The sequence below is a fragment of the Diuraphis noxia genome, unplaced genomic scaffold (genome assembly GCF_037042655.1).
Source record: "Diuraphis noxia isolate RWA-SAM2 unplaced genomic scaffold, SU_Dnox_SAM2 contig0004, whole genome shotgun sequence".
In the NCBI taxonomy this organism is placed as follows: domain Eukaryota; kingdom Metazoa; phylum Arthropoda; class Insecta; order Hemiptera; family Aphididae; genus Diuraphis; species Diuraphis noxia.
In genome coordinates, this window is record NW_028301714.1 from 55,288,811 (window position 1) to 55,432,989 (window position 144,179).

The 144,179-nt window shown below is 28.6% G+C and overlaps 3 protein-coding genes across 8 annotated transcripts; 1 reads left to right on the top strand and 2 right to left on the bottom strand.

The window, feature by feature from the left end:
- Nucleotides 1–2,375: 2,375 nt before the first annotated feature.
- Nucleotides 2,376–75,098, top strand: LOC107165247 (gamma-aminobutyric acid receptor subunit beta-like). 4 transcript variants are annotated; one of them, XM_089226668.1, is made up of 10 exons: nucleotides 2,379–2,502; nucleotides 2,579–3,009; nucleotides 15,861–15,958; nucleotides 25,786–25,853; nucleotides 58,916–59,142; nucleotides 62,188–62,270; nucleotides 63,967–64,104; nucleotides 65,945–66,229; nucleotides 68,090–68,481; nucleotides 69,509–75,098. In XM_089226668.1, the coding sequence occupies exons 2-10, from the start codon at nucleotides 2,912–2,914 to the stop codon at nucleotides 69,806–69,808; spliced, it is 1,689 nt and encodes a 562-aa protein (XP_089082794.1). In that variant the 5' UTR covers nucleotides 2,379–2,502; nucleotides 2,579–2,911; the 3' UTR covers nucleotides 69,809–75,098. The 4 variants fall into 4 exon arrangements, with proteins under 4 accessions (XP_089082793.1, XP_089082795.1, XP_089082796.1 ...); XM_089226667.1 differs by lacking the exon at nucleotides 25,786–25,853 and adding an exon at nucleotides 47,007–47,074 and having other exon boundaries at nucleotides 2,376–3,009; XM_089226669.1 differs by having other exon boundaries at nucleotides 2,377–3,009; nucleotides 69,512–75,098.
- Nucleotides 75,099–78,414: 3,316 nt separating this feature from the next.
- On the bottom strand, nucleotides 78,415–88,702 carry LOC107165251 (uncharacterized). 3 transcript variants are annotated; one of them, XM_015513405.2, is made up of 6 exons: nucleotides 87,888–88,702; nucleotides 86,044–86,181; nucleotides 83,509–83,584; nucleotides 82,475–82,580; nucleotides 82,215–82,393; nucleotides 78,415–81,926 (listed from the first exon to the last, which is right to left on the bottom strand). In XM_015513405.2, exons 1-6 carry the CDS (start codon nucleotides 88,071–88,073, stop codon nucleotides 80,761–80,763), a joined length of 1,851 nt encoding a protein of 616 aa, XP_015368891.1. In that variant the 5' UTR covers nucleotides 88,074–88,702; the 3' UTR covers nucleotides 78,415–80,760. The 3 variants fall into 3 exon arrangements, with proteins under 3 accessions (XP_015368891.1, XP_089081836.1, XP_089081837.1); XM_089225710.1 differs by lacking the exon at nucleotides 87,888–88,702 and adding an exon at nucleotides 87,659–87,751; XM_089225711.1 differs by lacking the exon at nucleotides 87,888–88,702 and adding an exon at nucleotides 86,279–86,905.
- A 13,340-nt stretch (nucleotides 88,703–102,042) lies between these two features.
- LOC107165246 (uncharacterized) lies at nucleotides 102,043–136,263 on the bottom strand. Its single transcript, XM_089227261.1, has 8 exons — nucleotides 136,058–136,263; nucleotides 121,799–121,874; nucleotides 115,885–116,023; nucleotides 115,621–115,763; nucleotides 114,894–115,014; nucleotides 110,608–110,739; nucleotides 109,540–109,646; nucleotides 102,043–103,490 (listed from the first exon to the last, which is right to left on the bottom strand). Exons 2-8 carry the CDS (start codon nucleotides 121,848–121,850, stop codon nucleotides 103,120–103,122), a joined length of 1,065 nt encoding a protein of 354 aa, XP_089083387.1. The 5' UTR covers nucleotides 121,851–121,874; nucleotides 136,058–136,263; the 3' UTR covers nucleotides 102,043–103,119.
- Nucleotides 136,264–144,179: the final 7,916 nt, after the last annotated feature.

Consider the following 144,179-nt stretch of genomic DNA (forward strand, 5'->3'; position numbering starts at 1 on the left):
TATTCAACTTTTATTTTTAAAATTAATGCCATATAAAAAATAAAAGTATACTGATTATTATTATGTTAAAAAAAAATAAATAAATAAAATGAACGAACCACAAACTCTAGTCATTATAGTAATGTATTTTATAAAACATTATAATATAAAGGCGATATCAAATATGTTTTACTTATTTTAGCTTATTTATAACATTATTATCAGTTATAGTTTACTGTAGACTGAGTGTATTTCCAACAAAAGAATTATTATTGACAATATGTTTTTAAATGGCTTAATATTGGTGATTTAATGATATGATGATTGTACTAATATATTTATATTTTATAATTTGCAAAAACTGTCTGAGTAAATTATTCTAATCGAGATATTGTAATTTTCAATTACCAATATTATAGTTTTAAAATATAAAACAATTGTATATCTTTTTAACGGAATTTTTCTGCGTAACAAGATTTGTATTATAGTCTTCAAAGAACAGTCAATAGTTTGACACTCAACTCTAATATTCACGTAGTCGCCTAATAATGTACAATATTATATCATGATGTTTTCATGATATAAGATTTTACGTTAACATATTAATTATTGTAAGTATCAAATGATGATGTAATTTTCCTATCGTGGTCAAGGTATCTATGAGACGCGTGTAAATTTTACATTTGTTCGGTTTTGTGGATGGTACTTATGTCATATTTTACGTTTAAGGATTTCACTCGATAGACAATAATAATTAACCGTAATTACACATTGTCCGATCATAATAATAACTTACATAGAGTGTAACAGAAATATCAATCGAAAAAAAAATTATGCTAGTTAAACTTTTATGACAAAAATAAAGTTATGGATTATACTTATATGAGAAAATTCAACAAAAAAATAATGGTTTGACAACAATAAATTTTAAAGTTTTAAATTAATTTACACCAACAAAATTCTGAAAAATAAATTACTTATCTTAGATAAATGCTTTTTCCATTACAATTGTTCTTATTATCAAGATGGATAAATTAAATTTTATTTTAAACCAAATCTTTAAATTTTTATTTTCAGTTTCAAAATAAATAAATAAATTATCTAGAAATGCACTGCAATAGATTATTAATTTTATAAAATATATATTTTTTTTTTAAATATCGACTATAACAAAAGTTAGTCATCAGTCCTTTCTATTACATACGTATTATAAAATGTCGACGACAACGAAATATGATTTCTCGGGTCAAAAATACAAACCCATATTCAAAGTTTGATGTTGTATGTATACTACAGACGAATATAAACCACTCAAATTTCAAGGAGAATGAAAATAAATAGGAATTTTGTGTTCCTCGAATCATTTTATAACTAAAATACAACATAATATTGAATTACTTTAAGAGTACGCCACACCCGCATGTGTTGTCTTCGTCTTTCAAGTGCGTAACATGGCAAATTTTATGCTCAGAAGTTCCAATTTAGCTCCGTTAGTTTACAACTTAGAGTAAATTGACCTCTTATAAGAATTAAAGGTAACATTATTATCTAGGTTTTCACAGAGGTTTTTTATTATATTTCAATTTTGAAGCAACTTATGAGTATTTTTAAAACTGTGAATTGCTTGTATATCTTAAAATACTCATAACTCGCTTCAAAACTGAAATATAATAAAAAGCCTCTGTGAAAACCTAGATAATAATGTTAATTCTTATAAGAGGTCAATTTACTCTAAGTTGTAAACTAACGGAGCTAAATTGGAACTTCTGAGCATAAAATTTGCAATGTTACGCACTTGAAAGACGAATACAACACGTCATGCGGGTGTGGTGTCCTCTTAAGGGAAAACTTGAATTATATCAGAACTATTTAGATACCTGTTAATATTGTACAAAAATTTCGATGTCGTTAAACATGATAATTTTAGTATATTCATGTCGTCTGATGATGAGTCTCGCAATCGACTCACCAATCGGAATAAATTGTTTATCGGAGGAAAAATATTAGGGGATGATTTGAACACGTTTGCAGGTGAATCACCCCCATATTATCATGTCGTATTTCTTCGGTTTTGCATCAGGGGTGGGGGTGTGATGGGTACTTGTGTCGTTTACGTTTAGAGATTTTGGTCGACGGAGACGCACCGGAGTGTGTGTGTGTGTGTGTGCACTGTTCGCGGGCCGAGAGAAGTTTAACGACAGCGCGCGGGTGGTGGCGACGGGAGAGGTCGGCCCGTTGAATCAATACGGCGGCGGCGTGCCCGGCGCGCCGAATGGTGGCCGCCGCCGCGCTTGTGCCGTATTCCGCGTATTCCGCGGCGGTGCGCGCCGGGCGGCACCCCTGCGGCGGGGCGGGCGTCGTCGTACGCCGCCGCCAAGCAGCTGCTTGCGGGTAAGCACTGCTCGAATGCCCGGAGATCTCCGGGAACGTTCGCACCGGAGACAACGCACGGCGGACCAAGACGCGCACACGACCACTGTTGTTGCCGTTGTCGTTGCTGCTGTTGTCGTTGTCGCAATTGTTGTAAAAGTCGTTTCCGCTGCCGCCGTTACGTATAATTCACCGAACTCATCGAATTGGTTTTCGTTATTTTTTCTAGAAATCTTTTCCCGTTTAATCTCTGCAGATAACTGACCACGCAATACGGGGGACGCCTTTATTATCATAAGTCCTATTTTTTCGGCCTGGTTTCCTCTTCCCATTTTCCGTTCCGACTATTATGTGAACCATCCACACCGGCAACACTGACGACGACGTACTTCTACGCGTCTTTTTGACGGCTCATCGGCGGGCTGCTGCTGAAGACGAGGACGAAGACGAGGAAGACGAGGACGACGAGGACGGCGCCGAAGACGGTTGCGGTGACGGCGGCGGCGATGGTGACGGCGTGCTGCTGGTGCTACGACGACCACGCCGCCACGCCCGACCCGCGATGACCGGCCGCGCCGCACAAACGGTGACCACGACGGCATGGCTCGTGGCCTGCGTCGCCTTTATGGCACCGATGGCGCCGCCGGACGCTCACGCCGCGTGAGTACACACTTCATGACAATAATATTTTGTTATTGTGTCGTCGCTTGTTCGCTGTACAATGCGGGGAGGGTGGGTTGACAATCTATGGGCGGTGGAGATCCAAAGCTGTGACTTGACAGTGAATTTAGTGTCGTGTGTCTTTTGTTGGATTCTGATTGGCCTCGTTGTAATAGATGCCGGATCTAAGTTTTAAGAAGTCGGGGTGCAACTAATAATATCAGAAGCCTCTAATAAAAATAAAAACACAAAATATTGCAGGTATAATATCGATACAATTTACATAATATTATCATTTATGATGCACTAATGATATTATATTCTTTAGTGTTTGATTATAATGATGATGATATTAAATTAGAGCATTTAAAGTTTGTACTCCAATTAATCGGATCTGAAGTATCGAAGTATATTGATAAAACTGAAATTATAACAGTTTATAATAAACGAGGCTGAGTAATTTTTTCTCCGTCATTGTTCACATTAATATCTAGTTGAAAAATCTATACATCAACTTGTAGCGTCTAAAACAAATTCGAAAATGAGCTACCAGTACATTTAATCCCTTGTACCTCCTCCTTAAATCAGATATTGCAGATTTTAATCACGCTATCATTCATTAACTAAAATTTACCCGGAAATTCGGACGGAGATTAACTTTTTGAAAGTTAATTTACCGTCTTAATAATTCATTATATGGGTACAATGGGTACATACCCATAATAATAAATAACATAATATACCCTGGCCGTGGTATTGGCATTTTTTTGCGCTCTGCCTGAGACAATGTTTGAAATCCATAAAACTACTCTTCCAACCCCACCCAATTTTCAGTTCAGACTGCTATGGACCAGTCAACATCATATAATATTATTGTAATAATGATAACACTTTATTGCACTGTACCTACACTGTTCATCACATTCCATAATAATGGTTTGTAAATTATCTTTTGCGTCCTATATACCCAGCCACCCACCATAAAAATTCGTCAACGTAACAAACGCATGACAAAATTCATCTCATCATCACCTAACCTGTTAAGGTTTTCCATTAGTTGGACGTATATCCACGGATGGAAACCAAATGCACTGATCGCTATATAGAACTATATTGGGCGGACTTAAGCAAACTACCCCTTCCCTCAACGTAAAATCTGAAAAATAATTTCCTCTCAAACGCAAAAAGTGGTCATTGTTCACTTTAAAAATATTATAATATAATATTGTTAAAATGCAAAAAAGTACAATTTAAAAAAAAAAAAAATATATCAGTAATTAATAAAAATATCCATCCACTAAATCTTCTTTTATCCCTTCAAATTAATATTTCACAATCAATGATATGGATTATAAATATTACATTGGTACTCATACATGTAATGATATAGGATTTATCATATATTTCTGAAAGCGCAGGAAACTTTGGCTTTGATATGTTATTAAGTTTTTTTTAAATATCAACATACTCAAAAATTATGATTCATTTCCACCTATGATGGTTGCAGATTAGGTCGAGAATATCTATCTATGCAGACCACCCTATAAAAAGTAACAAGACTGTAACATCAATAATGATTTCAAATTTTTTTTTTTTTTGAAAGAGTAATTTGTGTCTATATAAAGCAAAATTTCGTTCAACAATTTCTCACAATCAATATTTAGGATAGAATAATATTATAGTTATTATTATAATATATATTAATATATTAATGCTGCTTATAAAGGAGTTATGTAAAAGTGAACAAACGCATAAGTAGAATTTATGAATTATATAGACCTTAGAGGAAGGAAAATATCTTCTTAAAATACACACAATTTACGAAAATTAAAAAATTAAAAAATACCGAAAATACCACATATTATATTTTATTTGATCAACATTTTTAGTTAAAACAATTGTTTATTTTCATCATTTAGAATTGTTTAACTGTACAATAGTTTATTTAATTTATTGAATATAAACCCAATACAGCTGCAGAAACAAGCTTTACAATATTTTTGAAATAATAATAATCAATTTATTGCTGTTTACAAAAATCTTCAAGGAAAAAAACGGATGCTTTTTCTGTTAAAATATCTTTATTACCAAAAAAATGATTCCAAATACATAGACAATATTTTATTGAAAATGTATAATACTGACATTATAATATTATTCAAAGGAAAATGATACTACAAGAGAGGCTTGAATGACTTTTGAGGAGGCCAAGCCTCCCCAACCATCCGTGAATGTTTTAATTCATTTAAGTATTTTTAATAATTAATAAGTTATAACACTGCAGAATCGAGTTTTCTTCTTGCCTAAAATATATTACCGTATACCAATTTCGATAAACTTTATGCCGATGAAAACCGACCCAAATCCTAACGGACCAATGAACGTTAATATTATAGTTATATGCCACTGCAGTGTGCGTGTATATTATTATTATTATCATCATCATACAGTGATGCTGCTCGGAAAACCTACGCTTTTATTTAACGCCCGCTGAGAGCAGTTGTAGTAGTTGTACATCGAAGAACAATAAAAACGGCGGAAATATGGGTTTAACCATCCCTGCTCCGACTTTGTGCGTTGGTGTTGCATCATACACACACGCACACACACACATATACATATATAAAACTATTTTTTTTACGTACGCGTTATATACCTACACGTCCTACACAATAATAATATAGTCTATTCAAAGTGTACCTATGTACCCGCGAAAATTACTATTGCGCGTGTAACCAGCGTTGGTTTTTTACCAGTTTTTATATCACCTTTCCGAATCTTCGTGTTTGCACCATGCATACACTACCCTCCAACCAGACGGTGTTAAGAGGTTTTTGAATATTTAAAAACATTTACTCTGTCGTTTTCATTGCAACAATAACATCTCTCACACACACTTGCTTTACTACACGACAATATAAAACACACGTTCGCTTGGTCACTGGTTGCATTCGGCATTTCGTATGATATTTATAATAATATAATTATCATGTTTATACAACACACTGGCAAACACGCCACGTAGATGCGTGCTTAATATTCGGTATGTCAGTCGGAGGTGTATTTGAAAAGGGATTTTTTTTTATCGACAAAATTTCGGGGCGAGTCTGATTAAATAGGTATTATTTAATGGTGTTAATGTTTTATAGGCATTATATTGTCTGCCAAGTGTATTTTAAAATATACAATATTTTGATTTGTTTAATAGAAAATGAATAACATGAATGGCATGTTGGCACAGCATAAGCAAATCCGGCAAAATTTCACCGTGATAAAAAATGTTTATAAAATACATCTGTTTTCGTCTAGAAAATAATGTTTTCTATTACATTTGTCCACACCAAATAAAAAAAAAAACTGAAAACGAAATAATATCATTACATAGTAAATTGTGTTTGCATTTGAAATGAAATGCCTAACACGTTGAATGCCTTACTAAAATATCATTGAGTTGCCATGAATTGTATATACATAAGTATAAACGCACGTTATAAATATAAGTAAATAATATTATTTTCGTATGTGATAATAAAAACCCATGTCTCATAATTGAATAAGTCATTACTCACAATCATTACTGATGTAGGTAAATAATATATACCTATATATATATATTTTTTTTTTTTTTATAAGATAAACGGTTCAACAGCTTGAGATTATTAGCCTACAGTAATAAGAAATGAGAAAAGGATTAAAATATTTACAAATATTTAAGGTTTGTGGTATAAATTAAAGTACCATGGAAAATGTTGTAGATTGCTTCAATTTTATTTTCGTGAGAACAAGACGGAAGGATGATGAGTTTTCGAAAATGTTCAGTGATTTGGTGTATTTTAGGCATTTCGTAACAATATGGTCGATCGACATATTCACGTTGCATGAAGTGTTGCATATTGGAACAGGTTTCTTGCTCTTGTGGGAGGAGGTGTGAGAAGTGTGTGGCCTATTCTGGCTCGGGTTATAATGAGCTCGTCTCTACGTTTTATGCTACGGAGAAAATTCCATTTTTTGGTGAAAAGCTTGATGTTCCTTAGTTTATTTAAGAGGGAAACGTTGATCCAGTTCTGACTTTTTCGTATTTTCTTTAATGCATCGGCAAGGAATGTTTCATAATAATTATAATTTTTGATTCATTATATTATATTTGCAAAACGATTACATATTAAAAGTATTAATTAAATTAACGTCTACATTTCTATATCGTAAATAATCTGGAAATCTTAAAAATGAATTCTTTAAAAGCTCATTATTTAACAAAATAATTCAGTCGAAAATTCTTTTCTCTTTAAATTATTACATGATGAAATTGATAAATATTTTCTATTAAACCTTGTATGCTTTAAAGATTTTTCATACTTTATATTTTAATATTTTATAATTTAAAAACCATAACGTTTGAAAAAACCATATATTTTATATACACAATTTCTCCCAAAATTGTATGATACATATCACCTTAATAATTTAATGTTAGTAACAATCTTGATGCTAATTATCTTATTAAATAAGGCACTTCCCATTAACCAACTGTTCGTAATACTAAAATTTTAAATTTCATTGTATATATTATCATAAATGAATATTTATATTTTTACTGTCAATAGTATTTGTAATTATCAATAATGTCTTAGAAAATTTATATACGTTTAAATAATTTCATAGTCTTCGTTGTACTAACAAAATATTCAATTTCAAATTATGTCTACGCATGGATAATATCGTCTACTTATGTTATAGCCGTTATAGGCATATTTATTTGAATGATATTGGCTAGAACTTTCGTTATTACCTAAATTACATCTATAGAGATGAATCATATTGACAGTAACATTTATTATATATTATCAGGTATATACGTACAGAAGTCACAAATCTAATCTCTCTTCGAGAGGATTTGAGAAAGGGGATTATGCTATAGGTTTCGCCCCCTGCCCATCTCGGGTTCTATTTTTACATCTGTTTTTGAGCGTTTTGGTAACTTAAAAAAATCGTGTGATATACCGCAGTTACTTTTAGTTATTTCCGATCACTACTGTACCAGGTACTAGAAAATAAAGAAGGTGAACAAAGTTATTAATCGATCGAGCGAGATTATAAAATACTTAAAACATTTTATTGTTTGGAATACAGAGTGAAGAGCAAATGATAATTTCAATGTTTTAAAACATTTTGGCTAGGTATTTATTAAAATTTACAAACCGGGTTTATTAGGCAACTTAATTTGTTTGTATAATTAACTATAGGTATTTATAATCGTACACGTTACGACTTACGAATCACGGTTATAACAGTATAATTTCGTACAAGTTATCGGTTTTCTAAAATCGTATCCATCTATTCGGCACCGTCCATCGAAGAACCTCAACTTTACTCTACTGTAGAATAGGCACTGTATTCATTCTTGAATATTCTTTAGTGTAACAATATTGTAATATTATAAAATATAATAACAGTATTAACAAAATAGTATTTTTTTCTCGTCAACGAATAATAAATATAATAAGGTAAAATAAAAATAGCTCCTACATAATACACGACGTTAATATTGTATAGAATTAAGTGGCGTATCGGTAAATACGACGCCCCGCCACCCAATTCACCTTCACCGCGAGAAATTCTCTAACACCCTTCACGTGGCGCCAACGACACGTCTTGCACGTTATTGGATCGTAGTACGCACAACACGCTCAACACTAATCCGCCGCAGTTTTCGATCGCATAAAAGTAGTATTGTTATACTGTTTAAACTGTTATTATTTATATTTTATTACTCATGTACGTCGTGACATTTATCATTAAGACATCATAATATTATGCTTATAGCATTATTAATTTGTAGGTCACGTGTAGGGGGTTCTATGAAGCTATAATATTATATAATAAATAACCACTCCACAGACGGTCTCTTTTTCGTCGTATAAGATATTACGCGATCGTAAAAATGTACATATTATAATAATATATCGTATAGAATCTGATATAATATTATAAACGTATAACATTATATTCATCGTTATTTATATTGTACTTAAACACGAACTTATTCTGAGCAATTGCATATATAAGGTGTAACAGACTGAACTGATTTTTGGAATAACATTTATTCAAATCAATATTTTTTTTTTATTCAATAAGTGATCCTAGTGCTATATGTATGATATTTATTTTTTTCATGTTTATTTTTTAGTAGGTACTGAAAATTAAAAAAAAATTTAAATCTAATAAAAAATTGTTTGGATAAATTCAATATAGTCTATTTGTGAATCTGATTTTTAAGAATAATTTTGATGGTAAAATGATTTATCTAAGTCAAGTAGCTTATTTTTTAAAATTCAATATAATTTCGGTTAAATCAATTTAGAACGTAATAACTTTTTAAAAATATGATTTTTGAGAATTCACTGAAATGAGTATATTTCTTAAATTATTTACTGATCATTTAATATTAATAATTTTTGTCATACGTTTAATTACTATAATTTTTTTTTTTGGATAGGTCTTACTGTTACATTCTGTATAATCAAATACACAGATCATAGGAATTTATATTATACTGTGCAATTATGTAGTCTAATTTACGATGAAGGAATATTTATTATGTTTATATTATTATCTTGCGCCTGGGCTACTACGGCAGGGTGACATTTGGGAACCACCAACGAAACGTCGTGGTATTACGTCACTGCCACCGGTTGCGGCAGTGTGTAATAACTAATAATCATCGCAGGCCGCATGAGAGAGTGAGGGGGCAGAAACGTCGTGTAACAATGTTATTAAAAAAAAACTAAAAATAAATAAACCACCCTGGAAATAAAACACATTTTGTCTCATTAAACGCCCAAGGTCGTTTGCGTGTACATTCGTCCTTGGTCCGTCCCCTACAGCTAAAACGCGACATACTGTGCTAGTATACTTTTCAACTCTCAGTCATATATATATACATATATAATGTTTAGTCATAAGGCGTCCAATTACAGTTTGTTTTATTTATTGTATATATAAATGTATTTTGTTTTATTTCAAATGAATGCCGAGCACGTAAATATATATATAACATTGTAGGTACTGCAAGCCGCTTGGAATCGTTTTCGTGTCGTAAACATTTTTATAGATTCCAACCGAAATAAAGAAAATCTATTAATATATTATATAGTTTAACAACGTTTTCGTTTATATATTTATATATCTTTGGTCTCTATTTTTTTTTTAAATATGAGGAGAAAAATTGAATCACCCTATACGCTATCTCTGTTTTCAGTAAAAAATCGGACATGATTGCAGTGTTTTAAAGACATCGTTTTTCGATTTTCTCACGTTTCTAGGGTATTATGTGTAAGGAAATACGCCCCAGTTATTATTATTACGTCACAAAAGTTTTTTTATCATAAAAAATATAAGTAATTTTTATGGTATAATCAAAAGATACGCCATAGATACTTCCTGCTCTTCCTGATTTGTTTAAAATTTAGATAAAAAGTAGTTATGTGGTTCTATAATGCCATAATGGATACCAATAAACTTTGAATAATTAGAAGTATTGTGTATAGTTTTTTTTTTTAAATTTATTTTATTATTAAAAAATATAACCAACTATTCTTTATATATAGGCATTAAAACTGATATAGTTTTCTTTATTTCAAAACCATGATTCGATCATATTAAATCTAGATCTAGATATAATATCATGGCAGATTGTAAATTCTATCAAGCAAAAAACTATTTCTAATACCTGATAGGTAGATACGTTTCTAATCATTTATTGCCTTTACATATAATTATTAAATAATATATTAATATTTTTACTACCTATAGCTATATAGAGACAAATATAAGCACTACTATAAATTAATATTTATTTATATTCATATAGATTCAACATTCTTACACACTCCCATTTTCGTTTTAGTATATTACATATAAAATTATTTAGATTCTGATTTTTTTTTTTATGCATTTAGACCATATTTTTTATACCATTCAAGGAGTCTTCTGTGGTGATAAAATTTAATTTTTAAATGTGATATGTGCTTTTTATTGCAAATTGGAAATTTTGACAAATTTAAATAAAAATGCAACGAGTTCTTTTTAAGTTACCATCTTTACGTACTCAGGATATTAATCCACAAAAATTGCAGATTTGTAGATTTGAATCTATCTAATTAATATGAATGAATTTAATTTTTTTAATTTGTAAATATTTTTAGTGTTAAAAATATAACATTATGAGTATTAGACAAAGTATTACATATATTTTACATGTTACGTGTTACCTGCAGTATTAAGTAGGTATGTACCTACTATAATCACATCTTTAGTACAGTTATTATAATCCTGAATATTATCAGTTGAATTTTTATTTTAAAAGATGGTTTACATTTGAATAAAATTAAGTTTGTAACACCACATTACTTCTTTGATAATATAAAATCTAAGTATTTGAAAAATATATTATGGCCTTTAAAATTGTTGTATTATTGTGTACCTAATTATTGTTGTATTTGTGTTCAAATTGTAATTTGTATTACTCTTAATATTAATTGAAATGTCAAAAATAAATTATATAATATTATGGATCTTATGAATTATAATCCATTGAAATTTAAATAAATAAATTAACTTTGAAATTCCAAAACATAAAATTGTTTAATTATAAAAAGGGAGTGTATATTCGGTTATTGAATCGAAATGTTTAAATTTATTTTAGCACATATTCCTCAAACACTTATAATAAAAGTGTTGTTAATACTTTAATATAATTTCCCACTGCGTAGTTAATCATAATATTATACAGCAGTGTTTATAAATCCATCAAGTATAGGTATTGTCAGTGATTGACACGTGCGTGATTTCGGTCTTGAATATAAAATGGTGACAGTTTAAAAATGAACAATTCCTTCTTAACAATATAATATCACAATATTAAAACATAATGAAAATTTCTGTAGAAGGTTTCTGTGTATTATATATCAGAGTGATCTATATGACGCGAAACTCTCATCTCATCATTTATTAAAAATAACGTTTTTGGTAATATATTTTATTTTATCTAATCTTAAGTCATTACGATTTTTTGTTTAAATGTATTACTTTTTTGTATTAGAATATACAATTTTAATTTCAATCAATTTCATATTCTGAAGCAAAACAATATTCGGACTTATTTGATCTAAAGAAATACAATTTCAAACTATTAGTTTATTTTTAATAATTATTTAAGCTAATATTGATGAGCGGATTAATGGACTGACATTTTAGGGGATATCCAGTAACTACTAAATAATATTTATAATTCATAAATTATAACTTATGTCTCTCGTAAATTATAACTACTCGTCTAAAATTAAATTTGTATATACACCAAGGTATTACAAAAATATTTTGCATTGGGATAAAGGATTAAAAACGCATATTTTCAATAAAAAAAAATTCCTTGGGAATTTAAATAACAATAAAAATATATTTCCAAAAACGTTAATATTTTTTGAAATAATGAGTGTGTCTTATGTTTAATAATCTACCCGGTGTAATTATATAATGTATAGTATTCTGAGTACATGTGATAAATTATTTTATTTTTTTCTAATGCGCGTTTTACGTAGTTGTTGTTGTTGTTGTTGTTATTATTATTGTTTTTATTCTTTCAATTGTACTTTTTGCGACATCGTCGTTGGCAGCCCTGGTCCGTAAATTAAGTTTTATCAAGAAGTAGAATGAAATAAAGAAAAATTATATATAAAAAAGATAAAGAATAATTTATATCGAGCTGCAGCAGACCGTAATATTATATTATAATATATATGTATATTATATATAAACGTACAGGATTGTGTCGTGGCCTTGTTTATTTTACTGGTGACCTTTTTGTTGAGGGTTTCGGCTGTGTGGAAATTTACAAAATCACACACCGTTCAAAACTGCTAGAAATTATATATGTATATATTTTAGTGTTAGTGTATTCACTGAACGAGCGTCTTTTGCGTAACAATTTTTTTACCACCCCAAAAAGTTTTCGTCTGCAAAGACGCCACTACTACAACGGGGGTGACGTCGCCCGCTCGAACCAAAACGTTATATTATATATTATTTTATTTTATTTTTTATTTTCGTATTCTCTCGTTGTCTGTGCATTGCAAATCGGCATCGAGGTCGTCTTCGTCATATACACATACTATTGTACACGTGTATGTGGTTTTTCTATACTATACACAATGTATACCTACGTATTTCTTTCTGTCGCAGCATTTTCGTTGACGCCATTTTAATGTATAGTATGACGCATTATTTTTATTGCAAAAACAATACAGTTTTTGAAAATATTGTTGTTTTTTCGTAATATGATTAAATTGTACAACACGACGTCGTTTTTGAAAAATAATTAAATTGTTTACTCTTTCGAGGGAATATATACATTTCAATATAAATGTTTATTTTCGTGTTTGATCGGGACTACAGTACTTTTTTAGATACCTAACGTATATAGCAATAATAGAATTTATTTTACAAAAACGTGAAACATTGAAATTTTTTTACACAAATATTCATGATACTTATTTTATCAATTATTAATTATATGATCAATGAATATTAGGTTTAATCATTGATATTAAGTTTAATGCAATGAGTGCCACGGTGTTGACATATATTACTAAATAAAGTTTTTTCCGACTATTTACAGCAACACATGATTTTTTCTCGGGAAATGGCTTATCGTCAAAATAAAACTTCTTTGAAAAAAAAAATATTGAAGTAGGTACTTAAATATTTCACAATTATATATTCCATAAACTGTTCAAATATTAGTTATAATAAAAAAGTTTTTATTGAAAAATGAGCAGAATAATAAACCAACATTTTAACTTTAAATTCACATTTATAACTCATAAACTATACTCGTCCAAAATTTAATTGTGTCATACATGCATCAAATTACTCCATAAAATATTCTGTTTTTGAATAAGGAGTTAAAAATATATTTGGTGATTAAAAAAACTTTTGTTTTCTAGAGACAGTGTTTTTTTTTTAAACTATACTCGTAATGAGTGACTTACGTCAAATAGATCACCTAGTAAAATAATAATAGTATGCAAGGAGATGTTTCACCTGTATTTTTCCTCTTCAGCAACTTTATTTTCTGTTCAATAAATTTGTGAAATGTGATTTGGAAATAATTCATTTCAATAAAATCTTATTCAGAGTTCTGAATATTTACGTACCTAAATATTTTAAAAGTAGATTTTTTTTTATTTCCATTGAATACCTCCATTCAAACATTTTCAAACTTCATATTGTTGATTCAAAAGCGTTATATAGTTTGTTTTGGCCGATTATTATTCTCTCTTTTGTAGATATACCTATACTGCCACACTGGGAACACATATTATACTGCACAATAATGTCCTATACCTTCCCTAAATCGGTGGCCGCGATCGATACAATCCATAGACGTTTTGTGCGTCCATATCTACATATTTTATATTATGCTACAGCGACCTTCAATCTACGTACCTATTAATTACATTGTTAAAAATATGTTACGCTAGAGCTAAAAAACGCATAAAACAGTACATTTATAACATAATTTTGTTTCGTTAGTATTTTTTATACAATAATTCTTGATTAGTAATACAATATGAAGGTGAAAACATTATAATATACAGTGTTATATTACCGGGTTCTTTTATGTATTAAATTAAAAACTAGAATTTTTGAATATTGTAACATTATATTTGCTTAAAATGTGTATACATCAATCTATTCTTACACTATCATACAAACCTATGCAATAATAAGCAGGCACTTTTTTAATAAGCGTTATCATATAAGTACTATATTCTAATTATTGACGACACTAAAATAAGTTCCACTAATCATGTGACTATGAGAAAAAGTTCAGTATCTAATGATAAACAAATATTTTTGTCTTATATCTTTTACTATTATTATATTATATAATATTATTATATTTATTATTATTATATGATTCATAACACTTTCAATATTAATACGCTCCAATAACAACAGTTACAACTTTATTAGTCATGAATAGGACCCGAAGTTAATGTCCTATAAAAACTATCAAAAAAGCTCTAAAAAATAAACAAAAATGTAATAAAAATGAATTTTTAACGCAATAATCCCATTAAAAAATGGCAACAATTTGTTTTATAGGCACACAAATACCATGAGAACGATAGAAACATGGCTGATTAACTTTTAGAACTTTTAACACTTCTTTACACTTAAACTAAGAATAATACAAAAACAAACTACCAATCTTAGGCATGCAAAATAAATAACAGTATACTTATTTGGATTTTGGAAATAAACGTGTTCGCTATGAATCTCCTACAATTAATTAACAACTAATTGTTATTTATTGTTTTGTAAGACTCCACATCCGATTATCACTGAAGATATTTAATGAAATTTTGCAATTCGTATAATAATATAAAACAATTGAAATATTTTAATATAGATGAAAAATACCTAAAAGCTGTTACATTAAAACTATAAAAACAATAACTATTTATATAATAGTTTGAGTATTAATTCCACTTAATCGTGAATAATATCTGCAATTAGTATACTAATAATTAATAAAATTACTTAAAAATACTAAAAAACAAAATTTTTAAGCATAAAAAATTATTAACAATTTACTTACATAGTAAGTAGTTAATAAGTATTATTTACGATAATATTACTCAAACGCGGTTTAAAAGGGAGGAGACGAGGGTCTAATGGTCTAAACGGTGAACGTCTACATTTCGACACGTAATAATTAATTATTCAAGCACCTCACTAAAGGTACCTAAAATAAAATAACTTATACTGATTTATTGTTTTTTCAGGGCTCCGGGCGGCGGCATGTTCGGTGACGTAAACATTTCGGCGATTCTCGATTCGTTCAGTTTGAGCTATGACAAAAGAGTAAGACCAAACTACGGAGGTGAGTGTTACCGGCTTTAAGATAATATTATTATATTATTAGTTATTACACTAACCACATAAATTATATATTGATATAATATAATATCTCATGAACAATATTATATTTGATTGATATTAACAATATTATAATGTTTATAAATATCTAATACCTTATAGTTCGGGTAAAGTCGTCCGAATCGCTTAGGTATTTAAATCATCGTAATGATATTATGTTGTTTATTACCAGCTATATGCAGATGTAATTATTATAGTGTTTAGGGCGTATTTTTCACTCGAATACGATGTGTGAATGTCGGTTTCGTCACGGGAAGCGAAAATCAATATCACGACTTTTGAATCTATAATAACAAAGCTGGCATAGCAGACAGTTCATAACGTCATATTATTATCATATACCTATGTATTTGATTAGTTTATCGGTCAGCCATCGTTTTATGTAAAACGCGATTGCTCAAAATATAGTACCTATGGAATTTTACCACAAAAATAAATTATAATAATATTATATTATACACTCATAATAGTACGTAATAATGTTCTATCGTTTATTAATCATAAATCATAATATTATATTATATTTTGTATTCACCATTATAATAACAAGTCTTTTGAATGCGATCGCTGAAATCCGATGAACTATACCTAGGTAATAGGTACTGCACCGCAAATTAAACTGCAATAATACATATCTTAACTATAATACTAAATATTAAACAGCAACTACAGTGTAGCTCTTGCAGTTAATAATGTTACGTGATTATTGTTTGTCACGAAAATAAGATGCATTGGACGGCCGCCATCGTATTAAATTTGTCAATATCGTCACAAAGATGAGCGATATTTAAAAAAAAAAATGTATTGAAAATAATTAAGTTTATTTTAATGATAAAAAAAATGTTGGGTAAAAAATTAACAGTAAAGAAGGTTAACAAGTTAATTTAATTCATCAAGTTTAAAATTTTCGTGGAAAACAAAATATTTTAACTTAATTCGTTTAAAAAATTATAATAATCTAAGTACTTGGTTAATTAGTACCATCGTAGAATAAAATAAGAGTATTTCGTGCTTATCTATATAATCTTATAATATTATTTTATTAAATTATTTTTTTCTCAAAACTGTGTGCCTACACCGTGTAAGTATAAAACCATTAGAACCAAAAATTAAAAAAATTGTTTTTGATTATCTACTGAAAAATCAAAAAATTTAAGTTATTTCAACAGTCAATTAATGAATAATTAACTATTTAATTTCATAAGTTAATTTATTAGAAAACCAACCAACAATTAATTAAATGGCCACCTTTTTGTATTATAATATTGACGATGCGTTATACAATAAAATATTATAAATGCCATTAAATATCAATACGGCCAAAACTAATCGACCGTATTATTTATAGGGAAGATTAGGTGCACAGAGTCATCGCTATTTATCGAAAACGTTAAAATTATGCAATTTTATATTGTCATAACAATGTTCACCGTGAGATTAGAAAGAAAATCTCAAATAAACTCTCCATGTCAACTCAATCACTCTCGAAAGTAAACGTTGCAATCTCGGAAAACTATCTCGATTGATAGTCGTAATCACCGTAATATTGTTTATAAATAATAAAAAAACATTCCATTAACATTGTTTGTAAATAACCAATGGGTGATTAAACTCGACATAAAATTTTATTGTTGATAGGACCACTGCATAACTCTGTAGATAGGTATTAATATGTAAAAATTATATGATAAAGCTTATTTGTTTCATATTATTTTGAAACTCAGCGATACTCCACACCAAAACAACTCAACTGTTATACGTTCAATTATCAGGAAACCCTTCATATAATATTGATTTAACATTGAGTAACTGTTTCTTATTCTTTTTTTTTCTGTTCTCTGGACAGGAGGTTTGAACCCAGGACTCCCGTGAATAAGCCACTAACTAAAATAACGTTTTGATCTTAGACTACTGATTTGAAATCATTAACCTAAAAATTAATAAGAATATATCTAAATATATTTAAAAGAAAAACGCTGCAAAAAAACAGCTTATATTTTTCAACTAAGAATAATAATTTTCAGGTTTTTTTTTGTGATAACCGTTTGTGTGCATTCTGGATATTTTAATTGCAATTTTATTGACCGTTTCCGCATACATGAAAAAGTCATTTCACGTTGCTGTTTTAATAATTTCAAATGAAAAATGATAAAGTTAGAAGTATAAAGCAACAAACCGAAGGTGCCTTTATCCTTAATATATAAAATTGCTCAAAATAGGTTTTAAATATAAACCATAATAATTTTGAATATTATTCATTATTAGTGATGATAACATCTTATTATTACAATATGAAATATTTTAGTTTCAACCTAAACATAATTTTTTTTTTTCAGTATTTCAATATTATGACGTTATTATGTAAAATGACAAAAAAAAATCCCAATAATCAAATGTATTATGCAGAACTCGAAGATTTGAAAAATTATTTTAATACAATATTAAAAGATAATCTCTCAACATTAAACTCCACAAATTCAACACTTCTTCAAAATCTTCCACTCAATATCAAACTCTTAACCTTTAAACAAATTATCCACCCATCGATGTCTAACAAAATGCAGCTATGGACAAAGACCAAAAAATTCAATATTAAAATATTCCAATAATTCCAATCAATTTTTATTCGTCTGCTCACAAATTCCCTATTTTCTCCTGGTACATAAATAACCTCTACTTATAATTTTGACCATAAAATCTCAATCATTCATCTACTATAATAATAAACTATTTCACAAAAACATCTATAACCATTCTAATACCCTTATTTCAACCCTTCTTTTCTCACACTTCTTGATAACCACTATTCCATCTTTAAAATCAAAATTCGCCCAAGGACCTTCTCAACATTATGTATAAAAAAAAATAATAAAAAACACAAAATAATTTTTTAAATAAACAGCTTTGACTTATTTAGGATCATTGGACCTCTCCCTCTTCGATCATGCTATTCAGTCAAATATCGTGTATATTTTTTTTACAACTTGTATATTATGTTATATTCTAGTTTGTTCAAAAAACATAATATTAGGAGCTCTAAATTCCATAACAGTAACATTATAATTTATATTATTATTAAATCATTAGGTAGCTAATTATTGCTATAGTAATTATTAAATACAAATAATTAGTTTTATGAAAAAGTTTTGTACATTTTAAAATACAGAAACATAAATTTTAAGATGGAAAAAGGGCAACCATTGGGTTGTAATCGCGAAGCAGGAGGTAGAGTCTTATTTAGTAAAATTATAATATGAAATATTATTGTTTCGCATGCACCAACGTGTCATGACCTTTTTCAAAATGTTTGCACAAACCGTGCCAGAAAAATTCTATTGAATATTTACCATCATATAACGTTTTCGAACGACAAATATTCTTATGGTATTGGGTTTGTCGATCCCAAACCGGTTCTCTTCGATTCTGTTTCAGTCCGTAACCTATATAATATTACAATGTAGGTACATTACATAGGTTATTGAGATGGCCATGGTCCATTTTCGCTTTGCACAATAATTATCATAATACTATCGCGGTGAAAAGACTTATAAACAGTTTCTACTGCATTTGTAGTGTAAACAATAATAATGTAGACGTTTTCGAGGTATACAACATGTTATTATTCCATAATATATACACGTGAACCTAACCGCGGAGAGAGTTATGTGTCGTCGGTGGTGGTGGTCGAGTCAAGCGTGCACCCCGCGCGAGGGCGTATTTAACCTCGCGGTGGTCCCACATCATCTTTGTGCCACCGAAATCGATTTGACCTGTAGCGCCCGCCGTCATCCCTTTCGGCAGTTGCCGCCGCCAACACCAACGCCGCCGACGTGAATATATATTATTATGTAAGTGTACAACTTTAGGTTTCAGCCACCCACTATCGTTGGTTTTTTCACTCCTACTTTTTCCGCCCTTTTTACCACTCAGAAAGTGCTACAGCTTAGAAGATCATAATGCGCTCAAATATTGTAAAATATATTTATAAATCTACGAGCGATTTTTTCATCAAACATTACAATGATATAAAGAAACCTATAAAATATATAAATCGATCAAAACGCAGACTTCGCGGCGATAACCCACAAATCATAATAATAATAATAATATTAAATATTATTAATATTATAAGTATAATTAATTATTATAATATTCACATTACCTACATTACAATCCCTGTTGATTGCGTGATTTACAGGTACCTATTGTATAGTATACCGTTGTGATTATGACGTGATTCAACCGAATTTTTGCATATATTATTTTTTTCTTTGAATCTAGTACAAAACAAAGTCAGATATACTAATAAACAGGATGATTGGTAAAGCATGCCAGTCGCTTTTTTCTTTAACAATGCATTTTTTTTGTAAATCTGATTATTGGAATTATTAAATATACTAAGAAAAAAAAACTTGTGATATATTTGAAAATTCATAATACCGTTTAAGAAGCGTAGTGATACAAAAATCTGGTTTTTTTTATCAAAAACCATCCTTTTTAATCAAAACTATTTAGAAGATAATTCTTAACCTTAGATTTAAGAATTTAAATCAAAATTATGGGAACGAGTAGTTCCGATTTATTAAACTTGATGATCTAAGGGTGAATAAATTTAAACTTAATAGTTAATTGTCTAATCGTGATAGTGTTAGGTATGTTATAGTTATCATTCAAATATAATAATTATTGCATATTGTGAAATATCTATGGCAATAGATTAATATAGTTTCTACTTTCCTGTTTTTATCGATTCTTTATTTATCTAATTTCCATCGTAAATATAAACAAATAAATATGACATAATAATAATATATTTTATGTTATTCATACTAACATATTATCTATTATTCTTAGTGCATAAAGTTTAATAAGAAAGTAGGTCATTTGAATTTTGATTTAGATGGATAGGTACATCAACATTTCCAGGAAAAATTATCTTCTGAATAAGTGAAAATCCAATTAAGGGTGGTTCTAATTTGAAAACAGATATTTTTGTCATAAAATCTTACGGAAAATCTCAAATATTTAAAAGTTGAGGTACTTAAGAATATTTAAAAATTCCAAAAAATCATATATTAAATAATTGTATTATTAAAGAAAAAAGGGAATGAGCAGACTTGATCGATCGTCTTGCATAATATTCTAGAACAGCGGTTCTCAACCTTTTTATAGTCACGTACCACCTACACAATTTGAAAATTTTTACGTACCACCTGACAATTTTTTCGCTTATTAATAATGTATACGTTTTTGTTATATGTATAGAATTTTGTTAATAAATTAATTATTTATAAAGGTAGATTTTCTTCACGTACCACCTATGAGCTTTCCGCGTACCACAGGTTGAGAACCGCTGTTCTAGAATATCAAGATATCTTTAGCAACGCGACAACTGCGAACTATTCCAATCATACATCTATTATGCTTCTAACTGTTATGGGTTTCCAGAAATCAAGGAGGCGTGCTATTCGTTTTTTTAACGTTTTAATATCGTATCAGTGTTATCTATCGACTTCTACGTGTTTTGCGGTCCACGAACGATTTTAATCGCTGTAAATTACTCGCTACGCTGCACTGATGATCAAGGGCGTTTCTGGAATGGATATTGGTGAGAGGGGTGATCGAAAAAAAACCGTATAGGTACTATATTATTATCATACAGTTTATTGTCCAGATAAAATTCAATTTAAGATGTATCTATCAATATTGTGAACCAACAATAATGAAAACTTGTTCAATTATTTTCCTTGAGATCGGAAAAACGCAATGTCAATCGGGTGACTCTGCTTCAAAAAATAAATAAGTAATGAACATTGTAATTGTCCAAAACACAACTTTAATTTGGAAAAAAAATATAATCAAAATATAAAAGCCAGAGACTTAAATCGTTTAAAAACACACGAATAAAAAGCATCAAAATCAATCATTTTGGACACGATGAACTCATTAGATGATATACGAAATTATATATTTTTATCAAATTTAAATTCAAGGAAATCAGTTGGTATATAGAATATAGATAAATCGTATAGGTAGATATCTATTGTTTTAAAAATATTTGCGGTAACCAATAGCGATTTTTTAAGAATTTAAAGCAATAATAACTAATTATAGTATACCATATAATTGACATTTTACATACATTATTATAATATTATTATTATGGAGTTGGATTCACGATATTATTATGTTGATTTTTGTTCAATATTATCGGTATCACTTGGTAGATAGCGCCTCCCAGGATTTTGAAATGTTCAATTTTTTCTTTGTGAAACAAAACTTAATGTCATAAGAATTGTATAAATGTTCTTAAGAATTGCTTAGTAATTGCATGATGCATTTTATTCGGTATTATAAAGTGTTTAAATTCGTCAATATGGTTGCTGAGACACTATTGTATGTCTAGCTTTTGATGGATCCTATGTTTGGATAGTAATAAGTATAATAATTAAAAATTATATAGGTACTAATGCAAAGTTAAATTAGGTAGGTATCTGTAATACGCAGAACCATAATAATATTTCTAGAGTGTTTTCATTGTTCATTATTATTATTATTATTATTATTATTATTATTATTAATATTATGCTATGAAAATAATCAAGATTAGTCGTACAATAAAACGTTTTGATATACGCTGCTGCAGTGAGACTTAGTATACCGAATTTCTGTTCACTCTACGCCATAGTATCATATTGTACACAACGACAATATTAAATAAAAACGGACGCATAACACATATTATACCAACTTACTAATATTATAAATATAGTTCGAGCTGCGACGTTTTCGCTTTGTGTGGAGACGGCAAGATATAGCATTTTATCACTATTCATATAGTAATACGACGACGTAGTGCCTATAATATGATATGTCTCAGATGACATTGTGGTTTTAGTATAAAAAATGTTGACATCTTGTGACACATTAAGTGTACAGACTTAGTGCCAAATTTTCTGTAAACCAGAAAACTGTCTGTACGAAGAAAGTGTTTGTATAAAATATTAAAAAAAAAGGATTTTTTTTCATACCCCGTACGTTATACACGTATAACGTCGGTTAAATATTAATCCATATAGAATATCATGTACATGGTTGATTTATTTTTTATAAAATATTCAACTAAGCATAGAGGTATATTATGTTATTATATGTACCTATAGGTATTAAAATATCGTATGTGTGTCTCGTAGATTTCAAATAAGTTAACAGCACTTTTATAAGGAAAAAAATTTCCAAGGAAATAGAGAAAAAAATTTTAATTTCATTCATGAAAATACAGGAAAACTAATATTGGAAAGTACATTGAATTCACAAGTATATAAAAATAGCATATAACTAATATGAATATAATGCAATTTAACTCACTTTAAAGTGAATTTAAAACCTCGAATAGCTTTTAGATTCTGAGCGGAGCGAGGAATGTATTGACTTTATTATGATGTGTGTTGTTTTTTTTTTTTTTTATGCCTGTTATCCCGTTTTGGAGCATTAAGAGTGCTTCGATTTTCAACTTCAGGACCTCATTCAATCAGAAAGTGAATCTAGTTGGTACTTTGAAGGGTCCAAAGAAAAAAATTCAAAAAGTTTTTCTAAATAATCGGGATAAACAAACTAAAAATTAAGGGAAATACAGGAAATTTTAAGATCAATCAGTTTTTGATTTTAGTTTTTGATGTATTTTTAAAAACAAATGACCATAGATACATGAAATTTCCACCGAATATTTATATAAATATATTTTATCCACCATGCAATTTCCAAAAATTTTCGACTTAAGTTGAACTATTCATAGGCATATGCAATTTTCGATCATTATTAGTTTTTTTTAAAATTAATATCGATAAAAATGTATTTGTTGGGTAGAAAAGCTTAAAAATTTAATACAATGCTCTTAACATAGTGTTATAATAGCAGTTTAAAAATAAAAAAAATTCATAGTCACAATTTTTAATAAGAATTCAAAGTTTGGATTTTGACAAAATACGTAAAAATCACTAAAATTCGTAAATTATTTTAAGCTGGAAATTTATAAAAAAATTTTTTTTTTATCTAAGATTTGAAAATTTAATAAAAGATTCCTTACAAGTTTGTCAATCTCTATCACAAAAAAAATGTCCATCAGAAATGCAAATTAAATTTTTATAAGCGTTTGAAATTTAAATCATAACAACATTGGATTTTCACTAGATTTCTCATTTAACGATTTTATTATTTTGGTGTAACTCTAAAACAAATGACCGTAAATACTTGAAATTTTCACTGAATGTTTATATAGGTATTTCCTATATTTGTTAAAATTTTCAAAATATTTTGATTTGTTTTGAGCTGTTGACTGACATTTTAATTTTTAAACTTTTTTAGTTTTTTTTTTTTCTATAAGTATCAATAACAATTTATTTGTTGGGTAGGAAAGCTTGAACATTTAATTCAAGACACCTAACTTGTCGTTACAATAGCAGTTGAAAAATATTAAAAATACATAGGCACGATTTTTTTATAAGCATTTAAAGTTCAAATTCTAAATACGTAAAAATTACGGCAATTATCAAATTATCTTAGATATAAATTCATAAAAGATTTCCTTTTTAAACCGAAATTTTAAAATTCAATACGAGGCTCCTAACATATTTTTACAATAACAGTTGAAAAATAAAAGAAATATATTGTCACAATTTTTTTTTTTAAAGCATTCAAAGTTTGAGTTTTGACAACATACGTAAAAATCACGAAAATTCCCAAATTATTTTAAGATAGAAATTCATAAAAAAAAAATCTTTTTAAATTTAAAACTTGATAATCTTTAAGAAACTATAATATATCTTAGAAGATAAATCGTCTCCGCTCAGAATCGTTTTCGTATACAATAATATAATATCATTGGATTCAAATTGTAATTTAATTCCATCCATTACAGTAACCTATACTGTACAGCAGAACGACATACACGACTTACCCGCTTTTTTTTTTTTAAATCCATTAGGAATTCGAAAAAAATTGTTGGAAATAAGAATAAATTATATTACAGTACAACCTTTAAGTATTATGTGTATTTATTCGAGGCCCCGTACATCGTAAGGCACATTTAAGGTTTGTTTCAACCCCCCAAAAACTTCCTCAGAAATTTATTTTAAATTTAAAGTCAAATTTTTTTTAACATAGATATTATTTTGAAAGAACAATTTTTATTTTCAATACAGATTTCTTATAGTACTTAGGTTTTCTCTAGACGGCGATGCATAATTATTTAATTACGCGCTACCATAGCAAACACAATAATATTTTATAATAAATATTTTCATAACCATTATAGTATAATTAAATTTCGCTAATTCAAATTTTTTTTTTGCAACACGATTATCTCATCTTTATAAATAAAATGTTTTAAAATTGTAATTACGACTTAGAATTATGAATGCTAGAAAGACAAATTATGGCGTAAACTGGAACCCGCAAAAATATAATATCTATTAGTCAATGTTTTTCTATCAGCACAGAAAATATCTTGTATCCTGCTACATTTTGTTTACCAAATATTTATAATCTATACAAAATACACAACGGCCAAATATTATGGTTAATTCCTTAAAATATTAATACACTAAAGTCTCGTTAATCGTCAAATCGTGTTGTCTGATAGGTAATGTTATTGTTGTGAAATTTGGAATTATAATGTATTTATACCTATAACTCTGTTTAAAAAAAAAAATTTAAAATAAACATATCAAAAAATATATCTACATAAACTTGTTTTAATGTACCGAATTTCAGGTACGCCAATTGAAGTCGGTGTCACCATGTACGTGTTGAGCATCAGCTCTTTGTCAGAAGTCAAAATGGTACACACAAAATATTAACACAACACAAAACAATCATGATTTTTTTGTTTATTTTTTTTTTTACATATTTTTTTTTTGTGCCTATATGATAATATAGCGTATTACACCAAACATTTTTTTACGCGTCATTCTGTATCATTGAAAATAAGTAGTGTCTTTACATAATATATTTCTTAAATAAGAGTTGCGTGCTATTTTTTACTATGAATTACTTAACAATATAATAATGATATTATTATACATTATTTTATTTCAAGAAAAAAGTCTTTTTTTTGCGATTGCGATCTTCTATCCGCTTTGTATAACCTACGTATTATTCTCCGCTAGAAAGAACGCTATAGAAGCACGCTGTAGAATCGTCAAGCATTTGATTTAGGCGTATAATATTAAGACGTAAAACAAATTCATACCTATTGATTTAGCAAAACACCGGTTTGAACATGATGTCACACTTCAACACATGTACATAAATTTCAAATAAAATCTATAGATGATCCAAATCGAAGTACATATCATATACGTTACTAGCTAGGTATATAAATTGTAGTATCCATATGATAATTTGCTTTTTTAAATGTATTGTAATCATTATTTTTAACACAACATTAGAACTTATAGATAAGTAACATTTTCTTATAGATTACTCAAGTTGTAAAACATTAGATAACATACTATATATTATAATTCTGACATGTCATGAGGTCATGAATGAGGTATTTTAGCTTTTAAAGGAGTACAATAATTATATGATTGATCGTTTTAAAATAATACAACAGTATAATATCTACATAATATGTCAATACTGGTAATATTAATCGTAGGAAGTGTTGAACATTATTTAGATAAAAATATATAAAAATATTTTTATTTTCATTTTCATCTTATCTAGATAAATTAAAGTATCTTTTATTTATCTTTCTATTAAAATAAAATGATTATCTGAATTAAATTAACTATAAATTTTTTTGTGAAAAAAAAATTCATTTTTATATTTATTGAAGAATTTTTTTTTTTGTGGAGGGTGAAGGAGTTAATGTTCAAAGTTATTGATGATTCACTTATTTTTTATATTCTATTTGTTATTCCTTATTCAATTTTTTTTAGTGTAATCTATCAATTTTAGTCATACCCATATATTTTTAAATGTCCTTAATAAACTGTTTTCCATCCATTTAATTTTCAATTTAAAATTGTTTAATCAATCTTTGTTATTCGGTATCTAATTATATTGATTAATTATTGGTTAAGCGTTTAAATTATCATCTAATCCTATGGAAATATTAATAAAACAATATGTAAAAAATATAACTAAAAACTTTGCCTATTTTTGTACAACTATATAAAGGTATTATATTTTAGATTTTTATGGATGTGATCACAAATGCACACCACATATTAAATTTATAAACTGCATTTTTCTTAGAAAAACTTTCAATACATATTAATTGATAGAACTCGAAATGCTGCTGACATGTCGTTTAAATACAATAAAATTATTATTAATCTACTTTATTGTGTGTCAGTAGGTATATAATATACAATATTACCATACATTTTTTTTTGTACATGTTTGCATATAACCTGTATAACTGACTCTTGGAACATTTTTTTTTTCATTTCACTACTAATTTCAAACATAATATCTCAGCATGATGTAATTATTATTTTTTGTTTTTTAAAGATATAAATAATCATAAAAATATAATTTCCTATATAATACATATAAACACACACGCGTGCACGCATATAATATTACACACACACAGACACATATTATTATTATATCTATCACGAATAAACACATTTAATATGATAAAGAAAAAGAAAAGCTACACGTAAAACGGTGTCACGTGATCGCGTGCAAATAAATTTTCACATTGGGGTAGCCGAGTGGATATTTCAAGCGCACAAATAAAAATGCCAAGGTATTTAATTCTGCCTTCACCCTACATCTATATATATATATATATATTATATACTAGAGTACATAATATACAATATGTATATACCTCCTATATATATATATATACACACTCGTCGGTGTCTGGCACACGCTATGTACCTCAACGCCCCCGAAAACATTACAGGTGTCAGGTCAACGACTATGAACGTGAAAAAACTTTCACAACAATCGCTCCATATTATGTACATGCAATTTGTGCGTTTATCATAAAAGTGATCGCAAACTTAAAATTTTTTTTTACGGTTATTATACTCTTTCCGCATGATATACGGAATTATTATTATCACTTTCGGCAGCGATCATTCAAATTCACTTATTATTATTATTATATGCATTATATACCCACCACTATTATTTGTTATTATGACGTACTATATGTATATAGGCAGTTATATCATGTACCGTAGTATATAATATTATCGTAATAAAAAAAAACATGCACACGCCAAGGCACGATAAAAACTTGATTTTTTTACGCAGTAGGTAATTTACCTTCCGAGAATAATATTTATTGTTATTATTTCCCGTACGTGTGGGTACATATAATACATATTTTATAATAGTGATCGTCTCTATTCGGGGGTCTCCGTTTTCGAATTCGTACGTATTATAGAGGTGTACTTACTGTATAGGGTTAGGGAATCGTTTACACTACCTGTATGATATTGTTTATCATTTTATCATTTTTTTTATCTATTGACATGACATAGAAGTATGCAAAGAGTAAATATATTATAATATGTTATGAAAAATCTAAATCAAACTTATATTTTATAAGTGGTAGATACTTAAATATATTTTTATTATTTTTTTTAATTTGCCTTTTATTAAAAAATAATTATAGCAAGAATAATTAAATATTGTTTTAAATTTATCATTTCATATATATATATATATTTAGAAATTCATATCCAATATAGGAATACTATTTAGTATGAATAGGTATATTATGTTATCATATAATAATTGTTATTAAAGAACATAAAATACATGTAAATTGTTACCAAAAACTTCTCGTAGACCGGGTTGAACTAAAATAAAATAATTTTGTGTGTGTTATTTAATATTATAGTCTGCAATCTGCCGCACCGAAAAATCATCTTTAACTTATCAGTATAGATATATTAATTTTTAATTTTTTAATACTGCAATTGGATTAGATAGCTTTTTGTAATTTAATCATTTCCATTGAAAATTTTAAAAATAAGAAAAGTCAACTATTCCGAAATATTTCCGTGGAATAAATCGAATGGTATAATAATATCCGATAGAATTTTTTTTTTTTAATGACAGTGCCTCACGTGTTAAATTACTTAAATTTTAGTCAGTAATAATATAATTAATACCGTTAAACATTCTGAAATATTTTCATCTACAGTCTAGCAACACACAAATATTCAGTAAAGAAATGTATTATTCAAACGGTAGAAACGCTTTGTTGTAGCGTATAGTAGGGTTGTTGAGCACGCAATATTTTGCATAGTTGTTTCGCGCGTCGTTATTATCATTGTTTTAATTTATTTTTTTATTGTTATTTATCTTTTCACTTGTCCTGTCTAGAACAAAACACGTTAAGTATATGATGATAGCATACGTGCACAATAAATAATTGCAATAGTGAAGGTTGCATCAAATAATAAAACGCATATCATATATATTATAAACATAGGTAATCGTAGTACCTAATAGTTGGCTTTTGTATATTATTATAAATTGTAATAGTACATAGTAAGTTTAGGTATGTACACAATATTATAAAGGGTGATTCACCAAGTATGATTTCCCCTTTTCTTGTTAAATAATGCAGTTGTTCAAAACATGATTTTTTGAAAGTTTTAAATAGACCTAAAGGCCATATTTTCAAACTATTGAGATTTGTTTGTACTTAAATAAGAGACCAGCGGATACAAACTTTTTTTTAGCATAACATATAAGCCCTTTTTTCTACTTCAAATTATTTAGAAGATAAATTATCTGAAAATCAAAATCAGAATTTGAATGAGCCGTTTTTGTGTTATATTTAACTTTGAGTACCTAGGATCTAGATACCAAGGGCAATTATACATTTTTGATAGTGGGTTTGGAAGATACAAGTAGATATATTATGATGATTTCAAAGTGATAGTAATTTATACTAATTAATTAACAATTATTATAATCAGTAAAAATAATCCAAACATAATAAATAATAAATACAACATTATTTCTTTTTTTATTTCTGTAAAACTAATTTTAACTATTAATTGCAACTAGTATCAACTTAGTATAAATATTTTAATAACTAAGAATCTAAAAGTTAACATTTTAAATTAGGCGAGTACATACAAATCTTTAAATAAAAATATCCACAAAATAATTTACAGCATAAAAGTGATGAGGTGTTCTCTCTTTGAAAAACAGAAGTTTGTATCATCGCAGAACACTCTTAAAGCAGTACAAATAATTTTAAGAATTCAAAAATACGGTCTTTAAGTTTAACATTGAAAATGTCCAAAAATCAGAATTTGATTAAATAAATTAGTAAACAAAAAAAATTGATGGTAGAACATGCTTGATTAATTACTCTGCATATTACATAAATGTTATCATGTTATAGACTGAAACGTTTTACGCTTTTGAGAATCAGAATACATTACAGGTCATCTGAATGCCGAGCGTTTGATCATCATTTTAATTTATATTACATAAATACGAGTATATGTAGCCATGTAGATAATATATTTTATAGTAGGTACACATAATAAGTACATAGAGTATTATAGCTGTTTTGGAACTATTCAACTCTAATACATTAGTATTTTCAAAAACAGGTAATCTTCACGCCTTAATAGGATATAATAGTTACCAATGTGACAGAAATCATTATTTGAGTGTATACTTTTTGCAGTTGTTTACGTTGTAATAAACTAAGGCGTACCTCATATGTGCACTCACATGCTGCTCAAAACAAGACTGTCCTGTTTTTTAGCATTAATCTACTTGTAAGTACTGACAAATTTCATACGGGATATATTTGTCAATTTTTAGTGGTTATTTCTGCTATCGCAATCATAATATACATCTTATAGATAGGTATTAAAAGAAAATGCTGTACATTAAAATAAAATAAAATACAAAACAATTAATCATTTTTAATGTTTTATATTGATACATTGAAACCAAAGTTAATATATTTTATAAACAAGAGATTTTGAGTAATAACTAATAAGCTTCGAGTGACGAAGATTAATATTGTCAGTGATAAGTATATTGAAGCTCGTTCTAAAATGTCCTATTGTATACTACTGTATTACACAATGTAAAATTGTATTATTAATATAAACAGAAAACATTATCCTCAAATTATAATTAAAAATAATATAAAATCAATCGAACATTTTTGGAAGGTTTTTTTATAGTTGAGTCAAAATCGTATGTTCCGTTTTTTTGTTTATTATAAAATTATCATACAACGATATCGTACAACTTGCTTTTGCTACATATGCGTACGAGAATTGGAATTTATTAAAATTATCAAACACATTCACGGAAAACCCACTCAACGATTCTTAGAATTTGACATTCACAATATTAAACAACAAAAAAAAGTGAGATCACTGAGTTTCCAGATTCTTAGAATCGCAATAGCCCAGTAGCCCACATAAGTATTCGCTAGCTACGGACCACAATAACAAGTTAAGTAACATAGAAACAATAGGCAATAGTATGTAATAACGATAACTCACCTACTGCAGGTTGGTTTTCTTTGATATCTATCTCCTTAATACTCGTCTATCGTGTACTTCATTAGTCGAGACTTCGTATAAATATGAGTCCCGATACGATATAGAATTAGAATTAGTCAAACATTTCAGCTTACAGGACTTAGATCAGTTGTTGGGCCACGTTCCAATATTCTTGTCATTCAAGTTCATTCTCAGTGGGCACATATTAGGACTTGCATTATATAGGAGGTTAACTGACGCGATAACATCGCTGCTTGTTAAATAAGTGCAGAACTCAAGTTTTAACTTATAGCTAGGTATATATTGTATTTTTGGGCAAATTTAATTCATACTGGCCACAAATGTTCACAAGTTTAAATAAATACATTAGTAATCATATACGAAAACAACACTGTTCTGTGGCTGAAATAGGTACTTAAGGTTATTGGAGGTGTCGCGATGTTTTCAAAAAAATTACAACACTTGGTCATTGAGTTATGGCGATGAGTGACGCAAATAACACGTTGTCGTGTAAAAATATTGATGTAATACTAATAATCATAACATACCTAAGTCTTTAATATTGTACTGCAAGCATAGTACAATCGAAGGCTGTCGACTTGTATGTCGGCTGAATATAGGATTAACAATCAGAATATACATTTTATTGTCAGGAATATAATCTGATTTAAAGATGCAACTGGAACACTGGACATATTATTGTACAAGACCGAGATGAGGCTCAATCGGTGAACGCCCGAACAGTCTCATGACCTATAGAAAAACAAAAAGAATCTTTTGCATAATGTTACGAACGGCGAGTGTTAAAATACACTCAGAATCCGACCCAAAATGTTATTTTCTAAAGGGCGTATTTGACGGATGTGGAGTTCACCCGCATTTTGTCTCTTGGCGACGCAACTCAATAATATACAGATCCGATTTCGATAAAAATTTTTTTTTGCACCCTTCGAGTACCGGCGGAATGGAAGACCGACGTGACCCGTATATATAATAATATATTGGTACAGCGACACGAGCGGTTTTTTTTTATTATTATTATTATTATTATTACATTACTATTTGTCGTGTACACAAATGCGCACAGTGATCCGAAATACGCGTGCGATCGACGACCCTCGTGGGAAACGCGCGAGTGACGTCTACAATACATGACAATGTAATCAATAATAACTACCAACAATTTTTTTTCCACAGACGAGTTGAATAATAGATCACCCAGATATTTTAAGCTATATATATATGCCATGACCTGGGCTAATGAGATGTATTGATTTAAATTTAAATTTGGATTAACGATATAAGTTAATGTGCAAAAGCAAATACAAATAAAAAATTACATTTTATGCTTAAAAATGTATAATAATTCCCAAAATGTGTAAATTTTCTGGCAGAAAAACTTAGTTAAAAACGATAATTCCTGTAGTTAAAACTTAAAAGTAATCGTTTCGAGTATGAACACATAATATAGTTACAGTGCTTACGATTAGGGCTCAATATAATATTTTATGATTATATACCATATTTTCTTCTATAATACTATACAACAGTTTATAGTTGTTATATTTTTCACAGTATCTATTACTACCTACCTATTATCAATATCTAATAACAATTTTGTTGTCATTAAGTGGTTTATAAAAAAGTTTTATGATTAAAGTTATTATTAATATCAATTCGTAAATATATTTTTGATTAGGTATTTATTATTTGGTCACTGTATTGATTACATTTTCGATCACTATTATAAATGTTACTGATGATTCTAAATTTATTTATTTTTTACAATAAGATACCTATTAATGTGCTAGGGTAATTCAACCAGCTAGTGAAAAGCAGCTATTTCTTTATTGTGAAAAAAATGTCCAAAATTAACAATTTTTATGAATTTCAGGCATTATTTCCAATCTGTTTCTGAAAAAAAGTATACTTAAAATATTTAATTCATTTAGAAAAAATGAAAAAAAAACACAAGCTTATTTTCCCAAAAATTTGATTTTCGTAGGTAGTTACTACTTTTACCAAGTTGCAGGGAAGAAACATACATATTACATTTTATGAATTCGTGCGATTTTTATTTTCCCCTTCGGGTTATTATAATATATAGCATCTACCTCTGGCGAACGTGTACTGTACATATATACAACAGTTGTTGGTCCCCAGAGAACATGCCAAACCGACCGTGTCCGGACTCTGCGTGGAATGATAAAAAAAAAACGGCTTTGCGCCTCGACGCATGTTATAATATTGCTATTTAATGAACGACCCTTCTCTCATAGTCTTTGGACTTAATCAATCCTTTTTTTTTATTTAGGTATTTAAATATATCTATTTAAAAAATAATTGCTTATGACAGTAATTAACAATAAATATTTTTTTTGAAAATATAACAATTATGTATATAAATCGATTTATATGTTTTTCACAGATATTGTAACCATCGGCTTTGGCTATTGTTTAAGTTTTTGAATTGGTTAATTGTCAACGATGATAAATAGGACAATCCCGTATTATAGTGAATTAATTTGTTTTGTATGCACCAAGAGTCATGAATTTTAAATACTATTCATGGGATCTTGAAATATTTTATTTTATTCAGGAAACGATAGCCCATATTGGTCATACTTAAATTAGTAGTCTTATTATTGCCATGCATAGATTGGAATAGAGAGCATAATATTATTATTATTTTCGTCTAGAGTAGGGTAATGGTTTATTCGAAGGTATATGATTTTAAAAATTTTAACATTTTAACCAGTAAAGCTTTTGAAAATATTTTTCACTTAATTTTAAGTCGTTCATTATCTAAAAATATATAGACATTTAAGTTTGGATGAATAGTTTATAGGATATAACTTATAATTATTCAAAATTTAGATGAGTGATATGGTACTGAGAAACTCTAGTACATTGCAAAATGATAGTACACTACTCTACTACATCTAAACTTTCAATAATTTTAAATTGTATAACAAATAAATTATTTCTCAAGCAAAATTTGGTTTAGAAATACTCCGTTTAGTTTTCTATTTCGAAACATAAACTTATGTGGAAATTCAAAATATTGGATAACTTAAATAATAATAATGATAAAAATAGAAGAAAAAAAAATGTTGTTTTAGAACGAATAAGTTAGTTTTTTCGATATTATGAATGTCTTATACGTTAAATGAATCACCTTCGTAATAGTTCTTGTTAATATAAATTTTTGGTAATAATATATGATGAAAAGTTATATAACCATTGTTTTTATTTTATTTTTGTTGGGGGGTCTTGCTTACCTCTCCATCCGGTAATGTCCACTAATAATTACCGTCATATTAATCATTACTCCATCCGTCAAAAGTGGAGGTTTTCTATTTCTATTATGTAATATTTATAGATAAGTCGGTCTGTGTGTGTGTTGATAAATCAAACTCCGACTATTAGCGCCTCAGGTAATATAATTTATTATATAATAAGTTGTAGGGGGGAGAGAGATGAAAAACCGCACACGTTGGCGCCTAAACGAAAATTGGGTCACGAAAAAGTGCGCACGCGATTCAACGGTGAATTTGCCTTTGTGCTGGCCGTGATTAAAATATTGTTATGCCTCGCGCTCGGCGCAATAATTAAATTTTTCAATTAAATCACGCACGCACCAAATATAGAATAGTAATAATATAACACATATTATGTTTTTATTAAACCTTCTATACCCAATTCAACGTAATATTATAAACTATACAATATGTATAGTATTTTTATAATAATTGTATCTGAAATTGATCGCCGAAAAGTATAAAAGTAGCACATCATACATTATTATACTTTCTCATCATCATCGTCTATGAAAGTATGAACGATATTATAACATTTTATCTTATAAAATCGGCAGACACGTTGCTATAAGGGTGATGACCTAGGAGAAGCCAAGAAGGGCCCAGCAAGTGACCAGCCCATCCACCTCTTAACCCAATAACATTAACTACGATTTGAAGAAAACATTAACCAACCAATAAAAATGTCTAGTACAATGTATTATTATATTATTTAGATACGATTATTTTGAGCATCAATAAAAATTGCATATGTATCGATTGAGTTTATATGAATACATCAGCACCGTTCCCTAGCATATATATATAGTATTATAACGTAATAAAACACTGTAATAACTACTAACCAATAACCACACATAATAAAACATAATACTTAGTAGTTGGCTGCTTGTAAAACTGCGGTACCCACGCGTTCCATAGGTAATACTGGTGATACTCGGAAAGCCATGAAGTGATAGTATGGCTAATAATGTATACTAATTCTTTCACTAATATTTGTAACGGATCCATAATACATATGAGTGGTATGCAAAACATTCTTAACTTATTATCCTGGATAGACACACAATGCTAAAAACTCAAAATCAACTTTTTCAAAAAAAATCAAAACTTAACAATTTATGGTAAAATTAGGAGTTAATAATGACACTTTTCTATGATTTAAAATTAAAGACGAGGGGTCAAAGAAACGAATGTTACGTGTGAAATCGAAGATAAAAAATCTACATCATATCATCATATCAATATTCACGATGAATTTCCTTTTCGAATTCGTCGAAAAACTTTTCAAAGGCGGCTAGTAAACTTATAGCTGCTTATTCGTTACATTCGCACGTATTCAATTTGATAGGCCTTACTCGTTCACATCGCATAGCTACAAAATCATATCCACTGCGTCATCGGCAATGCACTTTACCGCCAAATCGTATTATCTATTAACCAGTAGAACAGTTCACGCGATCAGCTGCACAAAGGTCAGAATATGAAATAACACAAAAATTATCCGGACGTTTGAAAAAAATCAACGTTTTTCGGTCCAAAAAAATTTAATTTATTTAGGCACGGTTCGTGTAAAAGTTTAACATTTTCAAAACTATACTCATCCGTCAGTGTGGGGACAGGCACACCACGCCGTGGCGAACCTTCTGATTATAATTCCATAATCTATCTCTCGCAGTGCCACCGTCGTTCGTTCTAGAACACGTCAAACACATTATGTTATATTTTCTTTTATCCGGATCGGCCTGTAACCTATAAGGCTGTTTCTAGTTTGTAAGTATAACAAAATAAATCTACAATAACTATCTAATGCACTATAAATTCACCAAATCCTTACAATAACTAACTTTAAAATCGAAAACTGCTCGTTTGAATTTAAATTCAGATAGATGGCAGGCACATCAACATTTTCATAAAAGACGTTATTGTGATTTAGAATTTGCTTGAAAATACAAAAAATGTGGTTGTCAAATATTTAAAACGAAGTTTGTCTCGCCACTAGACACCATACTCGAGTGGCATAAAAAAACACAGTCTTTGGGAAATAACATGGCGCTGAAATATAATCGGGATTATCATTAATCTGAGTTCGAATTAATTCATTATTAGTTATAGGTATATTATTGGATATAATTCAAGGGTGAACGCACTCGACGAACCACACCCCGTACAGTTTACGTAGGTGCACGTGAAAAACGCGTGTAGGTAACCAGGTAGGTTAGTACACTATGTTTTGCAACCAGGTCTAATGTAATACACGATGCACCAGTAAACCTTAATGGCTTTGCATTATTGAATGTGTGTACGCCGTGTTTAGTATTCATGGGGTTTCCGGACTCCGTCATCGGTGTGTGACTGGTGCCTTCCGCGGCCGTCGTAAACGCGCGTGCGAATCCGCGAGCATGCAAAATGTATTAAACCTTACGTTCTTTGAATACGTTATCAAGGGACGTTCATAATTTTAATCCAATTCGTCGGTGGGGAAGAGCTGAACGCATGTATACATCATATCATATAATGTATATTGTATATATACATGTATAATAGTATTATGTAAGATGCCGAGAGATACATAATATAATATGCAGCTATATACCTATGTTTACCTAGATGTGTGTCGGAGGTAGGTCAGCTTGCAGGTTGCATAGGTATACAGGGTATAACAGTACTATTTGACAAATATAGTAATATATGTAATGGAAATTGCAAACCAAGCATGCACACTGCCCGTTTTTCCCCTAACTAATAAATTCATTTGAATTCCAGATTTTATGAAATTTTTAAATATACTTACAGATCAAATTTTTTAAATGAGACCCGCCCTTTTTTTACTGAAAATTTAGATGTGCTTAGTGCTTAATTCAAAATGTAAATAATTAAATCCCAGTTCCTAGCTCTTCTGTTAATAAAACGTTTATTCTAAGGATAATGTCATTGAATTGATTATTTTTAGGAAATATAAAATAGATATAACATTAGATCTCATATTTATGAATTCTGACCATTTTTACAATTTTGTTTTTTTCTTATTGAACTTAAAAATATCATCAGTAAAGGTTATTAGTTTTTTGTTTAATAAATAATGAGTGATTTCTAGAATTAAATTATACAATTAATATGGTGTTAATTTTGTGTAATTTCCACTTACATTAATATTATCGTTATTGTTTGCAGAAGGTTTAAAAATTATTGTATAGGTTGGTTTTTCTTACGAAAGCTAATATATTTGCGATGTTTTTGATAGTCTAGTCTTAATGTTTAATTAACAAATTATAAATGTTGATAATTATTCATTGCTATAAGTTATAATATTTCCAATTCATCATATTATCCCACGTATTTATCTTAGCCTGATATGGATCTAGCTATATTATCTTTAGTACACAAAAATAAATACTCATACACTGCTTGTTTAAATTTTAGATTCTGAAAGAAGATATGAATGTATTGATTTTACAATGATGTGTTTTTTTTTATTTTTTTGTTTTTGTGTCTCTGTACAGCATAACTAGTCGAAATAACGCTTCAATTTCAAACTTTGGGGGTGGTTTCCGATCTAAAAGTGAATATCCTTGGTGCATTATACAGGTTAAAAGTAAACATTTTCCAACAGTTTTCAAAAAAATCGAGAAAAACAAAAAAAAAATTACAGAAAAACGGGAATTTTTACGCAAAACCAGTTTTCGACCAAATCGATTTTTTTACATGGTTGTAATTCAAAAACTAATCACTATAAATACTTGGAATTTTCACCAAATGTTTATGTTAGTATTATCTATATACAGTTTAATTTTCACAAATTTTTTACTTTTTTTAGGTTATTTATAGACCACTAAAATTTTTAAATTTTTTGAGAATTTTTTTTTTGAAGCGCCGGTAAAAAAATGTTGGACTACCAAGAAAACTTGAAAATTTAAATCAAGGTTCCTTATGATTTGTTCTTATTGTAGCTAGAAAAAATTAAAAATCGTAAGTCACAATTTTTTTTTATAAGCTTTTATAGTTCAAATTTTTACGAAATCTGTCGAAACCCCGAAAATTTTCAAATAATTTTGAAGTTGAATAATCATGAAATTGTTTGTGTTTATAACTAAGGATTGAAAATACAACACTAAGTTTTCTATTAGTTTTCCTTCAAGTAGCTATAGAGAAAACCCGAAACATCATTCTAGGAAAAATTTTAAGTGCGTTTGAATTTTAAATTTTTACGAAATAGCGTAACGAAAACGATTTATCCTCAAACGATTTTAAATATTTTTAATTATTCAAAAATTATAAGTCGTAGATACTTGAAAATTTCACAAGTTATTTAGATTGGCATTTTCTTTACATGATTTAATTTTCAAAATATTTTGACTTTTTTGATATATTTATAGACAACTGAAATTTTCAATTTTTCTGAACCCGTGCACTCTTTTCGCCGACTCCGATACTGTAGGTCGTTTTATTTATGTTGTTGTTAGGGCACAAATTTCAATATCCAAAAACCCAAAAATAATTCATTTAAAAAAACGACTTAACACACAATCAACTTTTTAAAATGTTAAGCAAATGCCTTTAAAAATAATTTTTATCATACTAGGTAATGTATATGATTCAAATATTTACGTAAATTAACGTTATAACAATTTATGCAAGCTATTGGATATTAAAACAACCATCTATCACCTAAAATATAATATTATATAGGTACTCGTATAGCAGAATATTACCTATACTATATTATCTAATTGCGATAATTTTCTTTGTAGGCCGTCGTGCAGCCACCACCACTTTTGTCTGTCGCATAGGTAAAAACTTAAGGGTAATTAAAATAGTACAACAAAATAAATAACACTGATTTTATTTATTTTTTACTTGGTGTAGTTCACGATAACTTGTTATCAAATTGCATACGTTCTTATTAAATATACGATAAATATTCCTAAACGAACTTTGTGATTGGAGAAAAGCAATATGTTTTGAGACATTCAGAAATAAAAACATTCGGTTTGTATTTAAATTCACTTCCTTGTTATTATAATGTACGTATTATGACTGGGTTGGAGGGGCATTCAAATAAAATATATAATATTATTATACATCAAGCTCGACACACGGCGTACATAATTTATATTTTAGTTTTAACAACTCAGTTTTCAACGACAGTTATAATTTTATCAATAATATTTTGTCAAACAATAAAAGTAAACAGAATTAAACTCTATGTAATGCACTACATTATACCGTATAAATATTCAACAATAAAAATCCCAGACGATGTGGTTAGGTCCTATATTGTTGTCAAAACGTTCGATAACATTTTCAACAATTCTATTCGTAATAATACGATGTAAGTATTGCAATAATACAAACGTTCATTAAATATGTATAAAATGACCGTCTGTATAACGTGCTCAGGAATTTCGAATGAGTTCATGCAGTGTGCGAAGGGATGCAATTATTACTATATTTGATCGATCTATTATTTCCATCTGACTTTCTCATGCCCTCAATTAATGTTATTCAATTAAAAATTAATAACTCAAATTTAAGTTAGAATTATTTACGGACAAGACCACTATCGAAATAATTCAAAAATATAATCCATCAACTTTGCATCCCACCCCCCCCCCCTCGGTGGTTCTGAAGCCCATTACTTACGCTATACTGTAAATTATTAATTACAAAATAATACATTTAAAATAAAAATACGTACAAATTATTAGCTGTTCGGCCTATAAGTATCAATTTGGACTAAGGAACGCTCAAGAGTCCAACTACCTATACGCGCCGATCAATGCAGTAAAATAATATCTCAAAATCTTAATGATATTGTTACGGTTGTTTGAAATATTTTTCTTTTTCGTTCATGTGATTTCCACAGTAACTTATGTTCACCTACTTTTGTATTAGTATGTGTGTATATCAATAATAAATATTACGACATGACTATATGCTGAAGTATTCCATGCGTGTTACGTACACCGAACGAGACGGTGTACAATGTTCCTATCAATAGTTTTTCGTGCACACGTATAATTACAAAAGATTAATCAATGTTTTCACGAGGGTTTCTTACGAGCCACGACAAATTGGAAGCTGTTAGTTACTGTCAGTACCAAGCACTACTGCTATTATATATGTGAATACTAATTAACATCGCGACATCGATCCAGAATTAGTCAATATATAAAATCGAAATCAGTTTTATCGAGAGCAATGGGTTTGGTCCAAAGTTTAGTGAATTTAAATAATATAGTCCGATAAGCATAATAAACTTTGATATCATAATAAACCTAACTTTCACCACTTGAAATTTATGTTGAAAACTCTATACACAGGTATAGATAGCAACATTAAAGCTTACCAAAATAAAATAAACATTTTATTCACGTTGAAGTTACAAACAGTGGATGGTTTAATCATGATAATAGTAAACCACACCGGATAAACTTGAACAATACGTAATATTTAAAACAATACCTTCAGTCATCATAAGATACCTAGAATTTAAAATGGTATATTTTGGTGGTTAGAAATATTTAGATTTCGTGATAAAATTTTAAAATTTGAAAGTAAAATAAAAATTCAGTTTTTGGACCTAAGACTACTTGTAGACATCTATCGACTCTGCTATGTATTATACTTAATCTGAACATATAAAAAAAAAATAGTTAAATTTTAAATTCTGTAGGTACTATTTTTAGAAAGCATTTTTTCAGGAATTATTATTTTACAACTCGTTTCGCATAAACCAGCACCTTGCTGATAAGTAAACCTACGTGAATATTATATATCTACATTTTGTACCACTATAAAAACCAATTGAACGATTTCTATCACAGGTATAGATATATCATAAATAATATCTATACCTGTGACAAAAATCTTCCAGTGGTGGTACATACAATGTAAATATATAAATATATAATATTCACGTGTGTTTACTTATATAAATGGGGTAAACAAATGGAAGAAGTGAGACACTCATTGTTTCAGAAAACACTTAAATTTTAAAAAGTATTTCTATAAAATATTCTTTAAGTTTTTACAAAACATAAAAAATTAAATTTTAAGCATTTTTTATCGTTTTAATATTTTTTTAATTATTTACTCATTTGAATGCACACTATACATATTTTATATCATATTCCGTAGCAGAATATTGTTCACTGTTTATCATACATTAATATAATTTCGTTCTACAAAAACTTAATTTCAGTAAAGTAATTTATTATTTATAATATTAATTTAAAGTATAATATATGATTGGAGTAGTGAATTAACATTTTTTAGGGTAATTTTTCACTCTACTCCGATCTTCTAAATTACACGTCAAACATCCGATATTTAAACATATTGATACGTGAGTAGGTACTAAACAAATATTCTGCTTTGAAACAGGAATAAAAATGTATGCATATAGATTATAGACGCTAAAAAAATTTAAAAAATATAACGATTGAAAAAATACTGAAAATATAATTGTTTAAAAATAAATAATAAACGATTTAAAATTATGTAAAAAAAAGATGTTTTCAAAAATATTAGTAGTTTTTTGTTGAATAAGTCTTACGTTAAACGGATAACCGTATATATTTTGTTTATATTTATATCAAAATTGTGGCCCAGAAAAACGTCGTAGAATGCGTAATTTATACACCACACACACGATTTACAACACTGCCACATAATATACATGGCACACATTACGATTTGTACATTGAAGCGAACCAGCTAGCTCAGCTCGCTAGGAGTATATATCATATAATATGTACGTATTTTGTACTTGTATGCTATAGTATATCCGTCGCGCGTTCGTGTGTATGAAAGGGCGCCGTCGCGACGGGGCTAGAAAAACATGACCTACATAATATATAATACTCACTATTTATATAAACTCGTATATACAAGCACGGAAACAAGAGTGCAACGCGACTATTTACAACCCTCTGCGAAGAAATTTCCGCCATACTACTCTCCACAGCTAATCCACATTTACTCCACACACAGACACACGCTCGCAAACATAATATACACATCAAAGTATCACATACATGTACGACTATACACCGCTCGAATCGAGTCCGTTTTCGGGGCCGGCAATCAATTATACATTACATAATATATTATATTGTACGCGTTATTTCGACCACACTTTCCGGGACGGAAGACATTTCGCAGAGATCGTTTTATTATTATTATTATATGTGGGAAGTCGTATATAGTATATAGTATATATATATATTTATTATATTGCGCAGAACCAATGACTATCCGTGTGCTGGTGGCTGCAGCTCGGAACGGGATTCTATTAATTGTATGACGTGTATGTATGTATATATATATATATTTATATATAATATATGAAGTGAAGGGTCGTTTAGGAAGAGAAGTGGTGATGGCATGCCAGACAGGCAGGCAGGATATTAATAATATTTAGTCCTTCAACCCACCGCATCGTGTTATTAAAATTCCCTACCGTTCACCATATATTATATGTAGGTGTATATGTAAGAGAGAGAGAGAGAGAGACAGAGTGTGTGTATGTGTGTGTGTACGCGTGGCGGAGACTTCAGCTCGGTCGGGGGACGTGAAGGTAATTCTATCTGCACAACGGTCCCAGCGAACGTGCGTAGTTTATTAATAACACGAATTAATTCATCCATATGCGACCACTATATAGATACAGCCAAATTGCCTATAATACCTATATAACCCGCCGCTACCGTCAGCCATATCGCAGAAATCGATTTAATATTATAATATCCAACAACTTGTATCGTTTTCGTTGATTAAACTCCACGTTATCAATACCTGTATAATTATTATTTTTATTATTATTATACGAGTAATACAATCATATTATTATAGTGTAATGTTTATAAGTCAAAGTTCCAGACTATAATATTAATTGTGTGGCATTAAAAAAATACTAAGAAATTTAGAAATGTAACCAAGTCTTTTTTTTTTTTTTTTTTTATTAGAAATAAGCCTCGGCTGCGGAGGCCATTGGCTAACATAGTTTACATTGTTAATGATAATTGTTGTATACACTATTTACATTATTTACAAAAACATTACACATATTACACATATTACAACATAATAGATTAAAGTTTATTAATTAGGTTGGTCTTGATTAAAAAGGACATCATGCGGCTAATGTTGTCTGGGTGGAGGGCTTCCGATATAATATTTGATACTCCAGCTTCTCGTTTGTCCGATTCGAAGGAACGGCATTCAGATACGATGTGTTTGATAGATAGAAGTGTACCACAACTGGCGCAAATGGGTGGGTCTTCTTTCTTCATCAAGTACTGGTGAGTTAGCTGCGTGTGTCCTATGCGCATTCTATTTATGGATACTTCCATCTTTCTTGAAAAATCAGGTGGGGAATGCCATGTGTGAATGGTGTTTTTGATTTGGTTAAGTTTAGAGGCGCCTTGTTTCCATTCCCGTAGCCATAAATTGTTTGCAATTGTTTTTGATAAGGATCTGGCGTCGTTTAGGGTAAAACAGTTGAGTTTAATAGCGTCAGGGGAGGTTAATGCTTGACGAGCTTTTTCGTCAGCTCTTTCATTACCCGAGATTTGATTGTGGCTAGGAGTAACCAAGTCTTATAATTTATTACTTCCTGTAAAAATATTATAATTAAGTATATATAGTATTATACAGATAATCACAATGTGATTTGTCAAAAATAGGTACATCATATTTTAACAAAATAAATATTGTTAAGCCCCTACACGTCGATGTACCGAAATTGCCTACACATCGCGCCGGCTAATGTTTGTACTGCCGAATCTAAAAAAAAAAAAAAAAAAGACTGTAAAAACAGTTACTACGGATTTTTGACGGGTCACATCTCATCCTGCAAATGAGTCGTTACCGACTGATAATACCGCAGTTACCTATCTATACCTATCGAGGCGACTTGTAGACTCGAAGCAAAGCACGCCGTAGAACAGGAACAAATCGCGTTGTTTCGTATAATACAGGCATTCGCGATTTGCGTGTCGAGAACTATCGAATTCGTTCCGCTCTGCGCGTGTCTCGCAACAACGGTAATAATAACTACCCAACCTCGTAAAATAACACGAAATGCAATAGAACCTAAGGGAAAAGCGGTACCAGCTCGACATGTATTACGCGTATTATTATCGTAGAAGTAGGTATGCAACTGTAATAATAATAAAATAGGCGTGTTCGCGAAATATAATACGCAAAACGGTTCACATAAAAATGATTTATCATCGTCAGACGAATACCAATCGCACGCAAATGGAGCGTGATAGAGGTGTACCGTACTATCGCAACGATTCATACGACAATAATATAAATATTATTGTAAGATACTGTGGACTTTCCCGCCATAGGTACCTGCGCTGGTGGTTTGCAGCATAGTTAATTTCCCGCCGAAAACATTACCAATATATTACACTTAACGTGCGGTATTCTGTGCACATTACTCCCGAGCTATTCTAGTGGTTATAGTATTCGTTATGACGTTCTGTATGGTGAAATAAACATAACATTAAGAACAAAAATGGAATCCACGAGGTCTGATACTATATTATAACGAATGCCGCGATGTTAAACCGTTATAATAGAGCCGGTATGGTTAAACGACAAAGCGAAACAACCAATAATATAGTGATTTATGCATATTATTAACAACACTTTAGGATACAGAGTGATACGCCTAGCATGTTCAGCCTTTCCCGTTTTTTCTTTTAAAAGCAATTTTATTTAAATACCGATTTTTTGCATTTTCAGATATTATATACTTAAAGTCCATATTTTCAAATCTAGAGATCTTTTGTACTACAAAAAGCGTTTCAAACTTTTGTAGTCACTGAATACAAAAATAATCAATTAGTGATCTGCTATACCTAATATTATACTTATTTCACTCATTGCGTTATAATACTATAAACTGAATTATGTATTATCGTTATGGGTGTCTAGGTGTCTAAACCATTGGTATTCACTTAAATATGACATATTTTCAATCCGTTCGACCTTCGACTAAAAACTAATTCTCAAACCTGACCGGTTGCTTAATATTAATAGCGATAATATTATATAAATTCCATACATTTGTTTTTATAAGTAATATTATATATACAACAAATGTTGAATATTCCTCGTGGTAATAACAGGTAGGTACAAAAGGAAATATCGATTACTAATAAATACCGATTTTATAGAAATATATAATATATAATTTTTACTACCGATATCGATAAAAACTGAATGTGTGTGTGTCAAATATTTGGCTAACATTTTGTTTTAAGTCCAAATTTTCAGCGCTGTTAAGTAAATAACCTATAATGAAGCTCACAAGTGATTAGTTTTGCACTGAAAATTATATATTTAGTAATTTGTCATTACTTTCAGGATTCTTTAGTGTCTCGATTTTCAATTTATTCAAAAGCATAAATTAATATTTCTAGAATGATTTATAAGTCATAATTTTCTTCTAACTTTAAAACATCTTATACGTAGGTACTTGTAAATTAAATAATATTGTCTTACCTTAAGAGATATTAAAAATATATTCCAATAGGCATTAAGGTAGAATGCCAATTGCACAGACTTTTGGCGGTCTCCAAGAAATTTCCCTAGTTTTTTTTGTTTTTACTCGTAAATTAATAGATTAACATAGATATATTTTTAAATATTATGATTTCATCGGAATAGAAAGAAAACCACTTATTTTATTTACTTATAATAATTAATCAATGGCGACGATGTGCTTATTAAAAAAAAATATTGTACTATATGTACAGTGTGATGACACCTTGAGAAGATAAAGAAGACAAATGTATTAAATCTAAAGACCCGCATTTTTTTTTTTTTTTTTTTTTGATTTGCAGGACAATCAAAATTCTAATTCTATCCTTGTGTATAGGTATCTTAATACCTATGCATGCTGTCGCGACTGATACTGTATTAAATATTACATATATATATATTTAAATAATACTTAATACTAAATCATGTACAAATTCTATCTGTTTGTCGAAAATCGAAAACGACGATCACATATTATACCTAATTAAATATTATGATATATTGTTTAATAATTTTAAAATACGTGATAATATTATATAATGATTATAATTTAAGGCACTGACGTTTTAACATATCGTTGCAGGGCCCCCAGTAGAGGTCGGAGTCACCATGTATGTTCTCAGTATAAGCTCCGTGTCCGAAGTACTAATGGTACAAACATGAACGATAATAATAATATAATATAATAATGATATATTATACTGTTACTTTTTTTTTAAATGTTTCGTGTTTTTTTTTGATAGTTATTAACAATATGATAATATTGTACGAACGACACAATATTATTATTATTTAATATGCATTATACTATGATGTTTTTGATGAGTGTTTTCTACATATATAATTATTATGCGCATTCATTATAATATTTAATACCTATAATATAATATTAAACTGACGTACTTCGGTTTTTATAATATATTGTCGTAAGTTACTATAATATATTGTATACCGATTTCGTCAGTAATCATACGTACCTATGATATTATAATATTATATCGGTATGACGATATTATATGCCGATGCTTTTTTTTTCGCTTCATCGTTTGAAAATCCTAAACGAAAACGACTTTTTTTCATATACCTACCTATACCTACACACAAGCAACGCGTATACTTTCGTTATTGGTATACTCACTATTGTTTTGATGTTGCGTACTGTTGCTAAGTGTTCGTGTTTTATTATAATACATGTTATTATACATTAAATAAACGATCACACACACACACACACACACAATAATTAATAACAATATAATAATATGATAACAATAAGCGATGCGTTTCAGAATGGGACTAAATGACGTTCCCTGCATGCAAGTCCGTTGCTTTGCCAACCGGGTGCCACTCCCTATTACATAATAATATATAACATGATATTAACGACGTTTGCGTTATGTATCGCTTAAAATTATTATTATTTTACTACTATAAAAATATAATATATTACAGCCGCGTATGACCGGAAGAGCTCGAAAACCGCTGTCCATCGGACACGGTCATGCAGCAGCTAAAATAATATATTATGTTATATTTATACGAGGTTATATCGCGATTTGTAAAGTTCACATAATCACAAAATGTGTAGCATATAGAATACCGTCTGTATAATTCGAGTATAATATGCATATATTTCGTGTTTTGTCTCTGTTTAATACTATAATAACCAGGGGCGGCTCGTCAGGGGAGACTTTGAGACTGTGTCTCCCCTTAAAAATAAACTAGCTACTTATAAATAATATAATTAATTAAAAATAATAATGTATAGAAATATTTTCATTTGTATTTAAAATATAGTTTTCGTTGTTTATTATTATATTAAATTGAAAGTCACAAAATCGAAAACCTATTAATAGCTATCTCGATACTCGATAGAAATACTATTTATTAGTCATTTCTGCTGGTCATTACGGCTCATTACGACGGTCGCCGGTTCAGTGAAACTGAAGCCCGTCAGTTGCAAACGTAACATGTAATGGCATGGCTGGTTGGTCGGAGGGAGCCGGGGAGAATAGGCTGCGTATCATAGACGCTTTTGAACCTATAGTTAATTTTTTCAATAAAAAGGTTTTTCTTATTTGTTATTATATGGAATTTATGTTATATAATTTAAGTCTCCCCAGAATATTAATTACTCACGAGCCGCTACTGATAACCACATAATATTATATTATGATGTTAGTATTATTATGAACACCACGTCGAATATTATGCGTTTTAAGAAATCATATCATATATTTTAAAGGTACTCAACATTTTCCGTGTATGTAGACCGATTGCGAACGTTTTTTTTAGTTATTACTACCCTCATCTTCCTCCAGCTAAACCTCGATGAGTTTTATTTGCATTTATTATTTTTATTATTATTTCTATGTAAGTACCTGAGCTTTACAATATAAAAGGCAAGTAAGTACGACATGGTTTTAGTTACACTTTTGTGTAGGTATTATATTTTTTGGCGTGTTTAGAATTTCAACAATCATCCAAACGGCGCCATTTTTACGAATCTATTCTCTAGAGGCAGTTACCAGTTGGTTTTTTCACTCGTGTTCAATATATTACCTATGGCTATCGTAGTAATTTTTCACCATGAACTTTTTTCCAGGATTTTTTTTTCTCTCCACCTATAAAAATTGATCAAAACATTAGACATTATCGATGTTATTTTATAACATTTCTATATTACGTGTTATACTTCTCATTAGTTATTGTCATCATATCGTTTTCTCTTAGCGGCATTATAAAAGATCAAATGTGTATATTATACAGAATGGTTAACCAACCATGCTCCTCCGTCAATCATTTAATGATGACTTTAAGAAAAAAAAACTATAATATCTCTAAGTCGATATTTGGACGATAGTATTTGAGTTTTTTATTTTTGAGGAGATAAGAATAATAGGTTCATAATGGTGATGATTAGAAAATGTATTTTAGTAATATAGTAATTAATATTTGAATCTATAAAGTATAAACATTTATATCTTATACAAACTGTTCTAGTGTTATGATAAATACTATTTCCAAATGTCCGATATGATATAATAAAATATTTTTAATATTTGTACAACTATTTTAAAGGATTTTTATAATTTATATAGCACAAAAACTTCTAATTCGAATGATTCTGAAATTTTCAAAATTCTTAGTGAATCAAACTGTAGAACATTAGAGTAAACGTCAGAGTTTAATAAATTCAATTATTATCCTGGTAGTTTTCACGATCTGACACAGTCGAAAATCTGTGAGCGTGTGTATAAATCAACAAATCAAGACGACTGGACGTATAATATAGACATGTAGCAAGCGAAAAATCGTTCGCCTTTTCTTTGCTTCCCACCACCTCACCACTTTTATTTTAAAATATCTTTTTATTTGGAAAACGTACCGTAAAACGTTCGCAATCGCGTTTCACCCGTCGGATGCAAGACGCGCGTTCAATGTTTGCGAAACGAGTAAAAAATATTATTATATTATATACTATTGTGTACAGTATTTACAACGACACGCGTGTAATATTCTATACCTACGTCATGTTTCTAGTGGCTTGCTGCAGACAACGCGACATTATATATGTTTACGCATTTATACATGTATATAATATCTATGTATACAGTTACGATTGCACAGGTAGTTATATATAACTTCAATAATATATCATAATACATATATAGAAATATAACATAATCTATGTATTACGCGTAGGTACGATATATTATTGTTATAAAATAAGTGACTATATTCGCTTCCTGAGTTCTGAATTGAATTCGAATAATATTCTCCATTACAACGATATTATAATATGTATATATATATTTGCGTATTATAGTATAGAAAGTGTTTTTTTTAACGGTACCTAGCAATATCTTATCCATATATTATATTATGAGATCCTTTTGCCATACATATAGAGGTACACGTCGTGCATATATAATTGCCAATGCTATACATTGTGTTGCCACGTACGTCAATTGAATATCATATTATGTGATAAAAAGAACCAGAAAACCACATCCTGTATACACGTACTTGATACTATTCTGGGGATGAGTGTATAACATGCGTGTATATGTTAGCGTTCAAGTATGAAACTAAGTAATAACTATACTGTGTTAGTCTGATCAATACCCAATTGGTAATAGCTTAATCCAACACAGAATGTTGGTAAAATAGTATTTGAGGCAACGTCATTATTTTGAGATCTATAGCACTATTTAAATGGTTAGGTAATCATTCTTAAATATAATAATATAGTGGACGTGAATATAACAGGCAACACGTACATACTCTGTTATGCTATAGGTTATACGTGTATCGATACTAAAGTGTTGAAGAATGAACTATCTAGCTGTGTATATCATTGTTGTCATCGTTCATTATTAAAAATATATATATCAAAATTAACCGTCGAATCTATAGTTATTGACAACGTAAACGACTTTAACTAGTTCACATGTCACAGTGCTAATGTAATAATTTTACACTTACTACTTGCAATGTTCACAGAATTTCAGAAAAATCACGATAGATGTTTAAAATGACTAATTTTAAATTGTAATATTATATGGGTTAATGGTCTTTTTATTTGCTTGGATATTTTTTCATCTATTTCATACTTTAACGCTAACACAGTGTCTATAATACACAACTGGGGCGTGGATTTCCCTATTATTATAGGTGCACCTGCCACTTTGTACGATTTAATAAATATTATTATATAAAGTATAGGTAGATACAGATAAACTACGTCAAAGCTGTTGACGATTCGGAGACGGTAGAAAAATATAATATTTTTATATTGAATCGCGAATGATGGCGGTAAACGTATTCTTATGTTTGAATTCAATTCCCAGTAGGTACCTATTCCTCAACAATGTTCGAATACGTCAGTTTAAAAATGTATTACTTTCTGCAGCACTGTTCTTTGGAACTGACATGGCGTTCAACTGCTTCAGATAATGCAAATAACATGTCATACATTTTAAAAACAACTATTATCGGCTTTCGGGATTTTCGGCAAGCCATCTTTTTTCTTTTTTGATTCAAAACAAATTTACATAGACAACTTGAACAGTTTTATTCTCCATAACTAATTCGCATTTTTTTTTTCACGTTAAGTTTTCAAAAATATTTTATACTGTCTGCATTTTTTACATAACAGTTATGCCAGTTTTATCAATATATAAACGTCTTAATGTCTAAAATATTATCCATAAAACCAATAATAAGTATCTACTACAACATCCATTGGTTAAAGTTAGAAAAAATCGTAAGAAGGACTACATATAGTTGCTAAAAGATAATAAGCACCATATTTTTCTTATATTATATCTCATATTTGAGTCATAAATAATATTTTTATTTTTAAATAACTACAGTGCTATTCGTACAAAAATGTATTGTCATTCGTTAAAAAATATAAACATTATAAATACTTGATTTATACAGAGTGGGACAGTGAAATGAACGATTTCAAAATCCGTTTCACTGCTCCGTTTACAACTCACATGATGACGAGCATAGAGAAGATTAACCAATTGGTCATCAAACATAACTATTAAGTTTTATTTTTTCATTAATTCTTTTGAATAATAATAAATAATTAGGTATGTCTTGTATTTAATTAATAATCGAAGAAATAAAATATTAATTGTATTGTTATTAATATATATATTTTCTTTAAATAATACATCATGCTTACTTAATATTCATGTAATTAATAGGAAAACTAAATATATAATTCAAATATTACAAATTACGAACAATTTATGTGTCACGTCTACGTTATTTTTTCTTTCGAACTAATAATTTATGGGTTGTATAATTTCTATAAAAATCATACGCAACTTCACGAAATCTATACGTAACTGATAACGTCCGCAGTATATGTATAACATATAGTTTCATCTAATCTGGTAGAATATTTTTGACAGTTTATTAAATTTATTATTTATCATAAATACTATAGCTATCATCAAATAGATGGAAAATAGGAATTTTGTAATATTCCAAAAATAACAACACTATTATAGAGGAATTATTACTGTTATTTTATCGTTAAAACATGTTTTTTTTTTTTAATATAATAAAATAATATAGAATCTATAAACAATAAACATAGCACATTAGTAACTTTAGTAACACATGTTCTTAAAAATATAGAAGAATCAATATTTGGAATTATGGAATAATATTAATTTAATACCAATACTGTTTCCATAGAATTTTGAATCTTCCCGAAAAATAAATGACTTAGGTAAAAATTGTTTAAAAGGTACATCCTCCTACTTTATTGTACCATTTTTTTTTTTTTTTTTATAATGAATAATAAGCAACAATTATTCTTTAGTACTTCATGAAAAACATATAATTCACATATTTACCATAAAAGGTGAAATATATACGAGTATAACAGATATACCATCGAACGACTGTAATTTTAATAATATTTATTATTACACAACGACTGACTATAACCATTTACCGTTGACATTATTTAGTTATACATAATAATATGATGTATGATTTTCTTTGAGTACCTAATAATAGAATTATTATTTATTAAGACGTATGAACAATGATATTAGTACAAGATATATGACTTTTGTAAATTTCCAAAAAAACGATGAATTATTTTATAGGTATAGATTAATTTTAAAATTCAATACAAATTACAATTTATTCCTGTACCAAAAATGTGCAACCAGTTTAAGTTTTAATATGCAATCATCATATTATTTCGAAAATGTCTCAAAATCCCCATCATAATATGACGTGTGGCTACGGTTACCGCGGTCGTTGTAATAGAAGTACAATAGATAATACAATATTTTTTCGTCGAGTTTATGTTAATAGGAGAGTACCGGTTGGTCCGGCGTTCGTTTGCATTTTGAGTAAACTTACCCTTAAACGTGTTATATTACCTACAAATATTATTATTATTTCACATGGTCCCACGAGCGTGGTAACCCTGCTTATAATATTATAATTACACCTAATATTATGGGTAAATACCTATAATATTATAATATTATGTATATTATTACACCGTTATGACGTTTTCGTGGTCAAAGGAAATTCGAAATTCGGAGCTGTAGTATAATATCCATAATATACAGGTCACTCCAAATTTTGTTTCAAAAAAATTGTGAAGATAACATAAGAACAAACATTTGATTCTCGCCATTTCTATTACATTAAATTTGGAAAATCCTGTATATTACCCTCCAATTTTAATAATAACTGATACCTCGCACAACACGTGAGTGTCATCAAACCCATTAATGTTTAATAGATAATCATAAAACAAATTGAAATATTATATTATAACCACTAAATGCCAAATAGTTTATAAAATAGCACCTAATTATTTCTTGACGAATTCTTTTTCGATTTTTAGTAATTTATACTATTTTATACACCATTCATATTATGCGTAGGTATCAACGGACATGTAATATTATTATGTGTTAACTCATTGTGAATACTAAAAAAATATACGGGATCATGAAAATATACTGTATTATTTTAACTAAATCATTTTTCGAGATGAGCATCAAATTTCGAATATTCCTTTATGTACCTACGCGTCACATGCGCGCAGAAACGAGTGGTATAACTGTTGAACAGTAACGGACCGTTTAAAGGAGTTAAAGTGTGTGCAATATTGTTATACTTTTTTGAAGTAGTGAATCTATATACATATACATAATATTACGATATTATTGTTTTTGGTGTTTCAATGTTGGTTTTTATTATATTATATATTTATACATTGTATTTTTGTATTTTGATTTGGTTTTTTCTACTCCCCTTAAATCCTTATTATATTATTTTATGTATGCGTATATTTACATGGTACAATATTTGTTATTCAAAATTGAATGTCTGTCAGCAGTAAAAATTGTGTAGGTATATATAATATTTATTGTTATGTAGAGTATACACGATGTTACAAAATGGCGATGCACATAAATAAAGAGGAAAAACAAAAATTCCAAATACATATAATATTAATGAATAGGATTATAATCAACATAATTTGCATATTAAATAATATATACATATATTATGTACACACATGTATAGAGTGATCCACTTAACTGGCTACACTGATTTACCAAGTCATGTTTTGTAGTGTTTTTTTTTTTTTTTTTTTTTTTTTTTTTTTTTATCAAGTATGAAAAAAATTTTAAAACACTCAGTATGTCATTATAATATAATTGCAAATAAATACGATAAATGGTTTTTTAAAACAACCTATTACCTATATATCATGCGTTTTTAATTTCATTACCGGGAGCGAGATACTGTCTAAAAATGTAAAATACTAATTGTATAAAACTATAAACATCGAATATTGGATACCTTTTTTATTTATCAATTATTAATTATTAGCATTCAGAGCTTGAATGAAATTTGAAAAAAAAAATTTAGCGTTTATTCCGGATAGTCCCTTTATTTAGCATCATGTCTCTCTTCCCCAACCATAGGTGTAACAAGAATCGAAAAGAAAACCAAAGTTCAAAATAAGCCGTGGGGGAAAACTCATCCCCACGCCTACCATGATTATGAGCGTCGCTAAAGTTTAATAGGCAAAAACAGTTGTAAAATCAAAGTTCACAACAAACCCGACAGTAAAAGCGTCCCTCCAAATGTCATCAGAAATAAAACGGAAGCAATAACACAGTATACTATAATAATATATTTTATAACTGTAAGATACGCTTATATTATTTAGATACAAATGCTTATAAAAATATCACTATCGATGTTAGGTCTTAAAATAATTCCCTTTCTGTCTATATATTTTCTTATTCAGGTCACTGAATTGATTTTGAATCCTGTCACTATTCCACATAATCATAATTTTATGAATGTGCGTAAATAAAAATCCTGAACCTGTGTTAAAAAAATTACAAAACAATCTATTTACATGGTTTTGTATCGATATATCGATGACAAAGTTCAGTTATATAAATAACAGTGTTTTTGTTACTCGATACACTGCTAGTTAAGTTTTTTTTATAGTTTGAAATCGTTTTTCCTGCAGTTTTTCGTCATCCCATAATACTGTTCAGTTCACGGTTTCTTCGAAAATACAAATTGTCGACTTGGAAATGTAGTGCAACCTGTTAAATAGATCACCTCGCAGCGTATTAGTTAACTATCGTCTGTGTCTGTGTGTATGTGAGGTGTATGATTGGTGTGCTCAAAGGCTGCGGAATAATACCATGATTACGGCCGATTAAGTTCGAATGCATATAATATACGACGGCGGAGATAGCGTTTTGCATGTTTTGCTCGGCTAAACGCGGGTGGCATCGGAAGGGTTGGCCGGTAAACGAAACAAATTCAAATTATTGCTATTTATTTATTTTTTCTCGCCCACTCCTCTCCTTCACTCATATATTCGTTTTCCCGGCGTCGTTTCCGGGCGCCGAGAATAAGTCTCTGCGCTGCCCTACACAAGCGCAAAATAAAATAATAATTGGTCATTCCCCGGAAATAACAGTGTATAATATATTATGATGTACCTACACCATGCTGTGCTGTATAATAATTATACTCGAACGTACATAATATAATAATAGCATCATGATATTATTTTAAACAAAGCTTACGTGCAACGACCTTTGTTATATTGCCGTACACCGCATTGAGTTAACACAGCCTGAGCGGGACAATAAAGTAAACCGCAAAATGTAAAGAAAGGTGGAGAAAAGGGCAAACGTTTTTTTCCCCTCTGAAAAACCGTCCAAAAACCGTTTTCTTTTTTCGGCAAAGGTCACGTCCGTTTCTGCGTTTGAATTTCAATGAGTTCATTCGGCTTGCGCAGCGGTTACAGACCCCGCCCGCTGTAACATACGAAATTTGGATGGATTATATTATTATGTTTACCTTATATATTTTATTCGTCCATTTTATAATATAAAGAAAAAAATTAATATGAAAATATTATTGTCTAGTACGTACGATAAAACAGTCCATCGAGGTCTGCATAGCTGTGGATAGAAACTAAGTATTGAACAATATTATTATATCGTCATGTTTTGGGGGTAAAAACGAGAATACGATTGTTTTGAGTAGTATCATATTTACATCATTATTATCCAACGACAATTTGTATATTATAACTATAGAAAATATAGCGCTTTTTATCACGTTAAAAAATTTCAACAATATTTTGCTCTACCAAAATAGACGTACTGATATTATATTATATTACATTAGAAACAGATGCGTAGCCAGAATTGGTGTGTGTGAGAGGGGTTTCAAAAGTTATTATTTTTTCCTTTACCATTATGTACACGATCATAATATTATAGTAAATCACTATCAACATTGATGTTACTTCAATTTAACAATGTGTTATTTTATTAATCAAAGTTGAAAGATAATTTAAATGTAGGTATAGATATTTAAATATGTTTGATGCTATAGGTAGGGGAAATTATGTTGAATGAGTATCACAGATTATGAAAGATTGTGTTTATTTCGGTAACGTTATTTTTACGATTACTGCAAACCTAACCTACAAAAACGGTGACCTTTATGAAATTTACATAAGCGTTTTTATAGTAAAATCTATTTTAATCTTTTTATTTTTAAAACATTATTTTATGTATATCGATTTTTGACTGTTTGTTCATATCAATTTAATAATTTTCCATTTTCCATTATTTATTTTATTATATAAAAAAATTAATGTCAATGTTAATAAAAAATTCTTGTGGGACAAATTTTATCAAAGAAGAAGAACAATTTAATTGAAAATAATATTAAAGGTATATAATATGAATTAATGAATTTATTTAGAACTTAAACTAAATATTTATGAATGTGAACGGAAAGACGATAACCGTTATTTCTTAAGGTTGCTTTACACTTGATTACTGCACTACTAACTGTACTGTCTGACTGAACTGTAGTGATAAAAAAACCTTATGATACTGATGTGAATTTCCTTGGACGCAAATATATCATTGTAAATATATATAACACGATGATAAAATCATTTAGACATAAGTCCAAAAAGTAAAACGAACGTTGTTAGAGTTAAAACTGAGGTCGTACAGTTTTCAACGCCCACAATCCCTTCCGGCGATAACCCCTCCCACCTGGCTACGTAAATGTGGATTAGAATTAGACTGGTGAAAATATTTAGATAACCATAATTACATATAACAATCAACGATAAAATATTTAATATGTTTTCCCCTCGGTATTCATATTATTATTTTATTAAACGTTTTCACACCATTTAGCTTTCATTATAATATATATTATTGTACTATGGATGTTCCGTGCTAGCCGACAAATGGTGCACGGTCAATTAAAATTGCATGTTCAAAGCATGTTAGATAGATTGCATGACACGCAACGTTTGAATATCACTGTATTTTATGAGAGAAAAAACGTTCATTTTACCGAACGCACTTACGCAAATCCTTGGCGTGCGGTTTTGGATTTAGGCTTGCTAGCTGCATGTTGTATATAAACATTTTCATTTTATATGTATACGAACAATAATGAAAATAACATACCTAGTCTACGTTACAACTCATACTAATTAATACATACGTGTAAATTATTATAATTGCATTATAAAATTAAAACTATTTTCATTATTTTTTAAATTTCATTTTCATCATCAAAATACAATTACCAACAAATTACATATAGTTAATAGTATTACTAACATTAGTACGTCGAGTATTTCAAACCATCTAAAACAATACTACTTAGATATTTGTTTTTTAATAACATTTCAAGAACTGTCTAATTGATCATGAATAATATTGTTGCAATATAAAAATTTCATTTATCGATCACGTCATGTAGTATTATGAATTATTATCTTTTCACCGAATCATTTACGTGCAAAACCATGTACAAATTTTTTTGATTATTTGATAACATATTTAATATGTATATTATCAACTTATTTAGCCAAATTTTCCAACAATAAACAGAAAAATCGATCAAATCAAATAATTTGATGGAGTCGTGTTATTATAAAATTTAATAAAAATTGCCTAAAGATCAATGAGACTTATTAGGTGATATAATATTCACTTAAAATAACGATATTAATTATTAATGATTAAAATTAATGCCTGAAATTGGTCTTCGTTTTATTTTCACAAAACCATCAATAATATTTTGAAAATAAAGTTAAAATACCACACACAGTAATATATAAAAATTTAAAAAAAAACTTATTTTTTTGATGAAATTTTAAAAGTTTCAATTAGAAAAATAAAGTTTCATACCATACATACTATTCTTTGCTCTACTGTAAAAACGTAAATATTTTTATTTATTTTAGTTAACCGTTAAATAATTACAAGACTTCCCTAAATCCGTCCCTGTGTAGAACTTTCCGCAAAAGGTTTGAAGTACTCGACATATTATTGTGTTCGGCTAATGGGTACGATAAAACTAATCGTTTTTATTTTTATTTTTTTTTTTTTTACATCTCGTATGTAGGACTTCACATTAGATTTCTACTTCAGACAGTTTTGGACCGATCCCCGGCTGGCGTTCACCAAGCGGCCGGGTGTCGAGACCCTGTCCGTGGGTTCGGAGTTCATCAAGAACATTTGGGTGCCCGACACGTTCTTCGTCAATGAGAAACAGTCGTACTTCCACATAGCGACCACCAGTAACGAATTCATCCGGATACACCATTCGGGGAGCATAACGCGGAGCATTCGGTAAATGTTACGACTGTTAGATTGTTATTATTTTTATTTTATTTTATTCACCTACGGGGCAAGCGCAGAAGAAAAAATACACGGGGTTAAAAGATAGGGGTATTCTATTCAACGTAAAAGACGCTTGTTATTTTTTATAGAGTGAAAGCTAGAAGTTTTAGTGGGAATAGAGTTTACCAGCTAGGAGGTTGGAAATAAATCCAAGATTTGTCGCAATGTACGAAATCATATTGTGCACGGGTTAAGTTGTGTGTAGATGATAGGACAAGAGATATCCAGACTATAGACGAAATTCCATTTATATGAATCGCTTTTGAACTTTAATTATAATAAATACTTTTAACTATATCATAGAATTGTGATTTTCGATTTCTAAATTCCAAAAACAGCGCGTATTGTTCCATATAAAGTTAGAACTGTCATAATTCACAAATAATAACATAATATATAAAATCGGTTACTTTGAAACGTTCGTGAAGTTGGCCCACCTAATTACTCCAAATTTTTCGAAATCTATGCCATTATTTAGTCCGTTTTTAAAATTTGCAAGTAAATCGAACGACATCCACGAACTTTCAAAGTTAGGAAGTTAGTCCACCCAAGTTATCCAAGAACTTCAAAGTAGGTATCAAACGAATTGGGAATTTTTTACTTTTGACCCCCCAAAGTATTAACTAGATTCACTTTCTGATCGAATGAAGTACTGAAGTCGAAAATCGAAGCACAATTACTGATACCTACTTTGAAGTTCTTGGACAACTTGGGTGGGCTAACTTCCTAACTTTGAAAGTTCGTGGAGGTCGTTCGATTTACTTGCAAATTCTAAAAACGGACTTGCAAATACTTGCTAATGATTAGCTTTCGTTTGATACCTACTTTGAAGCTCTGGGACAACTTGGGTGGGCTACGTGAAGTTGGTCCAACTTTTAATATTTTTATTTCACGGTAAAAGTTTGGACTTGCAAATTCTAAAAATAGACTTGCAAATACTTGCAAATAACTTGCAAAATAATGGCATAGATTTCGAAAAATTTGGAGTAATTAGGTGGGCCAACTTCACGAACGTTACTTTGAAAGTTATTATCTGTCGTTTTTATACATAGAATATGATACAAAAATAACATCAAGTTTCAATGTTTACCTATAATTTATATTTTTTTCAAAAATTTATCTTTAATCTATGTATATCACATGCTACAATTTTTACGTTTATTGTTCACAATAAGGTTTAACACGAATTCTGCGGGGAAACTTGTAAAGGAGGTCAATCGCTCATGCCACCCTTCACCGTAAATACACTTCTGTGCAACTATAACTCAGGTGTATGATAATTTGTCTATAGAATCTGCACAACGCTTCATTATTAAAACGATTAAATAATATCAATAATAATTATATAGCATTATTTGTACCCACTGCTCGTCGAATAACCGTCGTCGTCGTCGTCGTCATCGTTGTACATTGCCAGCAGCAACGTACAAGTCGAACGCGTATAATATATTATTAAATTACACACAAAACGGTTTTGGGCGCATTGGTAGGACTAATGATCGAATTATATAATACGTATACAAACGGTCCGAGCATGTATAATATATTGAATTATATTATTAAACCTATCTACCTACCCGATAGCTATATACGATATTCGGTCCCAGATGAGCACGAAAACACGATATTATGTCACGGATGTATATATAGGAAGACCGGGGATAGTTGTCACACAGGTTGGTTGTCATAATGTTAATATCTCTGAAACTAGATGGTATATTTCAATATTTGTGTTCACTATTATAATATTATGCACTTAAACTGGTACATTATAAAAATAGAAATAATCATATTACTTATATAGACTCTGGATTAATAATTGTAGTCATAATATTATGACGGATTTTAAGACGAAAAAAATGAAATTTAAGTCTGTTAGTAATTTTTATCCATAAATACATATAATATTTGATATTTATTTACTATACCTAACATTGTTATTGATAAATGGAAAATATCTATCTAGTGTGTTCACGGTGACGTATATATTTCGTTATGTAATTTTCGTCTACAATTGATAACTTTACTCTAAGGCTGAAGACTTCTAGTACTTAAAAACATTAAATTATATTATATTTACTTATGTATTTTGAAAAAATATGCGCTTAAAATATTAGGATCTTAAAAATATAATACAGTAAAACCTCTAGACACCGGGCACTCTCAAATCACGTTAAAAACTTTCTAATACCTATGTGCCCTAATTTATTTAATAAACTCTAATATGCAAACATTTACAAAACACAATTTTTAACCTCTTTGTGTTTTAAATATATTCATACATCATATCGTTCAGCGACCTTTTGAGATAAATATGAAAAAAATAAAAGTAATAATCCTAGTGATAACTCATAAAGTTAATCTGTTATCACACATTGCGAAGGGTTTATTGTCATATGACACGTATGGTTAACAGTTAACACTTTAAAGGGTTCATTCTAAATATATTTAAATTTGTTACATTTCATTAACTTGATGTATTTACTGTTCATGGATTTAAATTAGTTGCATAGAGTAAACATAATTACGACATAAAATTGAAAACTAAAAGTTTAATTATTGTATGTACTTATCCTTTGATTCACCTGTAGAGACAACTAACCACGCAATGATGTGAAAACCACTTTCTAAAGTAAAATTAGGTTGTCAACATTTTTTTTTTTATTATTATTATTTAAAAACGTAATCAAACTTTATATTATTTATTTTCATTTTTATTTATTTTTATTATTTTTTTTAGTATGTTTTCAATTCGATTCTCTAAATAACTTGACAAATGAAACTTTAAAAATTATATTTAAAAAAAAAAAAATTAAATAGGTAGTAAAATGTGTGACAATAACTATCCCCGGTATCCCCAAATAATATTTCAAGACATAAACACCATATTTTAACAGTAATTTAAAATTATGATTGTGTGTAGTAAAATACTTGTGAATAATATATTCATGATTTTATTAATATCTATGTATGACGTTTTCGTTTTGTGTACAGTTTGACGATCACCGCGTCGTGTCCCATGAACCTGCAATACTTCCCGATGGACCGACAGCTGTGTCACATCGAAATCGAGAGCTGTAAGTGCATATCAACGCTATGCTATGCATATTTTATTATATTATATATTATTGAATGATCGATCGTTATTATACGATAACGACGATGGAAAAAATCTATCTGTACATTTTTTTCCCGTTAATTTCGGTGTCCTTCTACCCCACAAACAGCACTGAGCCACGTGCCCGAGGAGAGAAGGACCAGGCACATTGCACCTATATAACTACCTCAAGTATATAATACAAAAAATTCAAATTACGCTATACGTAATAATATAACTATATATTATTATCAACGATTTTTTGCAAACAACCATCACGCGAATATGATTTCATTATATTTATATTTTTCTCTGATATTTTATTATATATATAAATCGCGCACGCACCAAACATTATACATTTTATTTTTTGTTTTTTACTCAATAATCAATATGCTGTGATCCATTTAACGTAAGATATTCATTATTTAAGAAAAACCTAGTTTTTTGAATATAATTTTTAGTCGCTACAAAACAACATTTTTGGAAAAAATTTATATTTTTAACTATATTTTATCATTATCATTTTTTACTGAAGAACAACATACACTTTTAATTTAATGTTTTTGAATATTATTTGGAGTATTACGATCTATAAAATTCAAATTTTAGGCGATTAGTCTATTAGTTACGTTCACTTACACGAATAATTAAAATTATAAAACACAAACTACTCGTCCAAAATTCAATTTTTGTACTTCCGAGTAGGCAATCCAAAAACTATTCTACTCTGGAATATGATTTTAAAACGCAAGTTGTCTTTAAACAAAATAAACTATATAAAAATGATAATGAAAAAAAAAATTTTTAGTTAGAGAGCTTATACAAAAATAATATTTTCAAATACGTTAATAATTTTTGAATTAATGAGTGTTGTACGTTAAACAGATCATCTGGTATATACAAGACAACTTTTATAATAATATATGCACACCTAAAATAAACTATACACGTCACACAACTCACACACACATACGCAAGACAAAGCTTATAATACGCATAAATAATATTTCATAATAATATTGATAATAATAGTAAAAATATTATATTATATAATGTATCGACTTACCTTAAAGTTTCGCGCGCGTCACACTATTGTCATTCGTATATTGCGACGACTTGCGGTGAGTGACGCGCGGCGTTCTGCGCGTTCTGATGGTTTTTGTTTTTCATTTTTTGTCACGTTTATTCACAGTCGGTTATACGATGCGTGATATCCGGTACAAATGGAAAAATGGTTTTAAATCGGTCGGGATTAGCAACGAGGTGCAGTTGCCGCAGTTCCGAATTCTCGGGCACAGGCAGAGGGCCACCGAAATTAACCTATCTACAGGTAGATTATTGACACGCGACCTAACCATCACGCACGCGCGACTTATAATCGCATGATTACGCATAATTATAATAATAAATGATTTATACAATATTGTATGGATTTTTGCGGGTACATCGATGTATGATTTACGATATATTATGCAATCAGCACACGTACCTGCATTGTAATAATTATATTAATTTATGGTACGCTTGACATCATAGTAATATGATGTACGAAATAATATTATGTCATACCTCATTCGATATTCTGTCGAGCGCGTGCCCGACACGTGATGGGTGGGTCTCGGGCTCCGAAGACAGGTCTAAACGTTAGAGGTGTGCATTTGTGATTTCCCCAGTTGGTTATACGATGAGAGACATCCGGTATAAGTGGAATGAGGGACCGAACTCGGTGGGCGTGTCCAACGAAGTGTCCCTGCCTCAGTTTAAGGTGCTGGGACATCGGCAGAGAGCTATGGAAATTAGCCTGACAACAGGTAATGTTTCGGACGAAAAATTATCTCCAACGCAAGTATAATAATAATAATAATATTGTATAAAAATTGTATATAATAACGTAATAGTATTGTTTTTGATGTTTTTGACATCAACGTATATTAAATAATACGATAATTGAAAAGTAATATTCAGTTGTACATTATGAATAATAGTGTTATGTACAATACAGCGAATATAATTTTTTTTCGACTACTTTTCCGAAAGAAAAACTGCCGCATAATTATGTTAACAGTAGTAATTAAACATTCTGCCCTCCTGAAGGAAACACAATGAAAAATATTAAGATATTTCGTGTTATTCTGGCTAAATGGCCAATTCTCAACGTAATTAACCTATACCATGATAAAACGCAGTTTATGTGTAGGTTATTTATGTAAGGTACCTTGCAGGTAGCATGTCCTAAAGAATAAACAGTCTTTTTGTAAAATTAACATTTTTTTTTTCAAACCAATTTCCTAATTCGTTACTGGGTGTAGTTCACCTACAGTGATTCTTTTTGTAATAAAATGATTTTGCAATATTCGTATGCACGAACGAACCGAAACATTTACTTGGAAATAAAATTAGGTATTTGGTACGATTATTTACTAAACAGATGATATATTAAACCATTATTTAGTTATCTGTACTTATCAATATATCGGACAACGTATAAAAAGTAAATCACATATTTTTACTATAATAGAGACAGTTGTGCTACTTTATTGGGGTAAATAATAATATTATATGATAACATCATATAATATAGCACGATTAAGTATTAAAAGTAAAAAATATTGAAAATAAGAATCACATAAAAATGTCGAGAACGCATATTACTGACAACACTCGCCATTCATATTACGTATGTGCAAAAATAAAACAGTGTGGTTCGCTAATTTCAATGCGGAAAACGTATAAATCAAAAAACTCGTTTTCTCGATAACATGGATTTTAAGAGATGTAATTCACTCTATTTAGGAGGGCAGTAGTCAGTTTATATATACGGTAGACTTAGTAATGTGTACGTTACATTGTCGTCATATTATTATACAATAGGTATATAGCTGCAGCAAATAGTCGTATCCTGGGCTCGAAACCGGCTAAAACCTAAGTTTTTCATTTTCAACGTCGTAACCGGAACTAAAATCTTTAAATCTCGCGTTAAAAATGAATTACTCAAATCTAAACATTTTAAAAACAGTTACTTAAATCTAAGAATTTAAGTAGCCATCAACCAAACCTATGAGTTTAAAAAAAACAATTATCGAAACCAAAACCGATAAAAGATAAAATTCATATAGGTTTTTCCAGCTTTTTTTATCAATAGCATTATATTTACAATTCTAATTGAAATAATTAACTTAATATAAACTATAATATTACCTATGTTTGAGTTTATTGATAAAGATCACTACTTAAATAATATAATCTCAGTTAACACTCTTACATTCCTACAATATTGTATCACTGTGCATAATGTTTTAGTTAATCATAGTATAACTATGATTTAACATAAATAATACTATACAATTAGAGTCAATAAATCCATTAATAGACAACACAGACATGATCTATAGGAATTTGCAAGTAATTAAGAATAAGGTTTTAAAAAACCTAGTTTCAATATGAACAATTTCAAAAACTATTCTCGCAAAAGACTTAAAACTGGAAAATCCAACCCCCCCCCCCCCCACTGTTATCAGAACCGAACCAAAACCGATAAAATTTGAAACGGTTTCGAGCCCTGTTCGTAGTAAATTCTATATTACATCCTAATCAAATTCGTACCTACGTGTAACGTACCTACAATATTATAATCGGTTATACGCTGTACAGGTAACTATTCGAGACTGGCTTGCGAGATCCAATTCGTGCGGTCCATGGGCTACTATTTAATCCAAATCTACATACCCAGTGGACTGATCGTCATCATATCCTGGGTGAGCTTTTGGCTGAACCGGAACGCCACGCCGGCCAGAGTGGCTTTGGGTGTCACCACCGTGCTGACCATGACCACGCTCATGTCATCCACCAACGCAGCGCTGCCGAAGATATCGTACGTGAAATCCATCGACGTGTACCTGGGCACCTGTTTCGTCATGGTGTTCGCCTCGCTGTTGGGTTAGTGTACAAAACGATAGTTTTTTCCATTACTTTGTAATGATATTATAGGCAGATACAGTTATTCTTCCACTGTAAAATTTCCAAAAAAAAAATAATAATAACAACAAAATAAAACTAGACATAGGTACCTAATATATTTCATAACTGAATAGATGATGGAAATATCTTTAAAAAAATCTAAAAAATCACATAACATTTCATAAATAAATAAATACTCATTATAATTATTACTTAATAATAATAATAATGTCTTAAAAAAATCATATAATTAATTTCAAGAATCGATTAAAAATCAAGGGTAGTTGAAAATAGAATGTTTCGTTCTATTTTAACATAAATATGTTTTTGAAGTGGATACAAGTTTTTATTTGTTTGTGACCAACTTTTCGTGAGGTTTTCATTTTCATGTTTACTTATATATATATATATATATAAACATATTATTTATGATTAATAGATTTACCTTGTAAAAGTAAAATATTGAGTAACTTGTTATAATTTTTTTTTTTTTTTGTTTAAGGAAAATAATTAGTGGAGGAAAACTATAGCCTGTAGTTATTTAATTTTTGAAGAAGCTGATCCCGCCATTGTAATACCTATAAACCATGACTTTTAGATGCATTGTTTAAATTAGATAAAATGGTCTCACAATATACATAAAATATAACAAATATATGATACGTGTGACAATTAGAAAATGCCAAGTTTATGATCATGAAAGTACAACACTGTTATTATTATGCTATGTAACTATTTATAATAGGTAGTACACACTAGAGAACTAAACATACTGATTTAAGTTACCCTTGCACAAAAATAGGTATTTTTTTTTTAAATATTTTTCCTTTTGGATATTATTTCCATAGACATTTTTTCTTTTGGTATTTTTAACAATTACCACGGGAACACACGTCAGAAATTCGGGTTGAAGGAAATGCTTATCCTCCACTCTCCTACCGGATTGTATTACCTATCCGTACCATTAACTAAGCGATATATGAGACCTTATTATCGGTTAAACTGTCGAATATGAAATGTTTTCTGTTCACAGAGTACACAATTATTAAAAATGCTTTAAAATTATTCCACCCTTATTTATTGTTATTTCCAACTTTTGTAGTCGATACTATGGGTGAAGCACTGAAGCAATGAAACCGAGTAGGTATTCGACAAATTTCTGTGTAGATACTATTACTTGCTTCCCCATAAATTTTATATTATTATTGTCACAGTCATAAATCAATTACTTAATTTAATCTAACAAAATACCTATAAAAAGTTGGTGGATAAAAAATGTTCATATGATTATATTTATTAATATGCTCGAAAAACTATGATCATAATTATTATGCAGTTCTATTATATTATTCATACTAGATATCATTCGTGTTGCATTTTACACACGGTCTGTTGTAACAAACACTACTTAAATTTATCATACTAATTTGATCTATGTGAACATAAGTGTCATTTAAATTACAAAAAATTGAATCAAATAATTTTTGTTTATGACTTCCGAGAAATTAATCACTGCCCTGAATTGATTTATACCGATTATTGTTTATGATTATATGACTGTTTACAAGCATTATAATACTCGACATTATTTATTTACACATTGTGTTTAAAAAAACCTAGTACTAAAAATAAACTGATTTTGGATTCATTAGACTTATTCTAGTGTACTTGGAATACGGGAAAGGGATAAAAAGTATTACAATTTGCAACTTATGTAGGTTTGTCGACCCTACCACTGGTTATTTAATACGCTGTATAATATTATTTATACTACTATATATATATATACCTACATCACATAATCCCCTAATGCTGATAAACTGTTTTCGTTTCGGACAGAGTACGCCACCGTCGGGTACATGGCAAAGAGGATACAGATGAGGAAAAATCGTTTCCTGGCCATACAGAAGATCGCCGAACAAAAGAAGGGTGGCCACGACACACTAGGTCATGGACACTCGCATCAACAGCAGCGCTCCGGTCACGGAAATATGTCCGGCCACAATACGCTGTCCGGTCACAACACGCTATCAGGCCACAATACCCTTTCTGGCCACAATACGCTGTCTCACGGCTTGTCAGGCCACGGCTTGCCACCTTCCCACGGGACTATGATGGGCCACGGTGGATACGATAGCCATCGGCACAGTCATATTGGCCACGGTGGTCATGGCGGCACCTTGCCGAGCCAAATCCTTCCTGGAGATATGGACCACGCGCACAGACAAACTGTGAGTGTCATTCCAACAAGTGATTTTTTTATCGGAAAACAATCTATATTCTCTGTTATACTTGCCACAATACATATATAACTGAGTTAAAAATACCTCATACAAGATTAAAAATAGAGGTTAAAATCTAAATAGAATAATAGATTGATTGAGCTTGAGCGAGTAAAAAAAATATATATATAGGATTAACATAGATACAAAAAAATCAACAAATATACTACAGTATTATCAAATTTATTTTTACTATTTAAAATTACTTCAACACAATGTTTATAACATTTCCTATTACGAATTCAATAATTATTGTATTATAAAACTATTTTTTTCAAAAATTATAACTAATTAATCAATAACATCTTAAAAATCGAAAATTCATAAAGTGTCTTTTATACTATAAGCCTATATTATACTACCTATAGTACTATTATTTCAGTTATCATATATTTATTTCTTCTAATAAGGTTATTTATATTATAAACAATTAATGATGCATCTACTATATTTTTTGCATCTATTCCATATATTTTAAATTTACATTTTATGCAAGTGTTGCCCTTGGTATTTACTTACATTTTTGCGAAAAATTCCCCAAAAACATACAGTGAATAATTCATTATGAGTACGACATTTACAATGATAGTTTCATCAAAATCTCCTGAATATAATAATATGAATTTTAGATCAACAATCGTACACTTAATATTATAATTGTCAATAGGTTGTATATCCTGTGCAGGGTAAGTTCGCTAAAATATATGAACTCCTTGTGTACTTATATAATATACAGTTAGAGGAAACACATGGTAATTAGAGCTACCGTAAAAATTTGTTTTAAAAATTTAATTTTTCAATGACTTATGAGTGAACATATTATAGTAATTTTTTTTTTATTGGGACTTATGAAAATATTATCAAAAAACCACTGTTAATTGAACTCAGTTATGTTTTGAAATATTATACTTATTGGATAGCCAATTAATACATATAAATCGCGGTGCCCCTTGTAAGTGATTCCCGTTTGTTCCAGGAGGTGCGGTTCAAGGCTTACGATTCAAAGAACTACCTCAAGGGTGGATCACTGGAGAACACCATCAATGGCCGCGGAGACGACGACTGCAACATCACCCCGTTACCTCCGCAGCACGTCATGCACCCGAGCAAGGACATCAACAAACTGTACGGCGTCACGCCCAGCGACATCGACAAGTACTCAAGAATCGTGTTTCCGGTGTGCTTCGTTTGCTTCAACCTCATGTACTGGATCATTTACCTGCACATCAGTGACGTGGTGGCCGATGACTTGGTGCTGCTCCAGGCAGACAAGTAGACTTCTTTACAGATTTTGCGCCGCAACTCTATGATGACAACGACAACGATGATCCGATAATATTATATTGTATTATGATATATTACAGTAAAATATAATATTTTTATCTAGATTTAGTGTAAGAGCTCAACTACGAAAAAAATACCGCATCGCGAGTATATTTAATTATTATTATTATAGTAATTTTACGATTATAATATATTATTAAGGGATTATTAGGGCAAAGAATTATATGATCTTAAAACCAATTAAATAATATTTATGATGGTATGCCCTAAAAATTAACAAATTATGCCCAAAAAATATGCTCTAAGAAAAAAGTAAATTCTAATGTAGTAATATAATATTTTAATACCAAAGTTTAATATTAAATTATACTTTTTAAATACCTAGGTTTTTACCTAAAATATCTACTAATACAAATGTGATCTTTAAAATAAAAATAAATGTTATAAATTTCTTATGTCTAATATTGAAAAAAATTCACTAATTATTAATATTTCTTTGGAAAGCAGCTTTAACTTTAACTTTTGTTGAATCTGAAAATCAAACATTGCGTGTTTGTTATTTTCTTAAAATATGTAAAAATATTGTAACATTGAAAATTTAGTAGGTATTTTATTTCAGGAAAATCTAAATTATACATCGCATAAAAACTTAAAAGTAGATGAAATCCCCAAAGGCGCCCTATATAATTTTCCATGATACGTAGGTACCTAGAATATCATTCATCCGGAAATACATTTTGGTATAAAACTATAACCCAGCTATTTTTTTTTTTACCAACTCATAAATTCATGCAAATTTTATGTTCCCTAGTGGCTAGTTATTATAACATCAACCATAGGTCTAGACAGAATTTACTTATTTATTATATCTGCAGGGTCTTTCACCTGATCAGCTCTCTATGTCGATCAGACTAAAACGCATAAATTCAATCCAATCCAATAAAATCCACTCCGTTATATTTTATAAACGAAATAAATATCTAAAAACAAAAATACCGTCTCAAAAGATACTTTTATCCATTATCCGAATGCGTTTCGTCTTTGAAATAAAAACATTTATTGCAGTATAAAGTTACAGTAAATCGACTACATGTATCATCATTATTATTGTCATTAAAATTGATTTCAATCCGTTCCATTCTAATCTAACCATTCCACCATGATTTTCGTGATGATAATAATGGTTATAATTATATTAGAATATTTTATGACGACCAACCGACATTTCGTTTTTAAGAGGCATTTATCGCGTGATTCAGGCGAGGAGTCTTGGATACAAAAAGTTTCTCGAATTAAAATGTTTTTGATTAAAATTTAAAATAGTTAATTAGTATCATCATTATTATTACGACTACGACGGTAATAACAGTTGTCACGTCAAGTTTTCCGTTCGTTTTGCGCATGTCAATACATTTATTGACGTTATATTATTATATTAATATTATATTTTCGTAGTGACGTAATTTAATATATAAATATATATATTATATATTATTATACACTGCAGTGCTCAATCGTCATATTTATTTCTGATTTCAATTTAAGACATTCACGTCTACTTACGATTACAATAATTATTAATTCTTCTCATAATATTATAGCTGTTAATATTTCTATTGCATTTTTGAAAACAGTAATAACTAGTTTATAATATTATGTTTACCTGCGCGTTTTTTCGGTTGCCTATTTACAATATGTCTTGTATTATATGAGAAAGAAATGTCCCCCCCCCCCCCAATTATAACCATTCAATTTATTTTCTACTCCAGCTGAGTTTTTACCCTGTTTATTTTACATTTATAAGTCCTATAAATGATAATATGCTTCTATTGCTTGGTGTAAATTTTAAAAACATAAACACTACATGCCTAAAATTTTTATTTATTAAAATAAGAATTGTATGTTAGGTACTATATAAATTCTTGTATATTTATTTGAAAATGTATAGTTTGTACGGATTCAAAGTATAATTATATTATTATAAATAATCTAAATTTCGATTAGATCTTGAAAAAAAGTAATTGTTTTACCCTTCACCGACCGATTTGAAAAGATTCTAAATCCGTGCAACTATAACCGTATATGTAGGTCCATTATGCAGGTAACATTATTATGACATATACATATTATCAATACGGAAATGAATAAAAGTCGGCGGATTTACACGAAACACGCACCCCGTTTTGTTACAGAAAAAAAATTTTATTTCGGTCTCTTATTATTATTATTATTGTTATAGTAAATTGTAAAACATTAAAACGAAAACGTCGAGGATTATAATAATTTTATTTTGAATACGATGGAAATGAAAAAAATTATTAAGTTAATTAGTTATAGTGTTTTATATACTAGAAACAGAAAATATAGAAATCGAAAAAAACTTGTAAAATTTATTATATAACAAAACTAATTTAACGCCACTTTCACAATATAACATGTAAATATAAAATTACATATTTAAAATGTATTATAATATAAAGTATAAACATGATGATATTTTACATAAATTATATAAAATGATATAGTCTACGTGTTTCGAAGTCGATTGTATCGTCGACGAATTATAATCTAGCTCATTCGATTTAATGGCACGCGTCGCATCGATTATAATAAATAATAATATTATAATACTATACAATAATACAATATATGTATGTATATAGTAGATTATAATATTATTGAGTTAAAATTTAAACAAACTTTTGACAGTAAATCAAATTCAATTATTATTATTAATATATTATTATTATTATCGTTTTGTGTTATTGTGATTTTCCTTTCCGCCTGTTAAAATGAACTCAGTTTTGATTTCTTGAAATTATTTTTATAAACGACGAAACTATATAAAATATTATTATTATATAAATCGATTAGTATGTGTGTACAAAAATAAATAAATATTATATAAGTATAATATTACAGTATATAATAACGATATTAATGATAAATATTGTTATTCAATTGATCAATAATATATTCTAATACGAATACCAATCGACATATGTTTTACGTAATCAATATGGCGTATACTATCAGGACGGAATAATTTTTTATTGTACAACTTTTCAGTGATATCGTCGCGTGTCAAACTTGTCACGAGACCTAGTCCAGAATTACAGCAGGTAATATCCACGAGTGTATTGCATAAAATCAATGTATGCAATGGCGTAACTATGGTTTTTATTTTTTAGCAAAATAGGGGAGGAGGGTGGCTCATAGGATCACATATGATGCGACGTTTGGGTAAGCTTATTCCACGGGTATACAACATTTTGCAGCAACCCCCATAGTTAATATTATGTAGGCACGTCTTACATTTCATGTGCACATAACGTAGACCATTTCAAAATGTTTCTGAAATTTTCTGGTCAGTTACATCAGCCTACTTCCTCATTTGCACGGTTACGTCATAAGTTATGTAATATTGACTCCATAAGCACAACTAGACCTAAATTTCAGGTGTCTTATAATTGTCGACAGCCGACTTATATCCATTCAATCAATTGATTATCATACCGCATCATGCTTTCTAAAATTCCATTAAATTAAATGAGAAATCTATAGCTTGCATATTTTTGAATGATATTCCACAAGCATAATATCGTTGAAAATATAAAGTTTGGTAATTATTATTTCTATCAAGCCATTCTATACAATGAATCTAAAATAAAATATTTCAAAACATACCATAATGAATTTAAACAATCAGTAAACACAATTCTTATTTATGTTTAATATATACCTATGTAAAAATTAAGAACTACCACATGGATTATTGGTGATGTTAATTTTGAGTCTGGAGATGCTAAAGACACGCGACCAACCCTCTAGTTGCGTCTATGATTGCGACTCCATGCCGTGCGATACATATTATATTATTATATTATGTGTACCTATGGTACGAGTTTTTGCGATACCGTCATTGAAATTTCGATTTCTGTCGTCATCACGATGATTAATCGCATCTGCAACTGCACGTCCGTTTCCTTAAAAGTTAGTCTATTGAAAAACATTTTAAAAACAAAACCAATTAAACAATAACGGGAAAAACATAAAAACGATTAAAGTAAATATTGATAATCGTAAAGGACATAACAGTGGCGAATCAGCTAGTACCTATATTATAATATTATGATTATTTGTACACGCTATAGGTAATATAAATGAGTATAATACTCAAACTCCGTAGACGACATCACTGTAAAATTATTATTATTATTATTATTATTATTATAACCGTTATAGGCGTTTACGTGATTTAATTTATTTTACGTACACTTTTTAAAAGCACTTTCAACTAATTGTGATTCGCACATTTTAAGGATATTAAAAATTAAAAATAAATAAAATATCAAATTAATTCCGCATGTTAGAATGTATAATAAACATAATTTATACATTTGTACGTGCATTGTATATGTTATATATTTGCGTCTTGATGTAAAAAAAAATTTGACTTCCTTAGAATTAATAACGTATGAAAATAACAATAATAATATATTATAATACAAATTAATTAAACGATAAACGGTAGTTGTTTTAAAATGTACAAATAACTACCATCGGATATTCTAAATCTTGTATTAGGTTAATATGAATCTATAAGAAACAAATTGTTATAATTTTAAGTTTGTATATGTAGTTTATTGTCACGAGATGTTTTTGTTTCATTCCGATTAAAATTATTACTGTTTATTATATTATATTATTATAATTTATATTTATTATTACCTTGTATTCACTTGTTTACCACCTGTTTGTATTCGCTGTTAGACAAAACGTAATATATTATAATAAATATAATATTACGTTTAATTATCGTGAAAAAAAATTGTGTCGATGAGAAACAAAAAAAGTATAAGGTACTAATTATTATTATTATTATTATTATTATTATTATCTATTTGGGTGCTTCCGTTCTTTGTGTTAGCAAACTGCAAACATAATATATATAATATATAAAATATTATGTAAAACTACATACATGTACTCATACGCCGACACATATTTATTGAACGCATATGGTATGCATGTGTTTTTATGTGTACACGTATATAGTAGGTATTATATTATGTATATTATTATTATTTGTTTATATTGTTTACGTGTCGGTAATATTATTTTAAGTTATACATAATATAAAATATAAATGTATAATAATATAATATATACGTTTAAGTACTATATAATTACATATAATAATATGTATATCTGCAGTGTACGATAAATTATAGTCTACTAAATCTCACTGAGCTCAATAAATAAAGTGAAGCGAACCAAAACGCCGCCAAAGGCGAGCAAGTGTTTTTCTTTTCGTCGTTGTCGTCAATGTTCCTTTTACAACCCTGCAATGATTATAATATTATGTCAAGGACCAAAGGTAGCATCGATAGATTCTGTTAAGTTATGACAGTAAGTTCCATTCGCACATTCGCTCCTGTTCATACCGATCACAATCCATAAGTAGAGTGTCGAACATTTTATGGTACCTATAATTTCAGCAAATGCTAATATAGGTATAAAGATTTAGTGAAAATGTCATGTACCTACCTATCTACGATACCGAATTTGTTTTAGAATTGTACCAAAATCGTATATATGGCGTAAATATGCCCGCCTTTCCTTAATTTTGTTTTTCGGTTTTTCCCAGCGTTTTATAAATAAATTAACATAACTATAAATAATTATAAATATGAATATGAATAAGGCGTCTATGCCAATATATTTGATATTACAAATTAAAATCGGAAATTAATCTAAAAGATCTGTATCGTTCCCTACACTAATAAATGCAGGAGAATGATAAAAGGTGTAAATATTAAAATTGATTTTATCCTGATCGTCGGAGGGCTCTCGAGGACGTGATTCGATAATATGATAAGGAACAACGTGGTTATAGAATATTGATAAATGAATAAATCATAAAAGAATTAACATATAATAGGTATAATATGCTCGTGCACCTTACCTTATGTCCTTATTTGCAGCTGTGATGTATTTTTTATGCAGATGACTTAATATTTAATAAAGTTAAAAGGTTTTAAACACTCGAATCTAAATAAATACAACACTGATATATTTTCGTTAAATAGGAAAAGGCCAGTTGTCGCTAGCAGAATCTGATGTGGTTGATTAGGCTGGTGCTCATGCACTGGTGAAAGGATAGGTGCAATACGTGATCAAGGCGGGCCCGGCACAGAATTTTGTGTTTCCAAAGACTTAGTGTTATCCTTGGCGACAGAGACCCTCATGGCCTCATTGGACCATCCCTTGTCTGTGGCGGCACACGAAATAGATCACGCGTGTGGCGCCAGATTGTCACAACCAGGCCCGGCTCAAGGGGTAGGCGGCATAGGCGATAGGCCCACGCCTAGAGCGGCAATTAACATTTTTGTAGTCAAGTTCTAATAAAATGTTTACATTTTTATTAATTTTAGATTCTGAGCGGAGCGATGAATGTATTGATTTCACCATGACAAAGTAAATATAGGTATGTCAGCAACATTCTCATGCGCATATTTTCCACTTTTTACTGTGTGTTACGTTCTCCGCCTCTCATTAGTCGCATATAATTATACCAAAGCATGAAAATCGAAGAACCTAACACATAGGAAAAAGTGAGAATGCTCACGCAAGATTCAAACACATATTGTTGCTGACATACCTCTATATTTTGTCATGGATTTTACCATGATGTGTGTTTTTATTCTTTTTATTTTTTTGTGTCTGTCGTCGCGTTTTGAAGTTTTGGGACATTAAAAATGCTTCAATTTTCGACTTCAGTACTTTGTTAGATCAGGGGGGTCAAAAGTAAAAAAATCATTATATTTTTCTAAATGATCGGGATAAACAAACTAAAAATTAAGGGGAAAACGGGAAATTTTACGCTCAATCAGTTATCGACAAAATCGATTTTGATTTTTGATGGAACTTTAAAACGAATGCCCAGGGAAACACGAAGTTTTCACCGAATGTTTATATAAGTATATTCTATCCACCACGCAATTTTCAAAAATTTTCATAAATCATAGTATTCATAGATATATGCAATTTTCGATCATTATTAGTTTTTTTTTAAATTAATATCGATAAAAATGTTTTTGTTTGGTAGAAAAGCTTGAGAATTTTATACAAGGCTCTTAACATATTGTTACAATAGTTAGCAGCTGAAAAATAAAAGAAATTCATATAGTCACAATTTTTTATAAATATTCAAAGTTTGAATTTTGACGAAATACGTAAAAATCACTGAAATTCGTAAAAAATTTTCTTTTTATATCTAATATTTGAAAATTTTTAATAATCTATAATATATCCTAGACAGATCTTCGTTCAGAATCGTTTTTCGTATACAATGATATAATATCATTGGATTCAAATTTAATTCCATCCATTACACTATTACAGTAACCCACTTGTAACCTACTGTACAGCAGAGCGACATCCACTTTTTTTAGCTTTATTTTAAAATAAACAATTTGCAATTTAATGAAGTTTTCATAAGTGGTTTATATTTATTTTTTTAACACGACGCGCTTGAAAAAAGAAGCCACCCAACAGCGAAATTATTGATAATACCTACATACATTTTTTATTTATGTACCTATATTTATTCCTAAATTTTTAGAATTTTTAATTGTGGTTTAGATCACACCATTTTCTTTTAAGCCTGTGAGGGTGTTTACCAGGAACAGCATCAGAGTTGAGTACAGACATAAGGGGATATGGGTTGTAGTTATAGTAGTGAGTGAAAAAATTTGTATAGTATTTTTGCAGTTTTGACTACCTACTGTGTTAATTCTTAGTCGTTAAGTCAGTATAATGAATATAATCTGAAACATAGAATAGGAGGTTTGTAATCATTAAATCGTGCGAAGAGTTATGGATTGGAATATTTGATCTTAATGTAATTTAATACCTACTACGAAATAAAATTCAATAAAAATAACAAAATTATATTTTCTAAAATATAATTATAATGAAAATAAATCACAGTGTAAATAAATCGGTGATTAGTATTTTGTTCAAAAAATTTAATTAGGTAGTTTTTGAAATATGAAGACCCAGTGGGCGGAGGAAACCTATGGATTATGGCAAACCCTGTTGTGCGATGGATAATTAATTAAAGTTTTATGCACGCTCAAACTTGATCGCGTTTTACACTTATTCTACGTATCTACTCACTGCTGTTAACAGAGTAGAAATTGACAGCATCATTGATAGAATAGATTCTATTCTAAATCTATTTTAGTCTATATAACTATACGTTGTACAGATATCGATACGTATATACGTTAGATAAATGTTTGAAAAATCGTATTAGACCGTAATAATCGTACGATTAATTGCAGGTAGGAATAGTGTATGTGACTTTTTTTGATTAAATTTGACACTGCGTCGTGAGAGCCATGCTTAAAAACTGAAAAAAGAAAAGGGCCTTGGTGGTTACTTATATATATGCTACATAAAGCACATTGAGTCTATGATTTTTTTTAACAAACCACAGCAATCAGTTTTGTCAAGGGTGGAGACAAGTAATTATTGAGCTGGTAACATAATAAAAAATACAAATCAACAATACAAAAGAATTGAAACCAGTTTATAAAAAATGAATTTATTCGTTTAATATCACTTTGCGGTCTAAAGATATATGTCAGGCTTAACAACACTGTTAAAACAATTAAATCATAATATTATTCCGAAGATTTTATGAACTATTGAAAATAAAATAATAACAAAAATAAAAATAATAAAAACAACAAAGAACATCTAATTAAATTATAGAAATGATCAATAACCGATTATTAATATATATTATACAGATGTATACAATAATATTAAATGTAGAGTTGCATGGGTGTTTGTTTAAAATTTTTGTAAATTAATAATAGTTGATTTTAAAATAACCAAAATTTTTTTCCAATCATTTAATAAATAAACTGAAATACTATTTTATGTATCTTTTATAAAATAGTAAAACGGTTAAAAAATTATCAACCAAATGTGTCATAAGTCTCAGTAGTTTATAAAAATGTAAGAGTATCTGATGCAATTAAGTTAGTAGAAAAACATAATAATAATAAAAATTAATTTAACAAACAAACAAATGAGAAGTGAAAAAAACATTGGAGTGTGGTGGGAGGGGCACTTATTTTTGAAAGCCACTTAATAAATATTTATAAAAAGTGCTTTAATAAATATTAACATTAATTGTATAACTATCAAATAAAAAAAAAATATATATATATAAAATAATAATAATAAATATTAATAGTATAAGTATTGCATTTAAATTGTTTTGATACAATCAAAAAATAAAAATAAAAAATAAAAATTATTCAAATAACATGTGTGTACGTATGTCATTGGTGTAAAATGGAAATTGAGCAAACGTGTAAATAAAAAACAAAAACGAACCCAAAACCCACCATCTCCAGAAAATGTTTTGCCTTAAATATCTAATATAAATATATATAGAATATGATGATAAATTATAATAATATAGTAGTACACAAATGTCCGTCAAAATAGTTGTCATAACCAAGATAAATTATAGATTTACCCATTAAAAAAATTAAACTAGACTATAAAAAAAAAAACAATGATCAAAACAGTTTTAAATATAAATTTAATTTGCCACATAAATGAAGATTAATGTATTTTGATACCAAACAAACTTCATAATTATAAATATTTTAAATTTACAGAGATTTTAATAAGGTACCCACATATACAATGATATGACAACTATTTTTATTAGCCATACTTAATTAAAATTAAATATATTTATATAAAATATGATAAATAAAACCACCTTGGTAAGTAATAATAAAAATATTGAAAAAAAAAAACAAAACATAACTATGTTACAATAATCAAGGTAAATAATGATTACAGCATAATAATATATTAAAGATATCATAATGGATAATTGATCCTACTTAAATATTGTTAAAAGTGTTATTTCATTAACTGCATTTGAAGATTGAAATAATAAGAAGCTAGATATCACGTTTTTTTCAAGGTTAAAATATTGTTATTGATGATTAAATAAAACATGTCAAAATCAAAATTATTAGTACCCCGTCCATTTCATTTTTTTCTATATACAATTTTTTATAATAACAAAATCAATAAACAAGTCTAAAGTAATAAACAAATTAATTATTATTAATTAAATAAAACTTTAAAATTTGAACAATATTGTAGAATTTAAAAATTAAACAAGTTTAAGACAAATATAATAAAATATCAAGTATTTTTTTAAACTAAAAATCCACCCTGTATGATATTATATAACAACATTAAGATAAATCAATGAAGTATTTATTATTATTTTTGGAAAAAGCTTTTTGAATTGGTAAACAAAAAATTACTCAATTTGGTAAATAACGTCAATGATTGTTAACACACAATAACTGTCTTTAATACATTTTTATTTTTACTTAATTTATTATTTTACAGCCTTTGTTTGACTTTTGGTCCAAAAAAGCTACACTGTATAAAACAAAATAAACAAAAATGTGTCAAACTTATTTATTATAATATGTACAGTGGCCCACTGTGTTACCTAAACTTTCATTTAACTAACATAGGAAAACAGGAAATCATGGTAGACCACCCTGTATACATATATTTGTAATAATAATAGAAATATTAGCAAGTCAAGACAGCCAATTAATAGAATAAAACTAAATGCAATATAACACGGCCATCATTTGAAAATTATAAGGGAACAATATCAGTAGTTAAACAGATTATTTTATTATTATTAATTTTTATTTGGTGGTACGTCAATTAATTGCCAAACAGCATTGATCTGTTAGTTTTATGTTACGATGTAACATAATTGGTAATGCTTCCAAGCTAATAGTTGACATTTAAATAAGTTGTTTACACAACCAAAATCAAAAGATAGAAAACCCAGAATTATTATGATATGAATTACATCCAAACAAAATTATCAGTCACAGTATTCCCATGTGTTGCCATATGCTGATTGAGTAAATTACTATCAAAAAAGGCTTGTCCGCAAGACACACATTCATATGGGGCAGGCACCATACGCTCTTCACTGTGCAAGTTTTTTTCGTGCCTCTCAAGATGAGCTTGTCTGGAAAATGTTTTTCCACATGTATGACATTCCCATTTTGTATCGTCTATAGAATTTCCATTTTCATCACCAGATTTGTGTACTCGTCTTCTGGTCAACACTGGTTCTACTTTGTGTATACGCTTCAGATGGCGTAACAAATGACTACGACGAGAGAAGGTCTTTTTGCAAATAGTACAAAGTGTACTGGGTTTTGGTCTAGTTTGTTCAGGTTGTTGTTCGTTGAGCTCTAGCACGCTCACTGGAGGGAGCACTTCAGGTTCACCTTCAGAATCAGATAAATTTTCTGTTTTGATACTAACTGAGGTATCTTCTGGCTTAATTTCTGAAAGAGTCACTTCAGGAAGTAATTCTGTTGAAGATGAAGGAATAATACCGTTGTGGATATCCAGATGTTTGCGTAGATGTTCATAGCGGGTGAAACATTTTCCACACTGCCAACACACAAATGGTTTTTCTTCTAATTGATTATCCAAAATTAACGCATGTTCATGGGCACGTTTTCTATGTCTGAACAGATGTTCCTTACGCACAAATCTCTGTTTGCAAATATCACAACAGAAAGGTCTCGGCATGTCAGATGAATTGGAACAACTAGGTATACACAAAAGATGCCTGGCTAAATGCTCTTTGCGTATAAAACGTTTGCCACACCGTTCGCAAGGAAATGGTCTTATAGTGCTATGTGACAACATATGGCGCATCAAATGTTCTTTTCGATTGAAGCCACTTGTGCAAATTCGACATACATATGGCTTCACATCTTCATGAGTCATTTGATGACGTTTCCATGAGCTACGACGAGGGAAAGATTTTCCACAGGTAGGACAAATAAATAAGCGTTGTTGGATGTCAACTTCAACTGGTGGCTGAGGTTCTTCTTCATCACGACAAACACCCTGATCAAACTCATAACATTCGCCACACAACGAACAAGGAAATGCGCCTTTGTTGATAATATAACGCCTATGAGTTACTAGTGTTGTACATGATTCTCCTTAAATTAACACAAAATAAAAATATTTTACAAACAATTATAATTAATATTTGCATAATATTTGCATTATATATTTTAATAATTTGAAAAAAATTATTTCATGTTTTTTTATAAAAAAGTTCAAGTTGTTGTGCCACACCTTTTAAATTTCACGGCACACCTTTTAGGAAACACTGGTCTATATAGATATATTATATTTGGTAAAGTTTGAATTACAAAAATATTTTAAAACAGCTAAGTGAACAATAAGTACTCAATAATTTTAAATAATTTATAATTTTATTTTACCAGATTTTAGCTTTTCGATTGTCTTTTCAAATACATCCCACATGGATGGTAAAACTTCTCTTCGGATACGTAAATTGTCAACTATGTCTTTATCAGCATTACTTGACTCTGTTGGTAACTTTTTGGAATTGTTGTATTCTATTAAATAGTCACCCAAAACACCAGTTGGTCCATTCTTACTGAAATTGCATACAATAATATTAATAAAAATATATAACAGATAAAATTAATTATTTTAATTTAATTATAAAAATACTCACACTGGTTCTAAATTAAAAGTCTCTTCTTTCATCAGTACATAATCTTCAGGTGATGGTTCCCCAAGGAATGATCTTTTAGGTGCTCCTGACTTGCTTTTATCTTTGCCTATTACATTGTCATAGTTTAAATTATAACATAATAATCATAAGCTAATAGTTCTGAACAATATTTTAATGAGAAGCTTTTAAGGTGTTTTAAAAAAAAAACACAATATGTATTTTTTAATGCAAAAAAAGTACACAAATACATATTATAATAATAATAAGCTTTCAAAAGTTTATGACCATGTACCTATAATATGAAGTATGGAACTACAAAACTAAGAAAATTATGTTGTGTATAGATAGATTATAAGTTTTGAAATAATAAAAATTTGTGGATATTACTTTGTTATTTTTTATTAGGTAGGTGTAGTAATTATTTCATAACAGCTAATTTAAACGTGTTCAAGGCTATAATCACTTTATTTTACTAAAACACACAGTGTAGTAGAATTAATCCCTGGCTCTATCAAACTTATCATTTTTTCTTTTAAACTGCAATCAATTTGTGTATTATTTTTAAAATATCACAATCAGTTTTTCATCATGATAATTTGTAATGTTATACATTGCATCTTTTAATTAGAAGTGTTTTTAAAACAACTTAAATATTTAAGCATATATTGATGTTAATTCATTTTATGCGCTTAAAAATTGTATTATTTTTTTTAATTTTAAGAGTATATTTAAAATTGTATACTATATTTTGTTTAGCGAGAAAACACAAAATGGCTCAACTAAAATCATCTCTTCTATGCTTTCCCACCCAACAGTCCACCATCGAGAAACTTATTTTGGGAGCAGGTTGATATATGAGGGGATCCACAAAATTTGTGTGTTTTCTTGCTAAACAGAGTATAGGTAATTTCAGTTTTTATTACAGTATATTATAAGGATCATATTTTGAGCTTTTTTACATAAAAATTTAGATCCTAGTATCAGTACTCTTACTACCTATAAAATTATTTGAACGTGTACATTTGTATACATACTTGTATAACTTTGTCCATCATCTTCATCAGTTATGTCAATTACTAAATTGTTCGCCAACTCATCACCATCATCATTCTATAAAAGTTATTATTAAAAATTAATATAAATATTATATTAAAAAAAATAAATATATATATATATTATATATATTTTATGGGTACCTAACTTAACTTAAACTTAAAAAGTTGTACATTCAAGTTTCTAAATTCCATGGATAAGAATGATAAGAATTAAATCATTAAATCTGATTTATCAAACTCTTCAATATTTAAATTGTAGTATTTTAATAAATATTAAAATAGGTATCAAGTTGGCTATTTTCCAGGAAGTAAGTTTTCTTTCTCAGACCCAAGCACAACTTAGATAAAACACATTAATGTATCATGTAAAATTATATTTTAAGATTTTTGAGTAAACTTTAACGCCTACAACACAAATTATTAAGTATATAATTTTTGAGGGTTTGAATTTGTAGAAAAAAAAGTATCAGTTTTATATTTTAGTATTTGACTATATAATATTCGACAATAAAGATGCAAATTTTTTTGTAAGTTAAAATGTACCTATATCAAATTATTTTGAAACAATTTTTAAACAAATCAATGTCATAACCTCAAAAATATTATTTTCTATAATTAGTGCAATGAATGATTTTTAGAGTGATTTTAGTTTTAACTTTTAAGTTACTCAAAAAAATTAAAATAATATTATATACCTAAATCCGTTCTTGTTCATATTTTGTGTGACAAAGAGAGAGAAAACAAACACATACTCATTAATAAATAAGAAAAATATGATCATGTCTACTTAGGAATAATTTTTTTTTAAAGAGGTCACCATCAAGTATTTGTTACAATTTCAAGATGATTCAAAAACTTTTCTAAAAAAAAAATGCAGGTGTAGATTATAATAAATTCATCCTAGTTAAATCTATATAAAACAGAAAAATATTTATTTTTAATATTAAATAATATTATAATTTGTAGTAACTTATAAGCCAAATTTAACCATCGCCTGGAGATTAGCTAAATAATAATTAGTAATTCCTCTGGTAATTCCTAATAGAATATATAGTTTTTAACTAAATAAATAGTTATTTATCCAAATCAAGAAGTATGCTAAATGTAATTGATGTACATAATATGAACACAAAATCACTTTTGCCTAGACCTTATATCGTTACATTATGTCAATATAATTATAAAAATAATGATATCAAACAGTGATAAATTATTTTGTAACACAAAGATAATCTACAAATATGTTTATTATATTATTTTGAGTATGTAGTGTGTGTATGTATGTATAATGTATATACACAAGGTTATCACACATTTATTTACTATTTCAATCATCTGGTCAGATACTAAATACAGGACCATCAAATCCAAATTTATAATTAATATACATATCTTATATTTACATATTATAATATTATATAGGTATTAGTTTAAGATAACCAAATGAAAATTAATGACTCATAATATGACATGATGGTACATCAGTATTCACTAAATTCTAATTTCCATGTATTGACTAATGATAGCGGTAATTAAACAACATAACATAGTAATGGTTATTAAACTCATTTCAAGTTTATCATAAAATATGGTTTATTACGAGTTAATAATAATACAATAAATTAACATAATAACTAAAACTGTAATACATTCATGTAGTATGGTTATGTAACAACAGGAGTAACAATAATATATATGTCATGAGGCCATGTGGTGATAATCAGCATCTAGAAATGCAAGCATAATATATATATACATATATATATATATAGGTCAAATATCTAGTCTTTTTTCAAATTGACATTAATAGTTTTAGTATGTGAATTTTTTTCCATTTCCTTTCCTTCAAGTTTTTAGGAGAAACAAATAATATGATAGTGGTCAAAGTTGCAAAAGAATGGTTATATAAGCGCAGGAATCTCATATAAAACACTTAAATTAGTTTAATTTCAAAAATGTTTATCCCAATGCATAGCCCAACAGGCAACAGTAATAACAATTATCATGTTTCTAGGAATACGTGGATACTATCAAGAAAAATACCAATTTGATCAATTTGATTTAGGTTAGTATTATGTATGATAAACAATATAATTTTTGTAAGAAAAACTATGTTTGACTTGTTTAAGCTAGTACTTATATTCTGTAGAAAAATATTGATTTTGAAGATAAATAAAAATATTTAAGTAGGCAGGTATGATCCTGTAATGCACTATCTATTAATATTATAATAGCAAACTAAAACTATACCTACCTAATAACAATACAATAACTTGTTGTTTGATAAATTTATAATAGGTATATAATAACACTACATAATTTGGTCAAATGTCGCTGTATTAATTAATCATCATATAATTAGTTAAGCTTATAATAATAATAATAATAATAATGGTATACTATATTATTATTGTAGATACATAATAATACCCAATATTCCACCTAATACTTAGGGAAACATGAACATTATATTCTATTAAGTAGCAATAAATGTATGATATGAATTTAATATACTTTATCATCTCCATCAGACAGTTGTTTCAGGTGCATTTTGTTATTTTTTGAGCACATCTCATAAAATTGTTCCCACTCATTTAACAAAGCCAAGCACTCGGAGCATACTATTTTGGACAAGCCATCATCTTCTGAAACCTAGATCAAAAAATATTTTCAATTAATTCAGCAAATAGTGTATACATTTTTTTTTTTTTTTAATGCAGGACAAAATATATTTAAAATATTTAATTACCTATCTAAAACAGAATATACATCATATTACTTATTTCAGCGAATAAGACAATAATTAAAAATTAGTCGGATTATTGGATAACTATTAATGAGATTCAACAAGGTATAATACATGAAAATCAAACTTTCAAATGCTAAAATTATTATAGGTAGTAAAATTTTGATGATAGAGCTTCCATAAGACCCGAGATAAGATCAAAATCTCGATCATTGATCCTGATTCAAATACTAAGGTAATGAAAGTGAAGATTGTGAACACTGTCAAGTTTCAACTCCATTAAGATGAAAAATTGGACAGTCCCAAGAGATTCCATTTTAGGGAGGTTTTATTATATTATCATTAGGTATTTACATATTAATACACCATTAATTTCTACATAACTTGAATCCCAGGTGAATAAATTGTTTGGGGAATTTAAAATCGGTAATAGGTTACTGTAGAGGATGTCAGAATTAAAAATTAAAATAATAGATAGGGTAAACTTACTTAATTCCAACAAAAAATTTATTTTAAATCATTTGAAATACATAATAACATATTCCACATTATGAACAATTCAAATCATATATCATTATTATTACCCATTATATCATGTTATTCTGTGATATCCCTAATTATGGAACCAAAGGGCAAGCATTAAATAACTTTGTGTGCCAACTTAATTTTAATAAATCAAATTGGTTTATCAGTAGAGTAAGTAAGTACCAAGCGTTAAGTAAACGTCAACCAAATCAAATGAATAAAAATACCAGGAACGCCATATTATGCAAGTGGAATGAACTGTAAAAATCAAGTTGCATAACAGGTCCCATATTATAGTTTTGTAACACTAAACTGCACTTAACTGACGAACTTGCAATTCAATCAGAATATGTAATGTTATGAGTTGGGTAATACAGTACAAAATTTAAATATACATCACAAGCGTTAATATTTAACCCGGAACATAGTGCGGTTCACAGACATTTTAGCATTGAGCTGAATGAAGCAAAAGCTATATCAAGTGAAACTACTCATCATGAATCTCAAACTTAAATCGTCACGATTTCAATATGTATTAGGGACATCGTATAATATGACCATTATGGCCTCGTGTAACATGACGTACGCGGACGGAAAGCTACCAAATCAAAGGTCAACAGAAAAATCGAACCGACCGTCAGGGAACTGCGATTGAAAAAAGCCACCGAGCACGTCGGATCGGATAAATGCCGCCGGGTCACGCGCCAACACGTCGGCCGTGCAGCTGTTCGATCGCAAATGTCGTCGTTATCAGGCGTGACGCAATCACAATTGATAGTGGAGCAATATTGTTATTTCAAAAGGTCGACGGCGTCGAAGGGTGGGGAGTATTATTATAATCATTAATATAACACTCACGCGTTCTTCTGAGTGTGGCAAAGGCCGAGTGTGCCGTCTTAGAGCGAACGAAACGATAGAAAAAACAGACGAGTACATTGAGTGCATATAATATGCATAGAAAACTTGGGCGGCAGAATTGGCGGTGAGTATTGGCGTGTGATGATATAATATTTTATAATAATAATAATAATAATAATAGGTATTGCGATACGATGCCACTAAGTAGTGTATACATGCGGTCGCTCACCTGTATTTGCAGGTGCTTGATAATGGTTTCACGCAAGCCACTGCCGGGGCGTGTCCCGCTACAATCGTCCTCGGCGTTTGCGGCCGTGACGATCGGATGTCGTTGATCATCGGCCACCGAAGGCCTGCAGCACAACCTGCAGCTGGCCACGGTAGCGGCCGTATCGTCCTCCTCGTCGTGCCCCATTGGTGTGCGGCTCCCGTCGTCCGATTGAAGCGTCAAATGAAACACGTCGTCAACTTCGAGACTTATGCTCGACGCCGCACTTTAAGGTTTAACGAAATTATTGATACGATGTGTAAATAACTCGATGACGACAAAAATCGGAAACACCGTGCGATTGTCGTGTCGCAATAATATTTTGTGCGCCAACGGACGACGTCGTCGGCGGCGTACGCGAAAAACGGACGACCGTATGCTGCGGCGGCAGTTACAAGAGTTTCTCGAATAATATTGCGGGCTGCGGCGCGGCCGGGGACGAGCGCAGCGGCGGCGGCGGCGGGCCACGTAGGCTACGGGTGTCTGTGTGTGTGTGTGCGCGCGCGTTTGTGTGTGAGTGAGTGGATTACGATAAAAAAAAATCGTATAGAAAAAGAGTGTACGAAAAGAGAAAAAAAATGATGCGCTCCGGCGGCCCGCGGGCGACGACCGTGTACACTGCGCGGCGCATTAAAAATTGGTGGGGAGGCGAACGGGCGAACCGCCTCGTCGGCGCGGCGCGGGCACCCGAAACGGTTCGGCGTCGTCGGCGGGCGGCAGTGGAAACGCTCAAGCCCCTACCCAAAAAAAAATTCCCCGAGAATAACAATAATTGATATATCGGTGGCGGGCGCCGCGAACGGGTCGTGTGCGTGTGCGAGAGCGCGCGCGCTTGGGGGGGGGGACCTCGACTGCGGCGGCGGTGGTCGGTTTGCCTGCGAGTGAGGTCGTTCGGCGTTCCGCTCGCCGGGCGGCGACGGTGGAAGGAGAATTCGGCTCGGGGGTGGGGGGGGTCGTCGTGAGGGGCCAGCCGGTGCGGGGAGGTGACGTCGAAAAAAAACCCGTATAAAAATATATATATTATTATTATTATAAAAACGTACGCGAGCGCTCCGCCTCACGAAAATAAAACCCGACGGCGCACGGGGCTGTAGTAACACACTGTACTTATATTGCGCGTTGTCGGGCTTCTATTTTTGTGTTTTCCGTCTGGTGATTCGGCCGACGCTGGTGCCGCAATAATATCAATACCTCATTTTTGGTTTAAAGTACACACGCGCGTGTCATGTTTCCGGTTTATGCAAGGTTTTTACTTGCATGGGACTTACAAAATCGTTCCGTTTCAGCGTTATGAAAGTCCCGTTGTATTGAGGATAAGCGTCGATATAAAACTATAGGAACGTGCCGGGACCATAGAAAAATTCCATATTAGATAGTTTTCCGTTTTATTCAGGGCCCGCTCTATACAGTTTTCACTGAATCGTCATCACCATTATGAATAATTATGATAATATAATTATAGCTCTTTCAACGATCCTATTATTATTATTCTGATTATAATCTTATTGGTTGCTATTACAATAATAAAATTATTATTCTATGATTTATGATACGTATTTGACGTATTTTATGCATCACAAAACTGATCATTTGTGAGTGTGGGACTAGGGGAGTCATTGGTTTTTGTCAGTAATCAGCGCGTTATTATAAAATCAAATAGATACCTGTGAACTACCTTTACATACAATGCACCGCAATATACCTATAGTCAGTCGGCGGACTCGGATCGCGAAATGAAAAAAGTTAATAGAAATTCCCGGGGCCGAGGACGACAACACCAACGAGGGCGCCCGACCGTAGAACTCGGCGCGTACATAATAATAATGATAATAATAAAAACGCCTTATGCCTTATGCCTATACACGGCGACGATCGTATACCGGCGCCCCCCTGCCCTTCACCGCCCAAACTCTATAGTTTGTAGTTGGTATAATGTTTTTATCCGAATAAGTGTGACGCGCGCGCGCCTGAGGGGGGAACTACCGCCGCCGATGATAGAGACTAGAGAGTTGTTGACCGTCGTCGTCGACGTCGCACCGTTTTGACACGGCACGAAAATATTAAGCGTAGTAAAATGGTAAAAAAATAAAAAAATACCGACCACCGGTGCCCTCCTTTTCCTTCTCCTGTCAGCTGCAATAGCTATACGTATCGTCGCCAATATAACATAGACAGTAAGAGTATTATAATTTTATAATACATTTAGGAAACCTAACTTAACGGCTTCTTCTCTCAACTGATAAAATGTTTCAAGTCCCTGCAAAAATGACGCGGATAGTGTTTTTTTCCCGATACCAAATAACAATAATCTTAGTTAAAATTCTGAAGATATTCACACACCACACACAAAATGTGGTATGTAGTGTGTACATATCAGAGTTGGAAACAGCGTCACCGCCGGCATAAACTTGCTTACTTTCTACAAGTCTTTAGGTCGCGACAACGCACTTAACGCAGTGAGCGACTTCACGTCGAGACATGTGTTACTGCATATACATTACCGTCCCTTATCGCCGGTAACGATAACGTTAATTGCGTATAATATTACTTAAAATAATTTAGATAATATGCTTAATATTATTAATCAATGGTTAATAACCATGCATGTATGTCTAATGTACTAAAATGCAATATTAATATAATATTAATACAATATTGAATGAAAGAATGAAATAGAATAGATGTGTGAGTTTGACTGAAAAAATACGAAAGCCTGCAGTCTATAACGTACACGTCTGGTACTCTGGTGGTAATTTTGCCAATGAAATTATTTTTATCTGCGTGAGTTAGGTATATTATACTATATATAGAATTTATCACTGATGCTGATGAACTAACAAAAAGTTGACCTGGGTAGACTGGTAGTCGGTAGACCATATAATTTTAATATGGGCGATAAATACTTCCAAATCCGTATTTATATTTATCTTTGTTGTATACATAGAATATGTCTTGAGCTTAGAAATTTATTGTACAATATATTATATAGTAGATGAAAGGTATGTAATATAATATGTAAGTATATTGCCTACTCGTATTATACAGAAATAACAACTTTAATAATCTTGAACATTATTGCAACTATCGTGATTCCGGGATAATATAGTATATAATAAAGCGAACGTCAATATCTATAATAGGAAGCAAAGAATTAGTAATTAATATTTTTTCTAAATCGGGAAGCAATTCGTGTAAAATTTTTAAAAATAAGTTCACAGGGTCAGAGGGAGGCAATTTGTGCGTACCCTCTCTATACTTAGACAACGGTATAGTTTGATTAGTATACGTTTATAATTTATTATAGGTAGGTACCTAGAATAAAAAGTATAAAATATATGATAATTATTCATGTTTATTTATATGAATATATAATACTAATACTTAAGATTTGGGTCGGATTTATGGGAGGGATGAATGGGTGGCGGACTAGGGGTACTCTAAAATGTGGGGCCCGCACAGTTTTGTAATTATTTAACAGTAAATACAGACAACATTAATTATTTTATTTAAACGTACTGATGTATAGGCATAGGTATTAAAAAATTATTATTATATGCCCTACATAAATATATACAAGGTGATTCTTTTATCAAACAACACTCATTAGTGTTTGTGTGTAAATACCACCTAACATACACCTATAACACACAAACACCATCCAAAACCACCCAACTTTGGGAGGCTATATCTTGTAAACGGATTAACGAAAAATGAAAATTTAAACGTGAAAATTCATTGAAAAAATAGCCTGTTTAGTTTATGAAATTTTAAGTATAGGTTGTCATTTAAAAATCAAAAGTTGATAATGGTTTGCCTGATAAATATAAAGGTGAAAACATTTAAAAAAATGTATAGTTCTAGAACAATATGGATCTAAAATTTTGAAAAAAGTCAATAGTTTTTGAAATAATGAGTGTTGTTTGGTAAAAGAATTACGCTGTACATATACTCGGTCAGAAATGAAATGTAGGAAGAAAAATCAATCATTCGCAAATACCAGAAACTGCAGTAGATTCATTTTCTTTTTCACTGATAGATTTTTAGTATTGATATTGTTTGCAACAGTTCCTGTGACTACCTGTACACCTGAAAGAACAATCTTATCACTCAAACGGACTACTACGGGAAAAAATCGATCGAACGAATTAGCAATGCTAAATATACATCTGGAAATAGTTATAAAACCCAAACAAGTAGTAAGAAGTTTGTTAATAACATTAAATAAGCATCCAAGACGTACTCATCTAGGTACTTTTTAAAATGTTAATTAACAATTAAAATTATAAATAAACTAATCGTACCTATATAAGATAAAACCGGACCAAAAATTGGATATTCAAAAACAGATAGCTGATCGAATAGTTAGGTACCGACTACCGATAAAGTAAATCACAAACTTAAATTTTTGATGGATTGTGCGAAAAAATTTACCATCACGTGATTGGCTAGGCGATCCTGGCTCACAGGCCAAAGCTGATAATGTGTGGTTTTACCTTTACTTACCAATGAAATTATCATGGTCACGTTCACGATTGTACCGTATATGGTATATCGTATATATACAATGTAGACTGCGGTCACCGAATTTGTACCGTAGCCAAGCTAACCACATTCTTCATAATATGGTTTATATAGTGTATATACGTTACTCAACTGTTGAAGTAACTACCTATATATTTTGTTTTTGAAATATGTATTTTTTTTTTTTAAATATCAAACAATATTTAAAAATATAAATGATAGTAAAATCAGAAGCCTATGTATTTGAGGGCCATTAGGTTATTCGTGGCACTACCAGCTATATCCGCTGTAATTTGTTTTGCACGAGACGAATGTGATATTATTATATTATTATTATCATCGTTTGGACATAATAACATGACGGATCACAAAAACTTTTGGCTATCGATTTTATTTAAATGACGCCACAGTAAAATGTATTTGAGTCAAGTTGCATTTTGTAAATATTGTATCCGTGAAAACCAATTAGTGTGATAATAATATTAATAATAATAACAAAAATAATATAGATGAAGGCGATGGACGATGGTCTACGGGTGAGAAGGATGTATAATGGCATGCTTTTAATGTTCACCATATACCGTGTTATATAGTATTACTACTTTTATTACATTAAATTATTATACGTCTAATCCGGACCAGTGTGTGGCAACATTTATGCGTCAATATTCCAGTAGGTACGATGTCACAATTCTGAAATCTTAATACGTCCTGTCTGCTAATCAATTAGAAATACAATATAAGTTACCTACCGACCTGTTGGTGATTATATAAAGTATTTATACAGTAACACTAAGTTGCTTAAACTCTAACCTATATATTTCTAATTAGTTAACAAGCATATCTTACTTTCAGATCTCTGCACTCACACTCACTGAAAATAGCACAAAAGTCATATGAATTGTTTGCGGAACGGTATCGAAGTTTTTCAATTGGAACGAAACCATTATTTTATTCACACGTTATCAAAACAATTCGTAATTGAATGACTAAATTAAAAATTTTGGTTGAGCCTTGAACATTTAAGCTTTTAGTTGGTTATTATGTAGTGTTGTGTTTCTACTTAAGAGTGTTGTTGTTGTAACGTATTAACAATTTTATCTTAAGAGTCAAATACAAGACTACAAGTGCATTGCAATGATAAATGAGCGTAGCAGCTTAGACAAATTATGACACCTAATACCAGTCTATATAATTATTATTATGTACTAGCGTGCTGCACAGTCGGATATTTTGGTGGGGTTTAAGCCTCCGAGTTCCCCCACCCCCCAATAATGTACGCAATCATATTTAGTATTAACCACATTTGTAATGTAATGAATAATATAATATGATGTTGTTGTGTTTTGGGTACCGCTGCAGTATTATCTTGTACAAAGTACCTATAATATGTTGTTGTATAAATCCGTATTTTACGAAAAACTGCGTAATACGAGTACCTACGCCTGATATTGTGTAAATCACCGTAGGTAGGGTAGGTTATTTCTTTTAATTTTATTGTTTCTCATGAATTGAACTTTTGTCAGACATTAAGTCATGTTATATATGATTCTTTATAAAATATAATATGTAAACATAAATTTGATTGTTGCGTGCGATATTAATGGAATAATTTGCCAAGTGGGTACTATATGTAATTATTATTATTATTATTTTTGGCAAGATATTATAATATTATATGTTTTTTTGTGGATACTGAAAAGTTTTTAATGTTTCCATTGGCTCCTGAAACACTGTTTAGTTCTGAGTATAAGAGTATTATGTATTATAATTTATCAGTAACTTACAAGTTACAATAGTCGTTACAACGTACTATATAATATAGTGGTTCATAACATGTAGCCAATTATTTTGGTGCCGGTATAATACAAGGGGTGTCCTGGGACCTTGGTAGTTTTTCATTTCATACTATGTGGCCATTAAACATTCGTTGAAAAATAATTGAAAATAAATTTTAATACCTTATTGGTATGTAAATTGTAGGTAGGTAATATTATACTTTATCAGCGCGATTTAAAATAATAAAAGATATGCTTCAAAGCCACCACTGATTTTAATTACAAATATATATAAATATATTTTATGCATATTGCATAAATACAACTTAATATCTATTGTCTTAATTGCAATTGAAGTAAGTTACTAGAAACCAGATTGATTTAATTGCAAACTTGTATATTAATTACCAATACATAATGTATAATGTATTTTATTTTATACATTTTACCATTTATATATTATAAATTATATATTATTACATTATTCAACAGGTGTGTATGATGAATTCGCTTTGAAGACTATAAAATATTAATATTATACTGACTTAGCGTCTATATTGTCTAGGTGTTATAATAAGTAGTTACGTATAATATTATAAAAGTCATTAAGTAATACAGTATAGATGATACATCGAATCGCTAAGCTGTTTATTTAAGGCTAATTTTTACTTTAAATAAAAATATTGCGATAAGCAATTGTTTTACGCACAAAACATCGATGATGACCATCGTGTTGTGGCATCGACCTGAACACTTTGGGCGTCCAGTTATAAAGCTTCTTTTAGTTTTAAGGTTTCATTATATCATTACCGCCGGTCACCGAAAAATGAAATTATATTCTCCGAAAAATGAAATTATATTATGCAATTATATTGATTTATATCATAATAATTATATAGATTTATACTTCATATTATAATATTAAGTATATAGTTCCCATACCATATATTATATACAAATACAATGGCAGTTTTGAAAACTAACACCGCTGGTCGTATACTCGTATATATATATCGACTTCACGTGGGCACAATTATTATAATAAATTATATGAATTTTTACCATTTAATTATTGGAATGAAAAATTTAAATATGAACATGGTGCAGGTAAAAGGGCATAATAATAGTTAAAAACACGCTACTCCGTATACCTAAAAATTTTAATCATAAATTTAGAAATCCTTCAATATGATAATATTATGTATTAGTTAACAACTTATGCCTATAGGAAAATTTCTTAAACTGAATAATTTTAAATATTGAATACCTACTATTAAATAATTATAAAACCAAGTGTTTGTTATTGAAAACTAGCTAGTAAAAAGTAAACTACATATATAATTATTCATTATTATTTATAATTTGTAATATATATTGGTATACTTTAACTTCAGTAAGTATCAAAATATAAAATTATAATACAGTTAATTGTTTATTTTAACATTTATACAACTGCTACAGTGCAGAAGTATATATGTACAAATGTTAAGAAAAAAATATTATTTAACTATTATACTTTAAGAACCGAGTATAATTTTAACATGAACTATTTATCGTTATATTTTTTACTGCACTAGGTATATAAGTGTTTATTATAATTGCATGTTAAGTAATATGAAGTGTAAGGTTTTTACTTTAAAAAAAAAATTATTTAAATTGTACTAGGTATCACTATGCATAATTAAATACAGATAAGCAGCAGTAAGTGCTATTAAATTAATTATTAATTAAATAATATAGTCATGTTACTAGTATAGTTAACAATAAATGTATTGTGTATTTGTGTTCACTAACAGAGTTTTATATTTATAATACTATTGTTGATTGATGTAAGTTAAACAATACTATTATTCAACACATATATAAAATGTATCTGTATTGATTATCACACCATGTTTTAGACTAAAATTTTATGCAGTAGCTGTACCATACACAACTATGTAATACAACATAAAATATGAAATGTACATTAGCAAATTAAAATATAAGCATTAATTTTATATTCATAGTTTTGCACACAACTAGTTCGAATTCTTTATAGTATTTTTTGGTTGGTAGTTTTCCAAACCTATTAATTTCATATAAGAACAGTTTGTTGGTTGAAAAAATAGGTGATGTCAAAGAATTTCGTTTAGACGTTCTATTGGTTGGAGACTGGACACGGAAACATAGATCATGGACCTCTTCGAGTCTATCGAATGAAAATGTTTGAATTCATTTTTTTTTTTTAAATGCACGTACCAGTAATATATCCATATATAATAGGTAGGTACTTATACAAATTTTTCTCAGAGCCATAAGCGACGAGAGTTTTAAAAACATTACCTTTATACATAAGCGTGCGTAGGTATTCTTGGCAGGGGAGGCAATACTTTAGCTAAAGAGGTCCAGACTCCAATCCCCCCACCCGATTTTCACCAATTGGTAGATATAATATAATATTTTGGTGTAGAGGAAAATCTCGCAGGGGAGGCAACCGCCTCCCCTGCCTCCCCCGTGCGCACGCTTATGCCTTTATATCAGTAGTTTATTTTGTTAGTCTTAAATATTTTAATGGGATAGGTATATTCATAACATTAGCTTCATCTAACAATGTATTATTATGTTTCGATTTGAAATAATTAAATATAAAAAAATAGACATTCTATAACATAATAATATGTTAGTAGTTGACGCAAATATTGAGTTTATTCGTTATGCCAATAAATGTGCTACTTTTTTCAAAGTAAAAATATTATATTTCGAAGCAATTAGCTAAAAATATTTATATCAGTAACTGAATTTTTTAGAAATTTTGAAGTTTATATATTTTTTTTTTTTCATTAAATGAAACATTAAACAATGAAATTAAAACTTTTTAAATGCTGTTAAAATTGGCCAACGTGCCACATTTAGCCAATGTGCTACCTTCAGCTAACGTTCCACCTTTAGCACTCGTGTCATAGATTCGCCATCTATGGTATCTAGATATACTATAAAAAGGTAAAAATAGTAAATTCTTCTACAGTGATATTTACAACAAAATAATTGTATATAAATATAAGATGCATGGATGTTTTTCAATTATTTTACTTTGTTTAAAAAGAAACGATTAATCAACCGGAGATTTCTGAATTTAACGAAAATGCTCAATAACGTACCACAGATTAATATAGCCATCGATTAATAGTTATTCTGCAGTAAACTAAAATCTACAGCCGATTAAAAATCACGAGTGTTAAATTGTTTTATTATGCCTAAAAAATAATAGTAGTATCCGTGAACACGGTTAGTAAGTATTTTATGTAATGATGTAACGGGTTCGCCGTGAAGATACAGCACCGCTCTTTTAATTTCCCTCGATTTCCACGAAATCTATTGCGAAATTTTCAATCCCGACGAACTTGCGGATAACCCACGTGCAACCGTGTCCAATCGATACGGAAAACTTTTGTGACGCTTTCGCTATATATAGGTATAGTGCGATATACACCCCAAAAAGTGTTTTCCAAAAAAGAAACCCACAGCATCATTTTAAAATCAATAAGAATACAGTTTATACCGTCGCTGCCCGGATTCTGAAACGCGTGGTGGAGGGTATATAGGTCTATTTCAAACCGTAGTCGTCTGCTTTATACTCGTATAATATTATATAATTATCTACAATTCTACATATTGTTATGTAATCATTGTATCCTCCCATCCAAGAGCGAGAGTTCATCTAGGATAAAATAAAGCTAAATATTATTTTCTATTTTTCCCAATTTTTATTACAGCCAAGTTTTCATTATTTTGATTTCATTATCGTTAGTATTGAGTATTGAAATGAATAGATATATTTTATGAATGGTCCCATTATTGGTCTCCTCGTAGTTCTCGACTTAGAAAAATGTAATAGGTAATAGGTGTATATTTGCATTATTTAAGGTGATCCTGAATTCCTGATGAAACATAAACACTATATTATTTATGCATTTTATTAACAAAAATCAAACATCAATGATGTAGCTTATCCCTATATCATACAGAATCATATTAATACTTATGTCATTATTGTTAAATGTTAATTATTATACACGAATTTTTATAGGTACGCTTGACTCTTGAGGTTATAATTTAATAAGTTTGAATAAAACAATGATATTATATATACTAGAATATGTTATAGGGAGAAAAATATTTGGCGCATCTCTTCCCCAAATCAAGAAAAAAAATTAATATGGTGAATGTGCAAAATCACGTGCATTTAAATATTGCTGTAAATAAAACCTCAATATTGTAAAATACTTAAAATATGATACAGACATTCATCTAGATATATGTTCCCACTTATAAATATATAAAAGCTAGGTATTTACTATTTTGTATATTAAACTGTAGAAGTACATTTTATATAGATTGATCAATGAGTTTATACGCTGCTCACAAACTATTTATAAATCCCAAACTATTAAATCATAATAATATAGGAAAGATGTATTCAATTAATTACAGGTGAGAACAAAATTAATGTAACGGTAGTCGTTGTGTCATATACGGTCGTTATTAAATATTATTTAATTTACGTTTCTTTGATATTACAATAAATAATAATATAATGTAGGTAATTGTTTTTAAACCACTAAGCTAATATTATTATGTAAAAACTAAAAAGTAATATATATATGTATGCGTATAGAGACATAGTCTGTCGTTGTTGTTGGATGATATAAAAGAGTAAAGACAACAAAAAAATCAAAAGTAATCGAACAAATTTTTATTTTTCAAAAATAATTTCTGTAAAAAAAAAAAAAACGATAATGAAAATGATAAAACATAATTTTTATAATGGTGCTCGTGTATTATCATCATTGAGTTAGGTATTTAAACATTAAAAATATATTATATACTTATTGTACAATATTATTTTCGTATGGTAATGAATTTAGAAAAAAACACTTACGTTTAACTAAGTTGACTAATGTCTAAATATTTTTTTTAGGTAATTATAAATCAACCGATGTGCTTATATTATACTAGGTATATGGTAAGTAATTATATAATGTATTATAATATTATATTTATGGTTAACAATTTACTATATTATCATACCTAAACTCTAAATATTAATTTATTTTACCTAAAAAAAAAAAAAAAAAAAATAGAAAAAAATATACCTACAATGTTATATTATTTGCGATGATGGTAGGTATCATTTACATAGTAAAACATCACAGACTTTTGGTATGAATATAAAATAATAAAAATATTTATGTATCGCAATCGTTTATTTTAACACGTGTGAATAATTTTGTGACTTTGTATTGACTAGTATATTGTATATTATATATGTATATATAAATTATATAATGCAACGCCATCGATGGCAATACACGCGTGTTATTAGACGATTATAATAATAATATTATTATATACAAAGATTACGGACTTGTATTATACTAATAAATTAAGGCTGGTCAAACCCTTTGGCCGACAGGCGTCGGAACTACATTATTATGTATAATGTATATAATAATAACATAATGTTTTATCTTATTTAAAATAGTACAGAAAACTAAGACTTTTCCATCATCAAAAACCAATGGTACATAATAGGTAATATTATAGTGGGCAGTATAGATACAATCAATTATCAAATAATATTTATAAAATGAATATATTATTATTATACAGTTATTTAAGATTTAGGGTGATGTTAACGTTTTATTTTTCATTTCCTTATAATATTTCACGACCCAATTTTATTTCTTTTGAAATTTAATATCCTCCACCAAAGTAATTTATGCATATATTATAATGTAATAACAATATACATTCAATGGCCTTGGCGCCTTGCATGTTGGTATACTATATAATAATATATTTTATATAATTTACACATATATAACTGTAATATAATTTCACCTTACATTATAATTTACGGCAATAAGTGAGAGTTTTTACTATGTTTCATTGTTACTGCTCACTCAGATCACTGCACTATTTCGACCACTTAATTATACAACAAAACAATAATAATACTACAAAATAATAAAATGTGTTCAACAGTGCGGCCATTATATGAAGAAAAAAAATGATATGTAAAACAATATAATAAAAAATTATTAAAAATAGTAATTATAAAACAAATAAACGATGAATTTATAATCAAAAATCATATTAAATATCGATTTATGCGAAATTCAAATCACTTTAACAGTATTATATCACATATCTTTTTGGAAATTATTAAAATGTAGGTAGGTATATCTACAAGTATGTAGAACTCTTGTGGAGCGTAGCATATAATACGTATCTATTTATATACATATTTTTGGGGGAGGGGGAGTGACTGAAGTCAAAAATATATTATGTGTTATTTGCATCAAACGCCTTCCCAGAAACAGCAGAAACAGAGGCGTAAATCTTTAAGAACAGGAGGGAGACATGCCCTCTCGAATATTTAGGTGGTAATATTATGCGTGTATGAGGTGAGTTCTAGTAGTAAAGGTTATATTCTTAAATTAAAACTAAAATATTGCAAAATGTAATATAATTGGACTTATTAACTCATAAAGCTGTAAATAGATATTTTTTGAATTGCACATAATAATAATTAATAATATCGGGAGGATGGTAAATTTCAAAGTATACTTCCCTTAAAAAGAAAAAAGAAACGATTTGAACGCGTTAATCGGAAAAACAAAATATAACGCTAAAATGAAAATTATTTATTAATTTATTTTTTTATAAACAAATAAAATATTGCTTATCATTAATGAAGGTGGATCTGTGATTTTGAACCTGGCGTTGAAGAACCCTCAACAGCACCATCTTCATAATTACCTATACATAGTATTGTGCCTCTCGTTCATATTTTAATATTGGGTATTATTGTTGTACAATTATTTTACTACAATAATAGTTGTGGTCGATAGTGATCAGTGTTTGAATTGGAGGAGGACGCAGAGAGACTGAGCTATACTCTTCATTTTTCTTCAAATTATAGTGTATCCCTTTATTATATTCATCAAGGAATAGGGTTACCATTAAATTGATTTGCTGAAATGTTCAACTTCGTTTAGAATCCATCTTTATTTTTTTTTTCCAATTCAACCACTGATCGTGATCTATATACAGGGTTAGGTGAACTATATTAGGTCAGACGTTGGGTTTAATATGGCATATGGATCTCACTAATGTAATTTTTATACTATTTTATTTTATTATAATACGGAGTGGGGCCTAAATAAGATTTTTAACGTAATCAATACCAATTATATAGATAAATATCATAATAAGTAATAACTTATGGTTATGATTCTATAGATGGTTGATTATTTTTATTAAATAACACCATCATTATTTCAAAAACTATTAACATTTTTAAAATGATTTCAAGTAGTTTAATAACATTTGGAAAAAATATTATTAATTTTTTAAAAACATTATATTATAATCTTTTACGTTTTTAATTTCTTATTCCAAAGCAATATATTATTATTAAAATCAAAATTTGGATGAAGAGCTTATGAGAAGACTGTAAGTTGTAAGTACCTATAAGTTTTAACTATAAGTTACTCGTCCGAAATTCAATTTTTATGAATTATGATTTATGAAATTATAAATATATATCGTCAAAAAAACTTTATTTTTATATTTTTTAAAATATAATATTTATGTTAAGTCTTAATATTATTAAATGTTAAAATGTTAATAGTTTTTTTTAAATAATAAATGATCTACTTAAAATAATGAAAATTATTGATTCATTATTGAAACTAAAACATTCTACCAGGTTGGTGGATGGATGGTATAATTATGTAACAATTATTTTAAATTAAAATTTTTGAACGATGTTATTGTAGGTACATTTTATAGCGAATGTTTTATTAGCCACGTGTTTTAAAATATATATTTTCGCGGTCGTGTACAGTAATAATAATAATAATAATAATAATAACAAAAATAAACCGTTATACCTTATGCATCCTATGTACAACATAATTCACCATATTCACCTCCTTTTTTCTTCAATAATGCAGTTATCCAAAATCTAATTTTTGGAAGTTTTAAATTTATGTGCTTATAAATATCTTACTTTCAAATTCTTGTGATGTACATTTTTAAAAGTGTCCTATAGTGATACAAACTTTGGTTTTTAAAATGAAAATCCTCCTTTTTTTACTCTAATTTATTTAGTGGATAATTATGTTTTACGAGTACAGAATATAATATATGTACCTACTATACCTTTATCATAATATAGTTTCTCAGTTATTACTTATTAAAATGTTTATACTAAGGATAATAAATTATTTTCCTCAGTAAAAATAGTTTTACAAATATAAAGCAGATTTAGTGTTGGATCTAGTATTTTTTTTATATTTGTACCATTGTACCTTCTCTATAAATTATTATTGTTGATAGATTAATACGATTAAAAATGTAATTTCACAATGCCAACCATAATTTCCATATAATTTATCACGAACCTATTATTCCTAGTTGGTACTTGGTAAACAATTACACAAAGTTAAATGATTCAAAAACTTTATTCATTAGAAATGTAATTCTGATACGTCAATATTGTCAGAAAAATTAAATACTAAATTATTTGCAGTATTAAAAGGGGGCTTGTCCCTGTTTGTGAAGCAGGAGTTTGTACATTTAAAGGACATTTTTTAAGTACTACATAAAACCTGAACAATTATTAGAATATTTGAGGATAATATTTTTACGTATATTAAAACATTCCAAAAATCAGATTTCAGATAACCACATTATTGAAGTAAAAAGGGAGGGAGCATACTTGGTGAACCATCTTGCAGTATGTTAAATATAAAATATTATATTAATATAACAGTTTTTAATATAATAAATTATGCGAACGAGTGTAATATTGGATAATATTGTATAAATAATTTGTTCCGATATTATGTGACGATTTTCGTGACAACCAATAGCGCCAGGGTAGCGGCGATGGTCACGGTGCTGGGTGCATTTGGCGCCGGTCCGGCACCAGTCTGGGCCAGGCCCTGTTGGTTGGGCTCGTCGATCACATTGCTCATATAACTGGTGGTGTCCGGTTTCTTGGTGGGTGACTGAGCAGACGGGGAGACGCCACCACCTCCACCAATGCCGCCGACACCCGCGGCCGATACCTGCCACGTCGGCGTGCTGAACGACGCGGCTTGTACGGTGTGCCCACGGCTCGTCCTTTCGCCATTTGCGGCCGCTGTTGACGGTCCGCCCGACCAGCTTCCGGTGTTTTGATCTGGTCTCCAATCGTCTTGTCGTTTTGTCGCTGGGTGGCCGAACATAAAAACAAAAACAAGAGAACGTCAATACATCCTTAATTGTCGTATAATTGCGCGTTCAGGACTTTGAATTTTACGTATTAAAAAACCTCACATTAAACATTATAAGTACGTTAAAATATCTTAAATATAATATGCATTTTATGTATATAGGTACCAGCCTACTTTTAATAATCATAGTTTATATGGATATTTTAGAATTTGTCTATAGTGTAAAATAATTTAAATTGAAGTTATCATATTAATTTAATATGACATGCCTACTAAAAAACGTGAAGAAGATATTTATAAAATTAAAAAATAACTCAAAACTTATGAGCCATAAGGTTCATTAAAAAAGGCCTAATAATTATAATGATGACAACATATTTCAAAACAAAACTGCTGAAATTAAATTAATTAATATCTTATTTTAAAATATTTGTGTTAAAGAAGCTACGTTTTGCAGTATTTCAAACATAATGCATTTTTCACCAAATTCACAATCTTAATCATAATAATAACAATACGATGATGAATATTAAATAATAAATGATATATTATATTGACGATGGTAATTATTGTATATATTGTTCAAAATGCGACAGTTAAAATAATATGAAAAATATCATGATAGTATTAGACATCTACCCATATATATAATATAATATAACGGCACAAAGGCCTTTACATTTTAAAGGGGACTATGAGAGCTTAAGTCTCACATAAATTTTTCTTACACTAATGAGCTTATTTTTCTTGAGTTGACTATCATTATGAAAAATTCTCGGGATTTATAACTTTTTGACACCCTTCAAAGTACCAACTACAGATAATAGATCAATTTGTTACCAGAAGCCACTCACATAGTTTAAAATAGATGCATTTTTATAGTGCGTTGACGTCAGATTCACATACACACACACTAAACATCATTGTAAATATATCAATACATTCACAATCGCTCCATTCAGAATCTAAAATGAAATATACTATATTATACTATACTAAATATACTATATTTCATTTTATTATCAATATTTTATATGAAATATTGAAATATGAAATATCGTATAATATATAATTATATTGGTATATCAAAATAATTAAACAAAATATACATTTAATTACCGAATACGTTTGATTTTATTCAGGGCTTTATGAAACATGTTAATTTTTAATCAGAATTGAAAAATCTTAAATCTGCATACAATAAAATTATGTATTAACATAAAAATCTGCGCTCTATTTTAATATTTATATCCATTATATAGGTTGGTTATAGTCATAAGGATAATAAGGATATGTAGACCCTATATCACAGAACCACAGATTCACAGCTTATATTGTTTTACAAAAAGGGATAATGTAATTATATTAATTTAATCTCGATTGTATAATATGATGAATATGATAATCATCAAATTAATAAATACTATTTTTATTATGAACCGTGTATTTTGTTTTTGTGTAAAATAATAATTTATCCTACCTATATATAATGTATATTGTACTAACACAATTAATAAGTAATGGTGGTTTTTCAAAGGCTTTACGAAGTTTATTGTTATAGAAAATAATAATATTACACTACTAAGTAATATTAAATGAATACAAATATATATGATATTATACTAATGGTATAATATTATAATTGAGCTGCGTATCGTATTTTAAGAGGACGCTATACCCGCATGTGTTGTCTCCGTCTTACAAGTGCATTATATAGTAAATGTTACGTTCAGCAGAATACGTGTAGCTCAGTTAGCTTAATAATTAGAGTGAACTGACCTCTTATAAAATTTAAAGGTAAGATTATTATCTAGACAACCTCATATGCTTTTTATTATATATTAAATTTAAAGCGAGTTATGAGTATTTTAAAATTATAAATTTTTTGTGCATCTTAAAATATTCATATAAATATATAAAAGCATATGAGGTTGTTTAGATAATAATCTTACCTTAAAATTTTATAAGAGGTCAGTTCACTCTAATTTTTAAGCTAACCGAGCTACACGTGTTCTATTGAACGTAAAATTTACCATATAATGCACTTGTAAGACGGAGACAATACATGCGGGTGTCGCGTTCTTTTAATAACCATTTTAGTTTATTGTGTACTTATGCGTGTAATTTGGACCACCGTTGCGTCACAGAACACAAAGCGACTACAAAAACAAATCTATCGCGCCGGAAATATTGAATATATTAATAATTATAATTTAAAATAATATATATATATATATATAATATTAATTTTTATCTATTATTTACAGTGAAACAATATACCAAAATGAACAAGACAATATAAGATAACGTTTTTAGGAGGTTATCGACAATGTTATAAATGTTACTATACCGAACTAGTGTCGAAAAGTCCTTATTTATTATTAAGTTTATAATACTATAATGTATATACTATATAGTATATAGTGCAACATATTATACGCAGCCGGTTGTACACTTGTGCTTGATTTGAGATGGCCACGGATGAAATTTTAAATAATTCTCGTCACAACGGCAGTTAATAATAATATGAACATTTTTTTTTTCTATATACTTCTACCGACATATTTATCAAAACATGCTCGAACTTTAATAATTATGATAATATCTACAAAATTAAAATACCTACAAACGTTTACTTAGTATTATTATTCTATATAATATATTTATTATATTATAATTTTGTTATGATTTTAGAAATATGATTTACAAATTAGGGCAAAACTTCTGATGTAATAATAATATACAGGATGATTCACTAAGTACACTCATTGTCTTTTTCTTAATTGATAATGCAATTACAGTAGAGTCTCGATAATCCGAAAGACGCGGTAATCTGAACGGGCTTGAGAATTATCTTATCGCCATAATATGTATTTATAAATAATATTTTCCTGTAATAAAATTTTTTGATTATGTGGGGAAAGGCATACCAATCCATAATAGGAACCAGTGTTAAAAAAAAAAATATTTTTAAATTAAAATTTTTTAGTTCATAATTGTATTATATTAATATTCTTATATATATATATAATATATTCATTGTCTTTTGAAATTACGAGTTTTTATACAATTAATACAAATAAAAATAAAATTTCATAATTTAAATTATAATTAAATTGATATTTTTTTTTAAGCCATAGGTAATCCGAACGACCCCTTTCTCCAATCTCGTTCGGATTATTGAGATCCTACTGTATTAAAATTGATAATATTTTTTTTTTTTACTAATCAAGGAGTGCCCTGTGAATTAACTAACATTTTATTTTCAAATAATATCCATCTATTTTCTGCTGTAAATTATTTGATAGATTTTCTAGTTATTTAACATTGTGTAGGTACTTATGATAATATAGATTGATGATCATGGGCTTAGAATATATGAAGGGCCATAGTGATTTGAGAATATTTTTGTAATTAGTATTAATTTGTAATCAGTAAAATTGGTAAAACTGCACAAATACTCCCTAATATTTTAACAGATACAATATTCGACTTCATATTTCTTTTAAATTATTTTTAAGGTCTATTATAAATTTAAATAATTAGCATATATTATTATTATATTACTCGTAAAATAAAATTGTCCACTAAATAGTTTATTGTAATAAAGTGAGGTTCTTGTTTGAAAAATAGAAGTTATTATTGCCACGGGATACTTCTAAAGTAAAACAAGATATCGCGAGAATTTGAAAATATGGTCCCTAAGTATATTTAAAAACTCCAAAATCCAGAATATTAATAAATTCATCCTATATAATGTTTTACTGTGGCTGTTATTATAAAACACACCACAGAAATTTTGATAAAATATAAAAATATGTATTAGAGAATAGAGAGTATAGCGACTGAAGCGTTAAAATTTTTGTCGATCACGTAAATTACGTAATAATGTTATAATAATATAAAATTATTATGTAAACAGAACACACGTAAAAGGTTATCTAAAATAGTTTTATATTATAAATTGGACTATTGTGAGTTGTCTATTTTATGATGTGTAACATTATTTTGCGAGGACAAAATCATGTTTATAATAGACAAATAAAAACAGGATTTTTCTTTAAACCGACAAATTAATGACCGTTGATCTCGGTCCTAAAGGTCAACCTCAACATACTAAACATATACACGAATAATAGAGTTCTATCATTAGATGTAGAAATTATAATATTTTATCAGATAATATGTGCCTTTATGTTACATAATAATTAAAATAATTCGTTTCACGAGTGTTTCGAGTTTTCGATGGAATTTCTCATTTAGTATGTAACTATTATAGTAATATATCGTGAATGGCAGTTTGCTATAACAAATTTGTCGGAGATAGCATTAGAATTACTATTGTAGTTTATTTTAACACTATAATACACCAATGCATTCGACTTTAATAGCCCAAAGGACTTTATAGGAATTTAATGTTAATACAATATATTGAATAAAATACGATATTAGATCACACTAAAACCGTGTTAAATATTAAAATATTAAGTTTTAAATTTTAAATTTTGAGCGTAGTTTATTATAAAATTTTGAAGTAGTAAAAACCAGTGACTAGTTACCAGTCTACATACCAAAATCCAAAATCCAATTATATTCGTATCTTATACGTAAAATTATAAAATATTTTATTTGTTTTTTATTAATTAACAAAAATAAAAATATACATTTATAATAGTTTAACATGTTAATCTTCATTTTTACCGCTCATTAAACATTACATTTATATGTTTTTAAAATGTATTATAGTTTATCAGCGAATTGTTTAGAAATGAACAGAAATCATTTGTTTTTAGGGACTTTGTAATGGATAGTCATTTTTTTGTTTACACTAGTTTACACACCGAAATGTAAAATTCTATAAGGAGATAAAAAAAACCATAGCAAACTACTTGATATTTTTTCTCCACAAGGAAAATCTATGAATCATAAAAATATGGTTTTGTTAATGAGACGCAACCATTACAACAAAACCTTACGAAAAATCCGTATAATTATTTTTATCACTATTACCTATTGTTATTATCATTTAACAATAATCTATGTATAATATGACGTGTATTCCCAAACTATCTAAATAAATTCAATATTTCAGGGTCACACAATATGTAGGCATATAATAATATCAAACGATACTTGATGAATTTAATATTGCGACTGAGCGATACAGGTACAATATGATATTTTAACAAAACACATAACGTGTAAATCAAAGGTTCTCAAACTTTTTTTCTCACACCACGAATGTGTATTACAGATCAATCATGCAGGTACTAATAATTAAAAATGGAATTATTAAAAATATCAATAGTTATATATATATAATAGTTTGTAAAATAATATATATATATATATATAATAGTTTGTAAAATAATATATATATATATATATATATATATATATATAATAGTTTGTAAAATAATATTTGCCCAAAATATAAAATAATGTATTAGATCCTTTACTAACATTTGCTCCTTCAAACTTTTATCTAAGATCTGAGAATGTATGTGAATCCGAATGAATAATATTAACTATTATTTGTATATTGTTTGGTAAATTTGGTTGCAATAGTAATTTTTTGACGAAACTATTTAATTTTTTTTTGTATAATAGGTATAGATAATAGAGATTCGGCACCACCAACACATGCTTTCTGCATACCATAGTTTGAGAACCACTGGAGTAAACCAATACAATTTTATGCATAATAATTAATGACCACTTATATAACAAAAGGTATTGAATATTATTATAATATTTAATAGTTATAGTTTTTCCCCGACTCGAAATTCCACCCGACCACTAAATTATTATATTAAACGTTATAATATGTATTTACTACTTATATTATATTGTATAATATATTGTAATTTTGTAAACTATCATTTTTGTTGTTTGGACGTTTTTGATAAATATATGAATACAAAAAAAAAGTCCATGTTCCATAAAATTATAACAATTTATTCGACAAAAATATTATAATTGCGTACGTATCATGCCGATTGTCGTAACATTGCTATCTACTACAGTTAAATTGCTTATACATACATGGCCATTGGTTGGGACTCGGCGATCCTTTACCCTTATCGTCTTGCCATCGGTTAGTGGACATTGCGTTATAATATTCATATCCAGGACATTCGTCTTGATTAGGCCTGCAAAAATGGCATATAATGGTATTAAAATATTATATTATCTTAACCAATCCAGCTACAGCACCGTCGTATATAAATAGGGCGATTCACTATGTATGCCCTGATTTTTCTTTAATGTTATATTTTTGAAATTTTTTAAGTATACTCAAAAACAATTTTAAAATTGTTGAGAATTTTTGTACAATTTAAGGAGTGTAATGTGGAGATACAAACTTCTATTTTTCAAACGAGTTAGGTATCAGAATATTCAGAATCAAAATTCGTACTACTAGTGTTTGAGTTATTTGAGCTATTTGAGTGTTCTAAGTATTAAAAGCTATGATAATAGGTTTATAAAATATTGTTGCTATATGTTGATTTGAAAATTTTAATAATTAATATAAATGTATCAAACATTTTATAATTTGTAAAATTCAACCTAGTATAATATAATTACTAGATACAATGTCTAAATGATATTTTTCATCCCATTTTTAAGGGTCATAATATTATCCTCAGTATAATGATTTGCGGTTCAAATATGGTTAATAATAATTTACAGGAAAAAAGGTTGGTTATCCTTAAAAACAAATAGTTTAGGACATTCCTTAAACGGTATATTAATCCAAAAAAATAAAAACATGTTGCCGAAGAATACGAATACCTATACCAAAAAATGTCAAAACATCGGTATATAGATTAATAATTCATCATTAAATGGTAACATGGAAAAATAAGCACGTTTGGTGAAACATACCGTAGGTATGGCCACAAGTTGCAACGATTATGTCGTGAAAGTGTGAAAGTGTGAAAAGAAAAAAATCATAATATTCCACGAAAGTACTCGCCAACTAACTGATCATTATGATATCGTCTTTATAATCAGGACATGATGTACACACACCATCTGTCGTGTTAGTTGTTGACCGAATAAAACAATTAATATTATATATAATATCATCCTGCATAAGTAGGTACTTACACGTAATCTATACACTGGTTGCGGAAAAATCCAAACGCTTTGTCCAACAATTGTTGTGTAAAGGAATCGTCGTCTTGGTTGCATGTCCTCCGTGTTTGGTCGAGCACGCATTCTCGGAATCTGTGATGAGTGCTGAAATAAAATGAATCGTCTCAAAATATTATATTATTATTAGTATGCGTATTTATTTATTTATTTTATTTTTGTGTGTGCCAGCTAACGAAAAAAGTAAAAGTTGCGAATTGACTGTTAAGATCAGCGTTCTCGAATTATGAGTGTATGACGACCATATTATAATATTATTAAAATAACATTTTGAATGACTTAATATTATCTTTTATTATTTTATTGGATTAGTATAATTATACCGTCTGCTCAACTATTGTTTGTAGTCGATCTGAAGCGTATCTGATAGGTAATTTATTCATGTTATGCATTGAGCATATTATTATTTTGACATACCAATTTCACTATGTATTTATAATAAAATAATTATAATCGTATGACGTCCGAAAAAAAAACAAGAATTTTATGACGTGTTAGGTTAGGTAATATAATTACAATAATAATGACAAAATAATGATAAAATAAAAAAAAGTGAAATGAAAATGGAAATAAAAAGCTGAAAATGTCCTGCTGTATATTAGATATCTAGAGAAGTCACTGTAATGGATGTGTTAAATTTTAGTTTAATAATAGAAAATCGTTTAATTGGAAAAACGATTCTCAGCAAAGGCGGTCAGTTAGCTTATAATAATACTAAGTATATTTTATGATATCAGTGTAATTAAAGTAATTAATTGTATTATTAAGCATTAGTTATAGACCCGACTAAATTATTTTTTTCTGTAAAAAATTTACTTTAAAATATCATCGTGAGTATAAAATATTATAAGGTACTTTAAAAGTTTCAAGTGTCTATGAATAAATATTTTTAAATTACTACAAAAAACTAAATCGTTATTCTTCGTTTAAATATCTAATTCCTGCCAAATTTGAATTTAAAACTGTTTTTAAATATTTTTATATTTTTTGTTACAGTATGAAATATTTACGAGAATCATTAATTTTAATTTTAATTTATTAGTTATAAAAATTGAACACTATAAATTTTCAACTATAAAATAATTTGCGAATTTTCGAAATTTTGATGAATTTAGTCAAAATGTGGACTTTAAATTACTTATAAATATGTGCATACGGATCTTTAATATTGTCAACTGCTATTATAATATCTTATGAGAAACCTTATATTTATTTTTCAATAATTTTGACCTAACGAATAAGATGTTGATAACATTAATAAAAAACTTAAAATATTTCAACTTTCAAATGTTGCAAAATAGCATAAAAAAGTCAAAATATAGTTATAAGTTAAAACATTTGCTGAAAATTTCAAGCAACTAAGTTAATAGTTTTGAATTGAAAATGTCCAACTTCAAATGCTCATAAAAATTAATTTGACTTTCCGATACTTTTTTTGTTTTTGTTGAAGGTGGAGAAAAACTTATGGGAAATCTTTGTTAGGAAATGTTTAGATATAAATAGAAAACATTTTTGAACTTTCAACTCAAAATAATTTGTAAATATTCGTGATTTTGACGAATTCTGTTAAAATGTTTACTTCATACTTACATCATGCTTATTTTTTTTTTTTAAATTTATACTAACAACAACTTATGGAAAAATATTAAATGTTCAAGTTGTGTGACCGAGTGAAATATTTTCTAGAAAAATATTGAAAATCTCTTTAATAAAATCATTGGCCATGAATGTAATAGTATTGTATTGTGCTCGGGTTTAATGCGGTTGTTACATTAAAGTTTAAATGCCTACGTTTTATAACAAGTACCGATTGAAAGTGATAATCGATTGTTACGTCTAATTTTAAAATATGCGTGCGCCTATGTATCCCAATACATGAACATTTGTATTTCAAAACAATTAATCGATATATTGATGAACTTTGGTTCAACGACAGTATGGTTATTCATATTTAGATACATTTTATCGATAAGCATAATATTATTATTATTACATTAATAGATAGATCTTAATTTTGTATTAAGAAATAACAATCTTCCATATTTTATTAATACTGTATATTTTATTATTGCAATAAAAATGGAAAATTAATTATTATTGACGAGTTTACACAAAAATGTCTTTACAAGACGTGTTATAAATTATAATTATTTTTATAGTTTTCAGGGGCAAACCATCTGCAATAATGATACATACCTACATATTATAGCCGAGGTAATTTTTATCAATATTATTATCCAATAATTGGCTACTGCCTATTACTATTTACGATTGTCTACTGTTTATGCATAAAACAACTTCTACAGTGAATTTTTGACACGTACTTTCACGCCTCTATAATATGTTTTTGATCAGTTTGTTTCTTCGAAATAAAAAAACATACTGTTTCATATTAATATATATAAACATATAATAATAATATTGTTTTATAAATTTTATATATTTTTTAACAACGACTTTTAAATCAAATTTCGACTGATTGTGTAGTCTTATATAAATCTTGATATACGTATATTGAAGGTCCTGTATACGCGTTTAGATACTTAATATATTTTAGACAATTTTTCATCTTTCCTGTGAAAATGCATGGTGAAAGTTACAAAACCGTTATATTATGTTATTATACCAATGCGTAGGAATTTGATGTTATTGGAAGTATATTAGCAAGAAAACTAGAATACAGAATAAACAGTGACTATACATTCAGAAATTGTTTGTTTGCGGCCACATAATGTCATTATGTTAATAAAACTGAAAACAAGATTTAGAAAGTAACGGGGCGTAAACTTACATGCTTATGCATTTTTTTTTATTATATGCATCTGACCAATATTGTCATCAAAATTTGGTAAAATTTTCTTAACATAATATTACATCGGGTAGTGATAATATGCTTAACATCACTACAAAACAGTCATAGAGCCATAATAGTTACTGGTCATATAATATAACAGGGACCTCTGGCAAAAGTAATAATAACTTGTCAATTGCATAATTGAACTTGCTATGCATACTTGCATAATATATAATGTGTTGAAAACTAACATGTTTGCCCACTGGATATGGCCGGAATGTCGTGCTAAGGAGTGAACGAGGAGGCGTGTAGCGTAAAAGGAACATTTTCAGCTGGTGGTTTTTTCAGTCGCATACTTCCCGATGTTATTCTTCAAACAAAATTATCAGAAACAGAATTTCTAAAAAAAGTTTTAGCAACTTGGCTATGAAATAAATTAAAACCATAATATCGTCGTGGTTATATAGATGTAGTAGGTTGTAAGTACTGCAGTAACATGAGAACAGTTTAATTTTTTTGGTTAATAAAAGCGGCGACAGCAGATAACGAAAACACATAACTTGCAACATGCATGTAAATATAAAAAAGAAACATTTTTGGGAAGTTCATAATTTAAAAAAAAATAATGATAATTTTTGTCGATCATAAACAAAATATTATTGATTTATTGTCATAAATTATGAATATTTTGGTGTAATCATCAAATAAAAACATGGTTTTACATCGATCTTTATAAAAACCATGAATTTCAAAGTTGATAGTCAATATAATGTCTTTATGATACATTTAAAAAATAAAAATATTTAGGGGGTTTAATTCTTCCTCCCAATCGTCTACGATCTCTATACAACGTACCAATTTACAAAGTTTAGTGTCGTAAATATGTATATTGTATTGTGCAATTTAATTTAACTATAATATTATTATGATACACTTCAATGACGTAGGTAGCTAAAAATATTAATCAATGGAAAATTTTTTCAAATTGATGAAATACTTAATAAGTAATTAATGATATATACATATATGTATAATTATATTTATAATGTAAAATTCAGTTTTTCATATGAATTCTAATAATCATTTATTATAAAAAAAATAACAGAAGAAATATTGAATACATCAATCATTGCCGTTCATGGAAGTATTAAATATAAATTTATTTATTATCATTAAAATTATACATAAAAAATACTTTTTATCATATTATTAGCCAAAATTCGTAATTATATTATCATTTAAAATAGTTTAATGGATAAATCCATGGAGGTTTATTTGAAATCGTATTATTTTATTTTAATATTTTATATATTGAAGGAGGGGGAATTATCATCCAACTGCACTTGTAAACACTCCACCACATCACAAATATTTTATTCTTAGTATAAAATAGGTCGGCTGGTTTTGAGTTTTTTTCGTGTCTACAAAAAATAACGTCACATCTTACCAACAAATACTGGGTCCACTGGTCTCGTTCGAAATGAATCCAGCCAACGATCGATAGTGTCTCCCACAACGTGAGTCCTCGAACAGTGTGGTTCGTAAACACGATGCGTGTTTCAAATATTCTGAAAAATTAATATGATATAATGACATATAAAAATACAGATGATCGAAAACAAATAGATACTAAAATATATAATACAATTTAAACTTTTAAAATTAAATTTGATTTCCGCGAGAAAAAAATAGGTAATGGACTCCACCATGCTTACTCATACTCTGCCTAATATTCTAATGATTGAACTCTATTTTTATAATATTTCTCTAAAATAAAATGTTGCATTTTTATCTTCCAAATATTATTATTTCAAGAGGAAAAAAAGGAAGGTTATCGTCCAAAGCCTTAAAATGGCGGGCGAGTGAATCGAGCAGCTGGCAGAGCCCTCCTAATAATTTAGTAAATCAGTAGTAGGTATAGTAAATAAATCTGTACACTTAATTGGTACAAAACAAAGTTGTAAAAATATACCAAGTATCTTTTTTACATAATAAACATAATATACATAATCAAAAATGTTAATTGAACGTTAATATAAAATATTGGTACCTATAATAGGTATTAATATAATCGTATTGTTATGTATTTTATTATGATTTATATAATATTCTTGCATTCGTTGATACACTATGTCGATATAATATATTATTGTTATTTATTACGGATCAATAACCTGTCTGGTATTGAGGCGACGTGCACATTTGATGGACCAGTTCGATAGAGTTTTCAACGGCTTTGTTAAACACTTTCCGTTTGTTCTCCTCGAAACAGTGTTCGGTGTACCGCTTTGTGCAATCGACGAACAGCGTCCAAGTGCTGTAAAATACGAAGATAAACACGTTATAAATTAAAATATAGCGGTTAAATATAAATAAATCATTATACGTTGTGAACGAAACGAAATGTTTATTGCGGCGAGTTCAATAAAGTAATTTACCGGCATATATTATCGATGTCCTTTAGATTGCCCGGGTAGATGAGGTGTGGATCTTTCACCAACGGGTCGGCCAGAGCGATACACCGGTTGTACTCTTCTTTACCACAGTTTTGCGCGTAAATCATGTGCGCCGCTTCAGCTATAAACAATAAACAATGAGTATTATTGTCTTAAATAATAATATCAACAGCTGAGAGAAAGAATAATCATTATCTATCCACGACTAACACACTATTAACGTTTGTTAGGCATAACATTATGAAAGTTAAGAAAAAATAAAAACAAAAATGCCATAAGAGTTTGTTTGATAAAAACAATACGGCTTAAAGTGATTTTGTGCGTAGTGGACATGGTATATTTTCAATTCACGCACTATTGATTTTATATACAATGTTTGGAATTTTTTTTTTTAAACTCGTTTTGCCTGTGATAAACACGATATTGGGTATAAAAGGGTTCTTCAAAAGTTTTATATACCCTAGCGACCTAGCTTCTATTGATTGGAAATTTGACACAGCGACAGCTGGTACTTAATATAGGGGGTAAAGTACCAAGCAGTTGGAAGTTTTTTGATAAATAACAAAATACTAACATTTCATAAGTGTATTTATTATAATTATTTACTTGTTTTAAGTATCTACCTGGCTATATACATAATATTATAATAATTATATATATATATATATATTTTTTTTTAATGTTTGATATTGAGATTTTTCATACATGAAATAAATTATTGTTGTATTGATAACCAAAATTAATAAATATCTCAAAAATTTTATTCAGTTATTTTGTATAAAAAAATTCCAAATTTGATTGCATATTTTGTTTTCGATCATCAGATAATTCTATAAGTCTGAATCCCTACGTAATCAGTTAACTATTCAAGTATATTAATTCTTAATCCTTATTAAATTAACGTATGGTTTTTTAAATCAAAACTTCTGAAAATTACGGGTATTATTGATACATATTTACATAATATCGCGGACTACGGTAATATGAAGATCTTTTAATAATTAATTAAATTGTTGATTTTCAACGTGGCCTGATAAGCAAACAAAAATATAGTTACTTACCTACTAAAATGAGTACCACCGTATGAATTATATTGTTTTATATTCAATGCGAACATACATACAATAGGTACAAGTACGTGCCGATTGTGCCGAATTCTAAGCACATACATAATATGTAATGTATATAATATTATATGATAAAAAATGATATTGACTCGTGATTTTTAGAGTATGCACCCCTTAGCATTGAGGGTTTATCGACCCTTATCAAAATAATCTGTTTCGTTCATTCTTTTGCGACAATTGTTCAGGAAGTGTGAAGCTTTCAATTCATCGCCTTAATAACACATGTGTATAATGTATATAGTATTTATTTAGATGACAGCTATAAATTATTTTGATTTATTATCGTTAAAATACGAGAGCTCTTGTGGTTTGAACACGCGACTATCGGAGAACACGTAGTTAAATAATACTATACGTCGGTTAACGATGTTATATTACGTTATTTTAAATAAAGTAAAAATTTGAACAAAAACATTTAATATAATAATATGTATATTGCATATAATGTAATTTAACATAATATTAAGATGTTCCTATCGATGTGTTTATTATAGCAATCGTTTATAAATGTTTAGTATTGTTTAGACTTAAACAAAAAGCGATTTGATTAATATATTAAATACGTGCGTGCAATAATTATACAAATTATGCATTAGAAATAATAAAATTTACAATAAATTAAGAGTGCCTATCTATAATAACGAATATAATAATATTTTTGATGTGTTATTTTTTTTTTTTAATTATATCAATTTATCTGAGAACAAAATTATACATACAAAAAATAAAATTTAAAAGGGAAGAATAAAATATATAGGTAGTTATTGGTTGCCAATGTTGTTTAAATAGTATTTCAGTTCATATGAATGAAAACTTTGTTTTTACAAACTCTCTTTAGTACAAACTCTCAGAATGAAAGTACTGACGGTATACGCTGAAGATTTAATATTTAATTTTGGATATTTAATTTTTTTCACTCTCGTTGAGTTTGTAAACCGCTGAAAACATTGAATTGTTTTAAAAAAATACAGATATAGGACAAACGCAGTGACAACATTACCACGTAGTAATTAAAAATGCTATTAATATGTAGTTATATAGTTTTATAATTACATTTATATACATAATATTATTGTGATGTTATTTCTACACAATACTGTTCGGTGTTAAAAATGAAATGATAAACGTTTAAGTTTACGTTTAGGCGTATAAAATAAAATGTATTGGGTGATAAAAATTAGGCTAAATATGTACTGTTCACACAACTGTATGTAACGTGTATGCAACTCTTTTTGTAATTCTATGTTGACATCATTATAATTATTTTTCTGTGTAGATTTTCTTTTTAAAGTTTATATTATACTATTATATACAGAGTGATTCTCTATTTCTCTAAGTATACTCACACCCATATTTTTCCCGTTATAATGAGTTAAAGTTTATGATAAAAATTAATATGAACTATTAGTATACCTACTAGTCACATTTAAAAATATAAAGATTTTTTACATGAGTGTCCTGTATCGATATAAAACCTTAATTTTATTAAATGAGAACTAATGATTTTAACTCAACATTTTAAAGCAGAGAATTTTTTTTAAAACTATGGTGCATGTAAATAATTAAAATTTGACCGAATAGTTTTGAGTAATTAAAATATATTATTGATAATAAGGTAGGTATAAATAGTAATAGTCCTTATTCAAAATGGTTTTACAAAACTATAATAAAGCATATTGCATACTATCTGTTATTTAATCTATAGTACGTATCGAACTCAAACATTATTCATAAAATATAAAAGGTTGATAGATTAATGTTGATTACAATAATTTAAAAAAAAATCATAATCCCCATTTCGCCCAATCTATAACATACTTAGTATAAAAGAGCTAAATTAATTAAAAGTTATTCGTTCAAATTTTGGTTTGAATACATCAACCCTTTTTATAAAAATCGATTCCCATTAAAAAAAAAAAAGAATTATAGAATCTCCACAAAACGTCAAGACAGCATTCACAACATAGAATAAAACATTTAATTTTATGAAAATAAGATGATTATCTTAGTATAATGATTGAGAATTCCAAACTAGGTATTTGAATAAATTTATTATTAAAAGAAAAAATTTCGTCGAGCATGGTTGGTGAATCATCTTGTATATAGTACTTACACCCTAGCACCCAGCTATGGATATTTTTTCGTAGTTTCTGACGTTATATCAGTTATAAGAATAACTTACTATATTTAATGTACTGCTAATAACCTAATCCACCATTATTGAAGTTATATTTCTGTATAGTACCTATTTGAACATTTATTTGATACATCGTTTCAAACAATAACATATTTTTTAATATTAATCAGTAGTTGGATACCTATCTGTGAGTATATTCTATACAACTGCATGCATTACTATAAGAACGGTGAAAAAAATTGTTTGATAGATAATAGTATTATTTGCTATAGACGAGACAATTTATTTAGATTTTATGTCAAACAACGTGAAATTTGTATTCAATTAATAGTAGTAAAATAAATAATTATATGTGTTATAAGAAAATAATAATTCTAATTAACAACTAATAAGTACCAAAATAAGTTGATAGTCATATCATATTCGAATGGAAAGTGTTGTTATAGAAATGCAGTTTGGTTGATCAATTTGTTTTCGATTATGTTTGAATAACTGATAACGTGTTCAAATAATCACAAAATATTACAAATCATTATTTTTTGTTCTTGATACAGCATCAATAATTACTAAGGTTATGTTGATTAATAATACTACAATACATTTTATAATTTTAAATGTATAAAATTAAAATAATCGACAAACATTAGAAGTTACATCAAACTAAAATTGTACCAATATATTTTAGATATTTTAAGTTAATAAATTGCTTTAATTTAATTTTATAATAAATGTTTAATTTTTTTGAATCATAAATTATGTTGACTTAAATATTGATTTAACAACTTAAGATTGTTTAATTCAAACTTTATACAATTAGATGGTCAAATATTTATGTACTGAAGTTATCTATTCTAACTATTTAAACATTTTTAACTTGATTTTGAAAATACATTCAAACGTTTTTATACTAATGATTTCAAGGAAGCACAAAATACATTAAGAAAATATGTATTTTTTTTTTGACATTTATAAATAATACCTATAGTATAAGTATACAACTACATAATGAATAAAAATAATGTTATTGAACTCAAATTTCAAGATGTATGTAAATACATGGTAGTACCATATATAACCTTTTAGTACGTCAATAAACTATCTAGGTTAGGTAACAACAAAATATTACTACCTAGTAAAGTTATAAGCCTTAGGAAATCGTTGAAAATATCTAAAATTGAATTTCTTACTTTAATTACTCAATAATACAAAATATTGTAGTTCTTTATCAGAGAAAATTAATTTCAAAAACAACCCGAAAAACACCAGAGACAATAAAAGTTTTTTTATTAAAATAAATAAATAAAAATTATTTAATTAATTCACTAAGAAATACGTATTAGGAAATTCGGCCAATATAGTTCTATTTTATTTTTTAGTGATGATGAAGATAAACAAATTTGCGATTCCATTTAATATTATTACACTATTTACACTACCTAGTTACTAATTTATAATATACTATGTTTTATTTTATTCATTGTGATCGTTATTATTATTATTATTATTATTTTGTGTTTTATATAAAATTATTCTTATACTATACACACACAGTTTTAATTCACTACCTACAACTAATATATTTTTAAAATGGATTTTTATCTCCGCAAATAAATACAGTTTGATAGTAAAATAAAAAAAATAGATTTAGATTAATTTCTTAATATAATAGAAATTTGTTGCCCTATCAATAATTATTTTGTATTTATATTATATTAAATTTAAATTACAATTTGAATCTGAATATATTTTGTTAAAAGGATTGCATTTAAAATTGTCATTTTAAGTCAGAAAAAATGTATAAAAAAAATGATTAATGAAATACTTAATTTTATATTAGATTAGGTTTTATAACCTTCAGAATAATAATGAAGGTTTAAAAGGGGCTCAGAACTTTTGTGACTCATTAGTTTAGGTAAAATCGATTAATGATACTTTTGAGCTCATTTAAAGAAAAACCTAGCTTGTAGGTATTTAAAATAAACAAATTAATATAATAATAATACTTTACTGCAAAATTATTTATTATGGTCTTATGTTGGTTTATTTTGTTTGTCCTTCTAGTTACAGTTCTAAATGCTTTTAATAATTTTATAAATTAACCAGCATATTTTTGACATGTTTTCAGGTGTCAGTCAATATTTAGTCGTTTTTCATTCGATGCAGCGTTATAAAATTAAAATACAAAACACACTCATTGTTTTCTCTATTATTTTTAAATTACCTTTGAAATACCATTAACCTCTGAAGCTAAAATCTAGACAAAATTACCTTTTTTTTGTATGTATAAAACAACGCGTCATTGGCGTTAAAGCTATCAAGAAAGTAATTCGTTGAAAATAAACTGAAAAAAAAAGAATAATGTGTTTACGTGGTGTGCTGGATAATAATGAGGGGTAGAAAGGGGTGCTACCCTGTAACAGCAAAACCCACGATTTTCATTTATGCTGCACGCAATGGTCAATTTGACCTATTTAACGGACCTTTGACTGAACAGTATATTTTATTACTGGAGAATTATATATATGTGCGTGTGTGTGTGTGTGTGTGTGTTAGTGTATGATAGAAACACAAAAACGCGTTTGCCACGGATAGGTACATATTTCTATAAACATTTTAACAAAAGGGCACATACTTGTTATTAAGGACAGCGAGGCCATCAAGATTATGGTGTAAGATCGCTTCATAATGGCGGGATTGACGAAAGTGACCTGGAAAATAATAAATGCAAATAGTGAATTAGGTAAAATAAATCACGTATACTTAAAATAATGATAAAATTAAATTTAAAAAAAATATTAGAACGATAGCCTTGGACTTTTGAGATTGATGTGTATGAAATTATAATGTAATATATAAGACAAGAATTTGTAGGTGATTTTAATATGTTGACGGCGAATAAACGATACGGGACCGGGTGGCAGTATTGTACTAAACATTTTCCACCCGTTCCCGGTTTTTTGAACGGAAAAAAGGTGATTTTAATATTATCATTCGATGAAATTTTACATCGACTAGTGTAATATTACAATAATCACACGAGGGTGAATATATAGAAGTATTGGAATCAGAAACAAAATGTGTAAGCCATGTTCATATTGATAAATTATCTATACAGTTAAATTATCCAAATTACAAAGGTAAACATCAAATTAAACATAGGAAATATGTTGTAGAAACATTTAATGGTTTTATACTTTAATAATAATAATATTAAGATACTACCTACATAGTATTAATGAAATAAATAAAATGTGATATTTATTACAGGTAATAATAGTAATAATTCTGAAATAGTATTGTTTACATATTTCTTGATAAAATAATATGATGTAGGTACCTACAGAAAGACACGAACAATCCTCTATATGATCCATGTGCTAATGAAAAAAGTTTTTGAACTAATTTAAGTTAGCATTTCTTACCATATTAATTTTAAGTTTACGAGTTAAATTTATTATTTGTTAACTATTCGCTTTTAACTTCAGAACCTTGTGATTACTCAACTTAGTTGATAATAATTTTCATTAATTTCATTAACCAACGGTGAATTTTTAAGTTACATAATATAGGTATAAGGAGTTGAAATAGTCAAGTATAGTAGGCATAGTTGTTTTTAGTTTGCATGTTGATGTAGTAGGTACCTATTATCATCATTCTATGTTTATCTGCTTGTTCTATATAAAAGCCAAAACGTGTGCATGCGATTATCATGCAAATATATTGCTTTGATTATACAATAATTTATAGTTTTATGGTTAAATTTATAAAAAAAATTTTTTTGCAATAAATTTTGTTGTTACACTCTACATACTCTAACTTTTAAGACTAATATAATACAATATTTTGTTTGTCTAATTTTAAATGTAATTTTCGAGTAAGAAATCTCTTGTGGAGTAATATTTTAAGTATTTGGTAGTCATAAAATGTATGACATTTAATGTAATATACAATTTAAGTCTTCCCCAGAAATATAATAATATACCATTAAGTATTAAGAAAAAACGTGATAATTGCCTTAAAAAAACTTAATTGTGACTATATAAATGTATTTAGGATAGTTCAGTGTTTTTTATTCACGTCGTCAACCACCATTGCAATTATGAGATTGATATAATGAAATCGAACAGAATCTTAGCAGAAATTGCTAGGTTGCTTGATGATTATATTATAGTCTTATTGATGGTTATATATATATATAATAATAATATATTATTATATTATAATAACAGTAATGTAATATATAAATCATAAATATGAAACTTTATTTTTGATCTTAAATAAGCAACTAAAAAACCAATACAGCTGAACATTAATATAAAATATACACCCTTAAACTGGCCTCGAATAGTGACTCAGACACGAGACACATTCCAATGGGCCACACACTACATATATGTCACCCTATTATATCACCCTATTATATCACCCGATGAAATCATGAAACAAAAAAATATTAGACCACATAAAAATACCAAACATTCTTAAACAACAAGGTCAAACTAAAACATTAAACAAATTCACACACCCCTATATCGACCATGACCACAAAACGGATATCATTTGCTTCAAGTATCGACTAAAAATTGGGAAATTAAGTGACCATTAATTCTAAACATACAAATATATAGTAGAGCCCAAAAATTCCCAGTCGTCGACACTCCGTTTTTCAACAAACTAATTAACTCAACTTATGTGTACTTTACGCTCTCTTTCTCTCACTCTCTCTCTCTCTCTATCTCTCTTGATATATCAATCTATATTATTTCATTTTATTCTTATATTATTGCGATTTGCATATAACACTCGAATTACTAAATCTCTTGAACGTATGGTTACATTGTCACTATAATATTATTGAAGTCATATTTCGTTTATCAGATACTATTTATCCTATGGCTTATCAAAAGTCTATTATTTAATTTAGCTACCTACGTAAAATCTTTTATCAGTCATTCTAACGTTAAAATATTAACTATGTTTAAGATTAAGGTACCATTCATCAAAATCAGATACTTTGCGATAAAATATTTCAAGATTACGGTATTCCAGAATCATCCCAACACATGAATGCGTTAATACGCATAACAATATGTTATAATTTTCGTTCATATATAACCTAATAATTTCAATAATCTCATCTCTTTTAATTTAATCACATGCGAAAAAGGTAAACACACAGTCAATAATGATAGGCATAATATAATATAGTACTCTCGGACAACGGACCAAATCTCATCGGCGCATCAGCTTCTGAATTCTCGGATCAATTGAAGATGCAACAACAAGTGTCTTAAAGGTAAGTATAATATATTCACATTTTATGTAAATATGAATAATAATATATAAGAATAATATCAAAACAGAAGTATAATAACGTACACCTAAAGTCTTAACATACATATAATACACGCACATACATGTATGTATCTATAGTATATACGAAAAGGTAGTTTGAAAATTTTAAAAAGTTATTTAAAAATTATTTAACCACTAACAACTTATGAATCCCACTTTTTATAAATCAGTAAAAAAATGCTTAGGTCGGGTAGTGTAAAAATATTAAATGTGAGTCAAGGAAAAAAGTTCAAGTCATCTCTACTAGATAGGTACCTATATAATTATCCAATACAAAATTATAAAAATTTTGTTCAGGTACCAGAGTAATGTGCTGACGGAGCTCGTAAAACCTAAATAGTATAAATCATAAAAATATTATTCGGGGTCTTAATCGATGTGGTTGTCAAAAACATTCAATTTATTCCATTTTGTTTCGAAAAATAATAACGACAGCCAATTGTATTTATATTCATAAATAAATAAATTTTATTTTTTAGAATGTTGTACTTAAAATATTATATAACATAACAGGTACTACCTGCAGTCTATCTTTAAGGGTGTGTATAATACAACATACGTAATATCAGCCAATAATAAACGTTTTTTGAAAACAATCAAATTATTAACTACCTACCTACCTATCTTATTTAGTCGTGTTCCATTTTACATAATCTTTTTCAGAGACATTTTTATTATTTAGGATTTTTTTGAGCTTAATCGATTATTATGCTACGTGTTCACTTTATATTCAACTGGACCTATAAAATATTATTATACATGCTGTTATTGAACGTGTAAATAATATAATGTTTTATAATTTTTCAAAACTATTTAAATACTCTTAATATTATAGACTATAGTCATTATACTCATAGTAATAATGTGTACGTTCTAATATATAACGTCATATTATACAGAATGAAATATTATGAAGCAGCTATTATTTATATCTAATTATAGCGATGATAACCATGACGTTGAATTTCATATTGAAAATAAATTGCTTACAATAAAATACAAAATTTTGTTTATGGCACTGAAAATGAAAATTATGTTTGAATTATAGGTTACCGAAAGCAATGCACGTATTCGTGGTGGCCTTCGTTCCAAACCAAACGCGATTCCCTGAAGTACTTTTGGTCGTTCAGTGAACGGGTGCGATGCCCCTAGTTGTTTAAAATATCATATATTATGGTTAATCATAACCTCAGAAAACAGTCCCATAAGTATAATTATTTTATTTATAGATTTAGCATATAATTAATTAATTACTACGATTTTTCAGTATAATATTTAAGGACTGCCATAATGACAAATACAAGAGTTTTCTACTCGTCGAAAAAGAAATCAATTATAGTAATATTAAAGGTATAATTTAACGCGTTATATAACAAGATCTAATAATCATAAGAAAAATATATTATACATTTTTAGATTAAGTAGATTTCGATATAGCTTGTGTAGTTATAAATAAAAGTTCTGTTGATCGCAAAATATTCACTAATAAACAAAAAATGAATAGTAACAAATCGTAAGTTTAAAACAATTTTCAAATAGTTAAACGATTAACATGTTAAAATCGTTTGTCTCTTCTCATAATAAAATATAAATCATGAAAAATATTTATATCATAACCAAGTAATACATTTAAATAGACAAAAAATGAGGTCCTATTTTGATTTATGATATATTATTCGACATTATCCAGATTATAATGTAATAATTAATAATTCGTGTGTACCTAATTGACAATAAATAGGCAACACAATGTACGTGCGTATATTGAATATTAGTAGGTACTTTCCAACAATAACATTATTATATCCTCCGATTTAAGATATTGACGTTGTCGAAATATAATGAATAGTTTTAAATCAGCTAAGTGAAACGAGTGAATAATATAGTTAATCAAATTTTTAAGAAGAAAATATTTATTCTTACAATATTATTTGACCATATAGGCACTTTCACTCAATAAAACTTATATCGTTGTAATTTTATGAAAATAAATAAATAATACATATTTTGTATAAGTAGTAGGCATACAATTTTAGATTACTAATTATATCATTTAGTTTACATTGAAGTTCCATAATTTTCATATAAACATGTAAATTTTAAGTATAGAAAACTAAATTTAAGGTAATAGAAATTTAGTATGAATTTATTATGTATAGATATTTTTTAAACTTCAATAAATAACTAAAAATTGTTTAATTAACTTAACTGCGAAACTGTATTAATTTCACCAAGGATTTTTGTTTGTTGATTAATTGTTCATTAAATTATATTAATATCCCCTTAAATGACAATAGTCTTGCGGAACTATGGTATGTGTAAGAAGTTGTGTATATCTTATGCTACTATTCATTCCCACGTTTGGATATTATGTTATAAGGCGATAAAAAAACTTTTAGGTTTTTTCAAGTGATCAATAATTTTAAAAATTAATCAATCCTAAGAATATTTTATTCTGATAATTGGTTTTTAATACGTTGGAGTATGGGGCTATGGGTAGCATAATATGCAGGGATGGAAAACGTTTTTAAAAAACGTTATTAAACGGAAAAAAAAATGAAAAACGAAAACGAAAATAAACAAAAAATGAAAACAATTAATAAAACGAAAACGAAGCAAAATAAAAAATGAAAACAAAAATGTAAAACGGAAATAAATTATAGTATTATATACATTATTTAATTATTTTTGAGTTCTGGATAATTTTTATTATTTACTCTAGAAACCTGAAATAGTGTTTCACTTTAGTCTTTAAGACTTAAGTCTTTACTTTTTAATCTTTACCAATGCACTTTTAAAATTTAAATATTAAGTGTAATTAATTTGAATTTTTAACTTTTAAGTGCATTTCTATATTGCGCGTTACAATTATAACTCAGTTATAAGTTATAAGAATATATTATATATATATAAAAAAAAATTATCAAAAACGTTATTTGGAAACAATAAGAAAATAACGTTTTTAAAAACCTTAATCAAAAACGATATTGAAAAATAACGTTTTTAAAAACGTTAAATCTAAAACGAGTAAAACGTAATTATCAAAAACGTTTAAAAACGTTAAACAAAACGGATATTTTTTAAATCAATAAACAAAAACGAAAACGAAAAAATTAAAAACGTTTTCCATACCTGATAATATGGGATCCTTATAAAGTAAAACAATTTATAAAAAAATTTAAAGTCAGAATGTCTTTGTTTGTCAACGACCATTTTCCTGATTTGTCCTTGATTCATCATGAGATCAGTCAAATAAGTATTATGTTACATTTATCACTTCACTATCACTTATAAATTATTTAGCGAATAAACTTATTATAGGTGCATATATATATATATATATATGTTACTCATTGCCAATATCAATCTTTCCTTCGCATTTTAAATGTTATAGTAAAATTGCACTATTTACACGCATCAATATATATTATAATATCGTATTATTATTTAAATAGTTTTATGTATTATTAAATAAATATTTATATTTCTGTATAATATTATTGTAATATCTGCATGCATACCATCGAGAGGCCCCCCAGAAAGCGAAAAGGAATTATTTGTTCACGAAACATACATGGCGTACCTCTGTATTTGGTTCAGCGATCATTGTAATATATTAATTGATGTATATTGTATATGGTTACATATATTATATCGCCTAGACACATACCTATATTATATAGGGTGCATGTGGTGTAGTTAATATTTTTTGCACTGAAATTACATTTAAATGTATAAACGCCTTTAATATTCACCCTGTATACGTATAGATAATTATAATATATATGCAGTTATTGTTGTGATCGAATCGAAAACGTTGTTATACCGTGTTATCCTGCACCAAACGGATGTACGGTTCACCGCGTTTATGCGCAGACACCTTATTTACATTATATATTATTATGTCCGTTTCGAAAACAACAAAGCGATAGAGATGAAACAAAAAAATTTAATGCCCACGGTGCTACGTTCATGTAATGATTTAGAATAAAATTCGATAACTGTCATTGTAATTATGATTATTATTGTTATCATTGTATGATAGGGACGATAGGGTAAAGACGCATTAGCAGCTCAAAAGGGCTGTATGACATAAGCGCCAAAGGTACAAAAATGACCTATCATTAGCGCCAAAATCTGTAGTACATATTAAGCGCCAATTTAATATTGTATACCTGCTATACCCAACATATAACATAAGCGCCAAAGGTACAAAAATGACCTATCATTTGCGGCAAAATTAATATTTTATATAAGTATGAAGTAGGTAGTTATTTAAAATTGTCTATATCTTATAAAAATTATATTATATTAATATTATTATGAATATTATGTTGATAGTAAATTATAATATACACGCACATAAATATTTTTTACATTTAATAAAAATTGGTTGATTTTTTAATTCCACTTTTTTGACATATAGTTCTAAATTTAATATTTGTTATTTAATTTCTGGCGCTTTTGTAAGATACGACTTTTTTTTTCTTATCTTATTTTGGCGCTTATGTCTTCCACCACCCAAAAGGTAGCTATACACACACACACACACACACGCGCACACACACACACACACACACACACACACACACACACACACACACACACACACACACACACACACACACACACACACACACACACACGCGCACGCACGCACGCACGCACGCACGCACGCACGCACGCACGCACGCACGCACACACACACACACACACACACACACACACACACACACACACACACACACACACACACACACACACACATACACATATATATATAGCGTGCAAATGGAAAATTTGAAACAACTTTATGTCCCCAACGCAACTGAGCCATAAACGTTATTATAATATAAATATAAAATAAATTAGTGATCGTGTCACGGTTAGGTTAACCTAACCTATGATATCATTACACTACACTGGCATTTTATTTGTATTGGACTAAGATTTTGAAGCATTAAAAACAAATGATAATATTATATTTGTGTAAAAACGATAAAAATTGGTTGGAAAAACTCGTTTTATATTTTAATAATATAGCAAAATAATTGTTCAACTATAATTAAGTATACATTGATAATCCACGTCCTTAAATTTACGCATTCAACTACTAGAGAATATTAAAGTTAAATAAAAAAAAAAGTTGAATTTAAAACATAGAAAAGTTCAATAATAATATTGATTGATATAATACGAGTATATAATATCGATCGATATATTATCATTTATTATTGTCCACTATCGTCATGCTATTTTGGTTAAATGGTATAATTTAATAAGGATTTTTTACATAAGTGTATGGATATAGCTATATAAGCAATTTATCACTACCAAGGGGTTGGAATCAACGTTGGAAAAAATATATTCAAATTGAGTGTTTTCAATCGTATCAATAAAAATTTCGTTCTCAAATGTATTTGACCGATTTCCAAGTTGTTTAAACAGTCATTATAATTTTAAAAAATCGAAGTTGTTTAAATTAATTGGCTATCGATCATACTTAAACTCAATGTGTAAAATATATTGTTTGCGGTTGGCCAATGACCGAACAACGATGAGACTTTTGACACATAGCGTAAGTATTATTATTATTATTATTATTTTGCATCACGATGGCGTGTGTCCGGTATTTTAATAATATATAGGTAACTACGTATTATATGTGTCTATAATATGTGCATATATTTCCAATGCAATGTTTTTAAAACTAAAACTAATCGGATAACTATACATGAAAGCATGGAGAGTACATTATGACAATATTATTATTATTATTATAATTGGTACATCGCGCGTATTGTCATCATGGTACATCGAAAAAAGACCTTGATCACACGTAAGCCACCTTCCCCTTACCCCACCAACCCACCAAATACACATAATTATTATTATAACCCGTCCACGTCACGGCTATCCGTAGCAGCTTTATGCGCGGTTGTTGCTATATTATATTATGTTATATGTTATTGCACACGCGTTTAACCAGACTACCGGCAAGTTCGTATTGTTTCATTGTTGTCCGGTTATTCCGCCGTCATTATTATTATTACTATAAGGGTTAATGTGACCAGATTTGAAGGACTACGGATGTATTTAATAAAAATATATTGATAAATAAAAAAAACTGACGAAATTGTATTTTAAAAATTCGAGTCAAGTGAAAATTTAACTACTTCGAATGGCCCGTTGTCGTATACGTTATGGATTATTGCTAGGACATGAGTACGAGGTGTATACCAATTAATTTAGGGTGTGCTTCATTAATCATTAGCTATAGATATCAAATTTTGAACCACTCATCCCAAAACAATCTGTAAATGCTAAATAATCACGAATCACGGGGATTTGATCTATAAAAAAATTCAGTGTAATCGTACAAAGCAAATAAATGCTAAACAACTATTATTTAACAAGATTATATTAATTTGTATTGTTTAGTTTTGCAATCGTATGATAACAAATTAGACAATTCGGAATTATTTTGTAAAAATACTATAATTTTAAACAACGCATTTCCTACAAAAGGGTGATGGGCATTTAATCTTTAATTTTTATATGATACTACATGAATATTGTATACTAACTAAATTTTTGTTTGATTTTAAGTTCACATGAACTCAATAAATAAATATTCTAAAGTATTTTTTTATCCACTCAACAGTAACAAGATATTGAGATAATCGTCTGTAAAATAATTAATTATTACTATATTATATATTTATTTTTTCGTGAAAAAATTCGTTAAATAATGAAACAAATGGATTTGAGAAATACGTAACACGAACATTGAAATATTCAATGTGGGGCGATATTGACATATTCGATGGAAGATATAAATTATTCCAAACATGACCGCGCGTTGACAGTTAATAGAAATATCATGCTATACGACATATAATCGGACTCATCCTCTCAAAAATATTGCAAAATGGTATTTTGATTGGATGCATTACCACAAAAATCAAAATTATAACATAATCACTAGATTATCCAATCATCTTTTACTATTCACTATAAATGGCTTAGATGCTTAGTTAAGTGAATGTTATAAGAAAAGATTTGTTTTAGTTATAATATAGTTTGCGTAAGTACCAGAATGATATTTTACTTATTTTTTTTAGATCATAAATACCTATTGAAAAACTTTTTGGAAATTATTCAAAATTTAAAAGAATTACAGTCTTCTTCTCATTAAAAGTCAAAATGTTATTACCAGTGGCGTAATTTTAGTTTTTGAGAGGTGGAGCCCCCTGCTCGAGCGAATATGTTGATTGGTCGGTAAAAAAAATCGAAAAAACCACTTGCTGACAATTGTAATTAAATTCTTGTCTCAATACAAAAATCAACAAAAAAAATCCTCCATCGTATAAAATTTAAGCGTCAAACAATGGCTAATCCAAACGGTTAATAATGAACATTAAACAAGGAAAGTTCTTATCTCTTAAATACTTACCCTGATAACACAAATCACTCTATATTGTAATGGTTCTCAAACTTTTTTGATATCTGAGTACCACCTTCACAATTTGAAAATGTTTATGTATTGAATTTTTTTTGGAATACTACCAGAGAGCATCCCGCGTATAATAGGTTAAGAATCGCTGCCATAGACTATCACAGAACTTATACTGATTATTATAATGGTCTAATGGTATATTTAAGTAGTAGATCATGATTCATGGTTGTAGATAAACTTTTTACAACCCTACCATAGACGGAATCTTTTATTATCTAATATAAGTTAATTATAAATACATGACATACATATACCTTATAACTATTTACGTATTAGAACGAGCCACGTATCATAGTTTAATTGTAATTAGCAATGACATAAAACATGTTTGTGGACTTTTGGTTCAAAACTAACTCATATTAACCCATACCCGACCTGACAGTGCCTTGCTAATGACAAGTAGAAGTTGGGCAGACACCTAACATGCTAAAATGTCGTCACTTGTCACCCCATGTCATGGCATTTTTTTAAATGCGAAGAAGTTCGTCTATTATAATGGGTTTTAACCTAGTATTTGGTTTTAAGACATTTTTTAAATTTAGTTTTAGGATGGAATTGTTATAAAGAATATTTAATCAAAAGTAGGCAGTAGGGTTGTATAGAGTTTGTATTAATATTCGTATAATAACTGTGTATACATAGCATGTAGGTAAGTTGGTTTATCTTAATGAGTTATTATACAAAATTAAAGAACAATATTAATTTTAGACATGCTATAGTTTGGGGAAAAAACTTTATGACTGCGATTTAATACATCATTTTAATACCATATAAATAAATGTATGATATAAGTTGAAATACCTTTATTATTGGCAGAGCTTAAGTCTATACAGAAATATTATACTACTATAGATAAATACAAAAAAAAAATGAATATTTTTGGTGATGAATGTCATCAGCCATATTGAAATATTAACCAAAAGTAGTTTTTTTTAAATTATAAATGTTTTCGAAAAAACCAAACCGATCACTTAGTTAGTTTTATAGTTAGTAAAAAACCGTTGAGTTTTTCTTAAACATAAAATTAATATAAGAAAATACGTCATTCTTCGAAACATTTTGTGCAATTTATTCATTATAATCACTATTCACTACGATATCATAACGACCAATGCGTCAAGTTCTGCGTCTTTAGTATTTCAGGCTACAGTTGTTAGGCTATTAATCTCAGTGGTGGTAGTGCATAAGAAATTTTCTGGATTTATTAGTATTATAGTAGTTTGAAATTCTTTGAGGGAGCTAAGCGTATAGTGTTATGCAATAGTATTATTGCAGGAACGGATTTCATCTTTAACTTAAAAAGGGGTGGGGGTTAAGAATATAAAATTTGGTTATTTGTGGTTTGCATCCGAATTTATTGTAGTTTAAAATAATATAAGAATAATGATACACATTATCTGTGATAGATAGTCCATTTACTCTAACATTATTACCCCCATTTCCCTTGCAATAATGAATTAGGTAATTAAAAATTCATTTTTTGGAATTTTATTTTAAGTATAAAAATATATACCAGCTACCCACTAAAATCCAACATTTTTAATTATTTAGATTTTAGGCTGTATTTTATAGAGTATTTTGTGGCAATACAAACTTATATTTTTAAAAGCGTCATTAAAATGTCGGTATATAGTACCTAATATCTATATACTATATACTAAGAGTAATACATATACCACAGAAGTGCAGGTTTTAAAATATGTGTGAAATTGTATTCATTATTTTTATATTCAGACAATTTTACAAATATTATAAAATGTATCGAATAATAATAATCACTTATGATTTCCAAATCATTTTAGCTTTCAAATCTTTCAGGCCTACATAATTATTATCATAGACGAATTATTCTGAGCACATTGAATAATTAAAATTAAAACTTGTTCAAACTTCCATTTAGATACATATATAGTTACATTTCCAATAAAATATGCGACCGACCCTTCTTAAACCCGCCCCTGATCACGCATAATAAATTAGAAATAGCATGAATATCGAACAAAAATACATTGTGGTATGTTATGCAAATACAGGTCAAAAAATGAATGATAAATGAGTAAATTAATATTGAATCGATTTCTGTTTCGATGGTCATGCTCTACATCGTATATTATACGTTTTGGATGGGTTGTATAATATTTTATAATTTTCTCTTGTATGCATAATATTATAGAAGCTAGTATTAACGTTTATACCAGGCGTTCAATGTATCACCAAAATCAGATTTATTTAATTTTGATATTATAGCGTAAAATCAACACTTGTAAACGTGTGATAGATCCTGTAATTTCATTTAACTACTAGGTACTAATTGAAAATGCAGTGAATCGCAAATTAAATCATTCTTCATATCATTTAAACTAATGATGATTAAAAAACACAAAATTCAGTTCCTTCTTACCCCAAAAGTGATTTTAGTATAGCCACTACTTTTATCAGTATCAATTCAGAAATATATTTATATACAGATGTAAGCCAGTGTCAGTTGAATGGTTTTTTCCACCGGGTCGATAATAAAAAAATGTCTGCGCAAAAGCCGGAAATAACATTTTTTTTTATAACAGTTTTGCGAATTCACGATATTGAATTTTTCACCTCTGTATAATACAACTGGTGGAAAGTTGGGTTGGTGAGGTGGCACAATAAACTGAGAGATTGAAAAACACCCCAACTGAATACTTATAATTATTTATTGCAAGAAGACTAACCTATATGCGCCAGTTGCGGTACACTCCTATCAATCAAGCACATTGTATCCGAATGCCGTTTATCTGAAACGGCTAAACGAGAAGCTGAGGTATCAAATATCATGTCGGATACCATAAGTCATATGATGACTTTTTTAATTTAAAACAATCACTTACAGAAAATCACTCAGTATTTATTGTATCGTTGAAATGAAAAAATGAATATTATAAATTAAAGAAGCAAGAACGTTACAATTACGGTAGGATTTTAGAAAAACATTGCACCAATAAAAGCTTCATCCTATAGAATTTCGGTTTGTATAGGATTTTAGTCGATACCTGGCACCTTACCATAATTGAATCGTCCTATCCTCAGTTATAAGAATATTAAATGTACAAGATACATTTATTATATTTGAATAGCAGTTATCGATTATTGAACACACGTTGACGTGCAGTCGCTGCAGTGTCATAGGACCTCGGACATAGGTAGCTGTTATTAATATATAAAAGGAAATATTTTAACCAGAAACAATAAATTTCTATGTTGAGTAATTTGTAATGCTAAAATTAATTTTAGCGTTCTTTTGCATATTGTTTGAGTTAAAAGCGCATAAATCGCATATTTCATCATTTTGCGCACATTAAAGAAAACAGTTAAAACAATGAAAGGTTTTCATTATTACAAAGGACGTATTCCGTGTCTACCGCTAGAGTTTTCATTTTTAAAATATTTTAAAACAATTTCATAATTTTATTATACATTATATATAATTTTAAGATTAAATTATTTTTGTATTGTAAGAGTGGCTTATGCAGTTATACAGTATAAACGAAATTGAATTCAAATTTCAAATTTTACAGTTTCTTTAGTAGTTTAATAATATTATGTCAATTACATTAATTTTTTAAAACCAATCGATCCCAACTATAGTAAACAAAATATATGCGTTTATTCATTCTTTTAATTTAAACATTACCATATTCCCGACTCAGCTAGTTCACTTGAATCGTGACGTGAAAATAAAATGAGATTTTCAATCACAATTAATTTTTTAAGATTTTTTCGAGGTGTCTACATTAAGCATGTAGGCGATACTTGTGTACAGCTTCAGTACCTACACTGTCCTATATGAACACACAATGTGTATCGCATAATATGGGTAGATAATATTATGACTTATCTTGCAATAGCTTAATTCTATTTCGTTTTGTGCATACGTGCTATTATGTTAACTATGTATACAGAATAATGACATTGTACTGCCGTGCCTCAATAGTTTCGATTATATTTTCCGTGTGTATAAGATTTTATGATGCGTATACTTACGATTTCTTATTTGTTAAATAATCTATTATGCACAGAATTAAAAAAAAGAGTTTCGGACACGGTTAGGTTAGGCCATACGAAAACGGTCGGATATGAATCTATGTATAATAATATTTTAGTTATTATATATTTTAATTTATTGGTTATAGATGTGAAGACTTGAAGCGGTTGCTGATCGCGCGGGCGTCAAACTGAAACTAGCTGCTGCCTCGAGTGTTCGTCCGAGCACACCAAAAAAAAAAAAAAAAACGTTACTCGACTAGGTATACAAATAACATTGATATATTCTATATTTTAATGGCGTTGTGGGTACGTAATGATATATGTATAACACATAGGTAGGTAGTCGATGGCTGAGGGAAAAGAAGGGGTGGGGGAGCGAGTGGGTTGTTGGTAGGGACCTCTATAGCGCGCGCGGACAGATTTCCCGCCGATCGGTGGTCCGATTGGCCGCGTTCGACCGCGAACATACTGCCCCAGACAACCGCAACCACAACAAATGCCGACACGCTTGCGTCGTTGTATTCGCTGGCGTAGGTATACAGCCATAAATTAATATAGGTACGTAAATATGGAGTGATAAAACTGGGCAACTATATATTATTATATATAGTTAAAATTAGATTTTTGTTCAATTGAAAAACAGGATGCGCCACTATGCGTGCTTATTTCTCATCCTCTTTTTCCACATAAAATCATAATTTTTTTCATTTAATTATATTCAGTGCTCTGAGTTATAGAATTTTTAATCATACGAAAAGACCAATTTTCGAAGAATTTGGCATTCTAAAACACATAGGAGTGATATTCCAAGATTCTAAGTCTATTGTCATATGGATATGGTCCAATAACTATAAAACTTCAACGTGTTTGAATTTTAAATTAAAATACGTTATAATGTTCAAAAAAATCATCTGCTTGATGCCTATTTAAAAAAATAAAAAGATGTACTTATATTGTAAGAACATGAAATATTCTTTAAATTACGAGTGCATACGAAATTAAAGTATTATTAAATATGGTCTGTATATAATGTACATAGGTATATGCTTAAAAATTCCAGAAATCAAAATTCGAATAAATGTACATATTATAGTTGAAATCTAAAGAATAAAATGGATACCATTCTTTATTAGTTAAAAGTTCATTTTCACACTCAAATCTATAACTATTTATTATAGGTATCGCATGGTTTTTAAACTTTTCGATGACAACTTTGTTATTATTGTTATGTACCTATGAATTAAATTTTGTAAATATAAGGACAGAAACAAAATTCTTTCATGAAATCCTAACGTATAAAGAGTAAAGGAAAAAGAATATTGAGACAGTTTTTACATTTAATTCAAGCATTTAAAGTTAAAATGAGCTTTGAGTATTATGTGGAACTACAACTTTTGACGATTACAGTATTAGCTATTTTTCTAGACTTTTTAACTTTTCAAGCTTAAACATTAATTTTTTCCAAAACGTATATCATATTCTGAATTATAAGCACATGATTACTTTAAATAATGTATTATGTATGCTTTTGATAGGTAATGAAGTATGGTCATAAATGTATTGTTTGCGCATTCATAATTTTCCGTGTCGTGTTCTGTATATTCAATACATAGGTAACATAATATTAGTTACACGAGCTTATACGTCACCTACAAGTTATAGAGCGTATTCAACTCATCAACTCTATTACATGACACGGTGATTTGTGTACGCATCTTTAAATTAAAATAAATGGTAGCTACTTAACCTAATATATATGTATATTGCGTAAGGTTGTTTTTTATATTTGTAAGCAATTCGAATTGGTTTTACTTAAAAATCTACTTTTACTATTTTTATTTAGATCTCATAAATTTAAAAACAATATACATTTCATTAATCATTTTGTTTTTAAATCAATTCAAAGAGATCAAATTAACCTGAGTATTTTTAAACTTATTTTATTTTATACTAAGTAAAATTAAAATCATTTTATAAATAAATGTGTATTATACTTTGTGTCTGGAAATAATGAAAAAAAAAATCATAACACTTGTAATACAACTAACTTATCATTTTTTGTTTTCAAATTTAAATTTTTCAAACAAATATTGTTTTTGAAGGCCATTATGAAAAAATACTGATATCTATACTTACATCAACACTATGAATAATGTAAACAGTGTTATTAATAACTTAAAAAAAAAAAAATTGCATGATTATTCCAAAACATGATGATTATGCAAAAACATGATGCCGAAAACCTAGATATATCAATGATAATACTATATTACGCAAATTGAAATGTCATATGGTATCGAATCCTGTCACTTTTTTTGGCAAATTTCTATCTTACACAGCATTTATAATACGACTTGATGAGATTTATATGCAAATGAACGAACTTAGGAACCCTTCAGGTTATAATCAATCTCTAACGAGTGTAATATTATAATATTATTTACATATTACACAATATATTATATACATCACACTTAATATAGTATTTATACATATTCTATATCTGCAAATTATCTAAAATTATAATATGTATCTAACTATGGATAGTTCACCACGGAGTTATATTGCTACAATTAATATATAATATCAAAATATTAGAAAAATCAGTAACCACGAGTAAGACACATAGTGGTAACGAGAGATAATGTATCTAAAGTCACCAATAAGTGTCACAACAGTGACATCCGGAAAGTTCCAACTAAAATGAACAATTTCGAATTGTGATAGTTGAAGCATGGGATAACTAAATAAATACAATACTTAATATTATAAATCCGTATCCTCTGTTGGAACATATATTTAGTTAAGGCCTTTAGTTTAGTTTAGGACTTTATTATACAATTATGTAATAGTGAACAATTATTAAAAGTATAATTTGGTACTGAATAGTAGTTATATTATATAAATTTTTGGTTTGGCCGAAAAGGGAATCAGTCTTTTTTAAATTTGGACGAAAAATGAATCGGCCGAAAAGGGAAGGGTACGATTTTGGTCGAAAAGGGAATCGATCTTTTTTAAATTTGGTCGAAAAGTGAATCGGTCGAAAAGGGAAAGGTACGTTTTTGGTCGAAAACGGTCTCGGCCATCATGAACACCTACTAACTATCTGCACGATAATGATGTCGATTGATAATATTTATTACTTATACCTACATTAAACATATATAATGATTAATACAATTTCATAAATATTTGAAACATTGTAGGTTTTGTTGGAGCTGATTTCAATAAAAAATGTTCAACATTTTGTTTTGGATAAGCTAGAAATGAAGCAACTTCGTTCAACGAACACGCGCAAGCGAACATAGTTGAGGACATAGTTTTATTTGTTAGTATGGCAACGACCCTTCATCAAGTTTCCTAATAGGGAAAGAAGATAAATATAAAGATAAAGATAAATATTATGTATAATTTTTTTACGCTATATTCATGGTATTGACAGTTACTCAATAAATTGATACAGGCTATTAGACAATCTAAAACAATGAATTTAGTTCTAAATTCTAAATATATGTTACAAGTTAATTTCAAAATTGTACCTAAATCGGTGTTGAGAAGCTATTACTAAAAAAATTAAATTACTACAAGTTACATTATTTCGTAACTGCAAAAGTAACTTGATTATATTACTTGGTACTAAAGTTACTTTTATTTTCAAAAATTATATTTATATTATATAGTGAATACGTGATTAACTAGTAGCCTATGGGAATAAAAATAAATTATAAAAGAAAATAATAACAATAAAATTGTATTACACACAATTTATTTTTATTTTTTAAATAACAATGCATTTTTCAATTTATATAATATCAAAATATTATTTATTTAAATTAAATCTTTTTTATGTAACAGCTATTACAAAAATGGAAATGTCAAAAAATCGTACTTACATAAAATATTTACTAATATTATCAATATTAGTTATATTAGTTCTTAAGATATATTAAAAATAATAAAGTAACTAGTAAGTGGTCTAGTTATATTTTATAGTAAAAAAATAGCTTAAATTACGTACAAATTACTTAGAATAAAATTAATTAGATACCATCAAATTTCATAAACAATTATTCTATTACAGTAATAATTTAGATTATGTTACCCCCCAACACTAATCTAAATACAATGATATCTAAGTACAAAATACGGATCTCAATTACATATAAGGTACGAATTAAGTATATAAAATTCTAAAAACAAAATCTTTTATGTTATTAAATTTGTTAACATTTTTCGTACTTAAAACGATCATGTTCAATGGACCTTAAATTTGTAATACAGATTTATGTTTCTATGCAAATATAAATATGACCCCCGTTGTCGAAGCAAAAGATAAATTAAAAAAAATATATGTATCTAATATAAATATTAAATTCATAATTATATAGTTATAGGTAAAAATTAAATAATATGTTTTAAATATATATTATGTAATATATTCGCTTTATAATATTTCTTGGTAAAAATTATACACGCCACACGGCAAACAGTTAAATTTTCATTTAGTCGGGTGAACAATATAATATGATGCCACACAGAAGTGCAATGAACTGTTAACAAAACCCATTTACATATCCGGAGTTTGTGAGAACCATGCAATCATCGTATTAATTGTCGTTTTTGTGAACATAATTTATAAAAAACAGAAATAAAGGTTCTTGACTAAGTAGTTATAGATATGTATAATGTTTTAATACATTATGATTTTATAACTTACATAATACATATATTTTAATCGCCGCGCACTAAAGATACGAGATTAGTATTAAAGGTACATGTAACTATTATGATATTGACCTTGCAAGAATGTAATATATTTTTAAATAATTTTATAATTTTTAAATCAAGGCCTTTGTGGTAATTATCTAAACACAAAAATCGTACAATCTACGAACAACAAAATATAATTTTAATGGTAAAGTTTCTCGCGCACGAATTTGTATATAGCATTAGACTAAAAACGGTCAAAGTTTAAAATTTATATGTAAATTATCATTCGTGTTTCGTACCTATATATTATACTCGAACGATTTTTGACTTATATAAAAAAGGTGACGAATAGTATGCGGTGCACTGGGATAGTGCGATTGCGTGTAACATTATTTTCGTTTAAAAGTATGCAAGATAGAATTGCAGTTTTCGAAATCGTGTCATGTAGTTATCAGAAACATAATATGTAGGTACCTAATTAGAAACATGCTAATTATGTTATACGTATTATATTATGCAGATGTGGTTTATTTATCATAAGATACTCATTAGTTATTAGTTATTACCTATCTATTTCTAACTTAGAAAAAATATTTTTATCTAAATATTTTACTCATTCTAATGACAGCATACATTTTTAATTTCCTTTTCCGAATCTCAATAATTCAAAGTACTTCGATCTATAATTATTTAATTTAAAACAAGTATTTAACTACTTTATTAGATATAACTTACAAGTAGTTTTAAAGGTTGTGGTTATTGGAGTAGTGAACCACCTTTTTGGTGGTAAGTACCTCTATACCAACTTTATCCACTCATCTAAAACTTAAATACTTATAAGTTAAAACTTATGAACTGATCGTTCGAAATTCGATGTTTATGCATCAGAGTACTAAAAAAAGTTATCCTCCTTTGAAATAAGAAATAAAAAATGCATATTGCTATGCCATTAAAAGATTAAAAAATTGTAACTAATAAGAACCTCAGAATTTAAACGCAAAAATAATAAACATACATCGCTATTCGCTGTATTTATCTGCTCAAAATCTAAAAGTATTTCGTTTCAACAATAATTACTTAGTAATTGTCAAGGTATCTTACAGTTACTATTATTTTAAAAAATCAAATAATTTAAAATGTCAACATTTCTGGCTATTTTATAATGTTAACTCATTAGGAAGTAAAATTTTAATTTTTAATCAGGCATACTACAGATGCAAAATTTTTTGTAACGAGCGAAAATACAATGGTGGGACACCCGGTTGTATGGTTTTATAGTTATTATTTTATTAATAATAATTATTATATATGTATATATATATAATGCGATCAGTATTATGTGACTATCATACCTACATACGGTCATATATAAATTGTAAAAATTAAATTATAATATAACATTATTTTAATGGCAGCTTTACACCACTACTGTAAGACTAGTCATTAAAGTATTTTATATTTTACAGTATAAATAACTATGGTAACAAACAAACAAAGCTATCTATCGGTAGGTACTGTTACCAACGCATTATGTCAACGTTTTGCACAATTTAAACGTCAGAGCGTGCTTTATTACGATATTATTTAATTTTAATTATTCACAATTCTAATATTGGTTTTCTATAATATATTATTATTTCTGCCTACATCGATAATATTAATACTATTATAAAACCAATGGTTTTATGGAAATCAATAAATTATACATACATAAAATTATTCAGTGTAATATTAAAAAAGCATAGACATGATACTAAAATTTATTATGATATAGCCATATAGGTAATGCTTAAAAGTTAAATTATAGTATTGAAATAATAATTTTAAAAGTATTGTGCTGTTAATAATTGTGAATCCAGGGAGGCTGAGAAGGTTTTTTTTCAAACACTAATTTTTCAGTTATTAAGGTATTTTTTTGTTTGTATACAGAGAGTCCCGTGAGGTTTTACCCATTGCGATATCTCCCGAAATAATGGTGATATCGAAATTCTGGTTTTGTAATAAGACTCACAGGCAGTGGCGTATTTAGGTGGGTGATATGGGTGTTAGAACACCCCCCCCCCCATCGGCCGTATGTACTATGTTGTATTAGTTGTCTTAGTATTAGTATTATTTATTTTATGTGCTTTATAATAAAAAAGTTTTATACAACTTACACATACTTATATAATAATTTATATCAATATATATATTATATACCTATGATTTGTGTTTATGTATTATGGGTGTTAGGGTTCCTCCCCCACTTTTCGTGACACTATTAAGTATTAAAACACCCCCGTAAAATGAATCCTAGATACGCCACTGCTCACAGGGATAAGAACTACAATTATTTCATATGTTATTTTATTTTAATGTTTTGGTAAAAAAGTTAAAAAATATATTTTTTTATTAAATTATTTCAAAAAAAAAAAAAAAATTAAAGATAGCCAAAATTTTGTTGAGTTTATTTTTCTGAAAATATTGACGTTTCAAAATTTTAATTTCATTAATTTCCTGATTTTAGATTCTGAATGAAGTGATGTATGTGTGTTTTTTTTGTGTCTGTGTACAGCATAACTAGTCGAAATAATGCTTCAATTTCGCTTTGGGGGTGGTTTCCGATGTAAAAGTGAATATCCTTGGTGAATTATAGAGGATTTATATTTGGAATGAATTCGGAAAATCCGTGCTTTTCACATGAACAGCTGATTTGGTTTGTTCACGCGTCGTAAAACCTACTAATTCATTTTTATACAAATCAGAAAGAAATTTTAGAGTTTTAACTATCACCAGTAGGTTTTTTATATACATATATTGTTTATTTTTATTTATTTACTGTCCATAGTTCTGCACATAAATTGTATATGGAATTAAAATGTATTACGTTGTAGTAAAATACCAGGAGCTTTCAAAACTTCTTTAATTAAAATAAATGTTTTTTTTTAAATTGTTTAAAAACATAAGATTGAATAGAGTGGAGGTGGGAAGTAGGTGACCATTCTGATGTAAATACAGTAAGAGTCATCATCATTGAGTACATCGTCATTGAGTAGGCATTGTAATGAATATTAGAAATTTTAATTTAATGATACATCATTGAATATGATTAAAAACAGTAAATTTTTTTTGAAAACTAAAATCTTGGTCCAAATCTTTAACGGACGTTTCCGGTAGCAAATTGGATCTAGTTGGTACATTGAAATGATAATATAGACAATTTTTAGTCTATTTAAAAAAAAAAAAATGGGAAAACAATATGAACATAGGTTAAAATGTTTATATTATTATTATTAAAATAATAGTTTGTCAATCATAGGTACCAAAAAGCTAGACCATTTTCGATCAAATACGTTTTTCATCGTTTACTATGATTTATTATTACATTTAAACTCGATATATTCACTGTGTCTACTCCATGACAAGTTAA

Bases quoted from the DNA above. Each gene is read 5' to 3' on its own strand.
- LOC107165246 (XM_089227261.1), bottom strand. From the start codon at position 121,850: ATGAAGCGATCTTACACCATAATCTTGATGGCCTCGCTGTCCTTAATA. The intron at 110,740-114,893 runs GTAAGATGTGAC...ATTTTATTTCAG, and splicing joins AGTGGACCCAGTATTTGTTG to CACTCATCACAGATTCCGAG. The intron at 103,491-109,539 runs GTATGTATAAGC...TCGGCCACCCAG, and splicing joins GAGTCCCAACCAATGGCCAT to CGACAAAACGACAAGACGAT.
- LOC107165251 (XM_015513405.2), bottom strand. From the start codon at position 88,073: ATGGGGCACGACGAGGAGGACGATACGGCCGCTACCGTGGCCAGCTGC. The intron at 86,182-87,887 runs GTGAGCGACCGC...TTTTTGATCTAG, and splicing joins TCAAGCACCTGCAAATACAG to GTTTCAGAAGATGATGGCTT. The intron at 82,394-82,474 runs GTGAGTATTTTT...ATGCAATTTCAG, and splicing joins ACTTTTAATTTAGAACCAGT to TAAGAATGGACCAACTGGTG.
- LOC107165247 (XM_089226667.1), top strand. From the start codon at position 2,912: ATGACCGGCCGCGCCGCACAAACGGTGACCACGACGGCATGGCTCGTG. The intron at 15,959-47,006 runs GTGAGTGTTACC...ATATCGTTGCAG, and splicing joins AGTAAGACCAAACTACGGAG to GGCCCCCAGTAGAGGTCGGA. The intron at 59,143-62,187 runs GTAAATGTTACG...TTTTGTGTACAG, and splicing joins AGCATAACGCGGAGCATTCG to TTTGACGATCACCGCGTCGT.